Source organism: Pungitius pungitius, chromosome 3 (assembly GCF_949316345.1).
Source record: "Pungitius pungitius chromosome 3, fPunPun2.1, whole genome shotgun sequence".
In the NCBI taxonomy this organism is placed as follows: Eukaryota; Metazoa; Chordata; class Actinopteri; order Perciformes; family Gasterosteidae; genus Pungitius; species Pungitius pungitius.
This window is the reverse complement of record NC_084902.1, coordinates 10,628,551-10,743,594: the sequence shown is the minus strand read 5'-3', so window position 1 is coordinate 10,743,594 and position 115,044 is coordinate 10,628,551. Positions and strand designations below refer to the sequence as shown.

The 115,044-nt window shown below is 41.6% G+C and overlaps 9 protein-coding genes across 12 annotated transcripts; 4 read left to right on the top strand and 5 right to left on the bottom strand.

Annotated features, from left to right (window-relative positions):
* Positions 1-16,428: 16,428 nt before the first annotated feature.
* LOC119213386 (extracellular calcium-sensing receptor-like) lies at positions 16,429-19,337 on the bottom strand. The gene is made up of 5 exons (XM_037464639.2): positions 19,083-19,337; positions 18,165-18,968; positions 17,739-17,969; positions 17,461-17,584; positions 16,429-17,342 (listed from the first exon to the last, which is right to left on the bottom strand). The coding sequence occupies exons 1-5, from the start codon at positions 19,317-19,319 to the stop codon at positions 16,429-16,431; spliced, it is 2,310 nt and encodes a 769-aa protein (XP_037320536.2). The 5' UTR covers positions 19,320-19,337.
* Positions 19,338-24,863: 5,526 nt separating this feature from the next.
* Positions 24,864-27,749, bottom strand: LOC119213392 (extracellular calcium-sensing receptor-like). The gene is made up of 5 exons (XM_037464653.2): positions 27,495-27,749; positions 26,594-27,397; positions 26,174-26,398; positions 25,896-26,019; positions 24,864-25,777 (listed from the first exon to the last, which is right to left on the bottom strand). The coding sequence occupies exons 1-5, from the start codon at positions 27,729-27,731 to the stop codon at positions 24,864-24,866; spliced, it is 2,304 nt and encodes a 767-aa protein (XP_037320550.2). The 5' UTR covers positions 27,732-27,749.
* A 4,524-nt stretch (positions 27,750-32,273) lies between these two features.
* Positions 32,274-35,403, bottom strand: LOC119227512 (extracellular calcium-sensing receptor-like). Its single transcript, XM_037486388.2, has 6 exons — positions 35,285-35,403; positions 34,889-35,177; positions 33,938-34,750; positions 33,630-33,857; positions 33,290-33,413; positions 32,274-33,187 (listed from the first exon to the last, which is right to left on the bottom strand). The coding sequence occupies exons 1-6, from the start codon at positions 35,386-35,388 to the stop codon at positions 32,274-32,276; spliced, it is 2,472 nt and encodes an 823-aa protein (XP_037342285.2). The 5' UTR covers positions 35,389-35,403.
* Positions 35,404-40,892: 5,489 nt separating this feature from the next.
* On the bottom strand, positions 40,893-44,180 carry LOC134126985 (extracellular calcium-sensing receptor-like). Its single transcript, XM_062561192.1, has 6 exons — positions 44,077-44,180; positions 43,569-43,866; positions 42,658-43,443; positions 42,303-42,530; positions 42,091-42,214; positions 40,893-41,800 (listed from the first exon to the last, which is right to left on the bottom strand). Exons 1-6 carry the CDS (start codon positions 44,163-44,165, stop codon positions 40,893-40,895), a joined length of 2,433 nt encoding a protein of 810 aa, XP_062417176.1. The 5' UTR covers positions 44,166-44,180.
* A 3,995-nt stretch (positions 44,181-48,175) lies between these two features.
* On the top strand, positions 48,176-51,131 carry LOC119210781 (extracellular calcium-sensing receptor-like). The gene is made up of 6 exons (XM_037461135.2): positions 48,176-48,315; positions 48,400-48,688; positions 48,769-49,524; positions 49,606-49,833; positions 49,940-50,063; positions 50,224-51,131. The coding sequence occupies exons 1-6, from the start codon at positions 48,182-48,184 to the stop codon at positions 51,129-51,131; spliced, it is 2,439 nt and encodes an 812-aa protein (XP_037317032.2). The 5' UTR covers positions 48,176-48,181.
* A 1,897-nt stretch (positions 51,132-53,028) lies between these two features.
* On the top strand, positions 53,029-57,665 carry LOC119210790 (extracellular calcium-sensing receptor-like). Its single transcript, XM_037461147.2, has 6 exons — positions 53,029-53,211; positions 53,309-53,597; positions 53,816-54,622; positions 54,716-54,943; positions 55,245-55,368; positions 56,762-57,665. The coding sequence occupies exons 1-6, from the start codon at positions 53,075-53,077 to the stop codon at positions 57,658-57,660; spliced, it is 2,484 nt and encodes an 827-aa protein (XP_037317044.2). The 5' UTR covers positions 53,029-53,074; the 3' UTR covers positions 57,661-57,665.
* A 23-nt stretch (positions 57,666-57,688) lies between these two features.
* Positions 57,689-61,605, top strand: LOC119210762 (extracellular calcium-sensing receptor-like). Of its 2 annotated transcripts, XM_037461109.2 has the most exons (6): positions 57,690-58,412; positions 58,524-58,809; positions 58,937-59,767; positions 59,853-60,083; positions 60,167-60,290; positions 60,423-61,605. In XM_037461109.2, the coding sequence occupies exons 1-6, from the start codon at positions 58,204-58,206 to the stop codon at positions 61,334-61,336; spliced, it is 2,595 nt and encodes an 864-aa protein (XP_037317006.2). In that variant the 5' UTR covers positions 57,690-58,203; the 3' UTR covers positions 61,337-61,605. The 2 variants fall into 2 exon arrangements, with proteins under 2 accessions (XP_037316997.2, XP_037317006.2); XM_037461100.2 differs by having other exon boundaries at positions 57,689-58,412; positions 60,167-61,605.
* A 4,781-nt stretch (positions 61,606-66,386) lies between these two features.
* On the top strand, positions 66,387-69,972 carry LOC119210772 (extracellular calcium-sensing receptor-like). Its single transcript, XM_037461123.2, has 10 exons — positions 66,387-66,514; positions 66,659-66,962; positions 67,101-67,187; positions 67,305-67,412; positions 67,527-67,693; positions 67,840-68,317; positions 68,438-68,668; positions 68,759-68,882; positions 68,974-69,446; positions 69,532-69,972. The coding sequence occupies exons 1-10, from the start codon at positions 66,402-66,404 to the stop codon at positions 69,970-69,972; spliced, it is 2,526 nt and encodes an 841-aa protein (XP_037317020.2). The 5' UTR covers positions 66,387-66,401.
* Positions 69,973-85,128: 15,156 nt separating this feature from the next.
* On the bottom strand, positions 85,129-107,681 carry LOC119216276 (neprilysin-like). Of its 3 annotated transcripts, XM_062561191.1 has the most exons (24): positions 107,258-107,681; positions 106,280-106,296; positions 104,196-104,372; positions 102,867-102,902; positions 101,710-101,871; positions 94,384-94,464; positions 93,934-94,029; positions 93,722-93,840; positions 93,474-93,542; positions 92,897-93,031; positions 92,275-92,376; positions 92,030-92,166; positions 91,772-91,865; positions 91,311-91,439; positions 89,985-90,083; positions 89,812-89,889; positions 89,491-89,594; positions 89,129-89,187; positions 88,931-89,050; positions 88,560-88,693; positions 88,182-88,247; positions 87,426-87,521; positions 87,204-87,280; positions 85,129-87,065 (listed from the first exon to the last, which is right to left on the bottom strand). In XM_062561191.1, exons 3-24 carry the CDS (start codon positions 104,329-104,331, stop codon positions 86,966-86,968), a joined length of 2,229 nt encoding a protein of 742 aa, XP_062417175.1. In that variant the 5' UTR covers positions 104,332-104,372; positions 106,280-106,296; positions 107,258-107,681; the 3' UTR covers positions 85,129-86,965. The 3 variants fall into 3 exon arrangements, with proteins under 3 accessions (XP_062417175.1, XP_037324852.2, XP_037324862.2); XM_037468955.2 differs by lacking the exon at positions 106,280-106,296; XM_037468965.2 differs by lacking the exons at positions 106,280-106,296; positions 107,258-107,681 and adding an exon at positions 104,994-105,269.
* Between the last annotated feature and the right edge of the window lie 7,363 nt (positions 107,682-115,044).

Below are 115,044 nucleotides of genomic sequence, written 5' to 3'. Positions count from 1 at the left end.
ACCCTGAGCAGTTTTTCTTTTACATCAATGGTGGTGCAGGAACAGGAAAGTCACATCTGATTAAATGCATCTACTCAGAAGCATCTAAGATACTGTGCAAAGTGCCCAGCCATTCTGAGGAGGTGGACATATCAAACCCCACAGTCCTGTTGACAGCTTTCACTGGAACGGCAGCCTTTAATATATCAGGATCAACACTGCACTCTCTGCTCAAGCTTCCACGAAGTCTGAAACCTCCATTTCAAGGACTTGGTAATCAACTGGATGAAGTCCGATCAGAACTTTTAAATGCTGAAATCCTTGTCATTGATGAAGTATCCATGGTGTCCAAACCCCTGTTTGCTTATGTGGATGCAAGACTGAAACAGATCAAAGGTAGTCCCAAACCCTTTGGAGGAATGTCAGTAATAGCGGTTGGAGACTTTTATCAGCTGCCACCTGTTCGACAGTCCAAGACCCTCTGTGTGTACGAGCCCTGTGAGATTGATCTTTGGCAGCAACACTTTCAGACAACCACCTTGACTGAGATTATGCGGCAGAAGGATGATGTTGCCTTTGCAGAGATGTTGAATCGGATCCGTGTGAAAGGAAAGTCAGATGAGTTGTCTCAAGCAGACAGAGCCTTGTTGTCACAGACCATCACTGAACCATCACTTTGTCCACCTGATGTCCTGCACATCTTTGCAACTAATAAACAGGTTGATTCACACAACTCAGTAACATTAGCTCTGCTCCATTCTAATATCACCAAGATCGATGCAGATGACTACAAGAAAGACCCACGTACTGGAAGAATGGCTCGACAAGCCCAACCATACAAAGGAAACAGAAATGAGTTACCAGACACACTAAACGTAGCTGAAGGTGCTCGAGTCATGCTCACCAGAAACATAGACGTGTCTCAGGGATTGGTGAATGGGTCGTTTGCTACACTAGTCAGGGTGATAACCTCAGAACAGAGTGGTGTTGCACATGTCACTATGCTCGGCCTTAAGATGGATGATCTAACTGCTGGAAGGAATTACCGTAATAGAGCACCAGGCGGCCCTGATGATGTGGTGTACATAGAGAGAGCAGAGGATAATCTGAAACAGAAAGGAGTGGTACGCAGACAGTTTCCTGTTAGACTTGCTTTTGCCTGTACCATACACAAGGTTCAGGGTATGACAAGGACATCAGCTGTAGTGTCACTGAAACACATTTTTGAACCTGGCATGGCTTATGTAGCTATCAGTAGAGTGACCTCTCTCATTGGACTGCACATGCTGGATCTGGATGAGAGTAAAATCTATGCCAACCCAGAAATCACTGGAGCCCTCGAGACCATGAGACAAGTCAACTTGGACGACATGATGCCTCTTCTTTGTATGACACAGACATTGAGCAGACGAGACACTCTGACCATTGTTCACCATAACACTGAAGGTTTGCCATCTCACATCAATGACATCAGGAGCCATCATGAACTGTGTCTTGCAGATGTTTTGTGTCTCACAGAAACTCACCTTCAAGGCTCCTTTGTTGCAGAGAGTCTTCATTTAGAGGGCTACAACATGTTTAAACGCAATAGACACCTGTCTTACACAAATGTTCCACAAATAGCCAACAGAGGTGGTGGTGGAGTGGCTGTTTATGTGCAAAGCCACATTCAAGTGCGTGAGAAACAGTACGTAAATAATGTAACCGATCTTGAGTTTGTGGCTCTGAAGGTAGAAGCCCCAGTGAGCGCCCTGATTGCAGCTGTGTACAGACCTCCAGACTACAGTGTGAGATCATTCCTGTCCAACCTGGGGAACCTTCTGGACTCATTGGAGATCATGGACTGTCAGCCCATCATTGTCTGTGGGGATTTCAATGAGAATCTCTTCTCCAACACTGGTAAGCCAATCCTTGAGCTCTTCCAGTCCAGAGGATATGCACAAGTCATCACTAATGCAACCACTGATAAGAACACACTGCTGGACCTCATTTTCATCTCGCAACCACAACACCGTCTCCACTCTGGTGTCATGAGAACGTATTACAGTTATCACAACCCTGTATACTGTGTCATGTCCTCTAATGGTCCATGAAGGTATCAGCTGAGTTTTAAACTAAAAAGTAATGTAATGTGATTTAATTGAAACTAATAATTATATACATTGATTTAATACTATTGTCCACAATTATTCAGAAGAGGGGCATCCTCTGTGCAGCTATTTTCATCTTCTCAGCCACAGCAGGGCCTTTATTCTTACAGTTAAAAAGATTTCACTTGTCACAATCACGTTTTCTGTCCACATTCCTCCAACAGGTCTTAAAATTGTCAGGTAAGACCAAAATCCACTGAGAATCATGGATTAAAAAAACAACAACACATTGTCATTAGTCTGGGTTTATGTAACTGTCGATGTAAAGAAAACTTAATCATCTGGTCAGAATATGTGGTTGCATGTTATTTACTTAGTAGAATGGAGTAATTTTAAGTTTTCACAGTGTTGGATAACATTATGTGTCATATAGTTTTCCAGGTAACCATGTTGTTTTCATCTATATCCACACATTTTGGCCTGTGCATTTATCAGGGTGGGTTTGGATCAGGGTTGATAAATGCACAGGTCAAAACTCTTTCAGCAGCTGTGTACAATGTAAAATGCTGTACACGGCATTGTACACAGCTGCTGACATTTAGTGTAGCAGACGCACATCAGAAAGTATGTGTTCTACATGTAACACATACTTTCTGATGTACCTACCAGCTGAATCCCCAAACTTCTATCCCCATTCATTTAATTTAATTTATCCTGTGTTCTGTGTAATGTTAAGTTTCCTTTGTAATGGACATGAGACAATGTCCTTCTGTGTCCTCTGTAGTGTTAAGTTTCCTTTGTAATGGACATGAGACAATGTTCTTCTGTTTCCTCTGTAGTGTTAAGTTTCCTTTGTGATGGACAGGAGACAATGTCCTTCTGTGCACTCTGTAGTGTTACGTTTCCTTTGTAATGGACAGGAGACAATGTCCTACTGTGTCCTCTATAGTGTTAAGTTTCCTTTGTGATGGACAGGAGACGACATCATTCTGTGTCCTCTGTAATGTTAAGTTTCCTTTGTAATGTGCAGGAGACAATGTCCTTCTGTGTCCTCTGTAATGTTAAGTTTCCTTTGTGATGGACAGGAGACAACGTCCTTTTGTGACCTTTGTAATGTTAAGTTTCCTTTGTAATGGACAGGAGACAATGTGCTTCTGTGTCTTCTGTAGTGTTAAGTTTCCTTTGTGATGGACAGGAGACGACGTCCTTTAGTGTCCTCTGTAGTGTTATGTTTCCTTTGTGATGGACAGGAGACAACGTCCTTCTGTGTCTTCCGTAGTGTTGAGTTTCCTTTTCTGATGGACAGAAGTGTCCACTGGAAGATAAATTCCAGTCTTGGCCTCACCTCCTTCCTCACCTCAGAGCATCTAAGACATGCCAAAGACTGCAGCACCAACTAACTTTCAATCAACCGAGGACCCATTACTGTTAGACCTCATTGGGACATATTTGACTTCCTGGACAAGAATACACCTGCATGTCTTTGCTTCACTTCTCTGAGATTCTGGATCAGCTCATACCGACCAATACATCATTCCACCACAGAGCAGATGTTGAAGTACCATCTTAACAGTTCATCATCCGTGGACACCTCACTGCTGGACCACAGAGACACGTGTTCTCCCTGCCAGTGTTGAGATTTCTTCACAACAGATAAGGTATTGTCTTCTTATTTTATCTGCAATTCCTAATGTTTTGTTTTAATTATATTTTCATTCATCTATTCATTTTGTATGATCGCAATAGTTTTAATAACAATCATTTTACATCTTTGATAACATTATAATTTATATTGACTTCTTCCTTCAGGTCTTCCTCCTCTGTGATTCCTCCACTGCACAGTGAAGACACTCAGGACTGCAGCGAGGGCGAAACACACTGCATGAGCTAAACATCTTGCAGCGTATTCAGTTGCACTGGACGTATGTGTTGATCTGCCCTACAGCAGAGTTCAAGGTATTTCATTATTGTCAATTATAAACCTTTTTAGATAGTTTAGTTTTAGTCTAATTAATACCAATTACATACTGTTTTCTTTTGTCAGGACTAGCTCTGTCCTCCTACCCCCCTGCTCCATTTGTGCATTTGGTGTGCACTGGTCAGTTCAGCAGAGACTCAGTTGGTTCTTAACTGCTGCAGATTAGTCATCAGTCAGTCATCACTGTCCAAGAGACAGCCCCACCTTAGTGAAGCATCAAGCTGCTCCCTAAACCAGATGTAAAGGTAACAACTGTTATCACGTCCTTGGTAGAAATATTTCTCTTTGACTACAACAAAGTACTCAAGAAATCTCTGGTGGTTTTACTACTTGAATGTGCCATTTACATTTATACTTACATGCCTATTTTTTCTTCTGTTTCTGTCTTTAAGGCCTCTCATCCTCCATGTTGCTATAGAAACACTATCCTCACACCAAGCTCTGATATGAAAACTGGATCAGTGGTTAAGTTCAAAGGTCACAATGTTACAGATCTTTACAGCATACACTACTAACTCAAACTACAGAACACTTGTCTATTTAGTTTAGTTTTGTCTCTACCTTATTTGAACGGACCATGTGTCTTTTCTTTATTTTTCATCACATTTTTTTATTTGATTGTATTTATTTAGTTATTTAGTTATCCGTCCTGTTTCAGTCAGTTTTCTAAAAAAATTAGGGATGGAATCTTTTTCTTTGATTGCCTCATGCCTACAGACTAATTAACCTTGAAGAAACCACATATTTGTATCCTAAATAGTCATTCTTATGGGGTTTCAGCTGGTAGGTATACTCAGGGTTTTTCACATGTGTATACCCATCCTTAGGATAATATTCAAGCTCATTGTTAAATTGTAAGACTAAGAAATCCAATTAAAATGTATTATCTTCAAATTGGCTAAAACAGGACTTGGTTCAAAAAGCCTTGTCACAAGATTTAATAGGAAAACAAATCTTCTCTCACATGTGTTATAACCTTGATTCAACAAGTGACTCTAACCCAATGTTTCATCAAAGTAAGGTGAACCCAGTCTTCTGTGGTATACATTTATTTTAAAACATTTGCTTTTTAGGCACCATGGGTTCACATGTTGTGGGATCTGTGTGGAAAAACGGATTCTGCAGAAAGCGTTAATTTTTTATCTATTTCAATATTTTCAGCAATTCTTCTAAATTATTTTCATCTTTGAGCTTGAGGGTACTTTCTCATTCCTGTAATATGAGCATTTTTTTTATTAACTTCATTGTTTCATTTCTGTACTTTAAGCAACTTTTTGAAATTAACTTCAGCTTTTTGCATTCCAACGCATTTTCAGCAGGAAATGCATTTTCTAGTTCTTCTATTTCTTCCGCCGCACCTTTCAACTCCTTCACACTTTCAGCTATTAAGACCATTCAAATATTAAAATGTTCAGCTCATTCAGGGGAGGGGTGCTATGACTTTTCAGCTTTTTAGCTCTTATAATTGAATTAATATAAATTAATATCTTCAACCTTTTTAACATGGTTTCCTAATGGATTAAATTTTCAAATCCTTTCAAAACTTCTTCAACTTTCAACTTTTTCAGCTTTTCCAATCTTTCAGCTAGAGACACCATTTAAACTTTAAAATGTTGACACAAGTCTTAACAATTTTATTAAAAAAACAGCTCGTTGATATCTATTATAGTTTTTTCATAATCACTAATTATGTTTCATTAGTTTTGGGGTTTCTTTCGAATTTAGAGTGGAGTTTTCCGGATTGTCCCGCGATTTAGAGTGAGCGCCGTGTCAGGATTCAGTAAAAAAAAAAGAGGCACTTTTCTCTTTACGGCCACAATATTCACTTTTCAGCCTTCATTTAAAAAGAAAACATTAGCCGTGCTTGTGCTGGTTGGACTCGTATAAGTTTGGAATGTCAGAGTTATTTACTTTTTGCGTGAGGAGCCTGGTTGTGAGACAAAGTCTGCCCCGAGCCCCATACGCTTCCATACAAATCTGCCGACATTTAAAAAAAAAAAAACACAGCCGGTACACTTTTTGTAAACGGCTGTTTGAGCAGTTTTAAAACACATAGAGACATAAAAACTACACTCAAACGTTCGGTAGAGTCTTGTGTCTCTCAAAATGTCATTATTTTTTGGCTACTCCAAATAGTTTTGCTCCAGGAAGCATTTGTTTGAGGTGTGGATTTTGTCTAAATCTCTTCACTCTCTTCACTGCGAGCTAATTAGCGATCAGCTGTTGATCGATGGCCATAAAGACGCAGCTCAGGGACGTGCAGGTTTAACCGTGGTTAGATAACGGTACGTGTGGACGTGCGTGTCGTGAGTTGGGACGGAGACCCGGGATGAGCAGACCGTAAGTAATGTGGAGGCTGGACCGTAAGATATTTGAGACATGTGAGAGCCATAAGTACTAGATTGCTAGCTAGCTAAACTGCTAACGAGGCTACTCCCCGCTGGAGACTTAAACCGTGGTTGTGACGTTGTTCCTTCGGTGTTGTCATTAAGCTGCAGGCACGTGAGTTTATTTTTTTACGCGAGTGATACTATTAATAACCTTTTCGCGGACCGCAAGAAGGTCCGTAGGTTAATAAGCACGTCAAAAGTTACGGGGAGTGGCGTGACGTTGTTCCTTCGGTGATTGAGCTGCAGACACGTGAGTTTGTTTTCTTACGCGAATGACAGGAGATCGTTTGGTCTTTATTTTACGCAACAAAGCGTCAACCTAATATACTATTAATAACCTTCATCGGACCGCAAGAAGGTCCGTCAGTTAATAAGCAAGTCAAAAGTTACGGTGGGCCAGCCGGGGTTAGGGGGGGAGGAGGGGGTCCGCTGGTGGGCGAAACTGCGCACTGAGGAGTGAACAATTGTAATCGAGATGGGGGCTGTAGTATTTGTGTGTGTCCACTAACATTTAATTGTCCAAGTGAAACACTTAGTACTTATTTTAGTCATTGGCGCTGTATGCGTCCATCTTTATTTCACAAAACCGCGCATCTCTATGACATCATCAAGACATGACTGTTAACTTATCCGGAAGTATCCAGGGGCGTTTTTGATGGGACCGCCACAAAGCTCTTGGTAATTTCTACACTATTTGCAAAAAGATTTTTATATTTTATTTTGACTTGTTGCCAGGATCTTCTCCTGTCTTGTTTATTCTGTGCAAATGGGCAGGTGCCACTGTGTATGGTAGGTTGTGACATCAATGTATTAATGGGTGAGAGATGTCATCTAGTATTAAAGCGCTTTGAGTAGTCAGAAGACTAGCAAAGCGTTGTACACGTCCATTTACCAAGTTCATTTAGTTTGAATGAAAAAGATTCAGCAATGTTTAGAAGTAATTTAAGCTTTTATTAGTTCTGTATTTTGTCAAATTCATAGAAGCTTCCCCCATTTCTGTTTTTTCCAATTCTTTCAAGTTCATTTCAGCTTTTCAAATGTACTTCAGCTTTTTCTATTCTTTCAGCAATGTTTTGAATAATTTCAGCTTGTTGCATTTTAAGCAACTTTTTGAAATTAATTTCAGCTTTTATTATTTCTGTGATTTCAAATTCATAGAAGCTTCTCCCATTTCAGTTTTTTTGCAATTGTTTCAAGTTCATTTCAGCTTTTCTCATTTCTGTATTTTCAGCCATTTTTAAGTGTATTTCAGCTTTTTCTATTCTTTCAGCAATGTTTAGAATAATTTCAGCTGGTTTCATTTCTGTACTTTAAGCAACTTTTAGAAATTATTTTCAGCTTGCATTCCAACGCATTTTCAGCAGGAAATGCATTTTCTAGTTTTTATTTTTATTATTCTATTTCTTCCGCCGCACCTTTCAACTCCTTCACACTTTCAGCTATTAAGACCATTCAAATATTAAAATGTTCAGCTCCTTCAGGAGAGGGGTGCTATGACTTTTCAGCTTTTTAGCTCTTTTAATTGAATTAATATAAATTAAAAACATCAAACTTTTTAACATGGTTTCCAATGGATTAAATTTTCAAATCCTCTCAAAACTTGTTCAACTTTCAACTTTTTCAGCTTTTCCAATCTTTCGGCTAGAGACACCATTTAAACTTTAAAATGTTGACACAAGTCTTAACAATTTCATTAAAAAAACAGCTTGTTGATATCTATTATAGTTTTTTCATAATCACTAATTATGTTTCAGTAGTTTTGGGGTTTCTTTCGAATTTAGAGTGGAGTTTTCCGGATGGTCCCGCGATTTAGAGTGAGCGCCGTGTCAGGATTCAGTAAAAAAAAAAGAGGCACTTTTATCTTTACGGCCACAATATTCACTTTTCGGCCTTCATTTAAAAAGAAAACATTAGCCGTGCTTGTGCTGGTTGGACTCGTATAAGTTTGGAATCTCAGAGTTATTTACTTTTTGCGTGAGGAGCCTGATTGTGAGACAAAGTCTGCCCCGAGCCCCATAAGCTTCCATACAAATCTGGCGACATTTAAAAAAAAAAAAACACAGCCGGTACACTTTTTGTAAACGGCTGTTTGAGCAGTTTTAAAACACATAGAGACATAAAAACTACACTCATGCGTTTGGTAGGGTCTTGGGTCTCTCAAAATGTCATTATTTTTTGGCTACCCCATATAGTTTTGCTCCAGGAAGCATTTGTTTGAGGTGTGGATTTTGTCTAAATCTCTTCACTCTCTTCGCCGTGAGCTAATTAGCGACCAGCTGTTGATCTATGGCCATAAAGACGTAGCTCAGGGACGTGCAGGTTTAACCGTGGTTAGATAATGGTACGTATGGACGTGCAGGTTTAACCGTGGTTAGATAACGGTACGTATGGACGTGCGTGTCGTGAGTTGGGACGGAGACCCGGGATGAGCAGACCGTAAGTAATGTGGAGGCTGGACCGTAAGATATTTGAGACATGTGAGAGCCATAAGTACTAGATTGCTAGCTAGCTATACTGCTAACAAGGCTACTCCCCGCTGGAGACTTAAACCGTGGGTGTGACGTTGTTTCTTCGGTGTTGTCATTAAGCTGCAGGCACGTGAGTTTATTTTCTTACGCGAGTGATACTATTAATAACCTTTTCGCGGACCGCAAGAAGGTCCGTAGGTTAATAAGCACGTCAAAAGTTACGGGGAGTGGCATGACGTTGTTCCTTTGGGGATTGAGCTGCAGATACGTGAGTTTGTTTTCTTACGCGAATGACAGGAGATCGTTTGGTCTTTATTTTACGCAACAGAGCGTCAACTTAATATACTATTAATAACCTTCATCGGACCGCAAGAAGGTCCGTCAGTTAATAAGCACGTCAAAAGTTACGGGGAGTGGCGTGACGTTGTTCCTTCGGGGATTGAGCTGCAGATACGTGAGTTTGTTTTCTTACGCGAATGACAGGAGATCGTTTGGTCTTTATTTTACGCAACAAAGCGTCAACTTAATATACTATTAATAACCTTCATCGGACCGCAAGAAGGTCCGTCAGTTAATAAGCACGTCAAAAGTTACGGTGGACCAGCCGGGGTTAGGGGGGAGGAGGGGGTTCGCTGGTGGGCGAAACTGCGCACTGAGGAGTGAACAATTGTAATCGAGATGGGGGCTGTAGTATTTGTGTGTGTCCACTAACATTTAATTGTCCAAGTGAAACACGTAGTACTTATATTAGTCATCGGCGCTGTATGCGTCCATGTTTATTTAACAAAACCGCGCATCTTTATGACATCATCAAGACATGACGGTTAACTTATCCGGAAGTATCCAGGGGCGTTTTTGATGGGACCGCCACGAAGCTTTCAGTAATTTCTACACTATTTGCAAACTTTTGAGGCACTCACCAACCATGCAAAATGTTTTTATATTTTATTTTGACTTGTTGCCAGGATCTTCTCCTGTCTTGTTTATTCTGTGCACATGGGCAGGTGCCACTGTGTATGGTAGGTTGTGTCATCAGTGTATTAATGGGTGAGAGATGTCATCTAGTATTAAAGCTCTTTGAGTTGTCAGAAGACTAGCAAAGCGGTGTACAAGTTCATTAAGTTTGAATGAAAAAGATTCAGCAATGTTTAGAAGTAATTTAAGCTTTTATTAGTTCTGTATTTTGTCAAATTCATAGAAGCTTCCCCCATTTCTGTTTTTTCCAATTCTTTCAAGTTCGTTTCAGCTTTTCTCATTTCTGTATTTTTAGCAATTTTTAAATGTATTTCAGCCCTTTTTATTTCAGCAATGTTTAGAATAATTTCAGCTTTTATTATTTCTGTGATATCAAATTCATAGAAGCTTCTCCCATTTCTGTTTTTTTGATATTCTTTCAAGTTCATTTCAGCTTTTCTCATTCATGTATTTCAGCTTTTTCTATTCTTTCAGCAATGTTTAAAATAATTTCAGCTTGTTGCATTTTAAGCAACTTTTTGAAATTAATTCCAGCTTTTATTATTTCTGTGATTTCAAATTCATAGAAGCTTCTCCCATTTCAGTTTTTTTGCAATTGTTTCAAGTTCATTTCAGCTTTACTCATTTCTGTATTTTCAGCCATTTTAAAATGTATTTCAGCTTTTTCTATTCTTTCAGCAATATTTAGAATAATTTCAGCTTGTTTCATTTCTGTACTTTAAGCAACTTTTTGAAATTAACTTCAGCTTTTTGCATTCCAACGCATTTTCAGCAGGAAATGCATTTTCTAGTTCCGACTTATTCATCTTCTTCATATTCTATTTCTTCCGCCGCACCTTTCAACTCCTTCACACTTTCAGCTATTAAGACCATTCAAATATTAAAATGTTCAGCTCATTCAGGGGAGGGGTGCTATGACTTTTCAGCTTTTTAGCTCTTATAATTGAATTAATATAAATTAATATCTTCAACCTTTTTAACATGGTTTCCTAATGTATTAAATTTCAAATCCTTTCAAAACTTCTTCAACTTTCAACTTTTTCAGCTTTTCCAATCTTTCAGCTAGAGACACCATTTAAACTTTAAAATGTTGACATAAGTCTTAACAATTTCCTAAAAAAAACAGCTTGTTGATATCTATTATAGTTTTTTCATAACCACTCATTATGTTTCACTAGTTTTGGGGTCCTTTTCGAATTTAGAGTGAGCGCTAGAGTGCGGGCAAAGTCGGAAGACAAGAGAGGGTCCATGTTTTGTAAACTGTTGGTAGAGCAGTTTTAAAAGACATAAAGACATAAAAACTACACTCAAACGTTCGGTAGAGTCTTGTGTCGCTCAAAATGTAATTATTTTTTGGCTACTCCAAATAGTTTTGCTCCAGGAAGCATTTGTTTGAGGTGTGGGTTCTCGGTAACTGTCTGTGAGCTAAGTGCACCTTGCTCCGTTGCCGCGCCAACGAGCTGGGGCTCTTTCTGTGACTCACAGCTGATCCTAATTAGCTGATTAGTGCAGCCTGACATGACCTCCTTCTCTCCACCTTCTCTCATCATTTCAAACCCCCATGGAGGGAGTTCTTACTGTAATGTTTGATGAGGCCTATTAAATAATATATACTGTCTCTCAACCCCCCCACCCACTCCCCCAATACCATCATTTCAAAATAAAAGCTGCAGTGATTATGTTATTTAAACATGAAGCTTAGGATTCAGCTGTTTCGTTGAATACTTATTGCGCTTTCAAATAGTACTACAACCACTACTAATATTTCTAGTACTTCTAGTAGTACTTCTAGTATTTAAACTGGTATTATTACTAAAATACTTTTACTACTAGTATTTCAACCCAATGGAGGGAATTCTTACTGTAATGTTTGATGAGGCCTATTAAATAATATATACTGTCTCTCAACCCCCCACCCCGCCACCCACTCACCCAATACCATCATTTCAAAATAAAAAGCTGCAGTGATTATGTTATTTAAACATAAAGCTTAGGATTCAGCTGTTTCGTTGAATACTTATTGCGCTTTCAAATAGTACTACAACCACTACTAGAATGTCTAGTACTTCTAGTAGTACTTCTAGTATTTCAACTGGTATTATTACTAAAATACTTTTACTACTAGTATTTCAACCCAATGGAGGGAATTCTTACTGTAATGTTTGATGAGGCCTATTAAATAATATATACTGTCTCTCAACCCCTGCACCTACTCACCCACTCCCCCAATACCATCATTTCAAAATAAAAGCTGCAATGATTATCTAATTTAGCCATGAAGCTTAGGATGAAGCTGTTTTGTTAAATACGTATTGCTCTTTCAAATAGTACTACAACCACTACTAATATTTCTAGTACTTCTAGTAGTACTTCTAGTATTTCAACTGGTAGTATTACTAAAATGACTTTTACTACTACTAATATTACTAGTACTACTAGTATTTCAACCCCAATGGTGGGAATTCTTACTGTAATGTTTGATGAGGCCCATCAATTAATAACTTTAGTTTTCTTAGCTTAGGGCGACTGTGGGTGAGTGGGGAGCGCGGGCGGCCGTCCTCCAATCAGAGGGTTGGCGGTCTGATCCCAGGCCTGGCTAACCTGTATGTCACTGTGTCCTTGGGCAAGACACTTGATCCCAGAATTGTTCCTCTAGCTGTGACTACACTGTGTGAATGTTAGTTACTGGTTGGGCAGGTGCCACTGTGTATGGTAGGTCCTGTCATTGGTGTGTGAATGGGTGAATGATGTTATGTAGTGTTAAGGTGCTTTGAGTGGTCAGAAGACTAGAAGAGCGCTGTACAAATCTATTTTACCAAGTCCATTTGGTTTGAATAACAAACAGTCTGTCTCTCAAACCCCCCCACCCAATTCCATTATTTCAAAATAAAAGCCTCAATGATTATCTGTACCTCAACAATGGGTACACCACAATTGCTTTCAAATACTAGTGAAACTAGTACTTACTTCTTCTACTGCTGCTAGTACCACTAGTACCACAATTACAACTATAGTACTAAACTTTATATTACTACAAAAAATGTATTTTTTAATTCTCAGCTTTTCCTATTTCTATTATTTCAGCTTTTATTATTTGTGTTTTCAAATTCATAGAAGCTTCTCCCATTTCTTTTTTTGCAATTCTTTCAAGTTCATTTCAGCTTTTCTCATTTCTGTAATTTCAGCAATTTTAAATGTATTTCAGCCTTTTCTATTTCAGCAATGTTTAGAAAATTTCTGTATTTTCAGCCATTTTTAAATGTATTTCAGCTTGTTTCAATTCTGTACTTTAAGCAACTTTTTCATATTATTTTCAGCCTGCATTCCAACGCATTTTCAGCAGGAAATGCATTTTCTAGTTCCGCCATATTATTTTTATTATTCTATTTCTTCCGCCGCACCTTTCAACTCCTTCACACTTTCAGCTATTAAGACCATTCAAATATTAAAATGTTCAGCTCCTTCAGGAGAGGTGTGCTATGACTTTTCAGCTTTTTAGCTCTTATAATTGAATTAATATAAATTAAAAACATCAAACTTTTTAACATGGTTTCCAATGGATTAAATTTTCAAATCCTCTCAAAACTTGTTCAACTTTCAACTTTTTCAGCTTTTCCAATCTTTCAGCTAGAGACACCATTTAAACTTTAAAATGTTGACACAAGTCTTAACAATTTCATTAAAAAAACAGCTTGTTGATATCTATTATAGTTTTTTCATAATCACTCATTATGTTTCACTAGTTTTGGGGTCCTTTTCGAATTTAGAGTGAGCGCTAGAGTGCGGGCAAAGTCGGAAGACAAGAGAGGGTCCATGTTTTGTAAACTGCTGGTAGAGCAGTTTTAAAACACATAGAGACATAAAAACTACACTCAAACGTTCGGTAGAGTCTTGTGTCTCTCAAAATGTCATTATTTTTTGGCTACTCCAAATAGTTTTGCTCCAGGAAGCATTTGTTTGAGGTGTGGGTTCTCAGTAACTGTCTGTGGGCTAACAGCAGCTGCTCCGTTGCCGCGCCAACGAGCTGGGGCTCTTTCTGTGACTCACAGCTGATCCTAATTAGCTGATTAGTGCAGCCTGACATGACCTCCTTCTCTCCACCTTCTCTCATCATTTCAAACCCCCATGGAGGGAGTTCTTACTGTAATGTTTGATGAGGCCTATTAAATAATATATACTGTCTCTCAACCCCCCCCACCCCCCCACCCACTCACCCAATACCATCTTTTCAAAATAAAAGCTGCAATGATTATGTTATTTAAACATGAAGCTTAGGATTCAGCTGTTTCGTTGAATACTTATTGCGCTTTCAAATAGTACTACAACCACTACTAGAATGTCTAGTACTTCTAGTAGTACTTCTAGTATTTCAACTGGTATTATTACTAAAATACTTTTACTACTAGTATTTCAACCCAATGGAGGGAATTCTTACTGTAATGTTTGATGAGGCCTATTAAATAATATATACTGTCTCTCAACCCCTGCACCTACTCACACACTCCCCCAATACCATCATTTCAAAATAAAAGCTGCAATGATTATCTAATTTAGCCATGAAGCTTAGGATGAAGCTGTTTTGTTAAATACGTATTGCTCTTTCAAATAGTACTACAACCACTACTAGAATGTCTAGTACTTCTAGTAGTACTTCTAGTATTTCAACTGGTATTATTACTAAAATACTTTTACTACTAGTATTTCAACCTAATGGAGGGAATTCTTACTGTAATGTTTGATGAGGCCTATTAAATAATATATACTGTCTCTCAACCCCTGCACCTACTCACCCACTCCCCCAATACCATCATTTCAAAATAAAAGCTGCAATGATTATCTAATTTAGCCATGAAGCTTAGGATGAAGCTGTTTTGTTAAATACGTATTGCTCTTTCAAATAGTACTACAACCACTACTAATATTTCTAGTACTTCTAGTAGTACTTCTAGTATTTCAACTGGTAGTATTACTAAAATGACTTTTACTACTACTAATATTACTAGTACTACTAGTATTTCAACCCCAATGGTGGGAATTCTTACTGTAATGTTTGATGAGGCCCATCAATTAATAACTAAGTTTTATTAGCTTAGGGCGACTGTGGGTGAGTGGGGAGCTCGGGCGGCAGTCCTCCAATCAGAGGGTTGGCGGTCTGATCCCAGGCCTGGCTAACCTGTATGTCACTGTGTCCTTGGGCAAGACACTTGATCCCAGCATTGTTCCTCTAGCTGTGACTACACTGTGTGAATGTTAGTTACTGGTTGGGCAGGTGCCACTGTGTATGGTAGGTCCTGTCATTGGTGTGTGAATGGGTGAATGATGTTATGTAGTGTTAAGGTGCTTTGAGTGGTCAGAAGACTAGAAGAGCGCTGTACAAATCTATTTTACCAAGTCCATTTGCTTTGAATAACAAACATTCTGTCTCCCAAACCACCCCCACCCAATTCCATTATTTCAAAATAAAAGCCTCAATGATTATCTGTACCTCAACAATAGGTACACCACAATTGCTTTCAAATACTAGTGAAACTAGTACTTACTTCTACTGCTGCTAGTACCACTAGTACAACAATTACAACTATAGTACTAAACCTTATATTACTACAAAAAATGTATTTTTTAATTCTCAGCTTTTATTATTTCGGTGTTTTCAAATTCATAGAAGCTTCTCCCATTTCTGTTTTTTTTTGTTGCAATTCTTTCAAGTTCATTTCAGCTTTTCTCATTTCTGTATTTTCAGCAATTTTTAAATGTATTTCAGCCTTTTCTATTTCAGCAATGTTTAGAATAATTTCAGCATGTTGCATTTTAAGCAACTTTTTGAAATTAATTTCAGCTTTTATTATTTCTGTGATTTCAAATTCATAGAAGCTTCTCCCATTTCAGTTTTTTTGCAATTCTTTCAAGTTCATTTCAGCTTTTCACATTTATGTATTTCAGCTTTTTCTATTCTTTCAGCAATGTTTAGAATAATTTCAGCTTGTTTCATTTCTGTACTTTAAGCAACTTTTTGAAATTAATTTCAGCTTTTTGCATTCCAACGCATTTTCAGCAGGAAATGCATTTTCTAGTTTTCAATTAGATTTTCTATTTGGCATTATACTCTTCTCCAACTATTTTTTTTCTGAAAATCTGGACAAGGAAATGTGAATAAAATGCACTAATATCGCCCAAGAGTCAAAAGAGGGACATCTGCAGGCCCTTTTGGATACTACATAATTTAATGTACAAAATGAGTTGCTTGTGTAAACTAAAGAAAGCAACAGATAAACAAAAGTATTCTGCACAGATTTGGATGAACTGGCATTCCTACCACAACATTCTACTTGCTAACTAAATTCTATATACTGTTTGTACACTATTTACTACATGCACTATTTATGATCACATACTAATCGGGGGGAAAAAAAGACATGAGCCATTTATTCAACTGTTCACAACAGGTAGAAAAAAAATGTCTTGCTTCTCTATAATGTCTTAATTAGCCATAATATGATTTACGTTGTTGTTACACCAACCATATATGCTCGAAACTTTGTGATCACAGATTAAAGACTTCTTGGTGGTATTTTACCCATCAAATGTTTTTTTGAGTTTTGTTCTGGTCTGAAAATAATAACATAACACTTTGGAAAGAAAATACATCCAAGCAAACCAAAACTAGAGGCCAAAATGGCAAATATCTCCACAGCCACAGTGAACTTCCCAGGAGAACTGACATAAGCTGGGATAAATGTAATCCACACTGCACAGAATATTAGCATGCTGAAGGTGATGAGTTTGGCTTCATTAAAGCTGTCTGGTAGCTTTCTAGCAAGAAAGGCAAGAATAAAACACAAGAAAGCAAGAAATCCGATGTAACCCAAAACAGCCCAGAACCCTACAACTGACCCCAGGGCACATTCTAAGATGATCTTTTCTTTATAGTGGTTCATGTTTTTGTAGGGGAAAGGAGGATTGATCGTCAGCCAAAGAACACAAATTATAACCTGAATGAGAGTGAAACACAGAACGCTGAGTCTCTGCTGTGCAGGCCCAAACCATTTCATCACATTACTACCTGGAAGTGAGGCCCTGAAGGCCATTAACACCACTAGAGTTTTCCCCAGGACACAAGAGATACAGAGGACAAAAGTGATGCCGAATGCAGTGTGTCGCAGCATGCAGGACCACTCAGTGGGCCGCCCTATGAAGGTCAGAGAACACAGGAAACACAGCTTTAAGGAGAAGAGCAGCAGGAAGCTCAACTCAGAGTTGTTGGCTTTTACAATAGGAGTCTCATTATGAGTGAAAAAAATGATTGATGTCAGAATAGATAAAAATACGCCAAAACAGCCAAATGCAGCTAAAAGTATTCCCATGATCTCTTCATAGGAGAGATACTCAGTATTTTTTAGGAGGCACTTGTCTTTCCTTTCATTGGGCCAAAATTCAGGTGGACAGATCAAACAGTCTGGAGAATCTGTAAAATAAATGAATCAAAGAAAAATAGGATCATCAACCAAAATCAAATAAAAAATGATGTTATTAGCTTAGGTGACAATACATGAATATCTCTGATTTTGTAATCTGTTACTCACTTGTTTGATTACTTATTGTTCCCTCAGGACACTGAAAGCATTCAAAGCAGCACACAAGCTTAAGCTTGTTTATGGCTTTACGGGTACCAGGTGGACATGGTTCCGTGCAGACGGATCTTACCACCTAAAAAGGCAAATCACATAATAAAATAGTTTTCATGTCGCCCATTGCAATGTTTGCAAAGTTCTTTAGAGATACATTTCTAAACTAAATCTTACATGTTGGATGTGTGTGGGTGCTGATGCCCACAGAGGCAGCTGACCTGCCTTCTCCTTACCTTATCACTGTCTCCTCCCCAAACTATTTTGGTGTTGTCTTTTATTTTTAATTTTTTCCCATCCAGGTAAGAGGTATCGTATTGACCGACATTGACGATCTCAACAGAACCATCTTCTTTCATCTGCCAGTTAACTAAGTCATACTGGGCAATTGATTCTCCATTTTCATCAAATGAAACTTTGGCCCCATTCTGTGTCGTGAAGTTCACATATTTAATGTGTTCCAACACCTGTAAAGTGACATTCAGCACAATCTGGTAAACATACAACTCACAAGCATGGGATGAACTTATTTTAGTATTTACATAGTACACTGAATGATTACATAAGATTGTATTGTCTTACATTAATCACAAAAATAAAAGAACCACTAAACACTAAATACGCTAAGTACGCTATGCCTGAATAAATACACCATAACTTACTAGTTTAGGCCGAACTTCGTTCTTGTTCACACAGGGTTTTCCTGTCGTGGGATTTGAGCCATTTTTACATTGCAATAGTGCATGAAGGGAGTAAGCCACCAGGTACACGGCTTTATACACATTATTCTCAGCCCTGAATTGTGTTATGGCTGTGTATGCACTGGAGACCGTCCTGAGATCCTCTGCGCCAGTGCACACAGTAGTTGTATTTGATGGAGAGAAGCTGCAGTCAAAGAAATTCTCCCAGAAAGCTTTAATTATAGTACTCTGTGGTTCATCTGTGGGTTTTAGGCTGAGTAAGTATTCACCAAGACCTGGGATGTAGGCCAGAGGGAGGGCAAAACCCATTGCGCCCTGTAAAACTGACCTTCTCCCAACAGAAGCCAGGCTTCCTTCTGTGATCCAAGCCTCACTGCCAATCCACTGCTTTCCTGTGATATTATATTTTTCAATATCTGACAGGAACGATTTGGTTTCGTAAAAGGACATAAACAACAGGACTACTTTTGAGGAGGACTCTCTTAGTGTATTCACGATGGTATTCAAAGTGAATTGTTTTGCCGCATTGTAAGGTAATGTGTATTCAACACATACACCCAATTTCTTTCCTTCCATGTTGAATTTAGCTACACCTTCATTTGAGTACAATTCATCAGAGTATATAATCCCCACCCAGAGCCAGTCAAAATGTTTCATAAGCTGCACGAGGCCGAGGATTTGGAAGTGATCACTAGGCACAGTTCTAAAGAATGTGGGATACAGTCTTTTGTTGCTCAAACAAGAACAGGTTGAAAGATGGCTTACCTTCAAAGAAAAAAAAGACAGTTGAAAACAATAAATCTACATCTACTTTCAAAGGTCGAATTTTAAATATACATGTAATATAATGAAAATCCGACAGTTTGCAGTTCTTCTCACCTGTGGAATAAATAGCGGGCTTAGAATCAGGTTCATTACTTGACTAACTTCAGAGGATGAATGGCCTATGAGAGCCTGGATCGAATCACTGCAGCCCTTTGAATCCTCTCCAGTTACTGCTTCTATCGCTGCTCGTACCAGGTTTTCACTGCCGCAGCCATTGTACACCCGATAGCCAAGACTCACTCCGGGAAGGAGCTCAGTATTTCTGTTAATCTCCTCCACAGTAAAAATCATTGTACGGGCAAACTTCAATTCCCTGTCATTCCACCTGCAAACATAGTGTTAACTGTTGGCAAGTTACCTTAAAAGAAGAAGTTTAAAAAAGTAACTATAGCAAATAATAATTGTAATAATACTAAATAATAATAACGATCATTTGGCAACACATCAAACAGGCACATGAACCATGCAATACATTCATGTTGCATACAAATTTGGCATATTTTAACCACTTACTTAGTGCAGTATGTGTTTGGAAATGCCCCATAGCCATAATTGTTCAGTATGCGTGTGCTAGTCATAGAGAAAACTCCTCCTATAATAAGATCACCTTCGTTTGAAAATTCCAAAAACCCTGTCTGCCCGAGCATTTTGCATGTTTGGTTTTCTGACATTGTCCCTGCCATCAGCGTGAATAAGATAAAAGTAATCCAACCCATCGTGAGCCACCGTCCCCTCCGGTGAAGAATGTCTGACCTGGGAGCCGACCTTTATAGCTTTTCCCACTATGTGAGAAACATCAGCAGCCAATGTGAGCACCCTTAACTCTTTTTTCACAAATTATTTGAGAATTTTTTTATCTGCTGATTGTCATCTTGCACACAAAAGGCATTGTTTACCTATTTGTATCTAAAGTGGACTTAAGGCGGAGGTAAGGAACTAAGTAAGGGAAATAATTTTAGTTTTTTTCCACAGGAATATAAATGTAGTAGGTATGTAGTGTACATTTAAATTCAATTAAGAGTTTTAATTAAAATGAACTTCGCTGTTGCAACATTAATTGTTGGAATGCAGTTCTGTATTTCAAGTATTGTTCTTCGAATCTTTATTCAACTTATTCTATTTCTTCTGCGCCACCTTTCAATTCCTTCACACTTTTTAGCTATTTAAATATTAAAATGTTCAGCTCATTCAGTAGAGGGGTGCTATGACTTTTCAGCTCTCTAGCTCTTATAATTAAATTTATATTAATAAAATCATCTTTTTTTAACATGTTTTTCAATGGAGTTCATTTTCAAATCCTCTCAAAATTTTAACTTTTTCAGCTTTTCCAATCTTTCAGCTAGAGACACCATTGAAACTTTAAAATGACACAAGTCTTAACAATTTTATAAAAAAAACAGCTTGTTGATATCTATTATACTTTTTTCATAATCACTAATAATGTTTCATTAGTTTTGGGGTCCGGTTCTAACTTAGAGTGGAGCATTTGGGAATGTTCCGGAAGCCTAGAGTGTGAAGCCGTGTCAGAATCTGGTAAAAAAAAAGCACTTTTTTCTTTACAGCCACAATATTCACTTTTCAGTCACTTTTCATTTCTAGATTAAAACGATGCCGTGCTTGCGCTGGTCGGACTCATATGAGTATGGAATCCCACAATTATTTACTTTTTGCGTGAGGAGCCCGATAGTGAGACAAAGTCTGTCTCGAGGCCCATAGGCAAATCAGCCATTATTTAAAAAAAACAACAACAGAAGGTACATGTTTTGTAAACTGCTAGTTGAGCAGTTTTAAAACACATAGAGACATAAAAACTACAGTCATTCGTTCGGTAGAGTCTTGCGTCTCTCAAAATCACATTATTTTTTGGCTAGCCCAAATAGTTTTCCTCCAGAGGGTATTTGTTTGAGGTGTGGATTCTCAGTAACTCAGTCTGTCTGCCCCTGTGAGCTCGTTAGTGACCAGCTGGTTCGTTCGTGAGCGCTACCTTAGTGTTCGATAGCCATAAAAATAGTAGTTTAGGAGTCATCCACTGTGCAGGGACGTGTAGGTTTAACCGTGGTTAGCTAACGATACATATGGACGTGCATGTCATGAGTTGGGACAGAGACCCGGGACGAGCAGACCGTAAGTAATGTGGAGGCAGGACGGTTAGATATTTCAAACATGGGAGAGCGGCATTAACGAGCTAGCTAACGAAGCTACAACAGGAACCCCATCAGAGGGTGAGTGCTAACGAGGCTACGTGCCGAGCAGCACATCTCTCTTCGACCACTGCCTCCGTACGAGACACCGGAATTTTCCGACGCCCTGCCCGTCTGTTGGCGGGAGTTCGAAGTAAACCGGGGGTTGTGACGTTGTTCCTTCGGTGTTGTCATTGAGCTGCAGACACGTGACTTTATTTTCTTACGCGAATGACAGGAGATCGTTCTTTTCGTTTGGTCTTTATTTTACGCAACAAAGCATCAACTTAATATACTATTAATAACCTTTTCCGCGGACCGCAAGAAGGTCCGTCGGATGATAAGCACGTTGAAATACCGGGGGTGTATTTGTCACACATACGTCCACATCATAGTTTATTTTTCTTCTTCACTGGGTGTTCACATCATAGTCTATTCATCTCCACTGCATGTTCACTAACTCTCCTGTCATTTCAGATCCTCCCACCTCGTCACCTGATTTCCTGCACCTGGTTCTCCTCACCCTCACCTGTGGTGCCTTCCCTCGTCAGTCACTCACTATTTAAGCCAGTCACATTCTGTTGCTCACTGCCAGATTGTCTTGTGTGTTCTACCAAGTTTTCCAGCGTTTCCCGAAGCCATCCTGTTTTTCTCGATCCCGACCTCGTCTGTTCCTCGACCCCGATTTACCTGCCTGCCCCGTTTTGGATTTGTCTGCCTGTCTGTGTGCCCTCCTGATTCTGACCCTGCCTGTCCTCGTCTACGGATTACCTGCCTGCCCCTCTGGACTTGTTTGCCTCCTGACGGATCTCCCGGTTTTGACCCTACCTGAACCTTGATTAAAACCCTCCTGTCTTGTCCATCGTGTATGAGTCGTGCATTTGGGTTCTCCCGTACTTCGGTATCAGTAACCGTGACAGTATTAGGTTACGGGCGGACCGACAGACAGGCCGGGGTTGTGGGGGGGCCCGCTGGTGGGCAAAACTGCAGTGAGGAGTGAACAATTGTGCGCGATGAGGTCGATTTTGATGGGACCAGCACAAAGCTCTCGCCACATCTTTATTACCTTACCTGGCCACAGAAGAATGTGTTACATCAAGAGGATTTCCACATACCGTTAATCCTCAAATAGTGGCCGGGGCTTTTATTTACATAGGCTGCACAGCGCACCGGCCTGTATTTAGGGCAGACTTTTAATAGGGGCAGGCCTTTATTTCTTACTTACCGGCAGAGGTGTGGACTCGAGTCATGTGACTTGGACTTGAGTCAGACTCGAGTCATGTATTTGATGACTTCAGACTCAACTCGACAAAACGTACAAAGACTTGCAACTCGACTTGGACTTTAACATCGATGACTCATGACTTCACTTGGACTCGAGCCTTTTGACTCGAGAAGACTTGCTACTTCCCATGAACACTGGGGGAAAACATTTTCACACGGCCGCGCCGCTCTGTTTATCTGCATCTGTCAAAAAAATGTGCGCCACCTGTATGCAGAGTGCGCGCGCTGCCTGCACGACATCCAATCACTGCAGTCCATTTTACCGTATCAACGAGACAGCTCGTTCATGCTTACAAAAATCGGGAATTTTTGAACCCGGATTCAGACTCCGATGGAAATCCTCGCCAACATTGTGTCAACGTCCGTTTTAAAGTACTATAACACAGTCACAGTCGATCCACCATTACCCTTCCCTTTGTAGTCTAGGTCTGTGAGGCAGCGCACCATCACCCAGGGTTCCCCGTCCCCACTATAATAAGAGGACTTGAAATGACTCGAAACTAAAATGGTAAGACTTTGGACTCGACTTGAGACTTGTTGGCTTTGACTTTTGACTCTACTTGGGACTTGCCTCATCTTTGACTACGACTTGAGACTTACTTGTGACTTGCATAACAATGACTTTGTCCCACCTCTGCTTACCGGTATCTTCTGTTATAGAATTGTATTATTTAAATAAAATAACGGGCATAATTACAGTAGGCTAATATCATTCATTGCATATGCGTTCAGCACCTGCAACCATCTACCGATAGGCTACCGGTAGAATGAAACCAGTAGACCTATAGCTAATCAACTTTCTGGAAACTAATCATTTAGAAATGAATCAGTAATAAACCATAGTGTCAGTCTTAAGATACATCGTTAATTTCAGATATTTTCCAATGTTCTCAATTACAATCAAGCAAGTCAAAAATTTCACTCAGCCAAAAAAAAAGTTTATCGCGTATAGCGCTTTATTTGCAGTGTCAATGTAACAATAAATATCTGGTCCTGTCAAAGGACAGCAATCACAGAACGAACAGGAGACAACCAAAATTAAACCAAATGGCCAGGACTTAGACTAGGTCTGTCATATTACGCAACTACCAAATTCATCAGCAACATCAGAATGGGCATAGCCATTAAGCTACGGTCAAATGGAGCAAACAAACTCAGAACTAAGTAGTATTGTAGTCATGTAGTATTAAAACGCTTTAAGTGGTCAGAAGACTAGAAAAGCGCTGTACAAGTCCATTTACCAAGTTCATTTAGTTTGAATGAAAAACATTCTCTCTCCCAACCCCCCCCTCACCCAATTCCATTATTTCAAAATAAAAGCCTCAATGATTATCTGTACCTCAACCATAGGTACACCACAATACACAATACTAGTACAACTAGTACTTACTTCTACTGCTAGTTCCACAATTACAATGATAACTAGTACTAAACCTTATATTACTACAAAAGATGTATTTTTTAATTCTCAGCTATTCCTATTTCTATTCTTTCAGCAATGTTTAAATTCCTTTCAGCTTTTATTAGTTCTGTATTTTTCCAAATTCATAGAAGCTTCTCCCATTTCTGTCTCTTCTGTCCCTGGGGTTTACTTCACTTCCTGCTTTGTCCTGTCATCCGCTGTGATTGTCTTTCCATGATTGTTTCCACTAGTGTCCAATCACCTGCACCTCCCCTGTGTATTTAAGCGCTGGGTGTCTTGTGCTTTCTGGATTCATAGAAGTTTTGGGTTTTTTAACATATGACTATTAAAGACTTTTTTTGTTGGTGCGAACTCTGCACCTGAGTCCTCCTTCCTGCCACTCTACCCTAGCTGTTCTGACAAATTTATCATGACATTTTAGCATTTTCATGGCTACTTGAACAAGGTTTGCCTTTTTTAGCAATAAACAATTCTCATTTTCAATTAGATTTTCTATTTGGCATTATACTCTTCTCCAACTATTTTTTTCTGAAAATCTGGACAAGGAAATGTAAATAAAAAGCACTATCGCCCAAGAGTCAAAAGAGGGACATCTGCAGGCCCTTTTGGATACTACATAATTTAATGTATAAAATGAGTTGCTTGTGTAAACTAAAGAAAGCAACAGATAAACAAAAGTATTCTGCACAGATTTGGATGAACTGGCATTTCTACCACAACATTCTACTTGCTAACTAAATTCTATATACTGTTTGTACACTATTTACTACATGCACTATTTATGATCACATACTAATCGGGGGGAAAAAAAGACATGAGCCATTTATTCAACTGTTCGCAACAGGTAGAAAAAAATGTCTTGCTTCTCTATAATGTCTTAATTAGCCATAACATGATTTACGTTGTTGTTACACCAACCATATATGCTCGAAACTTTGTGATCACAGATTAAAGACTTCTTGGTGGTATTTTACCCATCAAATGTTTTTTTGAGTTTTGTTCTGGTCTGAAAATAATAACATAACACTTTGGAAAGAAAATACATCCAAGCAAACCGAAACTAGAGGCCAAAATGGCAAATATCTCCACAGCCACAGTGAACTTCCCAGGTGAACTGACATAAGCTGGGATAAATGTAATCCACACTGCACAGAATATTAGCATGCTGAAGGTGATGAGTTTGGCTTCATTAAAGCTGTCTGGTAGCTTTCTAGCAAGAAAGGCAAGAATAAAACACAAGAAAGCAAGAAATCCAATATAACCCAAAACAGCCCAGAACCCTACAACTGACCCCAGGGCACATTCTAAGATGATCTTTTCTTTATAGTGGTTCATGTTTTTGTAGGGGAAAGGAGGATTGATCGTCAGCCAAAGAACACAAATTATAACCTGAATGAGAGTGAAACACAGAACGCTGAGTCTCTGCTGTGCAGGCCCAAACCATTTCATCACATTACTACCTGGAAGTGAGGCCCTGAAGGCCATTAACACCACTAGAGTTTTCCCCAGAACACAAGAGATACAGAGGACAAAAGTGATGCCGAATGCAGTGTGTCGCAGCATGCAGGACCACTGTGTGGGCCGCCCTATGAAGGTCAGAGAACACAGGAAACACAGCTTTAAGGAGAAGAGCAGCAGGAAGCTCAGCTCAGAGTTGTTGGCTTTTACAATAGGAGTCTCATTATGAGTGAAAAAAATGATTGATGTCAGAATAGATAAAAATACGCCAAAACAGCCAAATGCAGCTAAAAGTATTCCCATGATCTCTTCATAGGAGAGATACTCAGTCTTTTTTAGGAGGCACTTGTCTTTCTTTTCATTGGGCCAAAATTCAGGTGGACAGATCAAACAGTCTGGAGAATCTGTAAAATAAATGAATCAAAGAAAAATAGGATCATCAACCAAAATCAAATAAAAAATGATGTTTTTAGCTTAGGTGGCGACACATGAATATCTCTGATTTTGTAATCTGTTACTCACTTGTTTGATTACTTATTGTTCCCTCAGGACACTGAAAGCATTCAAAGCAGCACACAAGCTTAAGCTTGTTTATGGCTTTACGGGTACCAGGTGGACATGGTTCCGTGCAGACGGATCTTACCACCTAAAAAGGCAAATCACATAATAAAATAGTTTGCATGTCGCCCATTGCAATGTTTGCAAAGTTCTTTAGGGATACATTTCTAAACTAAGTCTTACATGTTGGATGTGTGTGGGTGCTGATGCCCACAGAGGCAGCTGACCTGCCTTCTCCTTACCTTATCACTGTCTCCTCCCCAAACTATTTTGGTTTTGTCTTTTATTTTGAAATTCTTCCCGTAAGAGGTATCGTATTGACCGACATTGACGATCTCAACAGAACCATCTTCTTTCATCTGCCAGTTAACTAAGTCATACTGGGCAATTGATTCTCCATTTTCATCAAATGAAACTTTGGCCCCATTCTGTGTCGTGAAGTTCACATATTTTATCTGTTCCAACACCTGTAAAGTGACATTCAGCACAATCTAGTAAATATACAACTCACAAGCATGGGATGAACTTATTTTAGTATTTAAATAGTACACTAAATGATTACATAAGATTGTATTGTCTTACATTAATCACAAAAATAAAAGAACCACTAAACACTAAATACGCTAAGTACGCTATGCCTGAATAAATACACCATAACTTACCAGTTTAGGCCGAACTTCGTTCTTGTTCACACAGGGTTTTCCTGTCGTGGGATTTGAGCCATTTTTACATTGCAATAGTGCATGAAGGGAGTAAGCCACCAGGTACACGGCTTTATACACATTATTCTCAGCCCTGAATTGTGTTATGTCTGTGTATCCAATGGAGACCGTCCTGAGATCCTCTGCGCCAGTGCACACAGTAGTTGTATTTGATGGAGAGAAGCTGCAGTCAAAGAATTTCTCCCAGAAAGCTTTAATTATAGTACTCTGTGGTTCATCTGTGGGTTTTAGGCTGAGTAAGTATTCACCAAGACCTGGTATGTATGCCAGAGGGAGGGCAAAACCCATTGCGCCCTGTAAAACTGACCTTCTCCCAACAGAAGCCAGGCTTCCTTCTGTGATCCAAGCCTCACTGCCAATCCACTGCTTTCCTGTGATATTATATTTTTCAATATCTGACAGGAACGATTTGGTTTCAGAAAAGGACATAAACAACACGACTACTTTTGAGGAGCACTCTCTTAGTGTATTCACGATGGTATTCACAGTGAATTGTTTTGCCGTATTGTAAGGTAATGTGTATTCAACACATACACCCTCTTTCTTTCCTTCCATGTTGAATTTAGCTACACCTTCATTTGAGTACAATCCATCCGAGTGTATAATCCCCACCCAGAGCCAGTCAAAATGTTTCATAAGCTGCACGAGGCCGAGGATTTGGAAGTGATCACTAGGCACAGTTCTAAAGAATGTGGGATACAGTCTTTTGTTGCTCAAACAAGAACAGGTTGAAAGATGGCTTACCTTCAAAGAAAAAAAGACAGTTGAAAACAATAAATCTACATCTACTTTCAAAGGTCGAGTTTTAAATATACATGAAATCTGTTGCAGTTCTTCTCACCTGTGGAATAAATAGCGGGCTTAGAATCAGGTTCATATCTTGACTAACTCCAGAGGATGAATGGCCTATGAGAGCCTGGATCGGATCACTGCAGCCCTTTGAATCCTCTCCAGTTACTGCTTCTATCGCTGCTCGTACCAGGTTTTCACTGCCGCAGCCATTGTACACCCGATAGCCAAGACTCACTCCGGGAAGGAGCTCAGTATTTTTGTTAATCTCCTCCACAGTAAAAATCATTGTACGAGCAAACCTCAATTCCCTGTCATTCCACCTGCAAACATAGTGTTAAGTGTTGGCAAGTTACCTTAAAAGAAGTTTAAAAAAGTTATTATAGCAAATAATCATTCTAATAATGCTAAATAATAATAACGATCATTTGGCAACACATCAAACAGGCACATGCACGTTGCATACAAATTTGACATATTTTAACCACTTACTTAGTGCAGTGTGTGTTTGGAAATGCCCCATAGCCATAATCGTTCAGTATGCGTGTGCTAGTCATAGAGAAAACTCCTCCTATAATAAGATCACCTTCGTTTGAAAATTCCAAAAACCCTGTCTGCCCGAGTTTTTTGCATGTTTGGTTTTCTGACATTGTCCCTGCCATCAGCGTGAATAAGATAAAAGTAATCCAACCCATCGTGAGCCACCCTCCCCTCCGGTGAAGCATGTCTGACCTGGGAGCCGACCTTTATAGCTTTTCCCACTATGTGAGAAACATCAGCAGCCAATGTGAGCACCCCTCATTTGCATTCATCCAACGCAGAAACAGCTCTATTCAGGCCCACAATCACACACTGATTACAACGCAGACCTCACCTAAGGAGCAATTAGCATTCAATGTCTTGCTCATGAAAACTTCAATATATTAATAAGTTCAGCCGGATACAAATAATTGTTTAATTGCATAACACCAAGTGGATTGACATAGACTGGATTTAAAAGAAGATATCTGTTTTTGGAAATGATTAATGTTTCAATTCAATGTTCAATTGCAGAGCCACTAACCCTTGATTTCGATGTTGTTTTTTGTTAACAAAAATGTCTCCTCCTCTCTGAATAACATTAGGAGCTTTGCAAAGATGTACCGGTAGTCTATTTCAGGGTTAAGGTTTGTTCTCAAGTTAGGTTGTTATCTTGCTGTTAATTTAAATGACAAATCATGTTTTTATTATCTAATAAAAACTACTGGTTTGCATTACATGAAGTGATATATCAGCTCATTTGAGGGGATTACAGATGATTAATTAGTTTATTAAAAATTCTCACACATACACACATTCAAAAAGAGTCATTTTAACAGCTAATTACAATTATCATTTAAAATGTGTTGTAATACGTTCACTTATTCACATTCACAGTAAGGTTTTACATATTTTTGATATGATAAGGGATTACACTAAATTAAGGCAATGTCTACATAAAAAAAGAAAAACTAGAGCTCTGTACAAGTGTTCTCCCAGTTAAAAACTGTGTAGAGCTATCGTGTAAGATAGAAAAGGAGAAGTTAAATTTTCAACGAGACCAACATCACCTCAGCTGCTGAGGATGTCGATGGAACTGCTACACTGGTCAAGGTTTGATACACCGGGGTATGTTTCATAGTATTTCTTTTTTTTAAATGAACCTGTTGATTTTAATGACCAGAAGATATTTTATTGGTGCCCTTGAGTTCTGCAGACAGGTCACCAGTTGCACATGTAAGAGGACACTCAAAAGGTTCAGTTTATCCAGGATGGATTGGAGCAAACTGCAAAGTGAGACGAACCCACAGAGCAACGTAGCCAGTAGCTCTACATGCCCTGACCCTGGCCAGGGCTCGAGTGTTGAACCCATACCCTCGACGAGTATGTCTTCAACTGCGTCTTTTCTGTTCTTACTTGGAATAGGAGAACTGAAAGTCAACAAAATTAACAACACAGTGACAGGCAGAGCCCTAAATTGCTGTTGCGTGCGACACAACAATTTCATCACAGTTCGAGCAGCCCTGCAGGAAATTAACGCATGAACGGGCCTCCCACGAGACCAAGAGAGGAGTAGAGCAAAGGACATCCTCACAGCGACCCACGCAGTGGGCTGATGGATGGGGACTGACCGGGAAAAAGAGCGCAACGTCATGGTGAAAAAAATCTCCATTGTGGAGTCACTGGCATGAGCAGCGCTGCTTCTGTTGGGTGATATCTTCATTCTTGTCATGTAGATTCCAAGTAGTAACACAACTCCCAGGAAATATCCAGCTATCCATCTGCTGGGGTCTACACGCCTTACACTCTTCATCCCGCCTGAGTAAACAAGACAAAGTGATGGATTATGAACCAGCTCATTAAATGTGTGCTTTTCTTGCAACGGGTGGCTTTGCTGTGTTGATTTTCAGTATCACCTGATGGTTTTAGACGCGCTTCTTTAAGACACCGTGATGCAGAGAACTTTGATGGCATCTGATGAAAAGAGGTGAAAGTCTATTACTTGTGGCACATTACACATCACACAAACATGCATACAAATATAGAATACAGAATTTGTGTGATGTAAATGTTTTCATTATAAGACTTTACTGCACAATATTTACGATATTACCACTTCACGGTGACGTTGGAGTACTTGCCTCCTGGCATTTATATACACATATGTATGTCAGACAGTAGTGAGATAAGGAATCAAGTAAATGTTGCTTGAAAAAAAACTCCTTTTAGGAAACAGGTATCCAGTGGTCTAGTAGAAGAATGGTAATGATGTTGTAACAGTAAACCACATTTCTCTGGCGAAAACAATGAAGGACAGATACTACAATTTGATGGAAATGATTGATGTTAACATGTAATTATAGAGCTCACCTCTATTTTATGTAGCAGACAACAGATCCTTGAGCTTAAATGCTTGTTTTTGAACATGTTTTGCTTGTTTTCCGTCACTCCTTTCAGCAACCGCACACGGTCATAATGGATTGTGCAGTTCAAATAAACACCAGGAAAGAGGACACAGTCGTCTTTCATCGTGTTCTCTGCGAAAATATTTTCTGAGCCAACAGATATTCCAAGAGCTCTATGCAAATGGGAAAAAAAGAAAATTAGTCAATGAACATAATAGAGTAAGGTATCACATATTCATCACCCCTAACAACAACCATACACTACATGAATCACCAATCTGCTCAACATTTGTTAAAAGACATAAACTACTTATTGTGTTTTTGGGGGGTCTTCCAATATTGTCTATAGGTTAGGTAAGTTAAGAAGCAATATACAGGTACATTAAACAGAGATGAGAAAAAACAGTGCAATTTTGCAACAATTTGCTCACCTTTCACATATCGTTTTGTCATGAATAACATTGTTTTTACACGACACACGTAAGCTGCTGCTCTTTGTTTCTTCATCACATTCGTACCGACAGAGCGCAGCACACTGGTGCAGTCTGAGCCATGTGCCAGATGACACTGTCCAAGTGAACTGTGCTAAGAAGACAAACGCAACTGTTGACATCTCAGAGCCTCGCCGTTGGCACAGTCAGGATTCTTGTAAAGACGTGTTTTATAGCTTCCTGTCTGTTACTCGGGTGTAGGAGGCAACTTAGTTGTCCAGTCTCAGAGGATCATGCAAATTTCTTCTTCTTTTTTTTGCGAACGTAAGACCATACGATGTCATTCGTAAAGAATAAATCGGACAAGAATGGGCCTTGTATCCTAACTATCATTCTTAGGTTAAGTATCTTGGCTGATATAAACTTGATTTAGGCCTCATTGGTTTTTATTGTATGTTCTGTGAAAAGAAAACACTCTTGAATATCAACACACAAACAGGGAGAGCAACGTCGCTGAACTATATTTCCCAAAGGCAAATAGTTGTTTGATTTTAATCCTTGGATTATTAGACATTTGGTTGGTTATCTGGCGTAGTGATCATAATCATGAAAAGAACAAACTAAAAATGCACCGGTCAACATTAGTTTTTGGTGAGAAATGTACTCTTTAAGGAGAACAGTAGACTGAACTGTGGAAAGATTCATCTTTTGTTTAGTCTATCGCAACCAAATAACCGAAAAGCTACAAGTTGTTAGCTATTTGGAAAGGTTAGAACTGATTCAGAGTCTTGTTAAAACACAACAGTGTTATTTGAGTTACGAACTGGGAGTGTAGCTGCAGGGTACAGACACGATGGGGCTTTTTCGTGGATGACATTCTAAAGACTCACACTAGAAACAACACATGAGTAAATTATAGATTAATTGTTATTATTACATGTCAAAATGTTAGCAAAAGTAAGTTAGAACACAGTTCTCTAACCATTAATTCTGTAAGTATTTGAAGCAGCACGTGATACGTTGTTCCAAAAAACAAACTGGGAATTTTGTAATCAAGACTCACAATAGATAAGAAATCTTTGAATCTTTAGGTTTAATCTTCACACTTACAAGCGGAAACGTGACCAAAGGACTCACGAAGAACAGTTCATCTTCACACATTTTAAGTTACTGAAATGCTTGTAATTAAAAAATGATGTAACTGATCTGAAGGCAACCTCCTTGTGTAGATCAGGTCATATAGGGTGTCTTTTCAGATTTATTTGGGAAATACAATTTTAGTGTTTACAACTTGTACATTTCTAAATGAATGAATCACATAAATATTATAGGGACATCTTTCATTGATATTTTGTTCGACTTCCATATATTGTGGATGCTGTTCTAATAGAGTATTGAAATTATATTTTATATCTAATAACAATATCACTGCTGGAATCAACTTTGTAATTAGTAAGGAATCCCAACAAAATAAAACTAATATTGAAAGTCTTTTGTTCTGACCATTATGTGACTTTTTGTGTTTTGTTCTGGTCTAAGTAAAATAACATAACATTTGGGAATAAAAATACATAAAAGTAGTCCATAACTAGAGCTAATAATAGCAAATATCTCCACAGCCACTGTGAACTTCCCCGGAGAGCTGACATAAGCTGGGATGAATGCAATCCAAACTGCCCAGAATATCAACATGCTGAAGGTAATGAATTTAGCTTCATTGAAATGATCAGGTAACTTTCTAGCCAAAAAAGCAAGAACGAAACACAACATGGCTAAAACCCCTACGTATCCTAACACAGCCCAGAACCCCACAGGGGATCCCAATGCACACTCAAGAATAATCTTTTCTTTATAGTGGTTCATGTTTTTGTAGGGGAAAGGAGGATTGATCGTCAGCCAAAGAATACAAATTATAACCTGAATGAGAGTGAAACACAGAACGCTGAGTCTCTGCTGTGCAGGCCCAAACCATTTCATCACATTACTACCTGGAAGTGAGGCCCTGAAGGCCATTAACACCACTAGAGTTTTCCCCAGAACACAAGAGATACAGAGGACAAAAGTGATGCCGAATGCAGTGTGTCGCAGCATGCAGGACCACTGTGTGGGCCGCCCTATGAAGGTCAGAGAACACAGGAAACACAGAGTCAAGGAGAAGAGCAGCAGGAAGCTCAGCTCAGAGTTGTTGGCCCTGACGATAGGAGTTTCTCGGAAGTGAAAGAAAACACATGCTATCATAGTTGTTACCATGGCCCCTATCAAACAAATACATGTCAACATGATCCCCATGAGCTCTGCATAAGACAAGAATTCTATTTCCTTTAAGATGCACATGTCTCTTCTGGTATTTGGCCAATATTCAATGGGACATCTGAAGCAATCCATGGAGTCTGTTTTTGGAAGAGAGAAAAACATCAATAAGGTCATCACGGAAAGGAAAATTATTATAATATATATATATATATAATTTCAATATGCTTTAATAATCCAACCTGTAATATTACTGATTTCTCCTTCTGCACACGGTGCACAGTCATAACAGCAAATATGTTTTCTTTTCTGAAGGACTTTGTGTTTTCCCGGAGGACAGCTCTCACTGCAAACGGACACGGGCACCTGGGGCATAAAAACGTCGAGGAGTTGCAAGTGAACCACAGTGTGTTCCCTGTGTCATATTGTTGGTGTTGAAGTGCAATTTGAATTTTATTGAACAACATTAAGTTTCAAATCACTTTTGATGCACTTTATTGAGGTGGATTATGAAACATTATGCAGTATTACATTGTGACTAACCACCCAGATATATGACAACAAAGCAAAATGAGTATGTACCGTATGACTTCCTCCTCCCCAAACTATCTTCATGTCATTTAGTGTAAATTGGCGCTCACGGGGCAGAGTGGAGTCAAAGCCCCCAACTGTGGCGACATGCAGGGTCCTTGAGCTCACAAGCTGTATATTTACGAGTTCATATCTTGCAGGTGGATCTCCATTCTGGTCAAAGGTCACTCTTTCCCCCTGATTTGTTGTAAAGTTGACATTCTGTAAATAATGCAGCAACTGGAAAGAGGAGAAGGGACTTAATTAATCATAGAAGGCTCTTTTGCCTTTTGACTTAACATAAATGATTTCTGCCAAACCTGCCACGGTTGGATGTGTCCAGCATTGGCACAGGTCCCATTGGAGAAGGGGCCCCTCCCCTCTTCACATGTGACCAGATTGTGGAGGGCATGAGCCACTGCGTAAACTGACTTGTATACATTATTAGTAAATCTCATCTCTAAGACATCTGTAAAATATGATTCAACTGTCTGCATGCTCTCAAAGCTGTTGCACGGCTTTCTTTTTGTGTTCGCAGTGTCGTTCAGAGCGCAATCAAACGTGTCTTCCCAGAAGTCTCTGACAAACTGACTGTCGGGGAACTGTGACGGGTGGAGCTGTCTCAGGTGCTCCTCCAGCCCCGGGATCTTAGCCTTGCTGACAGTGAAGCCTAGCGAGCCAACCAGGAGGCTGTGTCCCTCACTGCCAGCCAGAGCGTTCTCTGTGATCCACGCGTCACTGCCGACCCACTGCACTCCTGTGATGTTCTGTTTGAACATCTCAGTCACCAGCACATCAACCTCTCTGTGGGACATGAACGCCACGACGACCTTAGAGGTGGAGTACTTTACAGATTCAACTACTTTTGCCAACTCATGAAGAGGACCTGTTTGTTCAAATGCTTTATAATACTCAACGCACACCCCTTCTTCTTGTGCAGCTTTCATAAATGCGGCGATCCCATTGATGCCATATTCGTTTTTGTTACTGATCACGCCGACCCAGGTCCAGCTGAAATGCTTCACCAGCTTTGCCAGAGCTCTGCTCTGGTAGAGGTCGCTTGGAATGGTTCGGAAGAAGGATGGAAACTCTTCTCTGTTGCTGAGACATGCACAGGTTGCAAAGTGGCTGAGCTGTAGAATTTTTATTTTTTTAGATAGAACATAAATGTTTGTATTACTCATCCATTAACTTGAAAAGCACAAAATTGTACTGAGTGATGTAGAAAAATAATCATCAATGTACACTCTGAATAAAAGTAAAATAGTTACCACTGGTACCTGGAACCTCCCTATAATCCGGGCAAATCCCACTGTAGGCGCAGAGGCAGAGTGACCAATCACAGCCTGCGCATTGTCAGCCTTTGTACAGTTCCTCTCATCAATGATCTCCTCCTGCCGATTGACTAAATCTAGAGCCGACCTTATAATGTTTGACATTCCACACGAATTGTATATTTTGTAGCCCATTGTGTGGTTAGGAAGAATAGCAGGATTTTGATTTATTTGCTTAATGGCAAAAATCATGGTCTGGGCAAATTGGAATTCTCTTACATTCATGCTAGAAAAAAAACAACAACAACATTGGTCATGAAGTTTTGGATTTGCACAAAAACGTATTGAACAAGAAAGCACATAACTGAACCAAACCAAAACCTGCATACTTACTTCTGGCACGTTGGACGATTGGGTAGAGTTTGAAAAGTGGGCTCGATGTCCCGGTACCCAGTGCGAAAGGTAAAAATTCCACCGGTAACAAAGTCTCCAGCCATTGTGAACTCAGGCGGTTGAGCCTTCTTTCCCTGAAGGCGGCACACAAGCGCTGCCCTCCTGAAAAGAAGAACCAGGAGCCCCAGCTTCAGCAGTGACATACCTTCGCTGCACAGACCGGCCTCTGCCCCTGTGTCAGTCTTTATACCCTCTGCAGGCCTTTCTAAGTGTCCACTCACATGGACCCTCCTGCTTTAGGGTGCAGAAACAAACGAGGGAGAGGCCACCCCAGGGGACTGTTCGGGGTATTGAAGATTATGAAGTAGCCTTCATTTGATATTGATAACACTATGTTTCTTTGTTCCAATCATGAATATTCCAATCATGAATATCTCTTTAAAAAAATAAATGATGCACACATACTGATTCCTATTGTTTTCTTGAATTTGTTTGTTTTAGTATTTAGTTTTATTTGACTTAATAATTGCAGGTCAATTACTGACTGCTATGATCAAGGAACATTACAATATCCATAGTTTTAAAACATTTAAATCTTTTTATAATGCATTAAGATCACGTAATGATGTGGTTATAAGTTATTCCAAGTGGTCGTAAGTGCCGTAAAAACAATGTTACAAGTGTTGATTTTGAATAGATTAAATGATTTTTACTGATTATTTATCACATTAACAGTGATTATAACTCATCAGATTGTCATTTATAACAAACATTAGAATTACATACTTTTCTTTTTCCCCAATTTGACCAACATTTATGAAGTATTATAATAGTAATAATACATTATAATCATTTAGTCCTTGCAACTGTAATTACACAGGGATTTAACCAGATCACGATGCTTTGACAGTATACAATACGTATGTATGTATATACACTCACCTAAAGGATTATTAGGATCACCATACTAATACTGCGTTTGACCCCCTTTCGCCTTCAGAACTGCCTTAATTCTACGTGGCATTGATTCAACAAGGTGCTGAAAGCAATCTTTAGAAATGTTGACCCATATTGATAGGATAGCATCTTGCAGTTGATGGAGGTTTGTGGGATGCACATCCAGGGCACGAAGCTCCCGTTCCACCACGTCCCAAAGATGCCTTTATTGGGTTGAGATCTGGTGACTGTGGAGGCCATTTTAGTACAGTGAACTCATTGACATGTTCAAGAAACCAATTTGAAAGGATTCAAGCTTTGTGACATGGTGCATTATCCTGCTGGAAGTACCCATCAGAGGATGGGTACATGGTGGCCATAAAGGGATGGACATGGTCAGAAACAATGCTCAGGTAGGCCGTGGCATTTAAACGATGCCCAATTGACACTAAGGGGCCTAAAGTGTGCCAAGAAAACATCCCCCACATCATTACACCACCAGCCTGCACAGTGGTAACAAGGCATGATGGATCCATCTTCTCATTGTGTTTACGCCAAATTCTGACTCTACCATCTGAATGTCTCAACAGAAATCGAGAAGCATCAGACCAGGCAAAGTTTTTCCAGTCTTCAACTGTCCAATTTTGGTGAGCTCTTGCAAATTGTAGCCTCTCTTTCCTATTTGTAGTGGAGATGAGTGGTACCCGGTGGGGTCTTCTGCTGTTGTAGCCCATCCGCCTCAAGGTTTTTTGTGTTGTGGCTTCACAAATGCTTTGCTGCATACCTCGGCTGTAACGAGTGGTTATTTCAGTCAAAGTTGCTCTTCTATCAGCTTGAATCAGTCGGCCCATTCTCCTCTGACCTCTAGCATCAACAAGGAGATTGTCTTGACCAGGACCACACCCCTAAATGCATTGAAGCAACTGCTATGCAATTGGTTGATTAGATAATTGCATTTATGAGAAATTGAACAGGTGTTCCTAATAATCCTTTAGGTGAGTGTATATTATGACAGTTTGTATAAGTCTATTTATGTTGATATTAAAGACTAGTTGTAATGCCGTCTAACTTTTGAACTTTGGAACTAGTAATATATCTACAAACTTGTTGGTTGATTAAGTCATTAATGCACACTGTCAACAAATAAATAACAAATATGACATCATGCTCATTGCTATATGGCCAAACAGAGCTACATGCGCCATTGAAGTGATGCAGGTAGTTGATCCACTAGGGATTATATTTAAGTTATCTTAGTTAGCGATAGTTAGTTAAAAAATGAAAAAGCATACCAGTGGTTGAGGGTTCCTTATGTGGTGTCATGCAAGTCTTCACCTGCACAATTACGATAAACAGGATATACCGCAGCATAAGTTGGGGCTGTTATTGGCCTTTGCTAAAATGTCACAAAGATTTGTTATAATAATGTAAACTATGTTTGAGCTGAGTGCTTATGGTACTTGTGTCCTTGATGGCTCTCGAACTAAAGAGTAAGTAAGTAACCAATCTGAAACACAATTAATAGGGACATTATGCATTTAGGATTTGAAGTCCAACTTTTACATTACATTGCTCTTTGGCCAAACACTGGCAGGAAACAAAGGACCTAATCTCAGGGCTCAATGGAAAAATGTAATTAAAAGAAAGAAAGAGAAAGATCAAAACAAACCCTTAATTGATTTCAAATGTGACAGTAACAAGTTGTGACAAGGATGTTTATTAACATTGATCCTGTTTTTCTGCTTGAGGCAATATGCCACCTGTTGTTCGTGGTGAGCAAAAGGATGAAGCAATCTGCAATGTTTAATCTCTGGTGTCGGCGTGCTGGAGCCCTGCTGGAGCATTCCCACTGGAGTCGAGCCACTGGGTAACGAAGTCCTGCTGATGACAGATGGGGACCTATTTATGTTCCATTGTTTTCTTCTGTCTTGTTTTGTATGTTCACCTGTAACCATTATGTCTGCTGTGTTGCATCATATTACATTTGAACTTGACAGTAGCATTAAGAGAAATAAAGTTCAAATCCAATTAAACACATCCATTTTATTCACTATTTTATTCATTTGCTTTCCATATTTATGTGTTCTGCATGCAGCATTCACCATTCAAGATATTTATTGTCATGTGTACAGTTTCAAAGGTTACTATGTACAATAAAATTCTTGTTTTGTTATGCCCTCGTTCCACAGATGTAAAACACTTCTGCAGACCATATCATGTAACCAAGGCCTTTGTACTCCATATCCATCGTCGTTGTCATAATGTCATCATCTCTTTGTGTGTGTATTATAGTCTACATAATCACATTTTCATGTTCATGTATAGTCCTATTCTATTTTCATATCCATCCAATATTTCGTAAAAGGCAAAGTCTCTTATCAATAATAAACTTAGGGAGAGAGAAACATTCTCAAGACAAAGTTTCCTTAATTTGGCCCATGGGATGCAGAACAATTAGTCTTCGTCTACCTTACATTCACACTGTAATTGTTTGGAAATATCCTCCACACATGTGCTGTATGTCAGAGGCTGCAACGCGTCCAGAAGTTTGAGTCAAAACTTTATTATAGATTCAAGGTCAAGGCATTACATTAAGTAAATACCGTAGAAATTCACAATAAAGACATATGGTTTTAAAGTAATACAAATCAGTGCAATAAAATGTCCAAGGTATTTTATTACGTTACAGAACTAAGGTTATTGTCAGACAACATAAAGTAGGCATTGTGTTTGATAGCCGCATGAATCAAGGTTATCTGCATACAGGCCAAATAACTTGACTAAAATAACTACATATGCAAAGCCCATAACTTAATGGCAAATATCTCTAAAGCTAAAGCAAACTTCGCAGGAGAGCTGATATATGTTTGGATGAAGGTGAACCAGACTACACAAAATATTAGCACTGCACTCAGACAGGTGGCAAAGAGACTGTGGTTAATTAAATTAACAAGTTCCCCGCAGAGCAGATATTTGAGATTCCTGCATAGTGGCCTGAAGTTTATGTTGTGGTTTGGCAGTACGTGAAAGCAAAAGTTACTCACTAAGACCGTATAACAAGAAGAAGAAGAAGAAGCCATTTTTATTGTAGTAAAAGTATTATTAGTATAGTAAGTATTATTTTACAAATACCGGAAATTGCTCTCTGCATTTTACCCATCCCACACAGTGGGAGCAGTGGGTTGCCTTAAAGGCGCCCGGGGAGCGGTTGAGGGTTAGGTGTCTTGCTCAAAGACACTTTGGCCCTTTCTCAATATGTGTTCTTGTGTGGACTTTTGTTCTCGTGGACTCGTGAAACGTCATCAGTCGCAGTCCGAGTACTGTTCCAATTCTAAAGTCCGCATCTGGCCGAGAACAGCCATAATACCCGGATGTGACTCGCCCCGCCCATTTTACTGGGCATGCATCGGAGCAGGCTCGTCTGTTCTTGTGAGAGCTAAATATCCCAGAATGCATTTCACCTCAGCAGCAGGTAACAACGACAGGGGGAAATGAACAACTTTATGTCGAAGTTTATAAATACTACTTCACGTCTCCGTAGCGGTTATACATGAGATTTAACTGTATATATAACGAGTCTTCATACGTTATAATGTGGTGTCAGAGACTGATGTTGTTCACCGGTTACGTCTGTTTGAGGACAGAGTTTAGATTCATAACTTCATGTTTAAATGTAACTTTAACGTATTGTCTGTAATCGCAGAGTGCAGCTTGTGTATTGTCCATCATTGTGCATTAAAACTAACGATGTTTTAATTAAAGGACATGAGGGGACCGTCCTCAAGACTCTAAATCGGCAGCAGAACTTCAGCTTCAAAGAAACTCTGAAGCTCTGAATTATAATAATAATGAATCAAATAATTCCACATATGAATTATTGTATAGTACTCTGTAAGATCTTTGATGTGTGGTCAGCAGCTTGCTGTACGAGGACCACTACACTGATTATTAGCCTCTTGATGTTTGAGTAACAAGACAAACGGTAGGTGTGTGTGCATTCAAATATTTTAGTATAATAGTTTATTTTTTGTTACTGTATCCAACCTCCTCCTCCTAAAATGATAAAGCTAATTATTTTATGACTGATTATACTGTATATATGGTGCTCAATATTATACATACCATTTCTAATTTTAAATGGAAATGAGACAAAAGCTTGTTAATATTAAAATATTTAAGTCAAAAACTAAATTAAAACGTATTAGCGAAACCAGCTGACATGGTGACGTCATCACGTCAGCTGCTGTTCCAATTGCGGAAATGTCCGTTCTCCGTTCTCCCGAACCTGCAAGTCAGGACCCCCCGAGTCTGTCTCCCGAGTCTATTCTCGCGAAACGCAAGTCCGTTCTCGCCGTCTCAGGTATTGAGAAAGGGCCTCTGACATTTGACTTGGAGCAGGCGGGATTTGAACCATGATCCTTTAGGTTCCAAGCACACCCTTTCTACTCCATGCGCCACTGTCGCCCCAAAACCATGTAAGTGCGGGCGACTGGCAGGAAAGCTAAAAGTTGGGCTTTAAGTAAAGTTAAAAAGGTCACTGGGAAAGAAGGACAGGTTGGAAAAGATGAAAAGTTGGATTGGTAAAAAAATATATATCATTGAGAAAAAGACAATATCTCTTTGTTTGAATCTCTAACATGTAAAATGGTACCCCTTTTTTCACTTTTTAGGATTATTTTTGGGCCCCCTTCCCCATGATGTTCTTTTTTGTATTATTCTCAGGTTTCAGTAGAATAATATAACATTTTGGAATAAAGATGCAAAACAGCAGTCCAAAACTAGAGGCTAGAATAGCAAATATTTCCACAGCCACACTGAACTTCCCAGGAGAGCTGATATACGCTGGGATAAAAGTGATCCAAACTGCACAAAATATCAGCATACTAAAGGTGATGAATTTAGCTTCATTGAAATTATTAGGCAATTTACGGGCCAGAAAAGCAAGAATAAAACAAAACAGGGCCAGAACTCCAATGTATCCAAGTACAGCCCAAAAGCCTACTGCTGAACCTAGAGCACACTCCAGGGTTATTTTGTTCTTGAATTGCTTGAAATTCTTTAATGGAAAAGGAGGAGCAATTGTTAACCAGAGGACACATATCATTACTTGTATGAAAGTGAAAGCCAGAACGCTGAGTCTCTGCTGTGCAGGCCCAAACCATTTCATCACATTACTACCTGGAAGTGAGGCCCTGAAGGCCATTAACACCACTAGAGTTTTCCCCAGAACACAAGAGATACAGAGGACAAAAGTGATGCCGAATGCAGTGTGTCGCAGCATGCAGGACCACTCAGTGGGCCGCCCTATGAAGGTCAGAGAACACAGGAAACACAGAGTCAAGGAGAAGAGCAGCAGGAAGCTCAGCTCAGAGTTGTTGGCCCTGACGATAGGAGTGTGTCTGTATCTGAAGAAAATCACTGCAACAACATTAGTGATGCATGTTCCGAATAGGGATGCAGCAGTGAGCAGAGCTCCCATAATCTCTTTGTATGAGAGGAACTCTGCCTTCTTCCTCACACAGGCATCTCTTCTTGCATTCGACCAGAACTCAGGGTGGCATTGCACACAGGTGATAGAATCTGAAAATCAGATAATCAAAGCAGCATTTGAAAAGTTTATTCATTATTTTCTTTCTCTTTTTCACATCTTGTATACATGACAGACATTACGTGAGCATATATATATTCAAATGTTATTCATCAATGATACTGCACAAACCAATTAAATCCAATATGAATGAATGTGACTATTGCAGTTTAAAAGATTGATAATGTCAAATGTCAAAACCGTAGGTTACAACAAAGTGTTTTGTATTTTCATGTACCACTAGGCAGGCCTTTTTATTTTCTATGTAATAATATTACTACACCTGTGCTGTTGCTGATTTCTCCCTCTGCACATCTTAAACAGTCATAGCAGCAGACCGGTTTTCCTTTCTGGAGGACCTTGCGAGTTCCTGGAGGACACTTGTCATTGCAAACTGACATGGGCAACTGCATGAAAAAAAAGAAAAATGTATTTGCAGTTGTATCAATTTAAATCGACATCTTCAACAGCATCAGTGCAAACATCACAGCATACCTGTTGTGAGTTCTGTGCCCAAATCAAAGATGTATTTTGCAGATTTAGTTGTTTGTCTGCAGGTAAGGATGTATCGTAAAGACCAACTGTGACAAAGTCCACAATGCCCTTTGCAGTTGGCTGCCAGTTTATAATTTCATACTTTGCTGCCGGGTCTCCATTCTCATTAAAGTAAACCTCATCTCCTCCTTTTGTTGTGAACTGAATCTTTTTCATGGACCGTAAAACCTAAGAAGATATGTGTAAATATAGATCATCCGACATCGTCTGACAAACGTGTTATAGGAATTTTTTCTCAACACCACGATTGAAAATTAAATGAAAAGGATCATTTAAGCTGTTGGGTTCTACTCACCTTATATGACTCAAGACGAACTGTCTTGTTGCAGCTTTTGTTACAGTTAAGAACACCGTGAAGTGTGTGAGCCACAGCATACACTGCTTTATAGACATTGTTAAAGATTGGCATGAGCGACACATCAGAGAAGCTGTTTTGCACTCCTGTCAGATCTTCATGTCCCGTGCATACTCTCTGATTCTCTGATGATGACTTTGACAGCCTGAACTTACAGCTAAACAATGCCTCCCAAAACATCACATTACTAGATGAATTTAGCGGGTCCATATTGGACATGAACTCTCTAATGCCACCGACGTGTGCTTTGGGGATGGACAGGCCTAAGGCACCGTCCAGGATGTGACCCGTATCTATTGCTGCTGTTTGGGAATCAGATATCCAACCCTCAGTGCCCACCCACTGGTATCCGGTCAAGTTGTGGAGAGACAACTCATGTAATACCACTTCCAGATCCATGTAGGAGAGGAAAGCAACAATAACCTTGGAAGTAGAAGACTTAATAGTATCAATTATCTTTTGCAACTTGTTTGGTGGATCTGTTCTAAAGAAAGATACAGAGTACTCTAAACAGATGCCCAGCTTCTGGGCGGTTTCTGTGAATGTCACCATGCCATTATTGCCATAATCATCATTTGTCCTAATAGCTCCAACCCAAGTCCAACCAAAATGCTTGACCAACTGGGCCAGGGCTCTGCTCTGGTAGTAGTCACTGGGTATTGTTCTGAGGAAGGATGGGTACTTGTTTTTATCACTGAGACAAGCACAAGTGGCAGAATGGCTGATCTAAAAGAAGAAAAATCAAATTGATATGGCAAAACAAAGGTATGGAATATAATGCACCAGCTTGAAGATTTGAATTATTGTAATATTGTTTTCCCAATTATTAACAATCTAGCAATCTTACCCACCATTGGGATGTGAAAGGGTCCAATGACAGTAGCTACAGCCATGCAAGGAGAGGAAGAGGTTTCTCCAATAATGGCCTGCACTTGGGAAAATCTGGTACAAGGGTCCTCTGAAGGAGCCCAAGCTACTTCATTACCGTTAGCCAAGGCCAGTGCAGCCCTCACACTCCTCGCAATGGAACCACATGAATCATAAATGTTGTAGCCCAGCGAGATTCCAGGCAGTAGGTCTTTGCTGTTATTGATCTCTTCTATGGCAAAGAGCATTGCCTGAGCCAACTGGAAACCTCTGAAATTCAGACTTGTTGAAGAGAGTTATAACTCATTATTTGAAATATCCTTAAAATAGAAACAAAAATAAAATAGCATAATAAATGATAATAATAATAATAATACATTGTTGTTATGGTATCTATACAAAGAGTAAGGAATATTTCTCATTTTAAAAAACTGAATATGACTTCTTTTTAGATATTTTAAAATGAAAATGTGTTTATTGAGTATAAATTACCTGGTGCATTGCAGGGGCAACGGTTTTTGATTGTAGGTATCCTGTCGGTTTGTCCAGCTGCTGTGGAAAGAGAATATCCCCCCCAACATAATTTCTGCATCCTTATAAAGCTGTGGACTCTCAGGATCCCCTCTTTGGCTGCACACCAGCTCCTGAGTCCGAGAGAACGAGGCAACCAGTAAGAGCTGTAAGAGTGCCCATCCCTGCTCGGGCCACCTATGTGTGGACGGCATACTGTCTAAGACAGCAAAACTGCTGAGTGGCATCATGTGTGCCTTGTGTTGATTCAAAGCATGCACCCGTATTTATACATTTTGGAGGGCATTGGCAAAAGAGAATAGAACAATGATCCTGATCTCTGAGGGGGTTACAAAGCAACCAGAAAAACTACAAATTTGTGGATTTCCTCTTTCCTGAAGACAACTTAAGAAACTAGAAAATGCATTTCCTGCTGAAAATGCAATGGAATGCATAAAGCTGAAATTAATTTCAGAAAGTTGCTTAAAGTACAGAAATGAAACAAACAGGAATTATTCCTAACATTGCTGTAAGAATAGAAATAGAAGAAGCTGAAATACATTTCAAATTTGCTGGAATGAACTTGAAAGAATTGCAAAAAAACAAATGGGAGAAGCTTCTATGAATTTGAAAAAATACAGAACTAATCAAAGCTTAAATTACTTCTAAACATTGCTGAAAGAATAGAAATAGCAAAAGCCGAAATTATTAAATGCAACAAATATAGAAATGGGAGAAGCTGATATGAAAAATAAAAGTTGTGAATTAAAAAATGTATTTTTGTAGTAATTTAAGGTTTATTACTAGTTGTAATTGTGGTAGTAGCAGTAGAAGAAGTAAGTACTAGTTGTACTCGTATTTGAAAGAGCAGTTTGTATTTTAACAAAACAGCTTCATTCTGTGCTTTATGGTTGAGGTACAGATGATCATTGAGGCTTTTATTTTGAAATAATGGAATTGGGTGAGGGGGGGGTTTGGGAGACGGAATGTTTGTCATTCAAACTAAATGGACTGGGTAAAATAGATTTGTACAGCGCTTTTCTAGTCTTCTGACCACTCAAAGCACTACATGACATCATTCATACACTAATGACAGGACATACTATACACAGTGGAACCTGCCCATCAGTAATTAACATTCACACACTGTAGTCACAGCTAGAGGAGCAATACTGGGGTTAGGTGTCTTGCCCAAGGACACATTGACCTGCAGGTTAGCCAGGGCTGGGATCAAACCACCAACCCTCTGATTGGAGGACGGCCGTGCTCCCCACTCATGATGAGTGAAATGATGAGAGAAGGTGGAGAGAAGGAGGTCATGTCAGGCTGCACTAATCAGCTAAGATGGATCAGCTGTGAGTCACAGAGAGAGCCCCAGCGAGTTACCGTGACAACGGAGCAGGTGCGGTCAATAACGAGCTCACAGGGGCAGACAGACAGTGAGTTACTCAGAATCCACACCTCAAACAAATAATGTGATTTTGAGAGACACAAGACTCTCCCGAACGCATGAGTGTAGCTTTTCATGTGTTAATATGTGATTTAAAACCGGTCAACTAGCAGTTTACAAAACATGTACCAAAAAAATATGTCAGGAGATTTGTATTGGACCCTATGGGGCTTAAGACAGACATTGTCTCACTCTCGGGCTCCTCATGTAAAAAGTAAATAAATGCTAATTCCATACTCTATGAGTCCGACCAGCACAAGCATGACATTGTTTTAATCTAGAAATGAAGCCTGAAAAGTGAATATTGTGGCCGTAAAAGCAAAAGTGCAATTTTTTTACTGAACTCTGACACTCCTCTCACTCGACTTCACTCTAAGAAACGCAATACACACCAAGATAAAACTCAGAAACGGACCCAAAAACTAAAGAAACATAATTACTGATTATGAAAAAAGTATAATAAATATCAACAAGCTGTTTTATTATAAAATTGTTAAGACTTGTGTCAACATTTTAAAGTGGTGTCTCTAGCTAAGGTTGGAAAAGCTGAAAAAGTTAAAGAAGTTTTGAGAGGATTTGAAAATTTAATCCATTGGAAACCATGTTAAAGTTGATGATTTTAATTAATATAAATTCAATTATAAGAGCTAGAAAGCTGAAAGTCATAGCACCCCTCTCCTGAAGGAGCTGAACATTTTAATATTTGAATGGTTTAAATAGCTGAAAGTGTGAAGGTTGAAAGTTGAAAGGGGGCGCGGAAGAAATATAATAATAAGTTAGTATTAAGTAAATACTTGGAATGCATCAATGCAATTATGTTGACAGTCTTCAAAGAAAAGTGTTGTAGCTGTATTTTAATGCCTGTGGTTTTGGAGAGAATTGCTGAGAGAACGTGAACCTATTTGACAATTCCACAGTTGTGTAAAGTGAGTAATCCCATTTGGCCTTGTCATGAAAAAAGATCTTTATCTTTCAATAACACTCTTACGCAAGGAACAATGGAACCTGTGAGGAACAATGTGAGAACCTCAAAGGTTAAATGGAGCTTTTAGTGCTCACCATTGCATGAATGTTTGCCTCCTAATCTTGTAGATCAAGAAGAGATACAGTACCTCTCATTTTACATTCGCTATTTGCTGTGAACTCATTTTCCAAACCTTTCAGCACAGCACATAAATTCCTCTTCCCATCATTTGAAAATAAAAACCTCCATTCTTTGTTGGTCATATTCATAAGTTTGCGGAGTCCAATATGCAAACTCTTTGAACAAAAGTTTTGACATTGGCCTTACATTCTTGATGAGTCATGATGAAACAGACCTGAAGTTTCCAGTGTAAACTAAGGGGACACGTGTGGTGTGGAGGACAACTTTGAACTCCGGAGGGAGCTCTTTTGTTTTTAACATGCTTGTGATTTGCAAGAGCCTGAGGTCTAAATCATTGCGTTCATGTGCATGTGTTCCAGTGAGCCCTCAAAGGACATACTCTCTGGAGAGGATGAAACTGTTTCATAAACCAACAGTCATCTCTACAGATATGCAAACAACAACTTTTTGATCAAAGAGGACCCAAGAGGCACATTAGCTGGCTATTTACATACCGTTGACAGATGAATAACAATAACACCAAATGAAATATGTCATGGCCCACTGACTTGCTAAATCAGAAGTGCTAATTATTTGTTTTGATAAGTTGTCAAAAGTGTAACTTTAATTCCCTTATCTTGATGCAGAACTCAATAAAAGTAATGTTTCATGTAGGCTATGGTAAATTATGTTAAAATAAAATATAAATATAAACATGCCTAAATCATTTAACAGCAATGTATGGATGAGGACGATCAGCTTACTGGGCGATACAGGTATATTTGTAAAAAGAAAGAAAAAAGAAAAATAAGACTACATCGGTAAGACATGATGTCTGGTCACATTTTAATACTGATATTTGCATCAAAACTTGAAATAAATGTTGTACAATGTAGGGAACATGTTGCATGAAAGGGAATCATTTTTCAAGAGAGTAAGATTATCCTCTTCCTCACCAGCTCGACTTGTTCCTCACAGATTTATAATAGGGATCCACGGGTAGAAAATCATAGTTTTTGAATAATGTACCAAAATGTATCAAATTTAATAATGATGTAAATAGACTATTTACATGACGGCCTTCACAATTAAAAAGATGATTTATGAATAATATCTATTTCTTATGTAACTTTAATATATAATATTATATAAAGATGGTGGCTGTAAAGTTCATAACATTTTTCTACAACGTGGAATCTTTAAACATGTATGGTATTTTATAACTTTTCATATGTTGTGTACAAACAACCCATTCTGCAAGGTAACTGAACATGTATGAACTTTGTACTAAACAATCGTGGCAAGACCCAATCAGGAATGTCGTATCTCACTGAGACTCTGATTGGTTGGTAGGAGGCCAGTGACCCCTCACGTCAACTGATATATTGAAATGTCACATTAAAGATGCTTTGATCTCAACCTTGCTGCGCAGTTAGTTCTTCACAATCAGGATTTGGGAGTGGAAAATGTCTCAGGTGATAACAGGGCTGCTTTTCTTGAGGTATCTGTTGGCCTTTGGAGCTTTGCAGGATGAAGCTCCTTTCTGTCAGATCATGGGGATTCCAGAGTTCCCTCTGTTGTCTAAGGAGGGAGATGTCATGATTGGTGGAGCTTTTTCCATCCACAGCGAAATTACACAACCTCCACTCTCCTTCACGGAGAAACCATCACGTCTCACATGTTCCAGGTAAGCTATAACTTTGTCTAAGAATATGTCTTCATGAGGTTGTTTCAAAGTGAACTAAGTGTAATTTTGCTCATTTTGTCTCAGCGTGAACCTCAGGGAGTTTCGATTTGCCCAAACGATGATCTTTGCAATCCAAGAAATAAACAAAAGCAACAATATTCTTCCCAATGTTTCGATTGGATACCGTATATATGACAGCTGTGGCTCAACATTGTCCTCAATGCGTGCTGTGATGGCCCTGATGAATGGTGATGAGTGGATTGTGGGAAAGAACTGTTCGGGTCAATCGGCTGTTCAAACTATTATTGGGGAGTCCGAATCCTCTTCAACTATTGTGCTGTCACGCACTACGGGACCGTTCAAAATACCTGTGGTAAGAGCAGTGTCTGTCTGTTGTTGTGCATATTAGGTGAAAATTATTCTTATTCGTTGTCTCTCTTTGTGTATTCTCAGATAAGTCATTCAGCTACTTGTGAGTGTTTGACCAACAGGAAGGAGTATCCCTTTTTCTTTCGAACCATTGCCAGCGATCGCTACCAAAGTCGAGCTCTGGCCCAGATGGTCAAGTACTTCGGCTGGACCTGGGTTGGGGCAGTCAACAGTGACAGTGACTACGGCAACAACGGCATGGCCATCTTCCTCGATGCGGCGCAGGAGGAAGGCGTGTGTGTGGAGTATACAGAGAAATTTCACCGGTCAGAACCAGAGAAACTCTTGAAAGTTATAGAAGTGATCCGAAAGAGCACTGCCCGAGTCATTGTTGGTTTCCTGGCCCACGTAGAGATGAACAATCTCCTGGAGAAACTGAGTCTGTACAAAATCACAGGCCTGCAGTTCATCGGCGTGGAGGCCTGGATCACTGCTGACAGCCTTGTGACCCCTAGTAGCTTTAGTGTTCTGGGAGGTTCTCTGGGTTTTGCTATGCCAAAAGCAAATATCCGTGGCCTGGGTGATTTTTTAATCAAAGATTTCTGGAAGACAGAGTTAAAGTGTGAGGAAACAAAAGGGGACATCAGGGCCGAGACGGCCCAATGCAGAGAAAACTGGGATTTATTTGAGCTTAAAGACAACAACAATGATGTTGCAGAGCTGCGTTACTCCAATAACATTTACAAAGCGATCTATGCTGTGGCCCATTCTGTGCACAGCATTTTAAAGTGCTCAACAAGTCAGGGTTGTGACAGGACGATAAAGGTTACTCCCTGGCAGGTAAGAAAAATAGGTCAGACCACTGTTTATTATTTACTCTCTCCATTCACATGTTGACATGTTGTCTTACCGTTTTGTTAGGTAGTGGAGTCATTGAAGCAGGTCAATTTCACCATTAACAATGGAGAACAGGTGTGGTTTGACAGCACTGGAGCAGCTGTGGCTCGGTATGAGGTGGTGAACTGGCAGCGTGGATCAAATGACTCCGTCCAATTTAAACCTGTCGGCTATTACGATGCCTCCCTACCTCCTGGACAGAAGTTCGTCCTAAAGACTGAAGCAATAATTTGGCCTGAAGGGAAGACAGAGGCAAATATAATTTCTGACAGTAATTCAATTCAAGGCTTTGACATATTTAATTGTGAGAAGTTGCTTATAAAAATGTTTAAATCTGTAATTTTCTTTCATTTTAAAGTTGCCTGTGTCAGTGTGCAGTAAAAGCTGTCGTCCCGGAACTCATAAAGTCCTTCAGAAAGGAAAGCCAGTCTGCTGCTACGACTGCATAACATGTGCAGAGGGAGAAATCAGCAACAGCACAGGTATATGTTTCAAAAACTTTAGAGATGGTAATGTGCATATGTTGTTTTGTTTTCACACTCTGTGTATATTGCTGAAGTTCACTGTCGTCAAGACTCTGTTTCAAAATTGTACGATGTAACTGAAAGAATCCCAATAATAGTGACAATTTTCCTGTTACAGATTCTAATGACTGCAAAAAGTGTCCTGAAGAGTATTGGTCCAATCAAAACAGAGATGCATGTGTACTGAAAAATGTTGAGTTTCTCTACTTCACTGAGGTTATGGGTATAATCCTTGTGTTTTTCACTTTATTTGGAGTCTTCCTTACTTTGATTGTGGCGACACTATTCTTGATTTATAAGGACTCCCCTTTGGTGAAAGCCAACAACTCTGAGCTGAGCTTCCTGCTGCTCTTCTCCTTGACTCTGTGTTTCCTGTGTTCCCTGACCTTCATAGGGCGGCCCACACAGTGGTCCTGCATGCTGCGACACACTGCATTCGGCATCACTTTTGTCCTCTGTATCTCTTGTGTTCTGGGGAAAACTCTAGTGGTGTTAATGGCCTTCAAGGCCTCACTTCCAGGTAGTAATGTGATGAAATGGTTTGGGCCTGCACAGCAGAGACTCAGCGTTCTGTGTTTCACTCTCATTCAGGTTATAATTTGTATTCTTTGGCTGACGATCAATCCTCCTTTCCCCGACAAAAACATGAAACACTATAAAGAAAAGATTATTCTTGAATGCACCATGGGATCCCCTGTGGGGTTCTGGGCTGTGTTAGGATACATAGGGTTTTTAGCCGTGTTGTGTTTTGTTCTTGCTTTTTTGGCTAGAAAGTTACCTGATAATTTCAATGAGGCCAAATTCATTTCCTTCAGCATGTTGATATTCTGCGCAGTTTGGATTACTTTTATTCCAGCTTATGTCAGCTCTCCAGGGAAGTTCACAGTAGCTGTGGAGATATTTGCTATTTTAGCCTCCACTTATGGACTACTTATTTGTATTTTTGCCCCCAAATGCTTTATTATTGTATTCAAACCTGAACTGAACACAAAGAAACACCTGATGGGGAAAACAGTATCTTATTAAATGTAGATTTCTATTTGAATAAGACTTTTACACTTTTACTTTAATTTCAGGTAAGACAAGTTTATTTTAATAGAACATTTTAACAACAAAGCAATTCAACGTGCTTTGCATAAACCCATTAAAACCATCAAAAGCATACATTAAAACGATGAACAGGCAAAACTCGCTTCTTTTTACAGTTTTTTTAGGTGCCCAGAACAAAGGTTCCATGAAGGTTAATCTTCATTTGAAGCACCTGAGAGTTTCAGCAGACCTACATGGAGTATGTTCAATATATGTGCAACTGAACGCTGATTCTCCCTGTTTTGTGCTCCATGATGTAATGAATGCCATCCATAAAAATGTGTGAGTGGAAAATATTGATAATAATATTCTGTGTTTAATAAATTACATCATCTTCATAAAAGGTTGTTTATAGATCCATCCAGACTCCCTTCCTTTTTTATTTTGAACAGAATTATTGCTTAGAGATTACTGTACAGGCTTCACATACAGTATATTCTCATGACACAAACCTATCATCAAAATGTTGCAAATGCATGTTTTGCAGTTGCAAAAAAAAGTTGCTTTTAAACAAAGTAGAGTGATATCAAAGGTATGGAAGTAAATCTGTGCCATCGGGGGTTGAAATAAAAAGGTGATTGAATTTCTAGCACTGAATATTTATGCATTGAAATTATGTACCTGAATGTTTTTCAACATTAAAACACCGCAAAAAAATTCAACCTAAAAAAAAAAATGTTGAAATATTCAGCCGCAACAGAAATGGAGGTTACAATATTCAACCCAAAAAATTTCAACCTTGACACACCAACATCCGGGACACTAAGGTAGAGCAATCGATTCTAGATTCAAGATCAGGAGCGTGCGTCAAGCTAAAGGAACGAGCACCCAAAACACCTTCGGCTTCGGATTGTAGCCATGTCCAATAATGTCCCAGTGCTAGGAATTCAATCACCTTCTTATTTCAACCCCCGATGGCACAGATTTACTTCCATACAAAGGCTGTCAATGCCATATTTGCTAACAATCCTTCAAAACTTGCTATGTTTAGCATGACATTTAGCATGTTAGCATGCTCAAAAAAGGCTGTTCTTCAGTGCCGACTGCTGATCAATTAATGTATTGTAATTGTGAGAAAATCTATTCAAATAAAACTATGTACATTTATATCCTATACATATGTGTTCTATCCGTACAAAATGGGATTGAATAGCAAGGATGTCTGACAATTTAGTGTAGCCTGAGTAATATCAATTCCAAATATTTTAGAATTTCCAACTTAAAAGTATATGTAAACCTCAAGGGAAAGACTGAGGATATGGTTAATTAAAATGACATAAAAGGGAAGCCAAACTATAGTATCTTGGTAGGCCAGTCAAACTGGCTACAAATACATTCACCATCATAACATCCACACAACTAACTGCATCCTGCATTGGCACTGAACACCGCCATTTCATATTAGCATGTACAATCAACAATCCAGACACAATTTTCTGCAGTACTGGGCAGGAAGATTAAATAAACACATGCAGTTTTTTTAAGAATGGGATTAATTTTCAAATATTGGTTAAAATTTGTGTCTGTATATATTAGTGTTCTCTAGCTTCTCCTAATTATTATTAGATTTCCATCTTTTCTGCTTTTCCTTTGTGTTGTTGAACATAAAGGCAAGTGCAAAGACAAGGAGCAAAATGAGCTGACGTCATCATGAATGGATTAGACAACCTCAATCCCCATCACTTGCAGAGGTATAAAGCTCTGCTTTTGAAATGAGATACATGTTTTGGTCAGTGACAGAATAACTCAGTCACGGGTTTGTGTGCGCATGTCAAATGCGTGCTGGCTAGTCCCAGATTTGTGACCGTGTTGATATAATGTTACTCTTTGTTCTCTTTGTGGGAGTCTGCGGAGCAGTAGAGGACAGTGCCAACTGTGAGATGTTGGGCAGCCCAGAGTTTCCTCTGTTATCCAAGGAAGGAGATATCACTGTTGGAGGAGCTTTCTCCATCCATAGCCAAGTATCAAAGCCTTTGCTCTCCTTCACAAATGATCCAGAATCTCTCACATGTTCGAGGTAATTCTCCTGACAGGTTTGTTGTCTTCTTTTCCTTTGTTAGACGTTTTACCGAAAAGTACAAGGGTCAATCAAAACTGTTCTTACTTTCTTTCAGGATCAATTTTAGGGAATTTCGTTTTGCCCAAACGATGATTTTTGCCATCGAGGAGATTAACAATAGCAGCTCTCTGCTGCCTAATATCTCAATTGGTTATAAGGTATATGACAGCTGTGGTTCAACATTGCCTTCAATGCGTGCAGTGATGGGTCTGATGAACGGGCAGGAAAGGACTTTCGATAAAACTTGCTCAGGGAAGTCATCTGTTCATGCCATCATCGGGGCCTCTGAGTCCTCCTCAACCATTGCGATGCTACAAATATCAGGCGTTTTCCAAATTCCGGTGGTAATTATTTGTCAGCAATTGTTTGTTCATCTTGGAGTGAATTCGTCCTGTTCCTTATGCAATAGGCTTGGAATAATTTCAATATTTTATAATGCACCTAGTGTGGAATTACCCCCAACCCAGTCAGATAGTTAGTTAAACAATATTATGGCAATGTTTTTTTATACTCAAATGTCATCAATGTTATGTGTTGTTTCCCTGCTTTTCTTCTCTATTAGATCAGCCACTTTGCAACATGTGCATGTCTGAGTAACAGAAAGGAATATCCCTCCTTCTTCAGAACCATTCCTAGTGATTACTATCAGAGCAGAGCCATTGCAAAACTGGTAAAACATTTTGGCTGGACATGGGTTGGTGTAGTCAGAAGTGACAATGACTATGGCAACAATGGCATGGAAACATTTATCACAGCTGCAAGCCATGAAGGGGTCTGTGTTGAGTACTCTGAGGCCATCTCAAGGACTGATCCCAGTTGGCGGGTTGAAAGGGTGGTCAGAGTAATCCACGGCGGCACTGCAAGGGTCTTAGTTGCCTTCCTCGCCCAGGGCGAGATGGACATTCTGCTCGAGGAAGCTCTGAGGCAGAATCTGACTGGGCTGCAGTGGGTGGGCAGTGAGTCCTGGATTACGGCAGGTCATCTGGCCATTGAAAGGTTCTCGGGAATCCTAACAGGGTCTCTGGGCTTCGCCATCAGAAAAACACAAATCACAGGCCTGCGAGAGTTTCTTTTGAAGGTTAACCCAAGTCAAAACCCACATAGTGATCTGCTGAGAGAGTTCTGGGAAGCCACATTTGGTTGCAGTTTCAAATCCAAATTGTATGTTCAGAAGCAGTGCTCTGGCTCTGAGAGACTAGAGGACAACAGCAATCCTTTCACAGATGTGTCACAGCTAAGGATATCTTACAATGTGTATAAAGCTGTTTATGCTGTGGCTCATGCAATGCACAACATGTTAAGCTGTGGACCAAATGATGAAGCTGGGTATCAGTCGTGTCAATGGAAAGATAATTTACAGATGAAAGAGGTAAATAGTCAGCTTTAAGTGTTATATAAATGATTTTAAATCATAAACAATTCACTTAAATATAGGTTATTCAGGCTTGTTCTCTTTTGGTAGGTTATGAAACACCTCCAAGATGTGAATTTCACTCTTCCGTCAGGCGAAAGTGTACATTTTGATGTAAATGGGGATCCTGCAGCTATTTATGAGCTGGTGAACTGGCAAGGAAACCAAGCAGGAGAAATCAAGTTTGTGGCTGTAGGGAGCTACGAGGCCTCGATACCAAATGGAGAACAGTTCGTCATGAATGAACCGAGCACAACATGGGCCTCTGAATCCCAACAGGTATCAAATTCTAATCTGATCTAATCTAATTCTGATGGCTATTTTTAAAGCAATTACTTTTCCCTGAACCATTTCCATTTTGAAAACTAGGTTCTAGGTAAAAGGTTTTTGGCATTGTGGACAAACATACATATGATTAAAAAAACACATTCATAACTTCCAGGAGTTTAACTTCTGATTTAGATTGTGTAAGAGATATACATCTTAAACAGCTAAAAAAGAACCTAATGCTGATTAAATTAAATTAATTTTAGGATTACAATGGCAATAAAGTGGGAAATTGATGGTGGTGTTGTTACAGAGGCCACAGTCTGTCTGCAGCGAGAGTTGTCTGCCAGGTTTTCGGCAGGCTGTGATTAAAGGAAAACCCATCTGCTGTTTTTCCTGCATCGCCTGTGGTGCTGGAGAGATCAGCAACTCCAGCAGTGAGTAAAATCTTTCCTATCTGTAACTGATTGTTTAATTTTTGTACAAAATCAATGTTCCCCAGTTTCTTAGAAGTGAGTAAATACGGCAAGCGCTTCTTTTAAAATGAGGTGTGTTCTCAAATTCATGAGCATTTGTTTACTCACTGAGCATTTCTATAAGTGCATCTGTCCGATCAGGACATGCCTAACCCAATACAAGCGAACCACAGTGTATATGGCAGCACACCTCGATGATGACTCCATACGCTCAATTCAGAACACAGCAGCAGCTGTGCTTGAAACTAATGTTAAAATATTGAAACATTTGCCTTAACTCAAACAGCACAGTGGGTTGGGCTGCTTGAATGCACGCCCTGTAGGTACAACATCGACCGCAACACATTGATCCAGAAGGATAAGAGATCAGTCCCCACAGCTTATATATTTTGTTACAACTTAGGACAAAACAAAAAATAAGTATGCAGCTTTGGCCAACCCGTTTCGTGCTACTTAGTTCTGAGCATGGGCAGGGGTTCTGTGTCCACACAATCCCAAAGGCACACAAAGAGCTGATGCCTAATGGGGGACCTGTATAATGCATTGATGAATTAGCATTCAGCTGTATCTTGACCTGAAAAACTTAAGTTCCTGTGAACCAAGGAGGGGTTTTGGTATGGGTTTACCTCGCCACTGTCAAAACAAAGCAACACAGAAGTGAGTTGCACTGAAGGGAGGATAGTTTATAATTTCTCCCAGTTGAGGTCAGTGCAAGCCACATAGCTGTCTAAATTGACCACACCCTAAAAGGGAAGTGTTCAAGCGGCCTATCAAGTCCTCGAGAACCAATGGCACTGTACTGTAAAGAGGATTCACCCATCAGGACTATTGAAACACAACCTATAAATGACGAATAGAAGAGCTTCATGGCTCAATAGCTTGGCAGATGAAGCATTGTGTCCTCACAGCTACTTTGGCCGGACAACATTCAGTGTACTCATAGTCTGTCCCATGGAAGGTTAAGCTAAGAAGCTTGTGTACAAGACATCCATGAAATGTTGGCCTAGTTGTCTGCAGATGGAACCAGTATCTAAACGCCGCTCTCAGTTTGGTTAATGCCAAGACACTCAAAGCTGGCAATGTGATGTCCTGTATCAAAGCTAAGATATCCCCATGAATGGAAGGTCCAGAAATTATGACACTGCAGACACTGACAGGATTATGGAAGCGGTGGCTTCACTGGAAAAGTCACAATTTGTTGAAGAGAAAAGGTGTAGCCTGCATTTGGGTGTGCTGCCTTATACTGTAGATGGGAAACCCCTTTTGGTTGGAAAGTTACCAAAGAGTGTATTTGAGTTCAAACCTGCATCTTACAACATTAACACATTTGAGTGTTTCATGTTTTTCTATTCAGATCCAGGAGAGTGTTCCCACTGTCCACTGGAGTACTGGTCAAATGGAGATCACAGCCAGTGTGTTCCGAAGGTCATCGAGTTTCTATCTTTTGGTGAAACCATGGGCGCCCTTCTCACCGCTTTCTCATTGCTTGGAGCAAGTTCAACACTACTGGTGTTGTGTGTCTTCTATCGATTTCATCACACACCTCTCGTTAAAGCCAGTAACTCTGAGTTGAGCTTCCTTCTGCTCTTCTCCTTGACTCTGTGTTTCCTGTGTCCTTTGACCTTCATAGGCCGCCCAACTGAGTGGTCCTGCATGCTGCGACACACAGCTTTTGGCATCACCTTTGCTTTGTGTATATCTTGTATCTTGGCTAAAACTTTAGCAGTTGTAATTGCCTTCAAGGCCAAAAGTCCAGCAAACACAGTTATTCAGTGTTCTGCTCCACTCCAGAAAATAACTGTTCTCAGCTGTACTTTACTTCAGGTGTTAGTTTGTGTGCTGTGGTTACTTCTTGCACCGCCATTCCCCTCCAAAAATACAGCGTATGCCACTGAAAGGATAATTCTACAGTGTAATTTAGGTTCAGCTATAGGCTTCTGGGCTGTGCTGGGGTACATAGGACTCCTGGCTATGCTGTGCTTTATCCTTGCTTTTCTGGCTCGGAAGGTGCCAGATAATTTCAATGAAGCCAAGCTCATTACCTTCAGCATGCTGATTTTCTGTGCAGTCTGGGTAACTTTTATTCCCGCATATGTCAGTTCTCCCGGGAAGTTCACTGTAGCTGTAGAGATATTTGCTATGCTTGGCTCTAGCTTTGGGTTGCTCATTTGTAAATTTGCTCCAAAATGTTATATTTTATTGCTTAAACCAGAAAGAAATACAAAAAAACATATGATGGGGAGAAACCAGTGAAAATCTCCACAGTTGGGTTAAGAATACAAAGACTAACTGAATTTCTATTTCATTCTTAATTTAATAAGTTTTTGATAAATATGATCATGCATGACACAAGCCTAGTCGGCAGCTTTTGCATTTTTTTTAAATACCATCCCTGAAGCGTACTATTCTATATTGAATATTCTCAGCTGCAGTGAATGAAATGCCTGGAAAAACTCTTCACATTAAGTTCACTAGAGTCCAAAATTAAATAAAGTGAGAAAAAAAGTTTACCCAGAGGAGCTCAGATGCTGGCTCATATACGTGTGGGCTGGTTTCTGAAATAATTATTGTGAGACATTATTGGTTATGCTAAAATGATGGACTACATGGCAGTCCCTCTAATAGGCCCATCCACCTTTCCATCACAGCAGAAGCACAGCCAATGGTGGACAGAAACATGATATTGACATAGGTTGCGCCCCTTTAAGATAGTTCTAAATAAAAACCCTATGAAATGCTGAGAGTTGAAGGATTGTAGCTCTTGGCCTTGTGCTGTGAATACAGAGGTGAGCTACAATGCTGCTGACAGCAGACATACTACTTATTTACCTTCTGGCAGTCAGTGGAGGGAAGCCTGTGTGTCAAACATACGGAACAACAAAGGAACAGTCTACATTTTCTATGGAAGGAGACATAAACATTGGAGGCATTTTCTCCTTCCATCAGAACCCAGTCATTGTCAATCCAGCTCATCAGGTCAACCCAGGAACAATCCAGTGTGAAGGGTAAGAGTGATGCAAAGAATGTAACTGCATATCTAGGTACAGCATGTGATGATTATTCATATATCAAGGGAAAGTCAGTCTGTGTTTAACATCTTTGCTCTCTTCTTTAAGACTGGACGCAGGAGAGCTTCAATATGCCTTCACTATGATATTTGCCATTAGGGAGATCAACAACAGCTCAGATCTGCTGCCAGGAGTGACACTGGGTTACCGGATCTTTGACTCCTGCCCAAGTGTCCCTCTGTCCATCAGGGCATCACTTAACCTGATGAATAGGTATGAGAGTGGGGAAGGCGGTTGTAGCAAACTCTCAAACGTGCATGCTGTCATAGGAGAAACCACATCAACTTCCACAATCGGTATTGCTCGCACCCTGGGACCCTTCAATATACCCGTGGTGAGTGTTGAGGGGTGTTGGAGGTGTATTTTTGTCGTCGAAGTAGAAGTTAGATATTACGTGAAAATGTTTCTGTGGGTGTCATTATCTCAATATTAGTCATTTCTCTGTTTTACTTGTGTTTCAGATCAGCCATTCAGCCACGTGTGCATGTCTTAGCAACAGAAGAGACTATCCCTCCTTCTTCAGAACCATACCTAGTGACATCCACCAGAGTAAAGCTCTAGCAAAGCTTATGAAACACTTTGGCTGGACCTGGGTAGGGGCTATCAGAACCAACAGTGACTATGGGAATGATGGCATGGCCACTTTCCTGCAAGCAGCAGAAAGGGCAGGTGTGTGTGTTGAGTACTCAGTGGCAATTTACAGGACAGATCCCAGGAAGTGGTTCTTAAAAGTGGTGGACATTATTAAGGAATCCACCTCTAAGGTAATAGTGGCATTTGCTGATGGCACAGACCTTGACATTCTGATTAAAGAGCTTCATGCTCAGAATGTGACAGGCCTCCAGTGGGTGGGCAGCGAGGGCTGGATCACTTATCGCTACATTGCCTCTCCAGTGAACTACGCTGTGGTACAGGGGGCAGTGGGCTTTTCAGCATTAAATGCTCACATCCCCGGACTGCACGAGTTCCTTGCTGACAGCAAGCCGTCCACCGCACAGGGAGACCATGGACTGGTGGAGTTGTGGGAAAATGTGTTCGGCTGCACACTGACTCCCCAAGAAGGGACTCGAGATGAGGGCGACACCTCAGGCGCGGGCTGCACTGGCGAGGAGTCTCTGTGGGACACAGACACTCGCTTCACAAATGTCGCAGATGCCAGTTTGCTGAACAACGTTTACAAGGCCACGTACGCCGTCGCTCAAGCTTTGCACATGTTGGTTACCTGCAAAGACGGACAGGGGCCTTTTGAGAACAACACTTGTGCTGATTGGGAAAACGCCCAACCATGGCAGGTGAACATAAACGGAAATAATTCTGTGCCAAATTCAAACTACTGTATATGTTAGTTATAATAGCAACTTCTCTGTATCCCTGCAGGTTCTGCATTACCTCACGCAGGTAAATTTCACCACTAAAATTGGTGAAAGGGTCTTCTTTGATGCGTTGGGCGACCCTGTGGCAAGTTATGCACTGGTAAACTGGCAGATGAATGAGATGAATGACATCGTCTTTAAAACCATTGGTTTTTATGATGCCTCACAGCCTGAGGGGCGGCAGTTTAGGATGAAAACAGATGTGGGACCTATCTGGGCAGGTGGGAAACTTGAAGTAAGTCAATATCCCGAGCCCTATTCTGAGTGTAATATAATTTTTTATCATGAGTTGTGAAGTTATCTTTAACGCTTTTATAGGTACCACGGTCTGTTTGCAGTGAGAGCTGTTTACCAGGCACCCGCCGGGCTTTTGTTAAGGGCAAACCTATCTGCTGCTTCGATTGCATCGCCTGTGCTGACGGGGAGTTCAGCAACACAACAAGTGAGACGGCAGGATTCCTAGCCTTTAGTGTAGCACTCGTCGTGTTTCTGTTGGGTAAAATCACTGCGAGCACTTTACTGGTCTCTCTGAGGATGTATGTGCTGTACAGCCTAAAAATATTTATGCTTTCAGATGCAGTAAAATGTGACAAATGCCTCCCCGAGTACAAGTCCAGCGAGGAGAGGAATAACTGTGACTTGAAATTGATTGAGTTCATCACCTACAGGGAATTGATGGGTATACTGTTGGTCACCTTTTCTGTCATTGGTGCTTGGCTGTCAATGAGTATAGCACTGATATTTTTCCACTACAGACACACTCCTATCGTCAGGGCCAACAACTCTGAGCTGAGCTTCCTGCTGCTCTTCTCCTTGACTCTGTGTTTCCTGTGTTCTCTGACCTTCATAGGGCGGCCCACACAGTGGTCCTGCATGCTGCGACACACTGCATTCGGCATCACTTTTGTCCTCTGTATCTCTTGTGTTCTGGGGAAAACTCTAGTGGTGTTAATGGCCTTCAGGGCCTCACTTCCAGGTAGTAATGTGATGAAATGGTTTGGGCCTGCACAGCAGAGACTCAGCGTTCTGTGTTTCACTCTCATTCAGGTTATAATTTGTATTCTTTGGCTGACGATCAATCCTCCTTTCCCCTACAAAAACATGAACCACTATAAGGAAAAGATTATTCTTGAGTGTGCATTGGGATCCCCTGTGGGGTTCTGGGCTGTGTTAGGATACGTAGGGTTTTTAGCCATGTTGTGTTTTGTTTTGGCTTTTTTGGCTAGAAAGTTACCTGATCATTTCAATGAAGCTAAATTCATCACCTTCAGCATGTTGATATTCTGTGCAGTTTGGATTACTTTTATCCCAGCTTATGCCAGCTCCCCTGGGAAGTTCACAGTAGCTGTGGAGATATTTGCTATTCTAGCTTCAAGTTATGGGATGCTTTTTTGTGTCTTTTTCCCGAAGTGCTACATCATTTTATTAAAGCCTGAGAATAACACAAAGAAGAATTTGTTGAATAAAGCAATCAGAAGAGCCTTTTGATTTATTTCTTAAGTTTTAGCTGGATATTTACTTCTACATCAACAAAAATTAATAATTAAAAACGTATCCTCTAATGTGACAATAGTGTATTAAGGAATGTGCTCAAAAAATAATAATTTAATGTTGCAACCTTTTCAACCGGTAACTGTACAGTAAATTGGTTCTAAAAGGTAAAGGTTGAACCTCCATGTTCAACTTGTAAATTAACATCAACAATGTAAAGAAATATTTGTGTATCACATAACAAAAATAAACAAAGATATTGCTATGATATGTGTAGTCATTTATTTGTTGTTTGTGATCAGTATGAACAGCTCTATGATACTTTATAGTAGTTTACATTAGAGTAATAATTGCACACACATTAAACTACATAACACCTCCCATATTGCAGAGACATGAACAGTTTAGAATAACACAATACTTCATAACAATACCGTAATGTCCAACAGATAGGACTGAACAACAGACTCAATCCATACATATGAAATGTAACAGCAGCATGCTAACACAAGCATTTTCAGAAGTGTGATGAAAAAAACTCAACAGTATATCTAAATCTAGTGAAGTGCTCTTATGATTCAATCATGAAAATATACATAAACAGTTGTCAGATATGGTTAGAATATGTGTTGAATATGGATAAAACATATTCTTTTTATTAGATATTTGTGTATCCGCACAATGATTATCCTTATCCATAAATTACAAAATGTTCTGCCACAAATACATTTATTTTTCACTTCAGCTATAGCTTTTTTGAAACTACCGTTGACAATTAATACAAGTAATACATTTAGCACATCTGATTTGGCCATGTGACATTTGACCTACAGTTATTGTTATTTTTCATTATTCTAGACGGTCGATAGGCCTCGCTGGTCTTCCTTACACCAAAGTAAAAAGTTGTTTTCAAATTGACTGTGAAACTTTTTCAACCTCTCCAGGCTGTATGTCTTCTGGGTTATGATTAAAACACATGTGGGTAAGTACAAGTGCCTCAGGCCTGACCATAACTTTTACCACACGCTCTTTCCCCTCTCAAGTGCGCTAATAAACTAACAAACTAACAAGCTAACAATCTCCCCGAGGAGTTGAAAGTGTCTCCAGTCACTGGAACAGTTTCGTCAGCGCTGTTGCATCATGATTCCCTTAAGAAGTCTACTGCAGAACTTGAGGCCTTTGTCTCTCAAGACTTGCCCTGGAACATATGACCTTGTCTTGGAACTTCAATAGCAAATAACACATTAGTGTCACATCTATCTATCTATCTATCTATCTATCTATCTATCTATCTATCTATCTATCTATCTATCTATCTATCTATCTATCTATCTATCTATCTATCTATCTGTCAAATTACATCAAGATTGCAACATTTCTTATTTCTCACATTTTTGTTGCCACAATGTGATTAATAAAAGTACGCACACAAACCATCATAGGCTCAGTCTTTGCTTTTAGAAGTAAGGAGCAAAGTTATAGCATGGAAAATTTTGCCATCTAGTGGTTGTATTGTGCAGTTCTAAAAACCTTAAACAATGTTAGTAACTAGTGTCAAAAATAAAGAAAGCGTTAAAGGCACCTCACATCAAATAAACCAGATATGTTGGTGGTCCACGTGCTGACAAACGTCCTGGATCAGCCTACAGCGTGTTTTGCAGGTACCGGCCTGGCCCGTTAACATCATTGTTCAGGAAGTGGTGGGTTTAATTTACTTCCCCACTTTACTTTAAATTGGCTCATAATTTAAGGCTGTTACCAAGCTGAACTGTTGCTTAGCCACTATATTACAATTTAAACAATAATATAAAAATCAATGCAAACCATGTTTGTTGGTTTTTGTTTTCTATATCACTCATTCTCCTGATTGCTTCGATATAATAGATTTGTAAAATTTAGCCCTAGATATTCTATCCACTCCAAGATGAAACTAGTTGTGTCGGTGGAAGTAAATAATTAATCCGTCGTAGTCTCACTGATTAACGTGAACCGCGTGTTTTGAAAGAGTTGAAATCACCTACAATTAAAACTAAAAATTAATTAATTTCCAACAGAACACCTGGTGAGCTATTGTTTGATTGCCTCAGGCGCAGATGTCATCAGTCTTGTTGGAAACAGTTGCTTGTCTTTGCTTGCCCGGTCGGCCCTCGGCTCCCCCACAATCCCAGGAGTAAAAGCTAAATTGGCAGGTTCAGGGTGACGCCATGAGACCATCTCCAAAATATACACAATAACAAGCTGAAGTGTTTACCGGATGTGTTATGACAGATTTCCTTTTGTTTTGTTTTTTAGCTTTAGTCCAATAAAAACTGTATGATTCTAGTGTGCTTATAACTATTTTTGACGGATATCTTTTTAACTACTTTTATTTTGAAATCTCTACCTAAAACTAAAATACTTGCCTCAATCTGCCACTCCCATGTTACAGTAAAAGGTGCTAGGATTTGACAGTTACAGTAAAAGCTTGATCCTGCATTTTGAAAAAGGGCTTGACTCAAATAAGAGCATATTTGAATCCTGAAACAGTGAAATATGATATGATAATACTCGATACAATCCCTAAACCAAAGTTTCTTGATGGAGATTATTTAAACATGATTTTCATGTCTTAATTCAGTGAACCCTCCAAGCAGCTACATGAGACTATTAACTTTATTGTTGAATGACAAATGGAACAGTAGACTGTGGCAGTTTGGGGCTCAAAGGTAAAGCAGGGGTTCATTAACTCACATATTCACAAATGTCGAAGTGTCCTTCAGCAATACAATACGCATACATTATGTGAGTGTTGCGTGAGAGTTTTTTAGTTGGGATGAAAGGAGGGCACCTTGCATGGTTGAGTGGCTAAAAGACTAGAAAGGCAAGCGCAGGTCAATTTAATTTAATTTAAGAATTCTTTATATTTCATCATCCAGGTGAAAGTTATCTCTGTTCACATTCCTACCCTGCATACATCTCCCTACATGCTGATGGCTCAGAGTCAACTAGTTCACTCAGAGGAGATATCAATCCTAGCAGTGAATGATTAGAAAACAAATTTTAAAAAAAACTTGAGAACATACATGATACAAATGCCATTGCCCCATCCCCTTAGAAGGCACAGGGGTGGGGTTCCTGACCTATGGATTGTAGTATTGCTGGATCCTGCTAAACCAGTGTGAGAAATACACAGGTCTTGGATCTCGAGACCCCTTGAATTAAATTTCAGGGGGTCTAAATATAATCATGACAATCATTTGTCAACTGATATTTTTACTAAAATGCCATTCAGATCTATTTAGCTGCTTACAAATGGCCAAACATTTTATTTATTCAAGTTGGGTCTTCTCCTTGGTTCGATTTGTTAGGTTTGGCTTCAAGGATCTTAGATGTTTGCACTGGCGGGAGCTGCAGTTGTTCATTGCCACCTGGTGGTTGTATTGGAGCACCGACGCCAACAAGCCACACATTGTTCCATTTCCATTTACCACACAGATCTGTGAAAATCTCCTAAAGCACGGTGGGGCCTGTCATTATCCATGGATATGCCTTCATGGCATGGGGCTCTTTTGTCATTTTGGGGGCTTAGTGTCTTGCTCAAGGCAACACAGCAACATGAAGACCGGAGGAGACAGACAATGTACGATCTTCTGATTAGGAAAACACCAACCCTACCTCTAAGCCATAGCCCACCCTAACCAACTAAACAGAGGCATCAGGTGTCTCTTGTTGACTACTTGCATCTTTTTCTTCTGCACTTTTTTAGTTATTTGTATTCCTGTCTTTTATAAGACTATATGTTTCAGGACTTAACAGAATACTGTGAAATTTCCTATAATCAGGGCTTTCATTTAACTTGAATGTTGCCCCAATTGTTCAGTTCTAATCAGCTTGTTTGCAGAAACAATGAGGTGGATCCCTGTTCCCTTGAGAGCATGTGCTTAAGTTTAATATCTTACTTGTAAGAAAAGAAAACAAGTGCATCATAAAACTGAGCATTTTGTCTTAGGGCCCCTCAGTCCATCCTCTGAGCATCACACAGGCACATATTAAATGAATAATGAAACATACCATATCTGACCTCAGGCAGTATGTAAAATGATCTTTGATACACACTAAGTGGTGCTCTGTTTTTTAGCCTGCAGGGTTTGTCCTCTTAATGATGTGCACAACACAATAATTACTCCTTTATTTCCCCATGTGTTTAATCCTACGGCAAGATATTTGTTACACAGGAAGAAAAAATAAAATGATAATATGTTAATGTCTATTCATTATACAGTATAGTAAAACACAGATGTTTCTCTTTCTTTCTATCACAATGAAACATGCTTATTACATTTTTGTATTACTTTAAAGTTTTCTGTGTGTCAAATTTGTGTCTGTGCATTTGTGTTGTGAAAGGCTTGCAGATCAACTCAGATCAGCAGCCCCTTGTGACACCAGTCTGCCGCCTGCCTTTTCACATCATTGAAGGATGAGTTAGGCCTAGTCAGGCATGCCGTCGTTGCACAAAACACCTCATGTCTTTCTCCATTATGGTCAAGTGCTCATTCCAGTTCCTTGTTGTTGTTGTTGTTGTAACTTACTTTGAAACTGGGGTTCTTTTTCCACTGACCAATGACCCAAGGGAAATTAGGTCAGTTTTACAAGTGCGATATGAAGCTAGTGGCATATATAGGCAACAGACTAAACCTTAAGATTGGATTGCCTGTCTACAGAGTGTGGATGTAGCGCTGGAGGTGGTTGATGAACATAACCTTGAATATACAGGCTTAGGTTGAGGAGAAGAGGGATTTTTTTTCTACAAAATGGATTGTGTATATGTATATGTGTTTTCCTTGTATCTGTTATCTAAAATACAGCCGTTGAACTAATATAGATATTTACTTTCAAGTGTTTATGATGCTAGCTTGAAGAAAGAATGATGTGTCGGGGGATAAGATCAGAACAGTTCAATCTTTCCAGGAGGAGGACAGGGCTTGTGTGTTTCAGTCTGCTGTGGTGTGTGATCTTTCCCTACAACTCGAACCAAGACCAGAGCCAGCATTGCAAACTAATCCCAGGGTCAGTGGCACTGCCTATGCTGGAGAAAAAGGGGGACATCATCTTGGGGGGACTCTTCTCCCTTCATGACATGGTGATGGAGCCCAGTCTGTCCTTCACCTCTTCACCTCCCTCTGAACAGTGCACCAGGTGAGCTGCTCTTTAGCTTGTCTTGATTCATCTGCAACTTTTCCCATGATTGAATTGCTTCCATAATACTGTGTGTCAGTTGCTTTTTTGTTAAACTATGTTGTACGAAATGAAATGATGATTGCAACATCTCTGTTCTCTCAGATTTAACTTGCGGACATTCCGTTGGATGCAAACTATGATCTTTGCCATAGAGGAGATCAACAGAGATGGCAAACTCCTTCCAAACATCACACTGGGATACAGGATTTATGATTCATGCAGCACACCCCATCATGCACTGAAGGCTGCTATGGAGTTAGTGGGGAGTGAGAGGAGTTCAGGCGTTGAAGGAAAGACACGGAGTGAAGGCACCTGTCGGGGGACGGTACCGGCAGTGATAGGAGACGGGGGCTCTACTCAGTCTCTCGTGGTGGCCCGTTTCCTGGGAGTGTTCCACGTGCCACAGGTAAGGGAGTCACAGCGACGCAACAACTGTGTTTCCAAGACAACCACCGCTGGCCAATTGTCTCGCGTTCATTGTATGGACACAATGGGGCATTCCCGACAGGTCCCACTAACCGATGTTATAACGTTTGACATTCAGGTTAGTTACTTCTCCAGTTGTGCCTGTCTGAGTGACAAAAAGGACTTTCCTGCTTTTTTAAGGACTATGCCCAGTGACTTCTTTCAGGTTAGATGCAGCAGCCATTCAGCATTTAACCTCCACACAAACAATATTCATCTCTGGATTTACTTCAATCCACCCCTACCCCCTCTCTCCTTGTGTCTCTCCTCTTTCTATCCGTAGGTAGATGCATTAGTGCAACTTGTCAAGCACTTTGGCTGGACTTGGGTGGGTGTCATTGCAGGGGATGATGCTTATGGGCTTGGTGGGGCAAACATATTTGTCAATGAGGTGAGTCATGCCCCCATGAATAAGATTGCCATTAAGTAATATGCATTTTAGAACGCATTGAATAAATTGTGAGAATAAAATCAAGTTGTCCTACATCCCTCTTGTTGCTCGTAGGTTAGAAAATTGGGTGTTTGTGTTGCCCTTCACGAGGTCATCCCTAAGAACAGAGCGCAGACCAAAATTTCATCAATTGTTTCCAAGATCCGCTCCTCTGGGGCTCGAGTGATTCTGGTGTTTGCTGTGGAACAAGATGCAGCCGCGTTGTTCGGCGAAGCACTCAGGCATGATTTGTTCAGAATCTTCTACACCACTATACTATTTAAAACGCAATACCAATGTGATACCAACTTTTGGTTTGTTTTGACTTTTTACGGGTTTACTGATTTATAATTACAAAGAATAACATCTCCGTATCACTTTAACTTAGACAGGGGCTCACTGGGATACAGTGGCTGGCCAGTGAGGCTTGGAGCACAGCTGCCGTGCTCTCCACTCCCAGAAAGCAACACCACATTCTCCAGGGTTCGATGGGATTTGCCATTCGGAGAGCACACATCCCTGGATTGCAAGACTTTCTCCTTCGTCTACATCCCTCAAGCCACGATGCCCTTTCAGATCCCTTCCTGATACCCTTCTGGGAAGAAGTGTTTCAATGCAGCCTGGCAGCGCGGATTGAAGGTCAGGAACAGGAAATTGAGGGTAAACCTCCATGCTCTGGAGCAGAAGAGCTGAGGAGTGTAAGGAATATCTATTCAGATGTGTCACAACTAAGGATTTCCTACAACGTCTATAAGGCCGTGTATGCCTTTGTTCATGCACTTAAGGCGATGAGAATCTGTGTGAAAGAGAATGCGCCATTTCCTCTGCAGGCATGTGCAGATCCAGACAACATAGAGCCATGGCAGGTACCATCCTAAATGTTGATTGATTCACTACAATTAAGACAAATGATAGTGATGCTTAAATATTATATATATATATATATATATATTCCTAAACAAGACGAATGCACTTTATTCCATCAGTTACTTCATTACATCAAATATGTGAGATATTTGAACTCCTTTGGGGATGAAACCAAGTTTGATGAGAACGGTGACCCTGCAGCCATGTATGACCTGGTGAACTGGCAGCTGACACAAGATGGAGAAATGGAGTTTGTTACTATCGGCAAATTTGATGAGACGACCACAGGTGGAAAGCAAAAACTTCAGATCCAGGAACACATGATTGTATGGAATGGCAACCAAACCAAAGTAAGGATCTCAATAGAACAAAACAATGTTATTTTTAATTGCATGTTGTAGTTTTGTTCATTATTTGACTGTGTACCCTCCGTTGTCTAGATTCCCTTGTCAGTATGCAGCAGCATTTGTCCCCCAGGGACCCGTAAGGCAATCAGACCAAACTTCCCTATCTGCTGCTATGATTGTGTGGTTTGCACAGCTGGCTGGATTAGCAATCAGACTGGTAAGCAAAGCCACTTGTCTACAAAAATCTAACCCGTGGTTGCATTGGTTGAACCACAGTACAACATCAGTCTTCTCTTTTGTTCCTCCAGATGCGATAGAATGTGTGGAGTGCCTCCCAGAGTTCTGGTCCAATGTTGAGAGGACCGCCTGTATCCCCAAACAAGTAGAGTTCCTCTCCTACAGCAGCACAATAGGCATCGCCCTGATGGCTATTTCCATCATCGGCTCGCTCTGCACTTGTGCTGTTGCCTTCGTATTCTCTTTTCACAGAGTCACTCCTATCGTCAGGGCCAACAACTCTGAGCTGAGCTTCCTGCTGCTCTTCTCCTTGACTCTGTGTTTCCTGTGTTCTCTGACGTTCATTGGCCGGCCCTCCGAGTGGTCCTGCATGCTGCGACACACAGCATTTGGAATAACCTCTGTGCTCTGTATGTCTTGTATCCTGGGGAAAACTATTGTGGTGCTAATGGCCTTCAAGGCTACACTTCCAAACATGAATGTAATCAAATGGTTTGGGCCTGCACAACAAAAAGCAATCGTCGCCTTTTGTACACTGATCCAAGTAAGGATTTATGACTCATAATCAATCTCGACTACGGCTTTTTTTCCCCAAACATCGGTATAAGACACATTTATTTTTTTTGCAGGTAATAATCTGCACGGTGTGGCTGGTTGTTGCTCCCCCCACTCCACGCCAAGTGATGCCCCGCAAGAGTATTGTTGTCATTCTCTTGTGTGACAAAGGTTCACCTGTAGCATTCTCTCTAGTCCTGGGTTACATTGGGCTGCTGGCCTGCATCTGCCTTGTATTGGCCTTCCTGGCGAGGAAACTACCGGACAATTTCAACGAAGCCAGACTCATCACTTTCAGCATGCTCCTTTTTTGTGCAGTGTGGATAGCTTTTGTTCCTGCTTACATCAGCTCTCCAGGGAAGTACTCCACAGTCACGGAGGTGTTTGCTATCTTGGCCTCCAGTTACGGACTGCTGGGTTGCATCTTTGCACCAAAGTGCTACGTGATCCTCCTGAAGCCAGAAAAGAACACATGGAAACACCTGATGTCGAGAGCTGCCACTGGAAAATTCTAGGAGATCATCTGTATTCCATACATAGTTCATGTAGTTATATATGTATGTAGTCATGTAGTTATATATATATATATATATACAGTATATATACAGTAAAAACAGACAACCTTTTTAGTATCTAGTTCTTGAATTGTGACAGTTAGGTCTCACCACTAGAGGACAGTAGTGTGTTGTTAATAGTCCCTTCTGCTGTTTTTGGTGGAACACCTTTATCCTGACCAATCACTTTCCCAAATGTCTTTGTACATTTTCCCATACAACATTTTGGTAAATATAATCTAAATGATTACGAGTGGTTAAAGATCTTTCTTAACTATAAGAATATATTTTGTCAGTGGTGTGGAAATAATAAACGGTTTAGTCACAGAAACAATGTAAAAGAGCATCGGCATAATGCGGTGAAAGCTTTAACTGCCCGTAATTCAAGACTGCCAAATTTTAAAATTGTTTTTATTTTTCCAACGACGTAAAACCTCTTTGAGATTGAAATGTGAAGGACAACTCGTTGTGAATCTGAGTGGGATCTGACCTGAGATGAGTCTGAGGTATGCTGTGTGGAAATCCTAGCCATCAATGGTTAATTTAATCCCTCGTACTTTGGAGGCCTTTACATATAAACACCACGCTTGGCTGCTCCCTGCAAAAACAAACTAAAGCGTCAGACATTTTTCCGTCTCTCTACATCTGCTCTCAGGCTTACATTTATGATCCACCACTAATTACTCTTTTTTTCATTTACTTCTAATTTTTTACTCTTCTTAACATTTTATTCTTCATACTTTATCATGCATTTCAATGTGAAACAGTGAAGCTTCTTCATTACTTTGTTACAGCATGTGGCTGCTGGTGTTGTGTTTCCTTGGAGCTGTTTGGGGTATCGTTGTGGCAAAGTGGGGTTCTGGAGGTATTCAGAGTAGCAGAGCAGACACATAGACAGACCGGATATCATTTTTTTTGCAGACATGTCAAACTTAAGTTCACTCTGACATGTTTGCCATGACATGTTGTGTTATGTAATGCCAAGTAAATGCAGTAAATAAAACTACAGAGCAATAAGCGATTCATCTGAGGCTGTTTTATAACACTAAATCACACTTCCTCACAGAAACATTTAATGTTTAGAAATACAGGCCGTGTGAGTTTCTCAAGTAATCAAGTCACTTTGCCTTAGTATGTAACATAAAAAGTTTGAAAATACTACAATACAAGCAGTCAAGAGAGTGAAACAAATGTTTATATGGGACTTATTATGAAAATTCCATTCCTTCCTCCGCCACGTCCCCCCAACATAGTACTGGACGATTTTTTTCCTTTTTTGATTTGTATCTGGAATGAATATTCTATGATGACCGTTGCTCAATCATCCTTTTCACTGTGGTACCACAGGCATCAGCAGCTGTGTCTTTTTCTGTTTCAACTATGTTTTGCACAATCAAAATATAAAAAACGCTGTTGAAGACCAACTCACTTATTTTCTTGTCATCTCCGTTGTGTTTCCTCCGAGTAAGAAGCGCAAACTGCAGAGAGTGAAGAAGCCGCTGTGGTTAACGAGTCCTGTTCGAGTGTCAAACCGAACGTTCAAGGAGAGCGATGTGGTGATTGAGACGCACCGGGTCGAAGGTCGTCAGAGTAAAGAACCGACGAACCAACTGTGCCCGTGACTAAAGAACACTCTTTTAAGGCCTGTCGCAAAGCCCTGAATGCTCACAAATATTACCCTTTTCAATATTTATTTGTATTGCATAGATATATTATTAAGCTGAATACATTGGTTATAATGGTAATAATAACGAATTAATATTTTCTTCCTACTTATACTGAAGTCACCCTTCTGTGGAAAACGCGATGAAGATGATGTACTCTTTCTGGGAGTCAGCACAGCGGGTTTATGTGTGGAGGGGGGTCGGAAAAACAACTGAACTTGAATTAGGGCCAGACTAGTTACCATCATTTACTCACATTCTTGGCATTAACTAAAAAATAAATTTGATAGTTATGGAAAAAAAGATTAGTCATATTGGGATTTGTTGTAAGCTTCTAAGTGGAGTACAAGGAATGATGTGGCAGGGCCCTTCTGTACAAATGGCTACATGAAGCGCAACACCCACAAACCGTCTCTCCAAACGTTTTCGAGAGCACGTGGCTTGCAAGTGTCCTGCCTTCCCTCGTTGATGTCATTTAGCGGCTCCTAGAGGCTTTGAGGGAGGCCAATAGAAGCTTTCCTTGCTGAGTAGGCAACCAGGCAACAATGACCAAACAGCATTAACCTGCTGTTTTGAATGCGTTCGGTCTTTTGCTGTGAAACGCCTGATTTGTAATTTGTTCAATCGATCCAGTAATTGCTTAAAAAACAGCGTAAAAGGTGTTGTCTGCTCCCGAGGGGGGAGCGCCCATCGTCACTTTCTGCTCGCTTTGTGGCGTGCTTGAAGCGGGGGAATCTGCAGAGGAGAGCAGGCAGTGGGCTTATGTCTGAGTATTTGGTCTTTATGTTTATAGTTTATTGTAGACAGACCTGTAAAGAGGGTTTCTCATAGAAAATCCTTCACCATATAAAAGTTATGTATGCGTTATTATGCCACGGCTTTACTGGTCTGGCCTGCTTGAGATCAAAGTGGGCAGTATGTGGCTCCCTAACTAAAATTAGGTTGAGCCTCAAAGCTTATTTTTGTGCAGCGTTTTGTTGTTGTGTTAAGTGTAATGTGTAAAGTGTAAATTGTTAAGTGTAAATTGTGTCAAATATTCAGTTTGGCAAAACAAGTTGGTGGCGTTGTTCAGCAAATATTCTATTAAGTGCCGTTCAGTACGAGCTTTTGACCCTCCCCTTGACTTGTACTTAACAACTTTAGTGCTAGAGGCTCACCCTCCCACCTAATTGAAGGGTTCGCAACTAACACCAGCAATTCAGGAGGCAAATCACACAACAGCAAATAACACTCCGTGTCTGTCCCTCTGACGAGCTGCACTTTGGTCAGTTTTCACGGAACCTAGCAAAGGAACAGAGTCGTATTTGCCTGGGCTGGTAATACATTGGGTATAAGCACACCAAAACAATGTATCGATTACAATATTACAAGAGGAATCTTTTAACATGAGACAAAATACAAATTATTGGACATTGAATCGCTTCGATGCCTTCAAAGTCCCCCGACAAATGTTTTTAAAGTTTGCCTCTGATTCATCTTTCGATACGAACATTCAAATAAAGACGGTGGTGATGAGTGTACAAATTACTGAATTTACATAATCACTATTTCGGTAAATGTTTTTTCATGATGAAGGAGTCTCTTTCACTATTATCTTGGCTTTCTGTCATTTTGATGGCTGCTTTTTATACAGTAGGAGTCACTTTATCAAAATCACGTCAGATGCCCATGTAAAATGGGAGGTAATATAAGAAATGTGTGCACAGAATGCAATTGAGAAACAGCAATGCAGAGTTTATCACACTGAATAACAGGAGAGCAAACAATTATCACAGTGTGCAACACGATGATGCGGAAATGTGTCCTCAGGATCATCAGGGTGCACACAACTCGGGGACGTTATCATAAATGACATGTTCCACTCTTAAACGCATGTCCACTCAATTACAGGCATATTTAATGACATGTGATCGGAAAATAACAGTGTGGTGACTTTATATGCAATGACATTTCCTGTGTGCTGACCGGAATAAAGACTAATATTTACAAATCCTTATGCTAAGTTAACTGCTTTCAACCCTCAACATTTAGCATGGGGTTGGACATTTCATTTATATTTTTTTGAATGTTGATCTTAATTATTCAGAAGGCTGTAACATCATCACATCAATTATTATCTCAGCATCAATTAACTACAATTTAATTCTCTCCAAAACGTATCATGGCATCATCTTAACCAAGGTTGTGTTGGTGTTGTGGCGGTAAACAGAAGTGGCGAACTACGGCAGCTGTCAAAGCTGACCCAGAACCAGAATGATTCACATAGGGGCCATAGAGAAAAAGGAAATCCACCAGCTGGGCAATCAATCAGGCTTTTTGGTTCAAGTTTTGGGTACAATATTGAAATCCTAGTTTTAAAAACACAAGTGATTTCATCAGAGGTGAGCCCTGCTTTGGTCCCCAGTTGAGCAACAGCTATAATGGAAACAAAACCTTTTTTTGTCATCTCAGCCAAACAAATTCTATATGCACTCGAACATTCTTTTCTGGTGTTTCATTTTAGAGTGAAATGGGTTTAATAATTGATCTTGAAGACAAGAGGAGCAAGCATAACAAGAGATACGATTGAGACCCAACACACAAATCATCAACTAGAGAATAAAGATTTTAATGATTTTAATTCAAGGGAGTAAGATGCACACGAATCATTGTTAGGTTTGCAACCCAGTTATCCTCAGCATATCAAACACCACAAGCGTGTTTGACACAACAATGGAGCCTGGAGTGAGTGCATCGCCAACATGCATTGCCAAATGAGTTTCGTGCCCAGTCGCTATAGCAATAGGTGCTGTCAGAGTGCTCTCTGCTAGGCGAGCATCAGCTGCCAGATAGCCAAAGGTGAAGTTGGGCAGAAGGTCTGCGTTATTGTTTTTTGTCTCTGGTGAGATGATCGTAGCCTGAAGCTTACCAATAAGCTACCAGGTGCAAACTGTAGCAGGTAATACACAGGAAACTAATGGCAAAAAAGATCTGAAGCCAAGGCATATGACTATAGAGTGTGTATACTCATAGTCAAGTTAAAAAATATGGGAAATTCTTCAGAATCTTACATTTCAGATGCATTAACCTTCTCACACCAAAGAACCAAAAAAAGAAAGGAAGAAGAGGACAGAGAGCGTTTGATATACAGAATTCTCTACCACGGTAGTTGTAGGGGAATCAAACTATCTTAGTGGGCGGAGGAAACTAGTTTGTTATTCAGGGAGAGTATGAGTCCCCCAAGCAGACACAATAAAGGAGCAAAACCCAGGTGTGTTCATTCATATCGCCGTGGAAAGCACCTTTTCAAAATAGACAATGAATTGTGCTCACTCCCTCATCTTGATATCAAATCATTGTCATTGTTGATATATAAAAAAAACACTTCTTTAACGTTTTTTCAGATTACACCAAATACCTGGGTACATTTTTGGTATTTGATAGCCACCCCCAACCATACTTTCCAGCGACAGCAGGGATTTGACAATCCTATCTAATCATGCAATCAATTTGACCCCCTATCTCTCGAACACTAATGACAGGTTATATGCAAGTATGCCGAGATGCACAATTAGCTGAGGATTAATTGGAGTGGCCTATTAAAGAGGAGATGGGCTGGAGAGAGAAAAAGAGAGCTGTCATTTTCAGAAGCAGGCACTATCAATGAGAAGTGCTCATCCAATTACACCATGAGTGCCCCCCCACTTTTCCACTCCCGTCCTCTCATTCTTCCTGTCCTCTCCACCACTCCACCGGCTGATCTCCCTCTCCCTCCGCTCTCCTCCTTCAGTCTTAGTCGGTTTCTAAAGTCCCTCCAGTGATTACTGCTTCTCTCCTCTCATCTTTTCTCATCTGCACTTTAGCCTTTAAAGAGATGGTTTAATATTTTGGGAAAGATGAATGACTCAAACAAGTCAGCTTGTTTCTGTTCCCAGTGTAACAAAATCACTAATCAACATAAATCTTTTTAATCCTAAAACCAAAACAAACTAAAAGTAAGAAGTACAAGTCATACTTTTACAATTTCAATATGTGTAGTATGGATTATGGAAACAGTCAAAATCAAAATTAGGTTATTTATCAGGAACGGGCTTAATATTCATCCAATAAACAATACATTGGTAAATATGAAATCTAAATCTTGGGACAAATAAGCAAATTTCTCCAAATGTCAAGATATTTTAAAGCTTCTGCATGAATCAGTAAGAACAGCAAAAGCTAGAAATGTAAAAATGCCCTCATAATTCTGTTTCATGAAAGGTTTATGGATCAATATTATATCAGTATTTATATTCCTGTGGCTTTTGGTATTAGACTCACTAAAGAACTACCAGCATGCTCCCAGAGACAAAGTTGTCCACCTCTCCTGCAACAGATTGTCTAGGGTAATCCTGAAAGAGGAGCACAAGGCAACGCACATTTAGGATCCGGTCCTTTTTTTTCTAATTTTGTCTGAAAGATTCATCCATCGAACTCGTCCCCGTTATGCTGATGGATTGTTGGCTGCACAGCAGTTGTTTACTTTGTTTTCATTTTACATTGGGTAAATTATTCCTTCTTTGAAGTTTATATCATGCTTGTATACCCGTGTATAACATATCAACAGCTATTGATTGACGTGAAACTAGAAATGTATAGACAAATATGTTCCTTTGAGATTCCTCTGTATTTGTGTATTTGAGTGAAATTTTGACGACTGAATGAGTTGCTGGCAAATGTGGCACAGCCATTTTGTCTCCCTCGGGCTGATTGTAATGAATTTGAACTACTTAAATTCATCCAGCACCATTTAAAGGTCAAAAAAACATTGCCTTGGTGGAAACGGTTGCTAAATGTCAACATGTCGGCATTTTTTGAGCAAGATCGCGTGCTGAAACTGCTCATTTTTCAAAGATAGACTGTAGCTCCAGATAGTGTGTGTATTTATTAGGGTCCTCGCTACGACTAGTTGTAGAGGAACCTATTGTATTTCAAGGAATTATTATTATTATTCTCACAAACCGCGGGCCTTTTTGGGGCTGTATCATGTTCAAAAGTTGTTAAATTTGGCATGGATATCCGGACTGTTTTAACAAACACGTTTGGGTATAAAGAAATGTCTCTATAGCGCCCTCTAGAAATTTAAAAAAGACCACACTAAGCCAGTTTCCGCCCCCGATGTCTGATCAACTTTGAAAGTTGGCCCACAGGTCCTCTTCGGCATGCTCTACAAAAAAGTCAATCATGGTATGCAAATCCACCTAACTAGATTTTCCGCCATTTTGAATTTAGTGAAAAACACCTTCTTGGCAATTTCTCCTAAACGCTTTTAGGAGAGTTTGATTGTCACGAAACCGTCGGTGGATCATTATTGGGTGTGCCCTTGATATATCAGAATAGTGCTGATAACTCATTGTTTGGATGAGATATGGGCTAATTAACTTCGCAAGGGGTGTGGCTTAATCTGGCAGATTTTTAACTTCCAAATGACTTGGCCTGCCCTCACCAAAATTATAGCATGTGTGAACATTGAAGCCCTGAACACACACTAATATTTTCATAATTTTTGAAGAATAGGGGGCGCTGTTATTGATGGTTGAAAATCTGCCTTTTTGGCCTGTTTTTGGCCTTTTTTCATGATTTCTTACAGTTGTAAAAGACCGAACTCCTCCCAGGGATTAAACCCGATTCTATTCAAAATCGCGAAGTGTGACCCTGAGACCTTAGGCTCTAAAAATTGCATTTTGCCGGAAGAATTTCCAAACTATGTGTTTAGGGAGCCTTTTCAAAAAAACGCCATTCGCCACAAACGTTGAAGTTGTTATAACTCGACTATACTTTATCTAATCTGCTCCATATTTCTCATATAGCATGAACTTCTCACCCTTTAAACAGCTATATGATCATTTCTGACCTGTCTTCTGGTTTTAAGAAGATATTACGGTTAATGAACTTTGCAAGGGGTGTGGCTTAATCTGGCAAGATTTATAACTTCCAAATGGCTTGGCCTGCCCTCACCAAATTGCAGGATGTGTAAACATTGATCCCCTGAACACACACTAATTTTTTCATAATTTTTGCTGCATTTAATCATTAAAGATGTGCGTTGTTGGCATATTTTTATAATTTCTTACAGTTGTAAAAGACCGAACTCCTCCCAGGGATTAAACCCGATTCTTTTCAAATCCATGCAGTGTGCTCTTGAGACCTTGGCCTCTAAAAGTTGCATTTTGCCGGAAGAAATATTAAACTATGTGTGTAGGGCACAGATTTAAAAAAACACAAAAACGCCATTTAAAAGATTTTGAAGGAAGTTGGGTCATGTATGGTATTTCGAGATGCTTTTATTTTGGACTGGTACATCAGAATATCCATGTCATCACCAAGTCACACCATGGTGATGTGTACTCTCAGCCTGAAGTGGAATGGTCATAATAGTATTGATTGTTTCCTTTTAAATTTAATTTGAAAATGACAAAATGTAGTCTGGTGATTGAGATATTGAGCTTGATTAAGGAAAATGGCTATTGTATGGTATTTTGAGAGGCTTTAATTTTGGACTGGTACATCAGAATGTCCAGGTCATCACCAAGTCACACCCTGGGGATGATAAAGAGATCACAATCTACTCAGAAAGAATGTCACCTTTGACGATGTTCATGATAGACTAAATGAAAACTTATATCGTGGCAAAGAAGAAAAGAGAACAAATGAAACAGTGGTTTCAACTCGAGACATACTTCATCTAAACTGCTCCATAGTTCTCAATTCTCATGACATCCTTACCCTCTATACATCCATATTATAATCCAAGCCTGGTGGAAACATGAACTAACACCACTGACATGCGAACGCCACAGGCATCCTCGACCACATTTCTAACCATCTGGCCAGTGCCCCAACGTGCAAGGAGTAGCGAGGACCCGTCCAATCTTAATTTTAATACTTTTACTAATAGATTTTCTTCCCTTTCTTTGGCAGAAAAGAGGTGCAGGAAGTTACATTTTGCTCAGAAAGCTGATCTCCCATGGGATTCATTCAACAAAAAGATCATATCTATGTTTTGATATTTGTGTTTTGTAGATGTGACCTGTCAGCTATTTTAGCAGTTTTGGAAATGCTCAAAGTGAGCAATGAATTGCAATGAATATATGGGGTAAAGAGTTTTGATAGGAATAATTAACTTTTATCTAACTAGCAAAAGGGGATCTCCGTCTCTTGTCTGACTTTATATATATTTTCTGATGTAAGTTTCTTTGGAGAAAAGCATCAGATAAATGGCATGTAATGTATACTATTTGGACTTGGAACTTTTGGCCGTTGCCATTTTGGACTAACAACCCAAAATGCAGAAATGCCCATATTTGGATTGCGCAGGAGGAACATAGTGACGCCATTTAATGATCTGGTAGCTGGCCGCAGTTCTTTCGCTTTTTTTTATTAACTCCAATAGATGTTCTAATGTGAACATCAACATTTTCTTTGACTGATGTTGGATGTGATATATTTCAGTTTTTAGAGATGAAGTACACAAAAATCTGTGTATTCATGTCACACTGCTGGCCATCAAACCTACTGGGTGTTAGGACAGGCTGTTGCCATGGACACTAACAAGTGTTTTTTTCTTTCTTGAGGAATCCAAAACTCTCATAGGAGAGAAAAACAATAGAGAGATAATTAGGTGGGGAGCTGCACTTTGGTAAACACTTTTAATTGTTATGTGCTCCAAATTTGTGTGTTACATGCCATTGGAAGACACTTTGCTCATAATTTGTTTAATCAAATGTAAGCACCTGTTGAACTGATTTCCTTTTAGCACACGACAGAACTCAAGACTAAACTAAACTCAAAACACTTCTACCGACTATACCTTAAAAAGGGCATTTTAGTAGCACTTAAGATGGCACCTACTTGTATTACTTTGTAGTTTGGCTTTCTTGAATAAATTGTACTTATTTGTTGTTCTGTAAACGTAACATGTTGTAAAAGTAGTGCAAAAGTTTTAAACTTAAGCTTAATACTTGGGTTTCAGCTCGACGCAACTTACGTTTTTCCCGACATGTCAAGTTAAAACCTGCCATTACAGCTGAGCTTTCAAATCTGTAATAGTAGCGTGGTTAGTTTTAAAGAGCACTTTTAAGTATTGTGTAATAACAGGGAATTAGATTGTCTGGTCTTTTTACTGCTGGTTGTGTCACATCCACTTCTCAGCAAGCAGGAGGTGTAAGCTGTATAAACCTGCACTGGCCAAATAATCACATCCACTTGAACATGTGCAGCAGATGCAAACATCAGTGTAATGACGTTTAGATGGAAACTTTCTAAACCACAGCAATGCGACACGGTTAGCAGAAATGTGAGCAAATGTGAGCTTAAACTTGCCCACGCATCTTCATGCAGGAACACATGTTAACACATACCATGCCTCCCAGTCATACACACGACTTCTAGTAATCATGAAGCTTAGTTAATAATGCTAGAATCAACCGCAGCAGAAGAAGAGTACCCCTCCCTGCCCCACGTAGAGACACACCGCTCCATTTTTGCGCACTCTCAGCCTCAATCTGGTGTCATCGTCCTGAAAATAGATCATTATGTGCCATGTGATGAAAAATGTTTTCAGGTGTGGTACATAAATGCTGTCTCCACTGTTTACATTCATGTTGATTGCCATTCGGATTGTTTGCAGATTGCAGAATGCTATGAATCGGGATAAAGAGATCCAATGCTTGATGCAGTAAAGCTTGTTACTACTGTTGAGTCCTTGACTGCAGGCTCAGCTGAACAACAAAGATCTTTTGAAGAACCACAGGATGTCACTGTTTAACATTCATTAGTGAGCCTGTGGCGGGTGAAACAGGTATAAAGATATAAAGTGTGTATTCTGGGATATCAAGAGAAACTTGTCTTTTCTTTTTCACTCTGATGGAAACAAGTTGGCATTGTCACCATCGCCTATATTTTAAACCTGCATTAGATCCACAGGTAAAGTATGCATGTTGTGTGCATGTTGACATTTTAAGTTTACTGTGTTGCTTGAAGGTTTGCAATGCAGATTATGTCACATCTGACAACCACAACCACTACTTGCACAATGTATCTCTTATTTCAAAAACATAAGTTCTTAACACGATTAATACACAATATATGTGAAAAGGTGCACTTTTGCTGGCTGTGCTCTCACTAAGTAAATGCAAAATGTTTTTAAGTACTAGTAGTTTTTCATGTATTAAATCTGCAATATCAGATTGCCCACTGAAATCACCCAAAACAGTCTGAGTCATGATCCTCATAGCACACGTATATGTGTATAGGTGCATGTGTACTTTAGTGCATGGATTGTCAAACATGTCGATGTGGTGCATGTGCACACGTATGCATGTAATTGGGCAGGGCTCCCCTTTCATACACCTCTGACACCTCACACTGCCGCACACACACACACACACACACACACACACACACACACACACACACACACAAACTGAAAAGCATTCCAGAGGCTGCATGCCTGCACCCCAACACACACACACACACACACACACATACACATACCACTGGACCCAATGCTAGAGTCGCCCAAAGGGCACATAAGAAGAACTGAGTGGCTTTACGACCAGAGGGAAACAGAGGGGAGCAGAACGTTGTATTGATAGCAAAAACAAAAGTAAGCCAAGGTCCTACAATCCAAAGTATAAGGTGACATGGTGTTGATAATGATTTCCCCCACTGACAAATGTCATTTTTGTCATGTAATGTTTCTCTTTTTTATTGAAATTAAAAGGTGTTAACTTCCTCCACGCTCTGTGTTACTTCAGGGCAAAGCCTCAGCTGCCTATGGTGTACAAAGTGCAAAACACTCTGTTCTGCCTCCCAGGAACATGCTGAGGTGTTGTAATGTTAGCTGTGATGTTAGCAAGCTTCGCCGCTAATGAAAAGGAGGGTGAGAGCACGAGGAGTGTGGGTGGTGTGAACCTTCAGTTATCAAAGTTGTCCCAGCCACGGAGGGTAAAACCGTCCGCCAAGACGAAAATAAGCAACTGCAATTGATATTCAGCTGAAATCAATACTTGAATGAGAATGATCTGAGAAAGTCACAGAATAACACATGCTTGATATTATAGAAACCAGCAACGAAATGAAGTATCACCTGACATTTACCAAATGTTTTCTCTATGTTGTTGATTGTTTAAACCGGTCTATTTGACTCCGCCATGTCTTTTAAATAAACAAATACATTTAAAAAAATGTTTTAGAACTTTTTAACATAACTTAAGTGTATTTGCACAAGTGTGTTGGTTTTGGCCCATCCTTTACTCCTCCATCTGTCACGGTTTGGGTCCTCTTCCTGTCTTATTTTGTAGTTTTCTTGTCTCTCGTGTCTCTGGGTGAGCTTCACTTCCTGTCCTGTCCTGTGATTGCCTGATTGCTTCCACCTGTGTCCAATCACCTGCACCTTCCTTGTGTATTTAAGCCCCGTGTGCCTGTTGTCCCTTGTCGCGTCATTGTCTATGTGTCCCTTGCCGTTGGAGCACGTTATTGTTTTCTTGTCAAGATTAAAGAGCACGTTGTTCGAGAACCTCTGCATTTGAGTCCTGCTTCCGCCTGCTCCAGCACCGTTCTTGACAGAATGACGCGACCAAGGAAGGACTCAGCAGGGTTTTACCCAAATGATAAATATTTGGGAACTCGCCTTGCGTTTGGGGGACCACGGAGCATGCAGCAGGCTGCCCGGCGAAACACCGGCATGCCAGCGGACTCCTGGAGCGACCTGGGGCCTGACTACCTCGACGTAAGAAGCCCATTTTTTCAATGGAAGACTAATGTCGTTGTTGGCCCCAGGAGCTACCAGGAGGAATGCTTCAGGCTCCGGGACCTCCTCAATCCGAGGAGAAGGAGCCGACGAACCCCCGCAGTCCCGGCTCCCGACTCGGCCCCCAGATATCCGTTCCAGCCTGAGCGGGCCCCAAGACGCCCGTCTCCGCCCGTTCCGGCCCACAGACTCCAGTCTCCGCCCGTTCCGGCCCCCAGACTCCCGTCTCCGCCCGTTCCGGCCCCCAGACTCCCGTCTCCGCCCGTTCCGGCCCCCAGAGTCCAGTCTCCGCCCGTTCCGGCCCCCAGAGTCCAGTCTCCGCCCGTTCCGGCCCCCAGAGTCCAGTCTCCGCCCGTTCCGGCCCCCAGAGTCCAGTCTCCGCCCGTTCCGGCCCCCAGAGTCCAGTCTCCGCCCGTTCCGGCCCCCAGAGTCCAGTCTCCGCCCGTTCCGGCCCCCAGAGTCCAGTCTCCGCCCGTTCCGGCCCCCAGAGTCCAGTCTCCGCCCGTTCCGGCCCCCAGAGTCCAGTCTCCGCCCGTTCCGGCCCCCAGAGTCCAGTCTCCGCCCGTTCCGGCCCCCAGAGTCCAGTCTCCGCCCGTTCCGGCCCCCAGAGTCCAGTCTCCGCCCGTTCCGGCCCCCAGAGTCCAGTCTCCGCCCGTTCCGGCCCCCAGAGTCCAGTCTCCGCCCGTTCCGGCCCCCAGAGTCCAGTCTCCGCCCGTTCCGGCCCCCAGAGTCCAGTCTCCGCCCGTTCCGGCCCCCAGAGTCCAGTCTCCGCCCGTTCCGGCCCCCAGAGTCCAGTCTCCGCCCGTTCCGGCCCCCAGAGTCCAGTCTCCGCCCGTTCCGGCCCCCAGAGTCCAGTCTCCGCCCGTTCCGGCCCCCAGAGTCCAGTCTCCGCCCGTTCCGGCCCCCAGAGTCCAGTCTCCGCCCGTTCCGGCCCCCAGAGTCCAGTCTCCGCCCGTTCCGGCCCCCAGAGTCCAGTCTCCGCCCGTTCCGGCCCCCAGAGTCCAGTCTCCGCCCGTTCCGGCCCCCAGAGTCCAGTCTCCGCCCGTTCCGGCCCCCAGACTACAGTCTCCAGCCCCGTCCCCACGACCCCTGATCGTGCCCCCTCCCTCCCATCCCTTGGTCCTCTCCCCCCCACCCCTGGGGGCCGTCTGGGATCCGGCCCTTGAGGGGGGGGTGGGGTCAGGGGTTGGGTTGCAGCCGCACAGCTCGGCGCCCCCCGCCACGACGACGACGACGCCACACAGCTCGCCGCCCCCCGCCACGACGACGACAACGACGCCGCACAGCTCGCCGCCCAGCTCGCCGCCCCCCGCCACGACGACGCCGCACAGCTCGCCGCCCCCCGCCACGACGACGCCGCACAGCTCGCCGCCCCCCGCCACGACGACGCCGCACAGCTCGCCGCCCCCCGCCACGACGACTCCGCACAGCTCGGCGCTCCCCGCCACGACGACGACGCCGCAGCCGCACAGCTCGGCGCCCCTCGCCACGACGACGACGACGCCGCAGCCGCACAGCTCGGCGCCCCCCGCCACAACGACGACGACACCGCAGCCGCACAGCTCGGCGCCCCCCGAGACCCTGAGGCCCGGCCGCCGACCCGGCAGACCCCCCGAGACCCTGAGGCCCGGCCGCCGACCCGGCAGACCCCCCGAGACCCTGAGGCCCGGCCGCCGACCCGGCAGACCCCCCGAGACCCTGAGGCCCGGCCGCCGACCCGGCAGACCCCTCGAGATCCTGAGGCCCGGCCGCCGCCCCGGCAGACCCCTCGAGACCCTGAGGCCCGTCCGCCGCCCCGGCAGACCCCCCGAGACCCTGAGGCCCGGCCGGCCCCCCGAAGGACCCGACACATGGCCGCCATCACCCGGAGTTCCCCGCGCGGTCCAGGATCGTCGGGTCCCCACCCTCCCTCCCCTTGTCTGATTTTTTCCGGTTCTGCTCCCCTTTAGGACCGTCTGGAATTCGGTCCTTGAGGGGGGGGTTCTGTCACGGTTTGGGTCCTCTTCCTGTCTTATTTTGTAGTTTTCTTGTCTCTCGTGTCTCTGGGTGAGCTTCACTTCCTGTCCTGTCCTGTGATTGCCTGATTGCTTCCACCTGTGTCCAATCACCTGCACCTTCCTTGTGTATTTAAGCCCCGTGTGCCTGTTGTCCCTTGTCGCGTCATTGTCTATGTGTCCCTTGCCGTTGGAGCACGTTATTGTTTTCTTGTCAAGATTAAAGAGCACGTTGTTCGAGAACCTCTGCATTTGAGTCCTGCTTCCGCCTGCTCCAGCACCGTTCTTGACACCATCTGCCTCAAAGTTTGGTCATATTTCTTATATCCCGGAGGAATTTTCTTTGGCTCTCGGTTGCACATCTTTTTTCTTTCTCCCTGTACATCCCTGACTGCCTCTTCAGACTTAAATGTGGATAAATGCTTTGCCGTTCATTGCAGCATTGGGTCAATTTGACAGAGGATATTGCACATTAATTTGTTTGCATTGTGTTCATCATTCGTCAGTTTAACCTTCTTCATCACAAGAAGCACTATAGGTAAGGGGCATATAAGGTGACTATTTTACATCTGATTTACGTGAATGTTTCTCAACATGGGTTTCTATAAAATAGTAGAAACAAAATCTATATGGATGCTAGATGCTAAAACTACACATATAGACACAACCTAGACTTGATGCCTCAGTGTGTTATTTAAATATTTATTTTGACAGAAAAAATGTTCCTCAAGATGATCATCAGTCATTATTATAAAGTATCTCAATACAGGCAACTGAGGTGTATCTGTCCTTCTACAGGTGGAGTCTAAAAGAGAGAGAAAGAGAGAGAGAGAGGCAAAAAGGATGAAAGCCTAAGGGAGTGAGAAGCGGTTACAAGGACAGAGAGCTTGCACATAGAATGAGATAAATAAACACGAGGAAACATAACAAGGCTGCACATGGAGGGCATCAAAGTGGTCTACATGATCATGGCACATCAGTCACTAGTTTCAATAGAAAACGGCTTAGATACAATTTGACAACAAAGCCCAACAAAACCATGAATGCTAAACTATGATCCACTAACTTAATTAAATGTTGGGCATTTGGAAAAATGCATGCAATGTTTCAAAATCCAATAGGTTCCTGGAAAGACTCACTAAACATTAGTTATCTAGTTGTCTGTCAAATTACTTTTGCTTCAATGTCTTATACATTCATGCAATTCTCAAAATCAAACTGAGATATTGCTACAATTTTTAACATAGTTCAACATTTTGTGAATTTAACCTTTTTTTCCAGGTTTAAATTAAGAATATCAATACCAGTCATATCTTTCTTATAAATATAACGTTACAACCAGGAGATGGTTAGCTTAGCATGAAGTTTGGAAACATGGGAAACAGCTTATCCAACACCTATCCATTAACATTATTTTGGTTTGTTTGATTGAAATTATAGTTATGATCATGATATAAAGTACAGAGTGGCTGACCATCTGCAGACTGTATCAGAAAGACATGAGAGTGGTACCAATGTTCTAATTAAACCATCTGCAAAACTCCTACACGTGGAAAAAGTCAAACTATTGCTTTGATGATGCACTTTCTTATTCTTAATTCTCCTCCACAGACGCACTCTCAGACACAGCAGCACAGTAGATCATTTGGACCAGTTGGCAGTGAGCATAGTGACTTAGAAATACTGGAAAGCACATCAAGACAAAAGAAGGGTCCGGTGTCGATTTGTCAGCTCCATGATTCATGACCACCTATCTTAAAGGTAAAAATATCAAATTTGGTTCATATGACATACTGTTAATGAACAGCAGCCGCCTTTCAACAGCAGTAAAGTAACTATCATTAAATATAGGCCAGTATTTTTTAATATATGATTAGGGTTGTATACTCACTGGTCTATTCAGCATGTTCAGATTATTTGTAATAACTTGTCTATTCTGGATACACCTATTAACAACGAGTACACTACGGATGCACTGCAGAGCGTATCAGCATGTAGATGAAGGCTGAAACTAAGTGCTCAGTCCCACATACACTACAGTGGTTCAGTGGCCCTTTTAGACGTGTATGTGTGTGTGAGTGTGGGGGGGGGGGGGGTGTATTCATTCATATGCCAGTGGATTTAAGCACATCTTCTGTCCGCCCCTCCCTCGACATATACAGTATTTTGACTGAAAGACGCTCACATTGGCAGACTTGGCAAAAGATGAGTAAAACAAGGAGAAAATGGAAAGGACAAAAAAGAAAAGAATCCAGTGAGTAGCAGAATAATCAGGCTGATTGAATGAACTACAGTATCAGAGCAGGAGAGACGGCGCTCCCACCCGTCCATGAGGGTAACAGGCCACTGCTTTCCTCGCAGGAAGTGCATACTGCAGTGTCAGTCCACCAGTCCTGTTCCAATCAGTGAAGAGCCGAGGGAAGCTCGCACTTCCCCTACGAGTGCTCCAACAGTCAGAGGGGGGAAACGTACAGTGGGACAGGAACAACAATGTCAGAACTCTCCCCGTCCCAGAGGTCCGTGGATCACCACACACGGCAAATGTTGTCAGGCACCATGTGGCTGCTCTTGTTGCAGTTGAATGCTCTGGCAAATTCTGGGAAATTCTGTAGGGAGCCGAGTACTCTGTAAGACACACACACACAGGAGATTGTTGGAGGGGGTTTAAGTTGCTGTGTTTTAAGGTAACTTGTGATTGAAATGGTTTTATCAAGGTTAAAAATGTGTTATGTGCTAAAATATGTGCTATATGTGTTGATTTACCTGAATTTCCCTGGACTGTGTACATCTACTTTAACAGAATTAACAGCTTGCTCTGGTCGATGTGTTCCACACCACACCTGAAATAACAGAGATTAGGATTGTACTCATTTGAACACAAGGTTAAAATAAACCGCACTGTTTCCAATCTTCCATATCCATCAATCATCAAGCAAATGAATCAGTCAAGTGATCAATAAATCCAACAAGACATTCATAAACTACCTGAGCAAAGTTTAGGAAGAAGAGTTGATTGTGGGAGAGGTCAATGCCGGGCAGTGATGGCTCCTCTCCGTGCCCCTCCACATAGTTCCTATAGGCCTGCGGTTTTAATATGAGACGTTTTAAACAACTTTTTGCAATTTTTGTTGCTATTTGTAGTCTTCACTAAAAGGTTGTATTTCTGTGAATACTAACTTATTATAAAATTTACATGATGGGCTGTTTGGTAAATTGTTTGTGTGCCAAAAAAATAAAACTGCTGTTTTGTAAATCAACTCATCAGCTCATTTGCCCGTGGTGTATTGCTATAAAGTTTCTGCGGCATCAGATCCGAGCTATATCTCCACCGTTTAAATTAGGATATATGTCCTAATTCGCTTCACTTATTCACTTATCGTAACAGAAAGCAAGTGTGTAATAATAAAATACTGGTACCTCACCTGTAAAATCCTGTGACTAACGAATGAAATCAAATTTCCACTTAAATTGACAATTTTTTTAAAATTGTATCATCTCAAGATGTATTGATACGTTTCTTTGTTTGCCTTTGTTAAAAAACTGATGAAATCAACAGCAACACCATCCTCTTCACTATAGTGTTTAAAATAGATAATGAGCCTGTCAGTGACCTGGCATGATTACCTATGTTATAAATGTTAGCAAGCAGACAACATAAAACAAACCAAATAATTATTCCCATCCCCTGTCAACTAAACAAGGCCAAAACCAAGTTCACTCCTTTGTTTTCAGGCTCAATACCTGATATGCCTGCCGGATCCCTCCATTGTCAGCAATGTTTTCCCCGAGGGTGTTGTTACCATTTAACTGGAGTGGAGACGGGAGGAGGGTTATGTCAGCAAATCATAGATACCCCTTTTTTTGGGCAACAAGAACGCATTGTCACAGGGGATGAATGGGGCATTGTTCAAAGCAATATGACCAAGGAAGAGAAACAAAGAGAATGGGAGGGATTGATATGTCAACACAGATTATTAAAGTCACGTGAAGCCGAGAAGAGATGAGTCTGCAAAACTTGGGGTAGGGTTAGGAAGGGTTCAGGATACTATATAAGTTAATCTATATTTTATGAAAACTTGTGGAAAGAAGAGGAGAGAGGTTTTGTCTATGAAGACATACATGTAGTCCATTGGCCAGGTCCCAGGAGAAATTGCCATACTGATTGACGATGCACTTTGACAGGTCCAGGAACCTATTAGTGGATTCTGGGGTCCACCAGTCCTTCAGGTCGCCATCCTTATCATAGTTACGACCTAAGGAAAAGAAGCTGTGAGCATAAAACGTTGGCTTTTTGACACTTCTCTAAGCCCTACCACCATTTCCATTAGATTTCTGGGTGGCTGACGGATGTCGTCCTAAAATCATCTTGATATTTGAACATAATAACCAAACATAACCTAATGAAAACGAAAGCATTGGAAAATGATCTGAGACAATCTTCCACAACCGTCTCTCGGAGAAACAGAGAGCATCACAGTGGGAAATCCTACCGTTGTCATCAAAGCCGTGTGTTATCTCGTGACCAATAACCATGCCGATGCCCCCATAGTTGAGAGATTTAGGCTGGCCTTTGCTGAAAAAAGGCGGCTGGAGGATACCTGCTGGGAAAACTGACACCGGGGAACAACATAATAGGTTTTTCTTCACGGAACATTACAAAATGTTTGCGTGTGCACAAGTGGAAATACCTATTTGGTTTTTGCTGGATGAGTAGAAGGCGTTGACAACAGCAGCTCCAGTTACCCACCTACAGAAGACGGAGACGATGGAATTAAAGGATTGATACAATAACTATAGTTCACGTTTGATATCAGAATTACCCTTGATCAATACGAGCGAGCTAATATTAGCATTGCCGCTGGACTTAGTGGAAGGCTGAACTGTATGAGTAGGAGTTTGTGTGGGAGAAAGCAGCACGGTAAATGCAAGATCAGTCATTTATTTTTAAATACAGACACCTATTGCCTATTTAAATGACTACATAGCTTTTATATGGTTGTTTAATGAGCAACAATCTAATCCTGCCCCCAGATCATCAATTAAATCTTACTCCTCCTTGTTGACTTTGACTCTGAGTTTCCGCAGGCGTTTTTTCTGCACATACTCCAGGTTCTTTAGAATGTTTTCAAAGTACTCCTCCGCACTGTAATCCAGCTAGAGCCAACACACAGCCAGAGAAACAGGAGGATTAGTCTCGATTAGTCTATCAACACTTGGTCATATGCTCTCCAGCAAAAGTCATAAAAGCCAAGAATTTACTGAGATTTTTCACAGAGCTGATACGCAGCTACGATGGAGCTGCTCTGTATTCTGTTACACTAATTCCGTGAAAGAAGCAAAAGGTATCAATCACGTCTTTTAAGACACTCACATCTTTGTACTCATTGTTAAGATATTCATCATCCTTTATGTTGTCAGAATAGCCAATCCGCTCCCGAATAGCTCGAGCCTACAGAAAAGTAGAGGAGATAAACAAACATAGCAGTCATCTCATATAAAATAAAGTACAATATATTACAATAGACAGTTCATTATAACCAATACCTTCTCCTCAGCTGCTTTCTTGGTCTTTGCATCCATCCAGCTCAGGTCATCAAGGTTACTTATGAACACTTCCCGAATATCTTTAATCATCTCCTCCATCTGATGCCCACCCACACACACACACACATACAAAGACAGAATGAGATAAAAAACCATATGTATGGCACTGATATTTCACAATCAAATCTATTGTCAGTATAGTGTGGGAGATTTTTCTCCTAATGTCTGATGGGAGGATTCAGAGGAAAGCACACATACAATATTGCAACAGATTTTTTTTCGTCACTATTTGCACCTTTACAGCGGAGCTACATCCAGCAGATCAGGGTTTCATTTTGGTTTTAATAAAATAATCAACAGGAGTTTTAGCTTAATTTTTCAAGAGTCCTGAGAATAGTGAGATCGTATAGTTCGTATACAAAGTCATATTATAAGGCGCCCCAAAATAAACATCCTAAGCTACATTTTCAGAGGGAACCCGCGGTGCAAGTTTCATGTTTATGTAATGTACAACTATTGCGTTACAGTATATACAAGAATGCGCCTACATACTGAGAGACAGACTGACTGACGCCACCATGATGGCATAATGCTGTGCCCACCATGAACTGTACCACGGCCCCATGTTGACTACAATCCAAATGAAAACAAAAATTGGAAAAAATTTCTGCAGTTAAAGAAATAAAGCCAAATAAAAACTGCAGTAACATATAAGGTCGAGCTTCTAGATCCCAAAGTTTCTCCCTGAAACCACAATGAGCTCACAGGCCATATGCTATCGTATGAATTACAGTGCTCAAATGCAGAATTTATAATGCAATGAAAAGAATACTAAATGATTTTTCATTATGGGCAATTATTCCACTGCCATTGATTGTGATTTAGTTCACTCTGTTTCCAAATGAAACAATAAAATATGCATCGTAAATTTCATGGGTGGCAATCATTATGTACTTAATACTCAAAAGAGTTTATCTTTAGGAAAAAAGTATATTGCAAAAGTTGTTGACATTTGCAAGGATACAGCTGTTTTCAGTGGATGGAAACAGACAATTATTAAGTGAGCGGTGAACACATGACTCAAATGACACAAAAGTGTAAGGCACAAAAGCACACACAACATCCAAAAAGTTTTGACTTAGTAGCAGTTGCAACTGTCAATAAACAGAACACAACATTCATTAATGCATTACACGTAATCTTAGCTGTCTAATAATAATCTAAAATAATTATTATAGCTTTTTTTGGTTTGACATTAAATCTAACCAAACAATTTAATAATTTGATAAAAGTATTTTATTTAAGCATAATCCTTCTCCTACTGACCAGTTCTTTGCTCTTTTCAGAGAAGGCCTCCGTCACATACAGTCGTCCTACAGCATTGTCCATGTTGTTGTTGACGTAAAGTGCGCACTGTCGCCACACCGCCGCCTCTGACGTTGTACCGGACAAAGCCTGCGGGGAAAGTTACAATGGACCTACCAATTAGAAAGGCGGGCAAAAACACTCAGCATGAGACAGGAGACTTGTGACAGTTCTTTATTTGCACCGTCACGTAGCTTCTGCCATTACAATACGGTACTGCAAGAAACTGGATGGAAGAGACATTTTTTATCAAGAATATGAATGCAGTGGACGTATAAAGCTTATTACTGTATATATTTCTCCAGGGATGGAAATGTCCGCAAAACAATGATATGGATTAAAGTAGCTTGACTACCGAATCGATCGCCATGGAGATACATTTGCTTGTAGAGAATATACAGGTTGATGAAGTGTTAGTGTACCTTGCGGAAGGCTTTCCTGGTGTCCCTGTAATTTCTACTCAGGCCAATCACCATGTTCATAGCAAAACGCCACACTATGTAGTTCTGCAGATCCCTGCAAGGAGAGTATTGTAAAAGAAACGCTTTTACTCTCGGAAACCTTCATATATCAGTAATTTGACATTTTTACTTGCAGTGCACTCCCTCCCACACAATCAGGCTGTCATACACACACACCCACACACACAAATATAGACTCGTACAAACACACACACACACCTCTTGCCGTATTTGGCAAAGATGAGGTTGAGTCGTCTGTAATAGTTGGGGGAGTAGTTTATGACCTTCTCTGTGTCCGGGACGCTGATGTTGACTGTATCCATTATCTTTGCTGTAAAGTAACTCCAATTAAATACCTTTAAGTTCAAAAGCACAGACAAACAGGAAAGAAAATAAAACACCATTAGAAAGAGGATAGGAGGAATATAAATAGCAACTACTGATAAAGAGGAGTCTCTTTTTACCTTGGATTCAACCTCCAGGGTGAAGTTGGCGTTCAGATCACCCAGCTCCATCTTGTTGTAAAGCAACACGGGGTTGTTACGGTCCTCTGGGGTATCAGTCGCCTTAGAGGGAGTACGAGAGAGGGGGTCGAAAATCTAGAATGCTGTCACAACACAACTCTCCGGTTTTCTGACACACGCACAAATGCAGCGCGATCCAGCAACAACAAACATATTTGGAGTCCCAGAAGGATTCAGGTCTGTAAATGTCAGGGCATGAGCGGCGCGAGTCGCCTTGTAAAAGCCAGCAGCCGAGCAGAGGGGAAGTGGAGCGTGGCAGAGAGCACAGAACACAGAAACCGGCACAGCATGACAAACGTCCCAGTCGGTGTCTGAAAGATGTTGACGTGTAGGGCATTAAGCCGGTCATCGGCTTGTTTTACTCTGCAGACGTTCTAGACTGGAGCCACAAACACATGCAGGGGAGCCATTGGGTAACAAACGGAGGACTGGAAGGTCCTTCTGTCAGAAGTCGTTCGCTCTCAAAACCCTGCTGTCGTGTGAAGTTGAGAAAGAAGAAGAGGTATGCTTTGCTTCCACTGGGGCGGGGGGGGGGGGGGGGTGAGAGTGGATTCATGCTTACGTTGGCGATGTCCCTCTCGAGGTCCATTACTCGTGTCACTTCTTCTCTGATACGGGTTTCGTTGATGGCCAATCTCCGGTCTGAGCGGATCAGCTTTGCCAAATCAATCATAAACTGCTCATATGCTCGACATGCCTGTCAAACACACAGTCATTCACAATAATCTTATCTTGAATTTATTGTAGCAGGAAGGAAAGGAGGTCACAAGTTTGAATTCAATCAATGACCGGGAGTCCATGGAAATTGTAAAGTAAAACCAGAGCTGAGGATGTTTGCTCCAATCGTACACATCTGGTCTGGATTGAGATTCTAAAAAGTTATTTTTTGTCTCGCCTATTTGATTTCAATCGCAACCTACTGCCTCAAGAGCACTTTTGTGTTTATCCATACACACCTGCTTAAATATGCCGACAAGCAAAGAAAAATAATCACAAACTTATGGTACTGATCTTTCAACTGATCCCAATCACTATTTTTGGGGCACTAGGTTTAGGTTTAGGTTCTATGGACCCATTTTGATGTCATCATCATTCCTCCTTAATCATAACCCTTAGTTATATTACCAAAGTGTACCTACCTCTGCATAAGGTCCCGTGCAGGAGTAGAAATCTCTAGACAAGAGGCCAAGGCTCGTCTGCTGGTCAAACTGGGCAAGAAAACATACATATGTACCTATATAGAAACAGTTGATCCAAATCAATTGGTGGGGAGAGGGTTATTCTTTCATCTGGATGGATATGATGTGTGAGTGTGTTTATGGCTGTGGGTCTATATACAATAGAGAGCGAGAGAGGGGAGGGCTTTCAGCTCCAGCTTCACACCTACATGAATGATGTGTGAATTGGAGTTCTTGTCATCGGTGCTGATAAAAAAGTTGACCAAGAGTTGAGTTCCATATTTCTCATTGAGCTTGGCCAAGACGTCCTCCAACCTCCATGTTTTACCTGAGCGAAGGAGAAGGATGGAAGCGTCAGAAAGGAGAAGGGTTTTCTGTACATATAACCAGCTGTGTGTGAAACCGGAAAGCAATACTGCACCATAGTTAGTCTCCCAGTCGTCCACAGCTATGGGCCACTCAAACACAAAACGCAGCATATCGAGCAAAGGAGCCCCTCCTCTGAGCTCGATTAAACCTTACGTGAAGCGTGGGTACAAACAAGCAAAGGTAGGTTTTTAAATATTTGATTTGACATTCATTTTATGAAAATCAAAATTCATTAATAAGAAAAGTACCTAATATCAAACATACTCAAATTCATGGCATTTGACAGGTTTATAGATGTCAAAGCTAAAGGTTTTTGAATTATTTATTTCATATGGAATAAAACTGAAATGCAATAATTTTTCTAAAACTAATAATTGATCAATTGATAATTGATTTACTGAATTCTAGTTAGATAATGTAATGAATGGAGTGAGACACAGAACCTTTAATAATAGTCAGTGACAGTAGAAAATAAAAAAACTGCTGACGTCCGTTCACTCACTCTCATTGGTGCAGGACTTATAAAGGGTCTTGGCCTTGGTGAGTGCAGCAGCTTCACTGTCCACTGTTTTTTCAAGGATGCCTACAAATAGAGAGTAAAAAGAGAGCAAGCATGAAGGAATTAAATAAAGACAAAGACACAATGAGGGTAAATTGGAAAAGAGGGAGGTTTAAAAAGAGAGAAGGGTGATAACCTCAGGTACATCATCTTTTCATCATTTATCCCCACCGTTGTGAAATTAGCAGTCCAGCTGTCGTCCAGCAATCAATTTAATTCCTATCTGTCCAGTTGTTGACAAGTCCCAGAAAAAATAAATTGATGACTTCAAACTTTTGGCCAATCCATAGAAACCAGTAACAAAACACACAACATTGCATTAACCGACTGGGGAAACAAGGGCATATTATTACAAAAAATCCACCTCAAATGTCATGACTAAATAAATGATAGCCAGTAAACACGCCTACTACCCCCTGCTGTGGGGATTCAGCTGTGGAGGCATTGAGGCATTCGATTAAAGCAAATAGACAAAAAACATATATTTCGTCTAGCTCTTTCACATTGACTTCCCCTACCAAACCGACAAAACAGACTAAATGGTTTCCACTATTCTGGCGATGATGCAAAAGTGCCCTTGCCAGCTTTGAAAGGTTTTTATCCAATATTGAATGGACTGAAACATTGGATAATTAATGAATACGCCAGGAACAAGAATTGCATAGAAATAGTGAGTAATTCCCATCTGTTGAGGAGATTTATCATGTTGTACTTTTTAGATACAACTGGCATTGCAGACAAGGCCAATAGAACTCCCCCTAACCCAAATAATAAATGTTATTATTACAAAGCTATTTTATGTTGACTGCTGCATCCTTTTCCGGATCTCACCGTGGGGAGATAAGATAACGTGAATATATACACTTCCTCTCGTTAAACTCTTCTGTTGTTGTTAGACCTGCAAACTATCCTTGAGAAAAGCTGAATTATTCTAAATGTCTCTTCAATAAATGCTCAAATTCGAGAGTTTAGACCACACGGTTGTTTCTCACAGGGAGGTTAAAAATATTATTTCCCATGCAGCATTCTATTGTGAAATGACAACAATTGGGTTGAAGAACTGACTTAATTATTAATTCATTGGTTGCAGAGTAATTGAAATTTGCATTTTAGTGGGTATAATTATTTAGATGCTTTGTTGTAGAGGTCAACGCTGTCACATATTGCAATATGCAATGCCTATTTTAATCCTTGGTTGCTAAGAAATGAATGTAACCAAGGCGAGGTCAGTGACCTCGGAGCAGGGATGTCATGGCAAAGAAAAGGAAGCTGGAAAAAAATCAGGTAAGAGCAGCTAAACTGAAGGTGTGGCAGTAAAAGCCCATTTGAAAACAAGAGTGAACACCATTGCTTGCTTTATTTCGTTCATTGCCTCTCCAACACCTGTTGTGGGCATGAACGCCAGTGGCTCAGCCTCAGGCTAGAGTTTCTAGGTAGACAGCTCATCAAAATGAGTGATAAGTGTGTAGACTTACTCAGCTGAGTGGGAGGAGAGTTGAACCAACAATACACTTGTGCTGCACTAAACCAAGGCACGACGTGGCTTATTTTAGTTGTAAAATGAATCATTCTTTCGGGATGTGTTGACACTTTTCGGCAGCCTCAAATAATCATTAAGATTCCACCCACACAGTAATTTTGCATTTGCCCAAAACCACCTTAGTGAATGAAAGTGTTTTGTGTACAAAGTTTTATTTATAACGTTACATTTATTCATGGTCTGTAATTTAACTCTCACATACTTACACAACTTACACAACTCAACCACCCATTTACCTTAATAAAAATACAATTGTATCTACGTTTTTAACTTTGTTGGAAACATTCAGAATAAAGTTATTAAATATACAACAATGTGCATAATGATATGCATAAATTAAATAAATCTTTTACGCAGAAATGTTATGATACCGTTAAATAAATAAGAGATTTGGGAGGGTTTGATGGGATAACTTGTTTCCATGCCAGCTGGTTCATTGGAGCAGCATTCATTTGATTCACTAAACTAATAAACAAACCATTATGTAAAAAATAGTATGATGGGATCATTTGGGTTTAGAAATAAGGAAACCTCACGATTCTTTAGAACTGCATCACATCATGGTAAATGGTGGACCTCATGATTGCCATTGGTTTTGTGAGGCATATATAAGTTGTTTATTTTAATGCTCTGTTAAGCGGTCAGAACACCTGATACATTTTAAAATAGTATATTTCAAGGTGTGTCCTAAAATGTATTATGTTGTTTTCTAAACAATTTCTGATCATCTGGTCCAACTTCCATTCCAACATTCATTTATTCTGTGTGTTTTACCAATGGTAAGTACATTCCACAGCTTTTTTGCTATGAATCATGGGTGTCAGATAGCTCAGCATTCACAAAGCTCTTGATACCAACCACGTAGCCTTAGCATTCAAAGCTGAGCAAACAATCTGTGCTTCAGTACCATGCACGAATCTGTTATTGTGGCTTTTGTTAAAGAATACAAAAACATGGATAACGGTAAATTTGCATTTGGCTTTCGGGTTGTCAGACAAACTGTGACCCAAACCATGTCAAACCAGACTTGCCTGGAACTAATCCCGCCACTTTTAAATAAAATGTGGCAAAAATGCTGTATGCCACAGTTACCATTGTTTAAAGGCACTTGGGGGGAGACATGGGGAGGACGCAGACCACAGATACAGGCGATGTCCTCTAAGCTGTGGCCCCCACAGGCACAGCACAGCATTTAAATATATGTGTGCACTTTATATACGTTTCATGGCAAACTGGGCTGGACCCGATAGCAACGGCTCTCATGTGGCCATGTCTGTACCCATAGAATGCTCTATTAGTACATGACTACATCCAGCAGCTACTTTGCTTTAACAACCTTCAACAACCCATAAAGCACACATTGCACCTTTTTTACATAGAACAACATTTTGTTGTTTTTGTTGTTGTCTTTTTCACCCCTCTAATTCACTCTGTTGCGGCGGCAGTATATCGGCACAGACATTTTGTGAACATAATAAACATAAACATCAACATTAGAAGTACGACAACATTTTGACTTTTACTTTACCATCCAACAACTCATGGTTTCAGTTCTTCTGTGCAAAGTGAACTCTTATTAGCACATCTCACTGCAATGCCAAGATCAATACAGGAAAGGGGATGGGTATTGTCCCCTGAGTCCATCACTCATGTCACACTGGATGGCTGGATCAAAACATAAAGTTACTGCCAATCCTGATCACAATATGGTTTTTAAAAATGAATAAGAGGTCTACGGATTTAATTTAATGTCGCATCAGATCATTTTGTCATCACAACAACTGTAGTCATTGCATAATTTATTAAATTAATTCAATTTAGCAGTCCCAAGATATTCCAAATGTGTATTTAATCATAATTACTTCAAATATTTGTATGTGCTCAGTGCTTTGAGTCATTTATGTCCCTTATGTCTTCTTGTTTCACTCATTATATTGCACTGATTTTCACTTCTGACTCTTTCTATCCTTTTTTTCTAATCCTTCTAATTTCTCATTACTATGCTTGCACTATTTATGTGCTCATTTAATCTTAATGAAGTTTTGAGACCCTTCACAGGGCGCTTCCTGCAAAAGGGCACAGATCATGTGTGAATGATTGGATTACTGACTGCCTGGTGCTAATGTCTCTCTCTTTCTCTCTCTCTCTCTCTCTCTCTCTCGATGTATGTGTTTATTTGAGAATGAGATTGATGTTTGTTTGCGACGTAAGGTATATTTGAGTTCCTTCTCTCTGTAATGACATTTTCTCCTTGACTACCTCTAGTTACACGTGGAATTTCACCTGCAATGTTTTCTCTGCCTCAAATTCATCATGCAAAGCATATACTTCCATATGCTCCGTGCAGAAGCCTTAAAAGATAAACCGCAATCTGCAACAGCAGAGCTGTGTGTTAGAGATATTTTTCTATAAATACATATCTTTTTTTAGACATCTTTCTTATTAAATGGGAACTAACCAGTTCAATCACACTTTGCTTGCAACTATGGTGTCAGCATTACATTGGTCCCCAGAAACAGTTTTCCTTCTCGATAGTGTCCTGTAGCAGATACATAAGATCCCAAGATTGTGGGTCGCTCCTGACTATGAAGAGGAGTCCTCATCTACTATACACTATATACCAATAATGGCATTGGCTCAGTCAAAGTATTGCCCCTTAGCTATTCTTACTGTAGATTATCTGTTGGCTGAGAAACAACTAAAATGCTATAATCTTCACTCTGATAACTGGTCTGCATTCCTTCTTATTACTCTTCCTGGAACAAGCTCATAATCAATTTAGGATATTTTATTCAATAATTGTTTTGTTGGACAAATATTGCTGCATCAATATTCATATTATTTTACTTGGACACAAATATCTGGGCTGCTATCCTTATTTGATATGCCCATGAAAATGCAGTTTTAACAGTGTTGTGCAATGGTTCTGCCTGGAATTCTGATATTCATGTGAACAAACCATTTATTGTGAAAAAGTCTTATTGTAGTCTGTATGGTTTGATGCAAGTTCTGTTTCATTTCTTGTTATCACATGAAAAATACAGACATTTAGTCTCTGCCTGTTAGCTGCATGTCTGACCAACAGCTCACATCTGAACACCATCTTATCGCTACGACCGCCTCACAGACATGCATCGAGGCTGGTACCAAATTCTGGCAAGAACTTTCTTCCTTTCAATCAGATTTAGACCCGAGACACCTTGTGTAATACAGAAGAGACGCAAGGGCTCAAGCACGGAGGTGTGTCCCAATGTAGAGCTTAGCTCGGAGATGACTTCCACATGCTGATCACATTTTGTGACCAATCCTCCGCTTTTCTCAATATAACATCATCCTGGGGCTGCAGAGCTCTTCCTCACCTCCCCTTAAATCTCCCTAGTGCTCCTTCTACTTTTCTACCTCAGTCTCAAACTCTCTCCCTCTTTTCGGTCCTTCATTTCCTTCCTCACACAAACTAATGACAGTAATTAAAATGCTCACGGTCAATTGGGTAAATCATTGCACAGTATGCAACACCAGACATGGGGAGGTGGAAAAACATGCTCACGCGGTTGAGTACACATGCTACGCACCAAGCTGCGGTCTCATCCAGTGTCTTGATTACGAATCATTCGTAGCCTTTTACAGCAGCGGAGAACCATCCACGGCATTTACAAGCAACCACAAATCTACACAGCTATTCATACACATACACATGTGTGGAGCCTTTTTTTATTGCTGTCTTGCAGCCTACAGCGCTGCATCCAGGTGTTTCTAGGCCCCTGCAGCTGTTGACAGGAAAAAGGATCCGCCTCTCAGCGGGCGGTGGTATCCAAGCAGGTGGCTTCAGCCAGCCCAGAGGTCAGAGGTTGCATGTTTGATGTAACCTCCAAAGTAGAGGTCAAAAGGACTGAGGCCTCACAAGTCATTAAGAAAGAGAGAAAATCTTGACAGCTAGTTTGTCACATGTTCAAGGAAATAGAATGTGCATGTACACTTTAGCTAGGAATAGCGAGTAAGCTAGTTCTTTTTTTGTTGTCTCTGTAAAACACACACGTATCAAACACACAAAGTCAACCTGAGCATGTGTGCATGTAGTACAGTTAGAGGCATTCCATGTCTGACAGGAAAGCCAGACACCCTGAAGGAATGAGCCCAACAACAACGCTCGGAGGGGAGATTTAAGCTGTTGAATGATTAAAACCAGTTTGTTAGCTGCTCCATTCTTTTCTGCAGTGAATGCAGAATTTAGATCCCTTGAGTCAACGCTTTTACAACATCAACCTTTGCACTTTGTCCAATGTTACTATGATTTGTTGCAGAAGTGCATTTTTTATTTGTTTTTCAGATACGCAAATATCCCTTTGAGATCTCCTATATATCTGCCTGGTCGCAGTACAAATACAACAAAGTGTGAAATGACGCCACACACTTAAATAGAGGGATGCTGTGTATGTAAATCCACATGACAAAATGCCCGAAACTATCCCAATTTGAGCAACGTTTATATATATTTTCACCTGTGTCTGTATCTTGATTGTTCAGCCATGTAGAATAGAGAAGGAGATAAAAGCAGAACAGAGCAGATGGGCTATAAGTTGGTGGTAATGTATAATACATAAACAACATTAACATGCATGATTTTGCATGCAACTCCCTCAGTGGCCTACATGTTTGTTTTTTTGCAACATGCACACCGACATAATTGTTTGTTTTAATTGCCATCTAATCACAGTTCTCTGAATCCATTGAAGCTCATTTTTAAGCTAATGATTGTGAAGGAAAGTTTCATTAGCCCTTCTTTTTAATTACACTACGAAAAGGTAATGAAGATGCATTTTTTGCATCACAGGCAATCTCTAAAGAAATAGTATACGCTTTAATACTGACCGTTACATACCATTTGTTAACCCTGACAAATGTTATGTTGATACTGTAACAAGGTTTGTCAAGAAGAAGAAGAAGAAAAGTGAGAGGCCTCAGTACACAAAGAAAGAATTTGGCATTTTGTCATAACAGGGCTCTCCTTTCAAACAATTCTGACTAATCATTTTAACGACTTAATATGATTAATTTCTAATTTTGGCCATCAACCCCCAGCTTTGGCTTCATCTTGAAGGCTAAACTCCCTGACACAATGTTGTGTTTTTCCATCTAGATTGGAGCAATAACGTGCTTGTGGAACTCAATGTTCTGAGTCCACACGACAGGCTGTACTTTAAACCCAGGTTTTCCCTTCCCATTAAGGATCCATCTTTTTCACCTCTCTAAATCGTTGTGTGTGTGTGTTTTGCCAGCAGTATATCTGCACTGTCATTTGAATAGTGAAGGCCACTAGCATAGCAATTGTAGAAGAGTCTCAGCTGAACCCCCTGTGAGTACGGGCCGTGGCGCAAACACACAAATCCACTAGCACTCACACATACACAGTGTAATTTGACCCACTCTAAATCTACCATGACAAACGGTCAGAAAAAATACTTAAATGTTCGCTAAAAGCTTGAATAATACATAAGAGACACACACATACAAACTTGCAATCAGGATGTTCTTTTCACGACCTCGAAAACAGCCTCTTACAATGCAGGGCTTATCCGGTCTAGCGTTAAAACTCTTAATCGTGGACTAAATACAGTATCAATACTCACAAATAAGTACCCCTGCATGTCTGGGTCACGGCCTTTCGGTAATGTGGATCTTGATTTGTTTGTGTGGGCGTGTGTGTGTGTGTGTGTGACAAGGTGTCTGACCTTTGAGAATGACCTCCAGCTCGTCTCGTAGGATGTCAAAGGTGCTGTATCTGGAGCTGGTCTCAGGGATGATGTTCTTCTTCAGCCAGCCCCCACAGGCGTACTCGTAGAAGTTGTCACAAGGGTCCACGCTGGCATCCATGTTCTCAATGAGGCGAGAAGCTGCAGAGACAAAAAGGAATCCCTGAGAACCAATGTGCATGTGAACTGTCCTCTCATCAATTTTAGGGACATCTACTGTTTGTATGCAGGACGTTAGAGATGTCCACCATTTGACTATTTAATAGTTGTGAAACATACTTTTTGGTCATATTTCGAAGGGTTCAGTATGAAGCTACCCCCAACTGGCAGTTAACTTCGCTGACTATAAACACTGGAAGCATAAGGTCAGCTAACAAGCTTTCCCTTAAGGTGCCAAAATCCACCTAAAAGCAACTGCAACTGATGTTAAAGTGGAATTAACTTTCTCATTTGCAAATGCATTAACGCCATGCAGATTACAGAGCACTTAAATGTTCAATGTGCTAAATGTATTATGCTCTTCTTTTAGCGAAGGACATATACCCCAAAACACATTTACAAAAAGGAAATTGCTAATTAAATTATCCTACTGTAACCAGTGAAAAAAAAAGTTAATTTGCTGTTATTTGCAAACATGAAACAGTATAATTGCATTTGTTTAAAAATGCCACCACTCCGGAAAATGTGTGAACTTCAATGAGATGGTTTCCAATTTCTTTTGCTGAAAACCAGGGAAAGAACTATATATCTTGCATTTACTATTGTAGTGAATTTAAAAAAACTGTTGCTTCACAAACAATGTGAACAGCATTACTGGGGTCATCTGGTCAAGGAGCGCTGAGGGATGACGTTTTAACAGTGTTGAAATATGTTAGTTTGGACAAACGTACACATAAAAGCTGTACATACACATTACCAGTTTCGCAACTTCTTGTGTAAAGTTGTTGATCCGAGAACAATAATCTTTTGCAACATGTTTCTGCTATTCAGTATTGCTCTTGTTTTGATTTATTGGGAAACATTTTTCTGAATCTGTCTCAATTTTTGCCCCCTTCTGAGAAAAAGCAACGCCGTCAGAATAATACAATGAGGATAACATAGAAAATAACACAAACACAAACGGACACAATGCTCACCGGACTGCGTGCAGTCAGCTGACGTGCAGATTTCATCTGTTGAAGAAATGCCAGAATATGCGTTATTCAGTGGGGTTTCTGCACTGATCCTTCATTGTGTCACACGCTAATTCTCATCACATCCCTCTCACCATAGCCATTTACTTTATTCTATTCATAAACTACTTAGAAGTGCAGCTTTCATTCTGTCAGGAATAATTAAAGTGCTAAACTGTTAATCAAATTCAGTCTGACAAATAATGACACACACACACACACACACTACTGAGCTGACATATTTCACCATGAATTGACACTGCTTCGTGTGTTACGTGTGAATGCACGTGGTGTGCACACAGTTGAGTGCACACAGGTACAAACATGTCATTAGACGTTCTCATTTTCCTGACATGGCAGCTTACACATTTATTAATCACAAGATTAAACACCCACACAAATATGACAACTCATTTTGTATGTATAATGAGATTTAATGTGATTTTTTGTGTGAAGTTTTTCACATGCTAAACTTTGTAGTTGTTACCTTTGTCACTAATGAAACTGCAGATCTATTAATAAGCAGTTTACTATCCATGCTCATAAGACAAGTAGCCAATGAGATCACAGATATACATTATCATTGATTTACTAATGATTGATACCGTATAAGTTTAATGAAGAAAGCAAAGCCAGGATATTAACAATTAAAAAACATGTGATTCACATTGTGAAATTGATCAGAAAGAAGCAATTTCGATTGGTTTCCCATGTTGTAGAAAGATTGATCGGTCTATTTGTTCGATATCTCGGTGTCCATTTTAAATGATCCATTTGAATTGATGACATTTACTTGATTTTTTTTTTAGTAATATATACAAAAGCCTTAATTAAGAAAAAGCTCAATGTATTGAGGTGAACATGGTTGTTTGAAAATGCCTGAGAACAGAAAGTCTAAAAAAGGACCTCTGCTTACTGCATTCTTCTTTCTGGCTCAGTGGTTGTACTTTTGCACTTAGCTCTAAAAGCACCTGACTCGAGTGTCTTCTATTCACCTGAACAAAATGCTGCTATCAAGCACGCTCCTCTGTGCTTGCCATTAACCACAAAGTCAGCTAGAATTGAACTTCAGAGTTCTAAAAGGCTTATTACATTTTTTGGTGACAATGAAAATAATAATAGAACATCCTCTAAGCTGAATGCTCCAGACCTAAAGGCTTTTGGGCTTTTGATTGCATGACATCAATGGTTTTTTTTCTTAGTTTTACAACATTTTTCTCTGAAATGGGTGTGTTCATCCAGGATCCAGGACTCAGGTTTACATATATTTCCCTCTCTCTTTTCACAACTCACCACTCTTCTGTGTGGCAAAGAGGATGATGAGGGCGACGATGACGATGAAGAGCAAAGAGACAATGGTAATGAGGCCGACCTCCAGGGAGCTCCAGCGGAGCTTCTTGGCTGATTTGGGGGGGTTGGTCTCTGTCATTTTCAGGTGTCCTTCTTCTGCTGCCAGCTGTATCAACTCACCTGAGAGGGAGAACCACAGAGCTACAGCAAACGCTTTCTGTTTGCAGCATGTTAACTGGGAGAATGTGCTGCTTCTCTGGTGCATTTCACTGTAAACTGAGTATTTTGGTGGGGCATCTCAGACAAAAAAAAGCTATTTGAGGATTTCCGCATCAGCTCTAAAATGATAACTAAAAAGGTCATTGGTTGCAGACCTAATTAGAACTAAAGAAGAGTTATTTAAACAGATAACACAGGTGTTTGGTGAAAAAATGAAAATCAGTGAATTTTTTACATGAGCCAAAAATGAACCAATCAATTTCTCAATAAAACATTTTTAGTCCTCACTGTTAAAAATTAAAAATTAAATTCCTCTTTGAAGCCATTCCCCAATAATGCAAAACACTTGTTGAATGTGAGGATATTACTACTTTTGCAACATGCCATTTTCAATTCAAACATATATTAAGTCAAACAGTGAGTTCAATCTCTGGACAAAAGCTTAAAAAAGGAAAACACAAAGTGTGAAAGTGAGATAATACCTGACAGTGATAAGAAAGTAAATAAGCAAACAGAAAAGGCAAACAGTGTTTTTTTTTAACATGGATTGAAGCAAAAGGCGGGAACATTAGAAGTTCTTACCCTCAGCACACTCAGGACAAAAACAAGAAACACACACTTCTGAAGAATGGAAAACAAGAGAGACCTTCCCTCTGCTCCTCACTGTTGTTTTCCTCTCTGGGGCCAAGTGAGGACTTTACAAAGTCCACAAGCAGTTAAGTCTATCTTTGAAGGCAATTAATGAAAGCACACACACACACACACACACACACGCACACACACACGCACACACGCTTGTGCAATTACGGCACACACGCATTCACATCCGTGCTCACACACGCAGTTTTACAAGCTGGTGTCATGAGGCATCTGTCCAGATGGGTGGGTCTTCTCTGCTGCGCGGGCTGAGATGAGAGCGCCGCCTGAGGACAAAGTCTCTCAGCTTCCTTTGAATGAGTAAATACGGCAACTCGCACACAACGTCACCTACGGCCTTAACCACAGGCCCTGCTCGGTGTCAAATCCCCTATCACTGTTCTTTGTGACTACACAATGGCCAGCGCAAAGTGAACTAAAGTCACTGTTCAGGCTTGTCATCGGCATTTACTGTTCACACGCAAAAAAGAAAAAAGGCAGCTAAAGTACGGCCCAAAGCATTGCGTGATGTCACTCTGCGTCACAAGAATTACTACAAGACAGTGGCCGCCACGCAGGTAAGGGTTATCGTTCCCTTTGGTATCGTTTGCGTTGGAGCAATGTGGCTGTACGCACACGCATAAAGGCAACTCAAAATACGAGCAAAAAATTAATGCGAAGGGCTAAAAATAGGAGGCCGCGCTTTAATCCAAACTTTCTGCCGACTCTCCCGTGGTTGGCTGAAGGAGGGGGCAGACACTTTTGCCAAGCAAGCAAACATTGCACAGTGACAGCACTCCCACCACTCACCACAATAAAACAATGTGTGCACGTAAGCATTGACGAGGCTGTGTGTTATGTTATGTTGCGCTAATCCTGACTCGTTTCCATGCCGGGAGATACAAATGTCTCTGAAATTCGTGGAATACGAAAAGGGACATAAACACGCAGTAGAGGTATGTGCAAAAAGGAGGGTGAGGGGGAAGATGTGGAAACAGAGATGGACACTGGACACTGAAAGGTACTAAATCATCTGTAAGTGAGTTGAGGGCATGATATGAAGATATGAATCTAAATGAGCTCTAACTGTAAAGGGAATTATCACCCTTACATAATGCGTTCTGCTTTCTTGATGTGAATTGTGCACAGTTAAAGTCAGGTAATTCCAGTAAGCCCTCAATATGGCTTCCGGGTGGACTCAGGAACTGGGAGTATGACCATGGCACAGATACCTTTATGGATGTTCGCTCTGTGGGAGAAGAAGGCCTGATATGAGTGTGAGTTATTTGTAAGGTGAGCTGTTATTGCTTTCTAATGTGACTGCTCCTGTTGTAGGGCGCAGGCACTACTTTTACTTTTCTCGATGTGTATCGGGTGATTTAAGGCATGTGTAAAAACTCTCTCTCTTACTCTTTTTTTGTCAGCATGATATATCTGAAACATAAAAAGTCCCTGTGTCTTGTGAGACCTCCCAAACCCCTTCAAAATGAAACCAATAATTCACTGAGATGCCTGAAAACCCCCATCTGTCAGCAAGCGCCATGCTCACATACATCCACACACACACAAGACCACTTGTGCAAAGTCACTTTTTTACAACCTATATATCTGAGAGCCGTGAACAAGTCATGCACTTAATTGAGTTTGAATAAGTAGAGTGATATGACCTACTTTAACTTAAAATAACACCTTCTCCGGGAGGTGCTTTTTAGCACCGGGCCCAGCTGCACACAGCAGACCAAAAAAATCCATTTTGCATGAGGGGTGGGGGGGTTGGCACTTGATGCCCAAAGGTGAGCCGTGACATGGAGCTGTGATGAAGTCCAGCCCCAGCTGTGATTCAGTAGATGTTGCGGTGTTTTCTAGGACATAACACACATAATGCGTGTGTGTGTGTGTGTGTGTGTGTTAAAAATACAGTGAGAACAGTAATTGGCTGCAGCCACCGAGGTTAAATCCCTGCCAGAAACCTCATCTCCTGTTGCACGTCTGGAATTCCAACCGGGTGGCATGATCAACTGGTGCACGCTGCCGCGTGTCACTCAGCTGCCGCTCGCCCTCTCTCTCTCTCTCTCTCTCTCTCTCTCTCGCGCGCGCGCACACACACGCAAAGATAATGCACTCCCGCTCGCTGCGCGCAAACACTCACACATTCACAAGGATGGCACCGCGTTAAAAGAAGAAGTGCTCGGGGAGAGTGAGCGACTTACCAGATGTGTCGGGATGTTTTCGGTCGATGATATAAACGGGCATCACATCCACTGATCCATCATATCCACCAAAAAAAACGGGTGCGAAGTGCGGATCGATCTGTTAACAATTATTATTTTTCCTTCACCCTCGATTTCCACAAAGATCCACAACCGATCTCGCCGGTTCACCCCCACCCCCCACCTCCCCAAATACCTGCGCCTATTCTTTCTTTTGGCTTTATATCACTAGCCCACACTCACGCATGGACCCAAAACTGCCTACCCACGGAGGATCGCTGGATTCAAATGGCCCGTCAGACTCTTGCGCGGTGCATTTGGTCAAGTGTGTGATCCACAGGGGCGAGATCCCATATTTATACAGCCAGTGACATTTAGTGAGGCAGTGGAGCAGCCCTCTGAAGTTGCGAGTCGTCGCCTCCTCCGTCGGGGCGGCGTTTAGAAAGTGACCCGCAGCCTCAGGTGAACAGCGCGACGAGTTGTTGCTCACGGAGTTGTCAAAACCTGCGCGCCTTATGGATATTAAGGGCACGCGGCAAAATCCCTGTTTGACGATACTTTATATGAGCATAGTGAGTTTATGTGGTCCAACAGCCTTTTCTAATGGCATTATAGAATAGTATGGTTTTAACTTTTGGTTGATTTTTTGGAAACATTTTTAAATGCAACCGTTTCCTTAGAAAGTTTAACCGAGTTGAGAGCAAGATAGTACTAATGTTCACCTGAAGGTCCTTGGACTCCACTTTGGGAACCACTCATATGATTGATAGATGCATACTTTAGCAGGGGGGCATTTGTGTGTAATAAAACAACACTGTAATTCTAATGAGAAATGAAAAGGGGAAAATATATACACAGTACAATAAAATACAATCATTTCACACATGTCACACACAAATGGTTAAAGTCGTGATTGAGACAGATGTTTCACTGTTAGTTGTGGTTCGGCAGCAAGATCAGTGCGTTACAATTTTAAAGATTGAAAGTAACAAGCTAAGATCGGAGAACAACATTAAATCCCTGTGTTTGGAAAAAAGGATGCATGGTAATACAAAATATTAACTTGATTATAAGATGCTACATGATTACAAAATTTAAACATGCAAATCAGCAGGCTTATGGGTTCATTTTCTGGTGACACAGCAACATGTCAATCAACGAAGCGGTTAAATAAGCAATTTAAATGCACTCAAGCGGGTTTAACCCAGATGAGAGATTTGGGCTGGATTGGAATTGTCAAAAAAATGACCCCCTGATCTATTTCTAACCACGATTCCTTGACCCCTGTGGAAAACGTCCCAGGGTGAAGGAAAGATGGTTAGCACAAATCCTTAAGAATCTACAACTTCTCCGAAGATGGACTACAAAGAAGCCTCTAAGATGCCTTTGTCCATGTGTTGTTACAGAGTGCTGAGTCATGCAGACGACAGACAAAACAACTAGGTTCAAAGTATTATTTCACTAACAAGGTTGCAATATAATTGAGTTATGCTAAAGGTTACTTACATGGTCTGCATTTTTTGGTCATGATTGTTCTTTCTTGTGAACGATACGTATTTAAACATTTCTGCCGCAAGAAATTCTGGGACGGATATCTCCTTTCTTTTCGTATAGAGTAGTCAAGTGGTTGCTATGCTAAAGGATCTAAGCAAGGAAGCATTGAAGCTATTTTCCATTGGGTTGGAGAATTCACACTACTTCTGGGTCATTTCACTCAAATTTGACAATTTGAATCCAGCCAAAGGCTTTCAACTTCCCTGTAAAATGTACTTTATTCTACTCTGCTGCTGGATCTGTGATTGTTACAATTAAAACTCAAATCAGTCATGAGCCTATACACATTTTACAGTAGCGTTCTGTTGGCTTTAGGTTAAATCCCTTCTGTGAGAAGAAAGCAAACCCTACAACATATCAGAGAATAAAATATCATGTCATGTACAGACACTAAACTTAATTAAGACACGTTGAAGCAGGCTTGTTTGTGTTGCCGTATCGCACCCATTTATTTTTCATTGCCTCTGTTAATGAAAAGCAAGAACATGATTTCCCTCCAAAAAATGGCCATATATGGACAGCTGCTGCCTGTCAGTGCATCTTAAAGTTGTTCACATTTGCCAGCAGTGAAAACCTCTGTGATCATATTTTCCATCATTCCGTAGCTCTTCAAATAAACCCTTCACCCGTTTTCTGTTGACTATTTGATCTCTGTTTGCCGTCAGTAAACCCAGCGGGTCGTGGATTCCTGGAGCGTATTGGATTTTAATTGCGCTGAACCCGGGGTGACACAGGTAATAAACAGTTTTTTGCTGCAAAAATAGGCATGCATGTGCAAAGACAGATTAAAAAAAATCTTGCATGCACTCTTCATTACTCTTCATGTTTATTACGCTTTATGTATTTCTTAATGAGACCAGCCAGTGCCAAACAAAGTCATGAACATGAACACTTATCAAAAGGCAATATGCCTGTTGCGTCAGAAACGTTTTGATGCAAACCATACCACTTGGACCAGGGAGAGGCATACCTTTTTTATGAGCATGAACATGTGTTTACACTAGATTTGATGTCATATAATAACATATTTCAACTGACATGCCTTGCGGTTTTGCTATTGATTGACATCAACTGTTCCCGACCAACGCTTTAAGACCAAAGAACGGGTATTGCAAGGGAGTACGATGACTAGTAGGCACTTCTGCATTTGGTCACATTGTTGTGAATCTCACCAGCCACGGCGTCACCAGTCCAACAGCTCATTCTTTTTTTTTCGTCTGGCTTTTTTGTGTCGGATCAGGGTCCGACAGACGGCTTGTTACTATCAGCGCCCCCACAACAGGAACCGTCAGGGGAGTAACTGTCCTATCAACAACAGTCTTTTCAAAGACTCCTGTCAGGTCACATAAACACTCACATACGCACAGAATCCAGCACCAAAGCTCAGAAGCACACAAACATAGCCACACTTGCCAGGACTACGCGTCCTACACACACATTAATAGGCTCGCTGCTGTCCATCAAAGAGAGGGGCTTTCAGACAGATGTTTCAGCCGGTCGTGAGGCAGCAAGAAGAGGAACAAATAGGACGATGAGACAGAAAATATGTGGAAAATGTCTAAAATTGCCGAACTTACCCAATATTTCCAATGACACATAGACGTCATAAGATATTTTTCTAATATAGAAATATTTATAGAAATATGTATTTCCTTATTCTCTCAATAAGGAAATGGATAGAAGATTATGTTTTTGAGTGTGTGAGGAAATATTTCCACTAAAATACATAGCTGTCTTTGTCACGGTTTGGTCTTTCCTTGTTTTAGTTTGAAGTTTCATGTTCCTTGTGGTCCTGGGTTAACTTCACTTCCTGCCTTGTCTTGTGATTGCTTGAGTGTTTCCACCTGTGTCCAATCACCTGCACCTCCCTTGTGTATTTAAGCCCTGTGTGCCAGTGGTCCCTTGTCGCGTCATTGTCCATGTTACTTGTCGGTGGTGCGCCTTGTCCTGGTTTTTGTTTTGGAATAAAGAGCACGTCAGAGAATCCTGCGCCTGAGTCCTGCCTGCTTCCGCCTGCACCTCCGCCTACGTGACAGAATGACGCGACCATGGAAGGACTCAGCGGGATTCAATTTTGTGAACCCGTTTTTGGGAACCCGTCTGGCCCTCGGCGGTCCCTGCAGCGTGCAGCAGGCTGCCAGGCGTAACGCCGACCCCGGCTCGCCAGCAGGCTCCGGGCGGCGTTCCGGTCGACGCCCTCGCCGCTGTCCGGACACCGCTTGGGACTCGCAGTGGGAGGCCAGCGCCCAGCCTCCAGTCCTCAGCGAACGCGGGAAGCAGGTGCTGGAGCTGGCCGCCCTCCTCCAGGCCAGGTACGATCCCCACGTCCTGGACCTCCGAGGTCGGCGGCAGCAACACCGTCCACGACGCCCGTCAGCACCCGTTCCTGCGCCGAGACGCCCGTCAGCGCCCGTTCCTGCGCCGAGACGCCCGTCAGCGCCCGTTCCTGCGCCGAGACGCCCGTCAGCGCCCGTTCCTGCGCCGAGACGCCCGTCAGCGCCCGTTCCTGCGCCGAGACGCCCGTCAGCGCCCGTTCCTGCGCCGAGACCCCGGTCAGCGCCCGTTCCTGCCCCGAGAAGCCCGGTCAGCGCCCGTTCCTGCCCCGAGAAGCCCGGTCAGCGCCCGTTCCTGCCCCGAGAAGCCCGGTCAGCGCCCGTTCCTGCCCCGAGAAGCCCGGTCAGCGCCCGTTCCTGCCCCGAGAAGCCCGGTCAGCGCCCGTTCCTGCCCCGAGAAGCCCGGTCAGCGCCCGTTCCTGCCCCGAGAAGCCCGGTCAGCGCCCGTTCCTGCCCCGAGAAGCCCGTCAGCGCCCGTTCCTTCCCCCGAGAACCCCGTCAGCGCCCGTTTTTGCCCCGAGAACCACGCCCCCGGTCCCGGCCCCGCGGCGCCTGACCATGACCCATCCCTCCCACCCTCTTGGGACCGCCTGGAAGTCGGTCCTTGAAAGGGGGGTGGGGTCAGGGGTTGGGCCGGAGCCCCACGCCACGACGACGCCGCAGCCGCACTGCTCGGCGCCCCCCGCCACGACGACGCCGCAGCTGCACAGCTCGGCACCCCCCGCCACCCCGAGGCCCGGTCGCCGACCCGGCAGGGCCCCCGAGACCCCGAGGCCCGGTCGCCGACCCGGCAGGGCCCCCGAGACCCCGAGGCCCGGTCGCCGACCCGGCAGGCCCCCCGAGACCCCGAGGCCCGGTCGCCGACCCGGCAGGCCCCCCGAGACACCGAGGCCCGGTCGCCGACCCGGCAGGCCCCCCAAGACCCCAAGGCCCAGTCGCCGACCCGGCAGGCCCCCCGAGACCCCGAGGCCCGGTCGCCGACCCGGCAGGCCCCCCGAGACCTCGAGGTCCGGCGGTCATCCCGGCCGGAGGAACCCGACACCGTGCCGCCGACCCTTGGAGTCCCCTGGGCGGCCGGGGGTTGTCGGGTTCCCCGGCCTCCCTCCCTTGTCTGTTTTTCTGGGTTCCACCCTCCTTTAGGACCGTCTGGAATTCGGTCCTTGAGGGGGGGGTTCTGTCACGGTTTGGTCTTTCCTTGTTTTAGTTTGAAGTTTCATGTTCCTTGTGGTCCTGGGTTAACTTCACTTCCTGCCTTGTCTTGTGATTGCTTGAGTGTTTCCACCTGTGTCCAATCACCTGCACCTCCCTTGTGTATTTAAGCCCTGTGTGCCAGTGGTCCTTTGTCGCGTCATTGTCCATGTAACTCGTCGGTGGTGCGCCTTGGCCTGGTTTTTGTTTTGGAATAAAGAGCACGTCAGAGAATCCTGCGCCTGAGTCCTGCCTGCTTCCGCCTGCACCTCCGCCTACGTGACAGAATGACGCGACCATGGAAGGACTCAGCGGGATTCAATTTTGTGAACCCGTTTTTGGGAACCCGTCTGGCCCTCGGCGGTCCCTGCAGCGTGCAGCAGGCTGCCAGGCGTAACGCCGACCCCGGCTCGCCAGCAGGCTCCGGGCGGCGTTCCGGTCGACGCCCTCGCCGCTGTCCGGACACCGCTTGGGACTCGCAGTGGGAGGCCAGCGCCCAGCCTCCAGTCCTCAGCGAACGCGGGAAGCAGGTGCTGGAGCTGGCCGCCCTCCTCCAGGCCAGGTACGATCCCCACGTCCTGGACCTCCGAGGTCGGCGGCAGCAACACCGTCCACGACGCCCGTCAGCACCCGTTCCTGCGCCGAGACGCCCGTCAGCGCCCGTTCCTGCGCCGAGACGCCCGTCAGCGCCCGTTCCTGCGCCGAGACGCCCGTCAGCGCCCGTTCCTGCGCCGAGACGCCCGTCAGCGCCCGTTCCTGCGCCGAGACGCCCGTCAGCGCCCGTTCCTGCGCCGAGACCCCGGTCAGCGCCCGTTCCTGCCCCGAGAAGCCCGGTCAGCGCCCGTTCCTGCCCCGAGAAGCCCGGTCAGCGCCCGTTCCTGCCCCGAGAAGCCCGGTCAGCGCCCGTTCCTGCCCCGAGAAGCCCGGTCAGCGCCCGTTCCTGCCCCGAGAAGCCCGGTCAGCGCCCGTTCCTGCCCCGAGAAGCCCGGTCAGCGCCCGTTCCTGCCCCGAGAAGCCCGGTCAGCGCCCGTTCCTGCCCCGAGAAGCCCGTCAGCGCCCGTTCCTGCCCCGAGAACCCCGTCAGCGCCCGTTCTTGCCCCGAGAACCACGCCCCCGGTCCCGGCCCCGCGGCGCCTGACCATGACCCATCCCTCCCACCCTCTTGGGACCGCCTGGAAGTCGGTCCTTGAAAGGGGGGTGGGGTCAGGGGTTGGGCCGGAGCCCCACGCCACGACGACGCCGCAGCCGCACTGCTCGGCGCCCCCCGCCACGACGACGCCGCAGCTGCACAGCTCGGCACCCCCCGCCACCCCGAGGCCCGGTCGCCGACCCGGCAGGGCCCCCGAGACCCCGAGGCCCGGTCGCCGACCCGGCAGGGCCCCCGAGACCCCGAGGCCCGGTCGCCGACGCGGCAGGCCCCCCGAGACCCCGAGGCCCGGTCGCCGACCCGGCAGGCCCCCCGAGACACCGAGGCCCGGTCGCCGACCCGGCAGGCCCCCCGAGACCCCAAGGCCCAGTCGCCGACCCGGCAGGCCCCCCGAGACCCCGAGGCCCGGTCGCCGACCCGGCAGGCCCCCCGAGACCTCGAGGTCCGGCGGTCATCCCGGCCGGAGGAACCCGACACCGTGCCGCCGACCCTTGGAGTCCCCTGGGCGGCCGGGGGTTGTCGGGTTCCCCGGCCTCCCTCCCTTGTCTGTTTTTCTGGGTTCCACCCTCCTTTAGGACCGTCTGGAATTCGGTCCTTGAGGGGGGGGTTCTGTCACGGTTTGGTCTTTCCTTGTTTTAGTTTGAAGTTTCATGTTCCTTGTGGTCCTGGGTTAACTTCACTTCCTGCCTTGTCTTGTGATTGCTTGAGTGTTTCCACCTGTGTCCAATCACCTGCACCTCCCTTGTGTATTTAAGCCCTGTGTGCCAGTGGTCCTTTGTCGCGTCATTGTCCATGTAACTCGTCGGTGGTGCGCCTTGGCCTGGTTTTTGTTTTGGAATAAAGAGCACGTCAGAGAATCCTGCGCCTGAGTCCTGCCTGCTTCCGCCTGCACCTCCGCCTACGTGACAGTCTTGTTGTTTTTGATTCTAGTATTTCTGCTCTTTCCAACTAGTTCAGATATTTTTTTGTCCTGACCAGAAATACGTTTTAACCACTCTGTTGTAATACATGGGACAAGCCTTATGTCCCCACATAGGAAGTGTGTCCCTGTAGCTTGACTGCACAGCTGTTTGCTCCCACAACTTGATTCAGAGATCTCAATCAACCATCCCCTCATGTATTAACTTGCGTCATTGTTTTTTATGATTATCAGCTTCCATGAATAACACAGCTGTCACGAATAAAACCACTAACAGAGATACATTTCCTTTCATCACTTACTCTATTCCTCACCTGCCCGCACTTGCTTTGCCCCAGGGAGTTAGTATCTGTCAGTATCTGATGACGTGGAAAGGAATGACGAGGTACTAACATTGATGGCCTAGCTCAAGAACCTCCCACAGATCAGATAAACTTCCAGGAGACACAGAAAAATCCTTACGACCGTTTTCGTGGAGGCGCAATGATTCTTTAAGTTAAGCTGCAGGTTTTTTTAGCTGGTCGACAACCTCTGGTTCTGAAAGGGGAAGGAGTAGCACGGTCTTGCATTCTTTCGGATGGCCATTAAGCGGAAACTGTTCTGGTTTCAAAAAGAAGCTCAACTGAACAGAAGAAAAAATGATTCT

Bases quoted from the DNA above. Each gene is read 5' to 3' on its own strand.
- LOC119213386 (XM_037464639.2), bottom strand. From the start codon at position 19,319: ATGATTTTTACTGTGGAGGAGATTAACAGAAATACTGAGCTCCTTCCC. The intron at 17,970-18,164 runs GTAAGTTATGGT...GTCACTTTACAG, and splicing joins ACGAAGTTCGGCCTAAACTA to GTGTTGGAACACATTAAATA. The intron at 17,343-17,460 runs GTGAGTAACAGA...TTTATTTTACAG, and splicing joins AACAATAAGTAATCAAACAA to ATTCTCCAGACTGTTTGATC.
- LOC119216276 (XM_037468955.2), bottom strand. From the start codon at position 107,300: ATGCCCGTTTATATCATCGACCGAAAACATCCCGACACATCTG. The intron at 101,872-102,866 runs GTGAGCATTGTG...TTGTCTCTGCAG, and splicing joins AGCTGACTGCACGCAGTCCG to CTTCTCGCCTCATTGAGAAC. The intron at 94,030-94,383 runs GTGAGTGAACGG...GCTTCACGTAAG, and splicing joins TAAGTCCTGCACCAATGAGA to GTTTAATCGAGCTCAGAGGA.
- LOC119210790 (XM_037461147.2), top strand. From the start codon at position 53,075: ATGTTGGGCAGCCCAGAGTTTCCTCTGTTATCCAAGGAAGGAGATATC. The intron at 54,623-54,715 runs GTAAATAGTCAG...CTCTTTTGGTAG, and splicing joins ATAATTTACAGATGAAAGAG to GTTATGAAACACCTCCAAGA. The intron at 55,369-56,761 runs GTGAGTAAAATC...TTTTCTATTCAG, and splicing joins AGAGATCAGCAACTCCAGCA to ATCCAGGAGAGTGTTCCCAC.
- LOC134126985 (XM_062561192.1), bottom strand. From the start codon at position 44,165: ATGTTGGGGGGGATATTCTCTTTCCACAGCAGCTGGACAAACCGACAG. The intron at 43,444-43,568 runs GTGGGTAAGATT...TTCTTCTTTTAG, and splicing joins GACCCTTTCACATCCCAATG to ATCAGCCATTCTGCCACTTG. The intron at 42,215-42,302 runs GTATGCTGTGAT...TTTTTCATGCAG, and splicing joins GGGCACAGAACTCACAACAG to TTGCCCATGTCAGTTTGCAA.
- LOC119210781 (XM_037461135.2), top strand. From the start codon at position 48,182: ATGGGGATTCCAGAGTTCCCTCTGTTGTCTAAGGAGGGAGATGTCATG. The intron at 48,689-48,768 runs GTAAGAGCAGTG...GTGTATTCTCAG, and splicing joins GACCGTTCAAAATACCTGTG to ATAAGTCATTCAGCTACTTG. The intron at 49,525-49,605 runs GTAAGAAAAATA...CCGTTTTGTTAG, and splicing joins TAAAGGTTACTCCCTGGCAG to GTAGTGGAGTCATTGAAGCA.
- LOC119227512 (XM_037486388.2), bottom strand. From the start codon at position 35,388: ATGGCTGGAGACTTTGTTACCGGTGGAATTTTTACCTTTCGCACTGGG. The intron at 35,178-35,284 runs GTAAGTATGCAG...TTTTTTTTCTAG, and splicing joins AATCGTCCAACGTGCCAGAA to CATGAATGTAAGAGAATTCC. The intron at 33,188-33,289 runs GTTGGATTATTA...TTCCAAAAACAG, and splicing joins AGAAATCAGTAATATTACAG to ACTCCATGGATTGCTTCAGA.
- LOC119210772 (XM_037461123.2), top strand. From the start codon at position 66,402: ATGCTGGAGAAAAAGGGGGACATCATCTTGGGGGGACTCTTCTCCCTT. The intron at 68,669-68,758 runs GTAAGGATCTCA...TCCGTTGTCTAG, and splicing joins GGAATGGCAACCAAACCAAA to ATTCCCTTGTCAGTATGCAG. The intron at 69,447-69,531 runs GTAAGGATTTAT...TTTTTTTTGCAG, and splicing joins CCTTTTGTACACTGATCCAA to GTAATAATCTGCACGGTGTG.
- LOC119210762 (XM_037461100.2), top strand. From the start codon at position 58,204: ATGCTGCTGACAGCAGACATACTACTTATTTACCTTCTGGCAGTCAGT. The intron at 58,413-58,523 runs GTAAGAGTGATG...CTCTTCTTTAAG, and splicing joins GGAACAATCCAGTGTGAAGG to ACTGGACGCAGGAGAGCTTC. The intron at 59,768-59,852 runs GTGAACATAAAC...GTATCCCTGCAG, and splicing joins AAAACGCCCAACCATGGCAG to GTTCTGCATTACCTCACGCA.
- LOC119213392 (XM_037464653.2), bottom strand. From the start codon at position 27,731: ATGATTTTTACTGTGGAGGAGATTAACAAAAATACTGAGCTCCTTCCC. The intron at 27,398-27,494 runs GTGAGAAGAACT...TTTTCTTTGAAG, and splicing joins GCCCGCTATTTATTCCACAG to GTAAGCCATCTTTCAACCTG. The intron at 25,778-25,895 runs GTGAGTAACAGA...TTTATTTTACAG, and splicing joins AACAATAAGTAATCAAACAA to ATTCTCCAGACTGTTTGATC.